Source organism: Silene latifolia, chromosome 7 (assembly GCF_048544455.1).
Source record: "Silene latifolia isolate original U9 population chromosome 7, ASM4854445v1, whole genome shotgun sequence".
Taxonomy (NCBI): Eukaryota; Viridiplantae; Streptophyta; class Magnoliopsida; order Caryophyllales; family Caryophyllaceae; genus Silene; species Silene latifolia.
In genome coordinates this window covers 115,764,205-115,908,383 of record NC_133532.1, presented here as the reverse complement: position 1 = coordinate 115,908,383, position 144,179 = coordinate 115,764,205, and the positions used below count along the sequence as shown (strand labels likewise).

General features: G+C 36.9%; 6 protein-coding genes and 2 long non-coding RNA genes across 8 annotated transcripts; 4 read left to right on the top strand and 4 right to left on the bottom strand.

Annotated features, from left to right (window-relative positions):
- Positions 1–2,735: 2,735 nt before the first annotated feature.
- Positions 2,736–5,611, bottom strand: LOC141591262 (uncharacterized). The gene is made up of 3 exons (XR_012520769.1): positions 5,560–5,611; positions 5,369–5,437; positions 2,736–2,894 (listed from the first exon to the last, which is right to left on the bottom strand). It is a non-coding gene; the product is annotated as an uncharacterized LOC141591262 (long non-coding RNA).
- Positions 5,612–32,103: 26,492 nt separating this feature from the next.
- On the bottom strand, positions 32,104–40,780 carry LOC141592647 (mitotic checkpoint protein BUB3.2). The gene is made up of 9 exons (XM_074413384.1): positions 40,436–40,780; positions 39,243–39,373; positions 37,446–37,528; positions 34,722–34,988; positions 34,104–34,179; positions 33,363–33,443; positions 32,928–33,006; positions 32,592–32,692; positions 32,104–32,494 (listed from the first exon to the last, which is right to left on the bottom strand). Exons 1-9 carry the CDS (start codon positions 40,553–40,555, stop codon positions 32,413–32,415), a joined length of 1,020 nt encoding a protein of 339 aa, XP_074269485.1. The 5' UTR covers positions 40,556–40,780; the 3' UTR covers positions 32,104–32,412.
- Positions 40,781–41,548: 768 nt separating this feature from the next.
- Positions 41,549–51,298, top strand: LOC141591260 (uncharacterized). The gene is made up of 3 exons (XR_012520768.1): positions 41,549–41,731; positions 42,542–42,662; positions 51,215–51,298. It is a non-coding gene; the product is annotated as an uncharacterized LOC141591260 (long non-coding RNA).
- Positions 51,299–82,299: 31,001 nt separating this feature from the next.
- LOC141592646 (uncharacterized) lies at positions 82,300–90,093 on the top strand. Its single transcript, XM_074413383.1, has 9 exons — positions 82,300–82,594; positions 83,184–83,264; positions 84,435–84,555; positions 84,664–84,758; positions 85,398–85,469; positions 87,388–87,639; positions 88,521–88,629; positions 88,810–88,996; positions 89,668–90,093. Exons 1-9 carry the CDS (start codon positions 82,571–82,573, stop codon positions 89,750–89,752), a joined length of 1,026 nt encoding a protein of 341 aa, XP_074269484.1. The 5' UTR covers positions 82,300–82,570; the 3' UTR covers positions 89,753–90,093.
- Positions 90,094–104,039: 13,946 nt separating this feature from the next.
- Positions 104,040–105,050, bottom strand: LOC141590573 (uncharacterized). The gene has a single exon (XM_074411150.1). The coding sequence runs from the start codon at positions 105,048–105,050 to the stop codon at positions 104,040–104,042; it is 1,011 nt and encodes a 336-aa protein (XP_074267251.1).
- A 1,893-nt stretch (positions 105,051–106,943) lies between these two features.
- LOC141590572 (uncharacterized) lies at positions 106,944–108,491 on the bottom strand. Its single transcript, XM_074411149.1, has one exon. The coding sequence runs from the start codon at positions 108,489–108,491 to the stop codon at positions 106,944–106,946; it is 1,548 nt and encodes a 515-aa protein (XP_074267250.1).
- A 14,340-nt stretch (positions 108,492–122,831) lies between these two features.
- On the top strand, positions 122,832–124,102 carry LOC141590571 (uncharacterized). Its single transcript, XM_074411148.1, has 4 exons — positions 122,832–123,383; positions 123,474–123,662; positions 123,764–123,895; positions 124,007–124,102. Exons 1-4 carry the CDS (start codon positions 122,832–122,834, stop codon positions 124,100–124,102), a joined length of 969 nt encoding a protein of 322 aa, XP_074267249.1.
- A 5,148-nt stretch (positions 124,103–129,250) lies between these two features.
- LOC141590570 (transcription factor RSL3-like) lies at positions 129,251–131,586 on the top strand. The gene is made up of 5 exons (XM_074411147.1): positions 129,251–129,721; positions 130,409–130,642; positions 130,781–130,846; positions 130,941–131,006; positions 131,491–131,586. The coding sequence occupies exons 1-5, from the start codon at positions 129,251–129,253 to the stop codon at positions 131,584–131,586; spliced, it is 933 nt and encodes a 310-aa protein (XP_074267248.1).
- Positions 131,587–144,179: the final 12,593 nt, after the last annotated feature.

Below are 144,179 nucleotides of genomic sequence, written 5' to 3'. Positions count from 1 at the left end.
CCACTTCGTTCAACCAAAACTCACACTTGGATAGTTTTGCATACCACTTTTGCTGTCGCAGCTTGTCGAGAACTGCGCGAAGATGAACCTCGTGTTCGAACATAGTTTTAGAGTATATTAAGATGTCATCGATAAAGACAACGACATACTTATCTAGGTACTCTCTAAACGTGCGATTCATCTGATCCATGAACACTACTGGTGTGTTGGTCAATCCAAAAGGCATTACGTTAAACTCATAGTGACCATATCTAGTTCTGAAAGCTGTCTTCGGAATATCCTCTTCTCTTACTGGAATTTGATGATAACCAAATCTAAGATCGATCTTGGAGAATACTCCCGCTCCTTTCAATTGGTCGAAAAGATCATCGATACGTGGTAAAGGGTATCGGTTCTTAATGGTGACCTTGTTCAAGTCGCGATAGTCGATACACATCCTCATACTCCCATCTTTCTTCTTCACAAATAGCACTGGTGCTCCCCATGGTGATGCACTTGGTCGGATGAAACCCTTTTCGATGAGTTCCCCTAGTTGAATCTTCAACTCTTGCAACTCTTTTGGGGCCATACGATATGGTGACTTTGAAATCGGTGCAGTGTCTGGCACTAAGTCGATTGAGAACTCTACATCGCGCTCTGGTGGTATTCCTGGTAATTCCTCGGGAAATACCTCAAGAAATTCCCGGACTACGGGTATGTCCTCGATCCTGAGCTTTTCCCCTCCTATGGAATTTATGTTGCACAAGAAGGTATGTTCTCCTTTACGCATCTGGCTCGCTAGCTTCATAGCGTTGATGACCTTAACTCGGGTGTTCGGTATGTAACCTCTATAAGTTACTCTTGCTTCGAGCGAGTTCCTTAGTGAAATATTTTGGTCTCTACACTCAAACTTGGCGTGGTACTTTGCTAGCCAATCCATTCCCAAAATGATGTCGAAACCAGGTAAGTCGAGGCTGATGAGGTTAGCCGAAAAGGTCGAACCAAGGATGATAACAGGAACGCCTCGGTACCTCGCTTTGCAGTTTAAGGTCTGACCGTTAGGAATCGCAATGGATGCATGGATTGTTTCGGGATTTGGAAGTTTAGCCTTATCTACGAAGGTTGGTGATACATGTGATAGAGATGCTCCTGTGTCGAACAATATGAAAGCCATACAAGAATTAACCAGAAATTTACCAGTGATTGTATCGGCTTGTTCCTCTTCTCCACCATCGATCATCATGTAAGCCCTTCCCTGAATCAGTGGGGTTCCCGTCTTCTTGGGACAGACGTAAGACTTGTGACCTTCCTCTTTACAGAAAAAGCAGATGATGGGTTTCCCGTTACACTGTTTGCCTGGGTGCGGAGCCTGTTTGCATAGATAACACTTTGAAGTTGAGCCCTGGGTGTCGTCATTACTGGTATTGTCGCCCTTGGGAAAGATCTTGTTCGATAAGTTGGACTGAAATTTCCTGGCAAAAGGTTTTGACTTTTGGTGAAAAGGTTTTTGATGACGAGGTTTCTGATAAAGGGGTTTCTGATATTGAGGTTTTTGGTAAAGGGGTTTCTGAATGAAACTGTTATGGGATACTGTAGGGGTAAAGGTTTTCTTCTTCTTCTTGTCCGCATTTTGGATGGCAGCAAAAATGGCCATGGCTTTCTCGTAGGCAGCTTGGAAAGTTGGGAAGCCATGTCCCGCCATCAACTGGTTCAAACTGGGCTCCTTTGACGCACATACTGATTGATGCGCGTCTCCTCATCTGGTACCAGTCTCTTGGCGAACTTGGAGAGTTCATCAAACTTGCGAGTGTACTCAGTAAGAGTCATAGCTCCCATCTCTAGGTTGTGGAACTCCTGTTGCTTCTGATGCTTCATAGCTGGAGGATAGTATTTCTTCTCGAGGCTGGCCCTAAACTCGTTCCATCCGTATCCAGGGGTTGTCTTAAAAGCTTCTTGAGCGATTGTCCACCAATCGTTCGCTGCTCCTTTGAGGTAGTAGGATACTATCTCAATCTTTTCCTCTTCGGGAGTATGGCTTAGCCTCAGCAGTTTCTCCATTTCCTCTAGCCAATTTTCAAGATCATTAGGATCATCGGATCCATGATAAGATGGAGGTCGATGCTTTGAGAACTGATCGAAATCGGAGGGATGGTGTTGGTGTTGGTGTTGGTGTTGGTTCTGGTTCTGGTTTTGGTTCTGGTTGTTCAGTAGCTGCATGATTGTTACTTGTGATGCAACTAGTTGAGCAACCATCTGAGTCATAGCCTCCTCATATCCTTGTCTCCGTAAGTCCTCTTGAGGATTTCCGTTTCCATTCCCGTTGCTTCTTGTTACTGTCATCTGCTCGAGGTGTGGTATCATCAGCACAAGTAAAAGAAAATACATGCACAAACCAGAAGTGAGACAAAAGTAGAACAAAATAAGAAGAACAAGAACGAATTCATTGTTAACTTCTTTGTTACAAGCTAACACTAAGTTGCTTCATTAGGTGGCGGTTACAAAGAAATCTATAACTAGCATAAAAGAACGCAGTTAAACCTACGGTAGGCTGAGCTAGGGTTTAGCTTTCCTAGTCTCCATCTAGTACAAAAATCTTGCTCCCTTCTCGATTGCTCTGGCACAGGCATTGAGTGCTAACTGTAACAACCCAGTTTCTCTAATGACTTAATTAACGAAAGCGGAAAGAAAGATAAGTCATAAAAATCAGTAAAATTTAAAACCGTCAACTCATGATGAGTTGATTCATAAAACTGGATGTTTAGAACATAAAACAAGGTCTGATATCCGAATTACAAATTAAAGCAAGGTCTGACTTTAATAAAAGTTTGCTACATATACTCATGAAAGATCAACATAAGATGTTTTATTCTCTCGACAGTCCCCTCCTAAGTCCAAGTCTTCAAGATCCATGTTACCTGAAACATCATTAAAATAAAACTGTCCCACTTAGTGGGAGTAACCTAACCGTCCTCTATCAACGGCCTCTTATCATGGAGAATATTAGTAATGCAATTAGGCGGTTAAACATACAACTCAAGTCACATTACAACATCGACGTGCACACATGTGATATGTACATGAAGTAACACATTGGTTCATATTGGCATATGAGATAATAAATATGTAAATATAAAGACATTGTTCAACAACATGTTATATAAATCAGCATATGGTAAACCCAAGTAGATGTTATGCGGATAAAAACTTGTAGTCATTTCTTTTTAAAATATCTATTTTCTTCATAAAAAGCACGGGACGTGACTACTAATGTCACACGCATACTCACGGCTTGCATCTCACGTTGAGTACGAGTGGGAGCATCAATCCCGTCGATCATATCGATACTAGGAGGTTTACATCTCACCCCCAGTGCTCAATAGGACCGGACGACTAAATTGCCTTGGTTTAGCAACCAGAATCGTGGGGAAGAACAGACGGATAATGAATGGACACAGAGGTCCCATTTAAGTGACATGTCCCATACACTTCGAGGCACCAAGACAATCATAATCACAAGGTCAAGGTCCGCACACGATAAAGAACCGTGAAATAATAATTGCCAAGATATCTTAAAGGTAGTAAAGCGATCAAGCTCCGTCAATATATGCGCATATACCCACTCCACACTTCTTGGAACACGCAGCTCCTCGTTGGCGGTGGTCGACTACTATCCTAACGACAATCCCTTCACACGCAGACTTCGGATATGCTCCGTACTTGTATAGCATAAGCTCTCTAAGCATTCTTCCGACACGTCGATCCCTAAAACTTACCAAGGTAGCGCCCAACATATAGCACGAAAGACTCACAGATGTCTCATAGAGACGATGATACATCGATATGCGGACCATCCCAACATATCGACAATACAGCGGCACTTGGCTCAGAGGTCCCATTCAAGGGGCATACCCAAGATAACCGGAAATAGCATACCGATTCAGAGGTCCCATTTAAGTGGCATGTTCGGCAGCTAGGATAACATGGCGGTAAAATGATACTGGACTTACAGACTCCCGCAGGCCCTAGTCCAAGCTGTGGAAAACGCTTTTACTCTATGAGAATCTCATGGGTATTAATCTTAACCGGGTAGTGTATTTGAGATTTGGAACATCTTATTCAAGTAATATATTAGAAAGTATTCATTATTTCTAATTCGTTATTCAAGGATTTGAATTGCTAGATACATTATTTTCAAGTATAAATTTACTTTGACTTAGTAACTCTTGACTAATTAATTAGTCAATGGTTAACCAAGGTCATCATAGTCCACTCATAGCTTAACTAATATTTTAATTAGTCAAGGCATGACTAGAGACAAGTCCTTAAGTTTTATTTAATATTCAAATAAGGTCCTTATAATTATTATATTGATTTACTTAAAATTTGATGGCGAAGACGAGTATTTTAAAATAAAACCTTCAAAGGCATTTGAGTCCAAAATTTAATAATTTCATCAAAATTTCTAAGAATCACGTTTACACTTGTTAAGATTTTTAAAGGTTGTTTCTAAAACGGTTTTTAGAATAAAATTTATTCAAACTCTTAAAACAATTATTTAAAATAACTAAGCAAGGTAGTTTTAGTTTAAAAAGAATAATTTATTATAATTATTTTTAATAAGGTATTTGTATATTCTCCTTACTGTATTACACTTGAATAAAACCTTATTTTTATAAAGTAACTTCTCCAAATAAATTTAAGGTATTAAAATCGTATTAGACCATAGAGCGGTCTTTTTGTTTATTTTCGAAAAGGGTCCCAAAGTAAGTATTTTGTTACAATATTTCGCCAAGTTATTCCTCATAATATAATTGAACTCCTGTAATTTTTTTATGATTTTTAAAAGGGTACATAATTTACTGAATTTCGTACATTATTCAGGCTTGTAGGAATTTTATAAAATAGAATAAAAATCGTATTGATACAAGATCTATGCCCAAAATCCTATAAATCAGAAGGTAATACATATAAAAATTTCAACTCCATATCATGCATGAAACAAGATGAGTGCAAATAAGAAGTTTCATCATTTTCCATAAAAGTTAGCATATACATATACAATTTTTCATTTTGACTTTGTTTTAGTGGGTCTAACATGTGAGTGCATAAAAAAAAATTATTCAATGGTATATTTCTCATGTGAGGTGATGACACAATTATTAAGCTTATAGACATGATTGACACATTGTCAATTTTCCACATAATAATTTATTTAAGTGATTTATTTAAGGTGGACAATAACATGCATGTAACAAGCAATATTATGTTGCACTAAAATACATATATAACACTAGTTAGAAAGACTTATCCTACCAAGATATGTCTATTTGCCTCCTGACTAGATTACTAGTATTCTACAATAACGAGGCAGAGGGTTAGGTTAGGTTACCTTAAAGGTTATCCGGGTCTTGAATGTAATCAAAGATGCTTAGATCAACAGGCTCTTCCTCTTCCTCCTCTAATTTGATTCCATGATAACAACAAAATAACAAACAAGTTAGTAATAAATTATCTACTTAATTAATCTAGTAATTATAATCAAGGAAGAGTTAGGAAATAAAAAGGGAATGAAAAGTATACAAGTTTTAACTTAGGCTTTGTGGGATATTGAAGATGTGAGTATGCAACTAAGTGGAGCAAGGTGTGAAATAAGTGAACTTAGGTGCTTTAAATAGGATGTCAAAATACTCACTCCATGTGTTTAAGTTCACGGATCATTTGCATGCTGCTGGAAACCATCACAAAGGACATTGGTCATGTTTTGTGTAAGAGTGAGGTCTAGCCCATGCACAAGGGTGAAGAAAGAAACAAAAGCTCATGAAGGATTAGACTCCTCATAAGAATGGATGTATTGGGGTGGAAGAAAGAGTCACAAGCTGCTGTCATTTTTTAAATATGGGAGGTAAAAACAAAACCTTTGTTTGTTTGCAAGGTAATCATAGAATTGATTATAAACACCATGATTTTATAAAAGCTCTTTGCACAACCGAGCAGGTTTGAGATTTTATGATGACATTGTGGTCCGTGTAGAAGTTACATCTAACTCCATATAAATAATGCCTCCAAATCTTCAAAGCAAAACCTTTAAAATCTCAAACCTGCTCGGTTGTGCAAAGAGCCTTCATAAAATCATGGTGTTTATAATCAATTCTATGATGACCTTGAAAACAAACAAAGGTTTTGTTTTTACCTCCCATATTTAAGATATGGCAGCAGCTTGTGACTCTTTCTTCCACCCCAATACATCCATTTTTATGAGGAGTCTAATCCTTCATGAGCTTTTGTTTCTTTCTTCACCCTTGTGCATGGACCAGACCTCACTCTTACACAAAACATGACCATTGTCCTTTGTGATGGTTTCCAGTAGCATGCAAATGATCCGTGAACTTAAACACATGGAGTGAGTATTTTGACATCCTATTTAAAGCACCTAAGTTCACTTATTTCACACCTTGCTCCACTTAGTTGCATACTCACATTTTCCATATCCCACAAAGCCTAAGTTAAAACTTGTATACTTTTCATTCCCTTTTTCTTTCCTAACTCTTTCTTGATTATAATTACTAGATTAATTAAGTAGATAATTTATTACTAACTTGTTTGTTATTTTGTTGTTATCATGGAATCAAATTAGAGGAGGAAGAGGAAGAGCATGTTGATCTAAGCATCTTTGATTACATTCAAGACCCGGATAACCTTTAAGGTAACCTAACCTAACCCTCTGCCTCGTAATTGTAGAATACTAGTAATCTAGTCAGGAGGCAAATAGACATATCTTGGTAGGATAAGTCTTTCTAACTAGTGTCATATATGTATTTTAGTGCAACATAATATTGTTTGTTACATGCATGTTATTGTCCACCTTAAATAAATCACTTAAATAAATTATTATGTGGAAATTTGACAATGTGCCAATCATGTCTATAAGCTTAATAATTCTGTCATCACCTCACATGAGAAATATACGTTTGAATAATTTTTTTTTTATGCACTCACATGTTAGACCCACTAAAACAAAGTCAAAATGAAAAATTGTATGTATATGCTAACTTTTATGGAAAATGATGAAACTTCTTATTTGCACTCATCTCGTTTCATGCATGATATGGAGTTGAAATTTTTATATGTATTACCTTCTGATTTATAGGATTTTGGTCGTAGATCTTGTATCAATACGATTTTTATTCTATTTTATAAAATTCCTACAAGCCTGAATAATGTATGAAATTCAGTAAATTATGTACCCTTTTAAAAATCATAAACAAATTACAGGAGTTCAATTATCTTATGAGGAATAACCTGGCGAAATCTTGTAAGAAAATACTTAGTTTGGGACCTTTTTCGAAATAAACAAAAAGACCGCTCTATGGTCTAAATACGATTTTAATATCTTAAATTTATTTGGAGAAGTTCCTTTATAAAAATAAAGTTTTATTCAAGTGTAATACATCAAGGAGAATATACAAATACCTTATTAAAAATAATTATTCTTAATTATTCTTTTTAAACTAAAACTACCTTGCTTAGTTATTTTAAATAATTGTTTTAAGAGTTTGAATAAATTTTATTCTAAAAACCGTTTTAGAAACAACCTTTAAAAATCTTAACAAGTGTAAACGTGATTCTTAGTAATTTTGATGAAATTATTAAATTTTGGACTCAAATGCCTTTGAAGGTTTTATTTTAAAATACTCGTCTTCGCCATCAAATTTTAAGTAAATCAATATAATAATTATAAGGACCTTATTTGAATATTAAATAAAACTTAAGGACTTGTCTCTAGTCATGCCTTGACTAATTAAAATATTAGTTAAGCTGTGAGTGGACTATGATGACCTTGGTTAACCATTGACTAATTAATTAGTCAAGAGTTACTAAGTCAAAGTAAATTTATACTTGAAAATAATGTATCTAGCAATTCCAATCCTTGAATAATGAATTATAAATAATGATACTTTCTAATATATTACTTAAATAAGATGTTCCAAATCTCAAATACAATACCCGATAAATCACTTGTTATCATGAAATTTTTAACATACAAATCCAACTAATTGAGTAATTAATTAGCGCATATGTATATTTCATGTCATTATTAATAACTTAGCGGTCTAGTAATTCTAATCAGATTTTAGTAGTTAAACAAGTTACGGAATTCATATTTAAACATATTCATTAACATTAGCATAACGAGTCTTGTAAAATTAAGGAGGGATAGAAGAAGGTCGGGTTACCGAAGTTAGTGAAATAAGTGAATATGCTTATTAATCTGATTTAATAATAAATTAATCGTTATTAATAAAGTCATAAGTGCGTCTTGAATCCGTCATAAAAGCAGGAGAAGTCCAAGTCCGAAACTCGTCAATCAAACCTTGAATTACAAAAGGTCAAATTAATAAATCGGGTCAAACCCGTGTCATTAAAAGAAAGGGGCACCGAGTATAAATGATTTAACATGAAACTCAGCAATCCCCAAATCGATTTAGGGATTTAGGTCACCAGAACTCACCCCGCATTGGTGATTCGTGCAGCCGTTCACGGCGGAGGACAACAGCGGCAACGGTAAGTGACGGCGGCAACGCTGATATTGGCGGCGGTGGTTTGAAGACAGAACAAGGTGAAGCAGATCAGAAGAAAGGAACGACAAAAAGAGCGAAAGGAAAGGAAAAGGTAGAGGAAACGGAGGCTTACGATGGTGGTGGTGCTTCGTCGGCCACGAGGGTGACAGCGTGGGCACGGATGATGGTGGCAGAGACGGAGATGACTGGTAAAGCTCGAAAACAGGCGAGGGAGGAAGTGACACGGATGAGGAAGACATGGAGAAACGACTCAGCCTATGGTGGTCTGAAAAGTGCTCGGTGACTGTCGATGGGTCAACGGCGATGGGGGTGGTCGTGCGGATGGCTGACAGAGGCGGAAAGGACTGGTGGTTGCCTGTTTTCGAAACAGGGGGAAAACAGGGGAGCAAGAGTTGAGGTGTGGTGCGGTTTCGTCACAACGTCACCAAGGCTCGACCTGGTGAACGACGGTGGCGTATATGAATGTGACTGGTTCTCTGGTGGGTGTCGAAAAGCTCAGGAACGTGGAGATGTGAGGGGTAGCTTTAAAGGAAAAGGAGTGGTGGTACGGTGGTGGAGTTCGTGGTGGTTAAACGAAGTTAAAATTCTGTTTGGTGGTTGCTTGATCGAAAGGGGATGATGGTGTTTGGGGTTGTATTGTGTGGGTTAGGCACGAGGGTTGGTTGGTAACGGGCACGGTGTTGACTCGGATTAGGTAGCTGTCACAAAGGTAAGAAATGGTGAAGCTGATTATAACAAGGTTGTTGTTAAGGATACTTGTAAAAATGTAAAGGTTGGTGTGGTTTATGAAAGAAGGAATGTGAATGAGTGAAGGTAAAGACAAAACTATAAGCAGAGAAAAAGATACATGTGAATGTATAGTAATGCATCTGAACTAAGGCAGCTGAATAATGGAGGTGTATAGTGGAAATGACAAAACTACAAGCAGGGAAAGACAAGAGAAGCAAGGTTGACATAGCCAAATGTTTGATACTACAAATGAGTGTGATAAAAGTTTGGGATGATGTGAAGAAACATTATTGAAGAAGGCAACAATTGTCATCGTATTTTTATTTAAGACAAGGTTTTAATTACAATTAAAATGAACAAAATCATTTATAAAAATGAGTGCTAATAAATTTAAATTAAGAACGAATTGAGATAAACGTAACTTAATATAATTGGGAAATTATAAAAGTAGTTTTAATTAAATCAAATTAATTTGTGGCAGTTTAACACGGGGTGTTACATTATGTAAATCTTTTTGATCAAAAGTAAGATTAACGAAATTGCTTGTAAGATGTAGGAATAATTTAAATTAAAATGGAAATGTGACGAAAACAATTTAAAATATGCGTGAAAAAATATAAAAGCAGATCTATATATAATTAAGTCAAATTAATCAGTAGTGATTTAATACGGGTGTTACAGTAGTACCCCCTTAAAGAAGTTTCGTCCTCGAAACTTGAAAAAGAAAGTCGAACTTTAAAACAATCAACATTTTAAACGAGATTCAAGTGTGGCACCCATTTTGAACAATCTAAATTTACTACACTGTGAGAGTGGAGTAATGAAATATAATTTGAAATATTTTTATTTGATCATGAAAAACTTCATTTTTGAAATTTGATATTTCAAATAGTGACTACTAATGTTCATCGATAAGTCTAACATGCATCATGTAAGTAAAAACTGTAGTCACTTCTTTTAAAAACCTATGTTTTCTTAACAAATAAGCACGTGACGTGACTACTAATGTCACACGCATACTCACGGCTTGCATCTCACCTTAAGTACGAATGTGAACATCAATCCCGCCAATCATACCGATTCTAGGAGGTTTACATCTCACCCCTAGTGCTCAGTAGGACCGGACAACTAAATTGACTCGATTTAACAACCAGAATCGTGGGGAAGAACAGACTGCTAATGGATGGTCTCAGAGGTCCCATTTAAGTGACATGTCCCATACAATTCAAGGCACCAAGACAATCGCAACCGTCAAGGTCTGCACACGATCGCAACCGTGAAATAATAATTGCCAAGATATCTGAAAGGTAGTAAAGCTGATCAAGCTCCTGTCAATATATGCGCATATACCCACTCCACAACTTCTTGGAACACGCACTCCTCGGTGGCGGTCGTCGACTACTATCCTAACGACAATCCCTTCACACGCAGCTTCGGGATGTGCTGTCCATACTTGTATAGCATAAGCTCTCTAAGCATTGTTCCGTCACGTCGATCCCTAAACCTTACCAAGGTAGCGCCCAACATGTAACACGAAAGACTCACAGGTGTCTCATAAAGACGATGATACGTCGATATGCGGACCATCCCGGCATACCGACAATACAAAGGTACTTGGCTCAGAGGTCCCATTCCAGGGGCATACCCAAGTAAACTGGAAGAGGTACCATGGCTCAGAGGTGTCATCTAAGAGGCATAGCCAGGTTACCGTTTACTGATATACTGGTCTCAGCGGTCCCATTTAAGGGACATGTCCCAGAGTGCTATAAGCTTTTGAATAAGAAACGTAAACATACATAAATTCGTCTTGTTTTATCTTCTCTGAAATCTTTAGGATTTGGCAAATCTTATTTGGAATTTATTATTTCTAAATTCTTTATTGGAGGGAGATATTTAGATTTTTACTATAATAAGCTTAAGTTTAAGCTTCGTTTTTAAAGAGCTTATTCAATCTTCTTTTTAATAAAATTTGGTTATTTAATAAACATTTTATGTAAATCATTTGGAAGCACTACTAAATCATTTCAAATATTTTTAGAAACTAGGAGTTTAATGTTTTTATAAATGATATGAACTAAGTCACTTATTTATTAAGTAACTTTCCTTGTAATTTGGAGGAACGTTTAAATCCTGTAAACCATTTTAGATTTGAAAACATTATCGAATACTTTTAATTTTCTAACCTTTAAAAGGATTGTTATTTAAGCTTTAAAATATAAATAAAATTAAACTTATCTATTCTAGCCTTAGCTATATTTAAAGAGGAAAGGTATAATTCTTTTAGGCTAGTAGTTAAGAGCTAATATGTTTTTACTCATATAAAAGTTACATCTCAATAGACTGCGTACTACTAAATAAAGTGAGTGCAAAAATCATAAGGTAATCATATCGGAACATGCATAAATTCGTCTTGATTTATCTTTTCTGAAATCTTTAGGATTTGGCAAATCTTATTTGAAATTTATTATTTCTAAATTCTTTATTCGAGGAAAGGCATTTAGATTTTTACTATAATAAGCTCATGTTTAAGCTTCGTTTTTAAAGAGCTTATTCAATCTTCTTTTTAATAAAATTTGTTTTTTAATAAACATTTTATGTAAACCATTTGGAAGCATTACTAAATCATTTCGAATATCTTAACTTTACAAACTGTTGGAGTAAAACTTTTATCGAATAAAAGTTATAAATTAACTTAGACTTATTTATTAAATAACTTACCTTGTAATTTGGAGAAACATTTAAACCATATAAACCATTTTCGTTTTGAAAATATTTACGATTACTTTTAAATTTTCTAACCTTTAAAAGGATTGTTATTAAGCTTTAACATTTAAAGAAATTTAAACTTTGTGGACAAGGCCCTCGGGAACTGCGTCCGCGGGATCCACACTAGGCATAATCGACTCGAGGTTCTTTCGAATCGAATTAAGACAAATTAGAGTCGCCACCAAGTTTTTTGGGAACTTGGAACCGTTCAAGTCAACTTTACACCTTTCATCGAAAAGCATAAAGCCAATCGACTACGAGTGATTAAAGATAAAGACTTGTACCCTATATCACTCGATTTGAATGACTCTCGTAATCCAATGGTATTTAGACGGATCCACAAACCATAGATCTTGAGTAAGGGGTGAGGGTACGTGTTAGGAAGCCCATAAGGACACCTAACCCCGCCCGTCGATAACGGCCTCTACTAAGTCAAGTGTCGGATTTCAAACAAAGTCATAGCTACTACGATATATGATATGCAAACATCGTTTTAAAACCCTAACATGTGAGGTTTCTATGTCGATTTAGATGCAACTAAACTAACTTTGTCAAAGTTGTAATTTAGCATGTGGGTTGATTGATCTAACAACATATAAAACAAAGCAAACAAGGCTTAGGGGGAATGGGGGAGCCGTTGGGATCTATCCTATTACAACCCAGGCATTTCATGCCGACACAACGATAAATTAAAGATACAACTCGACCTAAATACAATTGTTATATACGACACCATACACGACACATGGCCATTCGGCCTAGGAAAACGTGCACAAAGGGGTGGCCCACGGCTCACATGACTCACGGCCTTGGGTCACTCCTCGCGATGCGTGCTTTCGCTTAATCTTATCGAATTAGACATTGGGTCACGCACCAAAGCATGCATTAGCATAAATCGGGCCATGTTGCTTTAAACAACATGCGATTTACTACGCTCTTACATGCATTGGGACACAACCATCTAACCAAACAAGACTAAGGTTTTTGGAAGAGGTTTTGACTCGATAAAAGAAAGCTAACTTGAAAATTACAAACAAACTACCAAACACGACTTGATAAACAAAGTAATTACAAGATACGAAATAACGAGACAAAGATGAGAAAATAACAAGAAAAGGGACTACAAGGACACGGCCAAACACGGCCTACACGATCTAGCATACCCTAATCCTTAGATTAGATTCATTAGGTTAGATAGATGATTGCGAAACGGGATAGGAAACAAGTTAGAAAACGAGTTAGAAACAACGTTGATCGATTGAGATGATGTCACGCCAAGGTGCATTCTACACGGCCAAAAGGGGTCAAATTAGGTCAAGTTCGCTAATTAAATTAACTCGTCGAGTGTTAATAAGAAGGTGCTAATCACGCACTCTTATACTAGCGAGAAATTATGTGAAAGAGAGAGATGCATTCAATTAAGTTACAGAATTGTTAATCGGTTTTTATAGCTATGTCAATGTACCCTAACGTGTCTAATTAGGTTATTAAATCGATCTAATGTCATCTAAACGAGTTATATGTTAACAATCAGAGGTTGAACTAACATGTGAATGGTCCTAAGGTGAGTCGAATTACACGAAACAAAAGAGGGGTCAAAAGCGAAGAGCGAAGTTAGAATTCGTTTTATTAATGCCCTACCTTGAACACGAGGATATGTAAATGAGACGGGGGTTACGACTGACTGATGTAGCGGTTTCTTTCCCATCTCAAGTCAACGCGGGTGTTCATGGTGGTACTTTAACTCATACTCGGACTAAACTAGTTTCATAGTTAATGATAACAATCGATAAACAAAAACGATAAACAAACAAAAACGAACTATAAGAAAACAAACATAAAAAACGAAATAAAAGGGAGAAAGAGGAGGATTTGATGCACCCTCAACCTACATGTATCGTTGACACCGTCTTGGGTCGTAATCGATGGTAGATTTTATCTCGAGAGGCCGTCGTCGACGAAGGAACAAAGCAAACAACACGTTTTTTGTAAATCTGGACAGCAACTTTCAAACTGCGATTTCTCTCTCGTTTCACGGTGAAAATTCGATTTAAAAGATGTTTTGAAAACTAGAAAGAGAGGAGAACAGATATCTTAAAACAACTCCTGCTCGTTTTGAGTTATTGGGCACGAAAAACGAGCACAAACAGAACTGGACAGACAGAAAAGTCAAAAAACAGAGTGTATAACACTCTGTTTTTCGAGGGAATTCGTGTACTCTCAAGGGCAATTTGGCTCGTAAATATTTATCTAATGTGTAGATGGATGTTGTATGGTTAATTTGGAACAATAAAATCGAAATTTGATGGAGGTTTGAAGGGAGAACGAAGGGTTTCAAAGAGGACACACAAACTGATTCTCAGTTTGTATGTCGGTTTTGTGGAGGGTTTTTGAGAGGCAATTAGGGTTTGTTTCTGGAGTTTAAAGCTTGTAAGTGAAGGTAGTATGTATGGAGAACTTAGCGGAATGAATGTATGGTGAAGGGGTGGTATTTATAAGGAGTTAAGGTAGGGTAAAAAGGGGGAAGAGGCAGACGGGCTCGGTTTGCACATAGCTGCTGTCCAGCAGCTTTTGTGAGGGTTTGAGAGGCTTTGTGACGGGTTTTCTTGGGGGTTAAGGTAAGGTAATATGGGTAGGATACTAGGGTATGGGTTAGGGTTAATGGGTACGGGTTTTGGTGGTGTTTGGAGCGGGTTTTGGGCTCGAGATTTGGCACGCAAAACAGGGGGGCTGCTCGTGTTTTTGCGGGCTGTTGGGGGGTGTTTGGGATGGGATTTGGGCCGTGGTTAAGGGGGTTCGAACTGGGGTTGGATGGGTAGAGGCCTAGCTTGGTTAGTGTACTCGATATTCGTGCCAACTCGTAAAGAAAACGGGCTCAAAAACTGAGCTATAATCGAGCTCCAAAACACGTGTTTAAAACAAGTTTTCGATTTTTAAATCGATTTTTCAAATCGATTAACACATTAAAATAAATGACTTTTCAAATCAAATATACTCATAAAATGATTTTTCAAATCAATTATTTATTTTATTTTCAATAAAATAAACTTGAGAAAATAAATTCTAAAAAAGCTTTAATTTAAATATCATTTAAATTAATAAAATACTCCGTCGACAACGCTCATTCTACATCGTAAAACGAACCCAAATAATGACAATGACAACTAATAAATACATGTGTCCTATCATCATCGGGTGTTTGTCGGGTTCTCTATAAATTCCAATATTGACGGATACGGGTATCTACAGAGCCCCCACTTTGACTGAGGCTTGGACAAGGCGAAAGTCAAAGTACCCCAGTCCCTCTCGACCGAGGATTCTCATGCGGGTCGTTTATAGTCCATTAGACTTGCGTATATAAGCTCTCCACCATAAGAAGAGATCATACCGAAACTTCGTCGGGGATTAACTCTTGCTTCATTGCGTCAAATTATAATCATTGGTCGTCGACCCATAAATTGCATATATGGTGGGTTGAGCCTTATCCTCGGGCGCCTACGTATCCGTTTCTGACGGAATCAAACCCGCGTCGTAGTTCGGCAACTGCTGACACATGCCCAAAGTTTATCATCTGTTGGCGCATGTCCGAATTCATCATCTGCTGACATTTGCCCAAAATTTATCATCTGCTGGCACTTGTCCGAATGGGACGGGACTTTCCAAGGAGGTTGTCGCCGCTTTCATCATTTGCTTTCAGCTACGGAATTCTTCCATTTCATACTCTTGTATTGAATTGAATTCTTGGTGGATGTCATCCTTTACATCTTGGTAATGGTCTCTGAAGCCAACGGCTTCAGAGCCCCCAGTTTGCCATGGCTCTAAAGTCGAAGACTTTAGAGCCCCCAGTTGAAGCATATCCTGCTACATTTGAAACACAACAACGTACTAGCAATAATCATCACATAAGCACATTTGGATCATCGATCTTAAAATTAGATTATTTGAAAGGTTGGGTCATCGACCCGAAAATTGAATTTGAAAATTTTGAATAATTGGGCCATCGACCCGAAGTTTAAATTTGACATCACTTGGTATGTTGGGCCATCGACCCTTCAAAAATTGAATTTGAAAATTTTGACTAATTGGGCCATCGACCCGCAAAGATTCTACTACTTGGATCATCTATCCACAATTCGCAAAAAGTTTTTGGAATTTTGAAATTTTGAAATTTTGAATTTTTTTGAAATCGAACCTTGATGGGTGAGCATGAAATATGACACAGACACTTTGTATGACTTGCAAACAACGTGGGCGTAGCCCGCTACCGTAAAACAAAAAAAGAAAATAAAACCGTAAGTGTGCACGAATTTAGATTCAATTATTGACTGGCTGGGGGTAGAAATGTAAATTGGCCATTCTGGTGCCAAAAGACGGCAAATGGGAATCACTAGGTCGCCGGACTTGAGACAGAGATATCGTATGGCATGGGCGTGCTCCCAAGGGCACATGGGAATCAAGATCACTTGGCATTGACAAGGTGGATTAAACTCATGGAGCAACAACGTTAGCTTCGCCCAGACACTAAACACAGACTGATTTTATGAGAACACTTAGACATCACACATGACTTTTGTTGGGAACATTCTGTCACTCTTCTCCTCGCCTCCTTTCTTTTCAGCGAGTTTCATCATTTCTTGCCGCCGCCTTCTTTCTTTTCAGCGGGCTTTTACTATTTTTTCTTCCACGCCTTCTTTCTTTTCAGCGGGTTTTTCATATTTTCTGTTCCCAACACAAACCCACATCTATGTGACTCAGCATCTTTGCCTAAACCATTAGATAAAGCTCATTCTGAGACTCGATACTATTCATCCGAACCTATATCCTCATCCTAGCCTACATCGAGTGCTAAACAAAGGTGGCTTCATTTGGACTTGGTTAAGACCCGTAAGAAACCGACGAGATGACAACTTGGTTGATGAGTGGATTGAATCCCTTATTCTGAAGGACTGCCTACGTATTCGCGTGGAGCGAAATCAAATCTGACGTAGTTCGATCAAGGTGCATAAACTTGGCATTTTAATTGTGTGTACACACTCGAAGGTTTCACCTAAGGTATCATGTCGTATCCCATTCTAGCCTGTAAGGTACTGTTAAATCCCGTGTCTAGGGTTGGTACAAAAGGCTGTGGTTCTTTGGGATGTGGAGCTTGGTAAAAATAGGTTCGCAAGGTAAACCATCATTCTGAAGGTTCATTTTGTGGTGCTAAGGCCAAGGGCTATGGCTTATAACGTGGTTGGAAATGGTGTCTCAGGTTTGTTGAAACCCGAGTGCAAATGGGTTGGAAAACAATGCGGGTTCAAATCTCCATATCTGGACCCTAAAGGCTGGGTGTAACAACACAAGCGGAATGATTCTCAAAATTCCCGACTATCCCCTCAGAATCGTGTCTCAAGAAGGACTTAGAGGGTAAAGAGGTCACTACTTACGCTTTTGGGCTTCGCCCATTGAACCTCAACTATGGGTACTTGACTTGAATTCTGGCTTCCGTAACTTCGACATTCAACCAAAAAGCATTCCGCAATAACTTCAACATTTTTTTTCTTTTTTCTTTTTCTTTCATCTTTTTTCATTTTTTTTTTTTTTTTCATTTTTCCAATTTTTCTGTTTTTCTCATTTTTCATTCTTTTTCATCTTTTTTCTCTCTTTGAAAATGATCTTCTATTCATTCTCTTAGTCATAAATGGATACACCTTGAAAACTGGGCTTCGCCAACTAATTTGGGTAAGAACTAACAATTCCTTGTTAGAACGGGTTGATATCTTCTCTCTTCGAGATGGGATGATTTTGTTGGGGAAAAGGCTTGCCTTCCATCATCGATAGGGGAAACAAGGAGCTAGTCCGGGTTTCTTATAGAATCATCTAAAAGCTTGTCATAAGCACTGGTTCTGATGGAGGTTTTCTAGCGCCAGACATGGAATAGGTAAAGGAATTAAACACGGGATCCTAGTGTACCTTACATTTTGAAACGGGACATATTTCTACCCCAGGGATGCCTTTGAGTGTGTTGTGCATTTTATCATGTTTCCGGAATGATTGAGGATTGGAAACAAGACATATTTGGAAATGAACTGCAACTTTTATTGGAATGACACATGCTTAACAGACTCGAAGGAACGATTCCTAGGACACACCCTAGGTCATCGCGGAACAAACGACTCAACTTCAGGAAAAGAAAGTCCTAGACTCGACTCGACTAAAATAAGAAAATAGATCCCGACTCATAATTTTCAAATCTGGTCTTGAGCTTTCTCTTGTTCAGCTGTCAGCTTAGATGCTCGGCTCTGGTCCTTGATCCCTTTGATGGTCTGCCTCCATCCTGAGGTAGTCCTCTGAGGATCTACGCCAGTGATGAAGGTTGGTGAATCGAATTGTCCTTTATTAACTTCGTTAACGAGAGTAGTACATTCTGGAGCAAGACTCCCGACTTGAATTTCATTCTTCGGGTTTGGCAAGAATTCAAAACAATCCACAAATATCTTCCCGATAAACACCCCTTTCAAGTGACATGGGCGGATAAGATGGGAATAATCGACATTGTCTTCGACAGAAACAAAGTTGGCGTGATCGCTAAATGGATTGGTGATGTTATTGGGTTTAACAGTTGGGATCGGGAGTGTTCCATTCTCAATCATGTCTTGGATTTCGTGCTTCAGTCGATAGCACCTTTCAGTATCATGGCCTTTCCCTTGATGAAAGGCACAGTAGGCATTTGGTTTGTACCATTTGCCTTGTTGTTCAGCAGGTGGATCCGGAGTTGGACCAATGGGCTTCAGCTTTCCTTGGGCCATGAGCCTTTGGAGAGCGTAGGCGTAAGTGCACCCGATATCGGTGAATACCCTCGGAGCTTGGCGCGGAGGCCTTTTTGATTGTCCATCTAAGAGATTGACAGTTTCAACAAAGTGGGCCGCTGCTGGTGCTTTTGCTTTAGATGACGAGGCCCCTTGATATCCTTTTGGCTTCTCAGCTTCTGCCATTCGGACATCATCCTCTACCTTTATCCCGATTCTTATCAATTCTTTGAAAGAACCAAAATTCTGGTATTTCAGAGCATTACGGTAAACAGGTCGTAAATTCTTTACGAACTTATCTACCATTTCAACTTCATCAGGCTTTTTGGCTAGTTTCACGCTTTCAATAGCCCATCTTGCGAGGAATTCAAGAAAGCCCTCTTTTTCCTTCTGTGTCATTAATTCCAAAGTCCTTATGTTGGTTTGAATCTCAACATTGTCAAGATAGTGCTTACGTAACTCCACCGTAATATCTTTGAAAGTGGGGAAGTTCTTAAGGTCAAGATTATAGAACCACGCCTTGGTGTTCATCCGAGAGATTGGGCAAAAATTTCGAGAGCATGTCAAAGGTACTCCCTTCAGTGCTAAGTACCCTTTATAGGCCTTAACATGGTGGATCGGATCTTCGGTGCCCTTGAACTTTGGGATGTCAAAGAGTACCATGTTCGTGGGCAACTTATCCCGAATCGGGGCATAGGCCCTAGCATTCTCATAGTGGATGTTCTTCCCCGGGAGAGTTTCGACGGTCTTTGATGAACTTGAACCGTTTCTCCAGATCAGTCAGAGGTGGGGTAGATAGAGGGGAATCTTCACCCAGCTTAGATTCGATTGCATCCATTCGGGTCATCATGAGGTTCACGGCCTCAGTGAGCTTGTTAACAGCATCTTCCATTGCTTAACGTCGGGTTTTTGGCGGCCTTTCTACAAGAAAACCCCGAACCGAGTCAATATTTAAAGTAAGAGCCCCTGCACACTTAAGGACACGACACCAACTTGACTCAAGCAAAGACTCGACTTGAGACTGACTAACCAAAGGTTCGACTCACGGTTGGATTTAGACCTTGATTCATTTTAGACTCGACAAAACGACATGACTTAAACTGTCATAGCACGATTCTAAACTGGACTCGGTGTGACTAAACCCGTGATTGGACCAACATAGTCCTTAGGTTCAAGTGAAACGCCCTAAATGGCCTAGTTTGGGCGTTTCTGTGGACTATCCTAGACTAATTGGTCGACCAACATGACTCAAAGCCCAAGAGGTGAGCTTGGGTGACCCAACAAGGTCGTGTTCTAGACTCTTAGAACGAAACATGCCTAGCCAAATACGGCCAGGACCCGGACACGACTCGACGCATTTCATGCTTGGTTGAGGTTTGAGAAACATTTTGGATTGAATTTGAAAAAAACGAATAATTGATTTGAAAATGAGATTTGAAATGGGCAGCATGCCGGCTATAAAAGCTTATTTTTGGCCGAAAATTCTAGTCCTATTTGGGCAGCATTCCGCGTTTTTAAAACCATGCTAATTTTGACAGTAAGTTGTTCAAAAGTTCGGTTTTGAAATGGACATGGAAAATTTGAAAAGACTCGGGAAATTCATTTCGCATATTGTCATTCTCATGTTATAAGGATGTATGCTCCTAGACATCTCTAAGTCTCGGCAAGTCTTCTACAAGAAGGTCTATGCCCTCCATCCTTTTTGGGTCTTATAGAGCAAGGGCCTTTAGGTAGAGTACCTAGAAGAGCGTCCCCACCATCAAGAACCACGACGAGGAGGAGCGGAAGCAAGCAATGTGCGAGTTCCTGGCATAGTGGGACGTCGCCCCCCACGCATCACAAAGAAACGCTGGGACGGCCCGGGAAAGTCCTTAAGGGTTTATGCATGAATCGTAGCACTATGAGTAATGTTTTACTTTCCAATACTTTCTTTTCAAGTTTCACCTCGGAGGAAAAGACCCTAGAAACAAAGTGTAACTAGTCCTCTTTTCCCCAAATGAGTCCCAAATCAGGACAAGGCCCTCGAATCTGCGTCCCGGGATCCACACTAGGCATAATCGACTCGAGGTTCTTTCGAATCGAATTAAGACAAATTATAGTCGCCACCAAGTTTTTTGGGAACTTGGAACCGTTCAAGTCAACTTTACACCTTTCATCGAAAAGCATAAAGCCAATCGACTACGAGTGATTAAAGATAAAGACTTGTACCCTATATCACTCGATTTGAATGACTCTCGTAATCCAATGGTATTTAGACGGATCCACAAACCATAGATCTTGAGTAAGGGGTGAGGGTACGTGTTAGGAAGCCCATAAGGACACCTAACCCCGCCCGTCGATAACGGCCTCTACTAAGTCAAGTGTCGGATTTCAAACAAGGTCATAGCTACTACGATATATGATATGCAAACATCGTTTTAAAACCCTAACATGTGAGGTTTCTATGTCGATTTAGATGCAACTAAACTAACTTTGTCAAAGTTGTAATTTAGCATGTGGGTTGATTGATCTAACAACATATAAAACAAAGCAAACAAGGCTTAGGGGGAATGGGGGAGCCGTTGGGATCTATCCTATTACAACCCAGGCATTTCATGCCGACACAACGATAAATTAAAGATACAACTCGACCTAAATACAATTGCTATATACGACACCATACACGACACATGGCCATTCGGCCTAGGAAAACGTGCACAAAGGGGTGGCCCACGGCTCACATGACTCACGGCCTTGGGTCACTCCTCGCGATGCGTGCTTTCGCTTAATCTTATCGAATTAGACATTGGGTCACGCACCAAAGCATGCATTAGCATAAATCGGGCCATGTTGCTTTAAACAACATGCGATTTACTACGCTCTTACATGCATTGGGACACAACCATCTAACCAAACAAGACTAAGGCTTTTGGAAGAGGTTTTGACTCGATAAAAGAAAGCTAACTTGAAAATTACAAACAAACTACCAAACACGACTCGATAAACAAAGTAATTACAAGATACGAAATAACGAGACAAAGATGAGAAAATAACGAGAAAAGGGACTACAAGGACACGGCCAAACACGGCCTACACGATCTAGCATACCCTAATCCTTAGGTTAGATTCATTAGGTTAGATAGATGATTGCGAAACGGGATAGGAAACAAGTTAGAAAACGAGTTAGAAACAACGTTGATCGATTGAGATGATGTCACGCCAAGGTGCATTCTACACGGCCAAAAGGGGTCAAATTAGGTCAAGTTCGCTAATTAAATTAACTCGTCGAGTGTTAATAAGAAGGTGCTAATCACGCACTCTTATACTAGCGAGAAATTATGTGAAAGAGAGAGATGCATTCAATTAAGTTACAGAATTGTTAATCGGTTTTTATAGCTATGTCGATGTACCCTAACGTGTCTAATTAGGTTATTAAATCGATCTAATGTCATCTAAACGAGTTATATGTTAACAATCAGAGGTCGAACTAACATGTGAATGGTCCTAAGGTGAGTCGAATTACACGAAACAAAAGAGGGGTCAAAAGCGAAGAGCGAAGTTAGAATTCGTTTTATTAATGCCCTACCTTGAACACGAGGATATGTAAATGAGACGGGGGTTACGACCGACTGATGTAGCGGTTTCTTTCCCATCTCAAGTCAACGCGGGTGTTCATGGTGGTACTTTAACTCATACTCGGACTAAACTAGTTTCATAGTTAATGATAACAATCGATAAACAAAAACGATAAACAAACAAAAACGAACTATAAGAAAACAAACATAAAAAACGAAATAAAAGGGAGAAAGAGGAGGATTTGATGCACCCTCAACCTACATGTATCGTTGACACCGTCTTGGGTCGTAATCGATGGTAGATTTTATCTCGAGAGGCCGTCGTCGACGAAGGAACAAAGCAAACAACACGTTTTTTGTAAATCTGGACAGCAACTTTCAAACTGCGATTTCTCTCTCGTTTCACGGTGAAAATTCGATTTAAAAGATGTTTTGAAAACTAGAAAGAGAGTAGAACAGATATCTTAAAACAACCTCTGCTCGTTTTAAGTTATTGGGCACGAAAAACGAGCACAAACAGAACTGGACAGACAGGAAAAGCCGCGAAAATAGAGTGTATAACACTCTGTTTTTCGAGAGAATTCGTGTACTCTCAAGGGCAATTTGGCTCATAAATCTTTGTCTAATGTGTAGATGGATGTTGTATGGTTAATTTGGAACAAGAAAATCGAAATTTGATGGAGGTTTGAAGGGAGAACGAAGGGTTTCAAAGAGGACACACAAACTGATTCTCAGTTTGTATGTCGGTTTTGTGGAGGGTTTTTGAGAGGCAATTAGGGTTTGTTTCTGGAGTTTAAAGCTTGTAAGTGAAGGTAGTATGTATGGAGAACTTAGCGGAATGAATGTATGGTGAAGGGGTGGTATTTATAAGGAGTTAAGGTAGGGTAAAAAGGGGGAAGAGGCAGACGGGCTCGGTTTGCACATAGCTGCTGTCCAGCAGCTTTTGTGAGGGTTTGAGAGGCTTTGTGACGGGTTTTCTTGGGGGTTAAGGTAAGGTAATATGGGTAGGATTCTAGGATATGGGTTAGGGTTAATGGGCACGGGTTTTGGTGGTGTTTGGAGCGGGTTTTGGGCTCGGGATTTGGCACGCAAAACAGGGGGGCTGCTCGTGTTTTTGCGGGCTGTTGGGGGGTGTTTGGGATGGGATTTGGGCCGTGGTTAAAGGGGTTCGAACTGGGGTTGGATGGGTAGAGGCCTAGCTTGGTTAGTGTACTCGATAATCGTGCCAACTCGTAAAGAAAACGGGCTCAAAAACTGAGCTATAATCGAGCTCCAAAACACGTGTTTAAAACAAGTTTTCGATTTTTAAATCGATTTTTCAAATCGATTAACACATTAAAATAAATGACTTTTCAAATCAAATATACTCATAAAATGATTTTTCAAATCAATTATTTATTTTATTTTCAATAAAATAAACTTGAGAAAATAAATTCTAAAAAAGCTTTAATTTAAATATCATTTAAATTAATAAAATACTCCGTCGACAACGCTCATTCTACATCGTAAAACGAACCCAAATAATGACAATGACAACTAATAAATACATGTGTCCTATCATCATCGGGTGTTTGTCGGGTTCTCTATAAATTCCAATATCGACGGATACGGGTATCTACAAACTTATTAATTCTAGCCTTAGCTATATTTAAAGAGGAAAGGCATAATTCTTTTAGGCTAGTGGTTAATAGTTAATATGCTTTTACTCATATAAAAGTTAACATCTCAATAGACTGCGTACTACTAAATAATGTGAGTGCAAAAATCATAAGGTAATCATATCGGAACATACATCACAGTATCACACGACCGTAAATAAATATAGCCAAATAAGATATTACTCAATTATATTTCCTAATCATGTTTCTAGGTGAGAAAATGTCACAACTATAAATCACTTGATAAGTTGATATCATGAAATTTTAACATACAAATCCAACTAATTGAGTAATTAACTGTCGCATATGTATATTTCATGCCATTGTTAATAATTTAGCGGTCTAGTATTTCTAATCAGATTTTAGTAGTCAAACAAGTTACGGAAATTCATATTTAAACACATTCATTAACATTAGCATAACGAGTCTTGTACAATTAAGGAGGGATAGAAGAAGTTCGGGTTACCGAAGTTAGTGAAATAAACGGATGTGTTTATTAGTCCGATTTATTAATAAATAATCGTTATTAATAAAGTCACAAGTTCGTCTTAAATCCGTCATCATGGCCAAAGAAGTCCAAAACCGAATCCCGTCAGTCAAACCTCGCATAACGAAAGGTCAAGTTAGTAAATCGGGCCAAATCCGTATCATATAAAGGAAGGAAAAAGGGGCGATATGAGTTACTGTATAACGTAACTCCAGTTGAATAAAAAAAATCCCAAATTGATTTAAGGATTTGGGTCACCAAATCAAAACCTGCGGCGGCATCAATGGCATGGGACGGCAACAAGCAAGGCGGCATCGGTGGTTTCGACGGCGGTTCTGCGGCGGCGGAGAGCAGAACAAAAGAGTAAGAGCAGTCAGGAGAACAGAACAAAAGAAAGAGCGAAAGGCAAGAAAGGGATGCAGGAAATGGAGACTTACGACGATGGTGGTGTACTTGAGTTATTGCTCTCTAAGCACACAGTAACAACCCGGATTTTTAAAGATTTAATTAAAAGATAAAAGCGGAATAAAACTAAGTCATTGCTATAAAAATGAATCCAGATCGTCATGGATCACTTACACGTGACTAAATAAATTAGTCGAGAGATTTAATTACAAATTAAACAAACATTTGAAGCACCTCTCATGACCCAGAATGCCCTTTAAGGGTGTCTCCATCTAATTCGTTCTTGGTACCTGAAAAACATTTAAAACAAAAGTCGCAGAGCGAGAGTAACCTAACCATTCTCCTATCATCGCCTTAATCATTCAAAAGCAGGCATGCGAATGGAAATGAAATGCATAAATAAGAATCACATAAAGCATATATCACATAAGTTCTCTTATCACAACATTCTTGATATTCAAATGATACAACAGTATTACTCAAAGATATTAAGAAACCATTTTAGTAACACGACAACACTTATAGACGGTGAATACAAGGTTAAGCATATGTGAGCACGACAAGTTCCAATCATCAAACATGTGACATTATTACCTTGATCTTCCTTTATCATGCAGTAACATTATGCACCATATAGCAATTTCATCGATAAGTCTAACATGCATCATGTGAGTAAAAACTGTAGTCATTTCTTTTAAAAACCTATGTTTTCTTAACAAATAAGCACGGGACGTGACTACTAATGTCACACGCATACTCACGGCTTGCATCTCACCTTAAGTACAAATGTGAACATCAATCCCGCCAATCATACCGATTCTAGGAGGTTTACATCTCACCCCTAGTGCTCAGTAGAACCGGACAACTAAATTGACTTGGTTTAACAACCAGAATCGTGGGGAAGAACAGACTGCTAATGAATGGTCTCAGAGGTCCCATTTAAGTGACATGTCCCATACACTTCGAGGCACCAAGACAATCGCAATCGTCAAGGTCTGCACACGATCGCAACCGTGAAATAATAATTGCCAAGATATCTGAAAGGTAGTAAAGCTGATCAAGCTCCTGTCAATATATGCGCATATACCCACTCCACAACTTCTTGGAACACGCACTCCTCGGTGGCGGTGGTCGACTACTATCCTAACGACAATCCCTCCACACGCAGCTTCGGGATGTGCTGTCCATACTTGTATAGCATAACCTCTCTAAGCATTCTTCCGTCACGTCGATCCCTAAACCTTACCAAGGTAGCGCCCAACATGTAACACGAAAGACTCACAGGTGTCTCATAGAGACGATGATACGTCGATATGCGGACCATCGCGGCATGCCGACAATACAAAGGTACTTGGCTCAAAGGTCCCATTCAAGGGGCATACCCAAGTAAACTGGAAGAGGTACCATGGCTCAGAGGTGTCATCTAAGAGGCATAGCCAGGTTACTGTTTACTGATATACTGGTCTCAGCGGTCCCATTTAAGGGACATGTCCCAGAGTGCTAGAAGCTTTTGAATAAGAAACGTAAACATACATAAATTCGTCTTGTTTTATCTTCTCTGAAATCTTTAATTAGGATTTGGCAAATCTTATTTGGAATTTATTATTTCTAAATTCTTTATTTGAGGGAGGTATTTAGATTTTTACTATAGTAAGCTTAAGTTTAAGCTTCGTTTTTAAAGAGCTTATTCAATCTTCTTTTTAATAAAATTTGGTTATTTAATAAACATTTTATGTAAATCATTTGGAAGCACTACTAAATCATTTCAAATATTTTTAGAAACTAGGAGTTCAATGCTTTTATAAAAGATATGAACTAAGTCACTTATGTATTAAGTAACTTTCCTTGTAATTTAGAGAAATGTTTAAATCTTGTAAACCATTTTATAATTGAAAACATTATCGAATACTTTTGACTTTCAAACCTTTAAAAGAATTGTTATTTAAGCTTTAAAATATAAATAAAATTTAAACTTATATATTCTAGTCTTAGCTATATTTAAAGAGGAACGGTATAATTCTTTTAGGCTAGTAGTTAAGAGCTAATATGTTTTTACTCATATAAAAGTTACATCTCAATAGACTGCGTACTACTAAATAAAGTGAGTGCAAAAATCATAAGGTAATCATATCGGAACATGCATCACACGACCGTAGATAAATATAGCCAATTAAGATATTACTCAATTATTTTTCCTAATGGTGTTTCGAGGTGAGAAAATAGCACAACGATAAATCACTTGTTATCATGAAATTTTTAACATACAAATCCAACTAATTGAGTAATTAACTAGTGCATATGTATATTTCATGCCATTATTAATAATTTAGCGGTCTAGTAATTCTAATCAGATTTTAGTAGTTAAACAAGTTACGGAATTCATATTTAAACATATTCATTAACATTAGCATTGTAAAATTAAGGAGGGATAGAAGAAGGTCGGGTTACCGAAGTTAGTGAAATAAGTGAATGTGCTTATCAATCCGATTTAATAAGAAATTAATCGTTATTAATAAAGTCACAAGTCCGTCTTGAATCCGTCATAAAAGCAGGAGAAGTCCAAGTCCGAAACCCGTCAATCAAACCTTGAATTACGAAAGGTCAAGTTAGTAAATCGGGCCCAACCCGTATCATTAGAAGCCATATAAACAAAAATGGAGTGTTACACGTTTTTTCCCCAAATTAATTTGGGTTTTACGCAGATGAACTCACCCCTCTCCATCAACCCGTGAGGAGCAGCGACGGGAACAGCAGGCAAGGCGGCACTGGTGGTTCCCACGGCGGCTCTGCAGCGGCGGTCGAAGAGCAGAACAAGGAGAAGAGCAGATCAGAAGGGTCGAGACAAAAGAATGAAAAGGAGGAAGAGATCGAGGAAGGCCGACTTACAGTGGTGGTGCTCTGATGGTGATACTGACGGCGATAAAGGTGGCTATAACGGTCGGTGAAGAAGGTCAGCAGTGATGGTAACAAAAGTTGTCCTTATGGTGACTGATAAAGATGTGCGAGATGACAAAACGGGACGAGTAGAAGGATGGAGTACTCTATAAAAGAATGAAAGGCCATAAGGAGCAGCAGTGGTGTCGTTAAAAGAGGTGGTGCTCCGACAACGACAAGGATGACGATGTGGGCGATGTTGATGGTGTTAGAGACGGAAGTGACTGGTGGTGATAGGATATAGTTTCCGTTTCCGAAACAAGGGAAAAACAGAGGAGTAAAAACGGAGGTAAGGCCGCGGTTTCGTCACAACGTTACCAAGGCTCAACCTGGTGATCGAAGGTGGCGTATATGGAACTGACTGGTTCTCCGGTGGGTGTCGAAAAGCTCAGGAACGTGGAGGTGTGAGGGGTAGCTTTAAAGGAAATGGAGGGATGACGGTTGCATAGCAAATGATAGAACGAGTGGAGGATGAGTGGTGGTCCGGTGGTGGAGTTTATGGTGGTTAAACGGAGTTAAAATGTCGTTTGGTGGTTGTTTGATCGAAAGGGAATGATGGTGTTTGGGGTTGTATTGTGTGGGTTAGGCACGAGGGTTGGTTGGTAACGGGCACGGTGTTGACTCGGATTAGGTAGCTGTCACAAAGGTAAGAAATGGTGAAGCTGATTATAACAAGGTTGCTTTTAAGGATACTTGTAAAAATGTAAAGGTTGGTGTGGTTTATGAAAGAAGGCATGTGAATGAGTGAAGTGGTAAAGACAAAACTATAAGCAGAGGAAAAGATACATGTGAATGTATAGTAAGGCATGTGAAGTTGTATAGTGGAAATGACGAAACTACATGCAGGGAAAACAAGAGAGGCAAGGTTGACATAGCCAAATGTTCGATACACTATAGAATGAGTGTGATAAAAGTTTGGGGTGATGTGAAGAAACATTATTGAATAAGGCAACAATTGTCATCGTATTTTTATTTAAGACAAGCTTTTGATTACAATTAAAATGAACAAAATCATTTATAAAAATGAGTGCTAATAAATTTAAATTGAGAACGAATTGAGATAAACGTAACTTAATATAATTGGGAAATTATAAAAGTAGTTTTAATTAAATCAAATTAATTTGTGGCAGTTTAACACGAGGTGTTACATTATGTAAATCTTTTTTATCAAAAGTAAGATTAACGAAATTGCTTGTAAGATGTAGGAATAATTTAAATTAAAATGGAAATGTGACGAAAATAATTTAAAATATGCGTGGAAAAGTATAAAAGCAGATCTATATATAATTAAGTCAAATTAATCAGTAGTGATTTAATACGGGTGTTACAGTAGTACCCCCTCCTCTAATTTGATTCCATGATAACAACAAAATAACAAACAAGTTAGTAATAAATTATCTACTTAATTAATTTAGTAATTATAATCAAGGAAGAGTTAGGAAAGAAAAAGGGAATGAAAAGTATACAAGTTTTAACTTAGGCTTTGTGGGATATGGAAGATGTGAGTATGCAACTAAGTGGAGCAAGGTGTAAAATAAGTGAACTTAGGTGCTTTAAATAGGATGTCAAAATACTCACTCTATGTGTTTAAGTTCACAGATCATTTGCATGCTACTGGAAACCATCACAAAGGACAATGGTCATGTTTTGTGTAAGAGTGAGGTCTAGGCCATGCACAAGGGTGAAGAAATAAACAAAAGCTCATGAAGGATTAGACTCCTCATAAGAATGGATGTATTGGGGTGGAAGAAAGAGTCACAAGCTGTGCCATTTCTTAAATATGGGAGGTAAAAACAAAACCTTTGTTTGTTTGCAAGGTCATCATAGAATTGATTATAAACACCATGATTTTATGAAGGCTCTTTGCATAACCGAGCAGGTTTGAGATTTTAAAGTTGTTAATGGCTAATGAAAATATTACCATGGTGTCGGGCTCGGAAAAATAATAAATTTAGGCTTTTGTTTCACCTCAATCAGAGTCCGGATGAGCAAATAGGGGCCAAAATACGAAGATGGATTAAAGTTACGCGCGAATGAAATGTCGTAACTTATATAATGATTGTTTCGAAGGCTAAAAAGGTATTGAAAGAAATTTCAAGTTTCTCTTCTAAGATTATAATATCGTAATTAATTATGTAAATATGCGATTAAAAACACGGGGTGTTACACGTGTAATATGATGGGTGAAGGGTAATTCTGTCTTTTTTCTTACTGATTCTATATGTTTCTTCTCTTTTCAGTCTACTTTTTCCTTCACTTTATTTCTATCACTATTCTTTCAATTCACGTTGCTTCCATCAATCTCCATCTTTTATTTCATTCACTTAGTTTTTCAATTTCATTTCTCTTATGTTATCAAATACATATTCTTGTTCATCTTCATTTTCGATTTTTCTGCTTAATTTTACTCATTAAAGTTCTTGTTGATTTTCGATTTTCTACTCAATTTACTCGCTGAAGTTCATGTTCATTTTTCAATGATTCCGTTTGATTTTTTTACTCATTAATTTTAACGATAGTTGTTCAATCAATTTCTATCTTTTATCCCTCAACCAAGGTAAGAATAATTCAATTTGTTTTTTCTATTTTTGATTGATTCACGATTATATGCCGTCTACTAGCGTTTCTCTAAATTTATCAATTTGTTTATTTTCGATTTTTTGTTAAATTGTACTCATTAGCGTCATTGATGCGAGTTAATTGTATGATTGATTAGTTTGATTTTTTGTGATACACAGATTATGATGTATAATGTAAGACACCATTTGTTGGTTTTCGATTTTTCGATTTTCGATTTTTGATTTTCTTTTAGTTGCTTAGTCATTGTGATTGTAAAAGGCACATTTTCAATATTCTTCCATAAAATTTCTGCATTTTAGGCGATTTAGGAAAGTGCGCTTTTGTGGCTAGAAACGACGTATATTGAACCTATAGCACAAACTTTTTGAACCTTACGTGCATAAGTTCTGAACCTATGGCACAATTTTCTGAACCTTTCGTACTTAGTTGTGAACTTTTGGTATGTACATCATTATGTGCCTTTGGGATAATTCAACTATACATGTTATATATAAGATGAACAAAACAATTTCCATATAAACTCCTTTTAAATATAATTTGACAATGAGTATTAAGTGAGTAATAAATTCTCAGTAAACCATAAATTAAAATTATCTCATTTAACAACTAAACATTGAAAAAAAATTGGAAGGTGATTTTTTATGTACTAAGAAGTGTCAAATCAAGACAAGTAAGATGAACTCTTGTTTTGCCATGACAATTAATCTTCATTATGTAAATTTGATTCCTCACATCCAATGCTTTCTCGTTTGGTAAAATGGCAACCCTCCGAATCTTTGGTACAAAGGTTCTGAACTTGAAGTACAAATGTTATGAACTTGAGGTACAAAGATTCTGAACTTGAGGTTCTCACGGTTCTCATGGGAAAAGGGTTCTCATAGAATCTCAACCCTATAATAAATTGTCTATATACTATAATATTGAAAATAAAACATTTCTCAATATTTAATATAAATATAAAATTTCTAAATTTCTAAAATAAAATATTTTTTATTTGATAAATTGTATTAAAAGTGATTTTAATATAAGATTTTGGTGAAGATTATGAAAATGGGGTTGAATTTCACTTTTGGTGAAACTTAAGAGGCTTGATTTCTCCAAATAAAACTTATGAGGCCTAATTTCACAATTGAATAAAGTTAAGGGCCTAATTACCACTTTCGCGAAATACCATGTAAAGAATTCGCATTGTATTTTTATACGAGATAATTTCTCGTCAAAGAAGTACTATCTTATCAAGATCATTTGTTTATTTAATTAAAATAACTCTTATGAAAAAAAAAAAAAAAAAAAAAAAAAAAGAAGTAAACATATAAACGAGTCAAGATAATTTGAAGTATGCTTACTCCTTTATAGTACACTTCGTGGATTTGGTAGATGGTCAAGTTTTTGAGGGTTGTGAATTGACGGTTGTGTTTACAGAGAGGAAGAAAAAAAATGGAGAATTAGGATTTACTATTATTCAAGCTTCTAGAACAATAATTAAATTAAATTCTAGGGTAAAACGCTAATATGAGTTAATTTGGTTATGTTTAGGTAAACACAAAGACTAAAAGAGCATTATATGAACACCAAAACTTGTGAAAAAATAACATCCATATATGAAAGTAATTACGTTCTGAATTTGTAGGTTAGATAGAAATATGAAATGCGGTTAAACTTCAATAACTATTGAAATGCATATTTCACCCTTACAAATCCACAAGTCATTTTGCATAATTTCACCATATGTGAGTGTGAAACAGTGAAAGCAATCATACAAAAGATTCTGATCAATATTACAGCAAGATTACGCATCCATAAAAATAGAAAGCTAATAGTAACATCTCTAACACGGTTTTTACAATTCCATTAACGCTTCTTGAGGGATCAAGAAGGCCACAGCAGCGTGAAACTAAAACCTACAATGCCATACTCTACAATGTGCTGAGGAAAAGCAGCTCAACTGTCGGTTCAAGCAGGCGGATTGACTTTAGGCTTTGGTTTAACTTCAACTTCATTCACGCTACGCACAAATATTGCATCTGGCTCATGACTGTACCAAATTTGTGAACATCATATTATGTCAGGGTTATATCAAAGCAGTTTTAACATAATAAGGATCTGAAATGTAGATGTAAGTTTGGTCTTACGGTTTTTCTCCTTCTTCAAAAGTGTAACTTGAAGCGATAGCCAAGAGACGACCATCTCTACTGAATGATAATGCTGCTATGCTTGTTGGGTACTTTACATACTGAGACAAGACGGATATGGCTTAATGTTAGGTTACAGATAAGGGAGCGAAGATTCGCTAATTTTAGGACGGCGTTTCTTTTCATTAAAATTAGAACGAACTTTTAATAAAATTTTCCTTATGAATCGCCTACAAACTTCAACTACCCATTTTCATTAGACATTCATATCGGGTCATACAAGATACAAAAAACCTAAGAAAAAAAAATCAGAGCAAACCAAGAGATTTTATTTACCTGATAAAGCCTCTTTTTGTTGTTTCCATCCCAGACATTAACAATTCCATCACAGCCTCCAGTAGCAAATGTCCCATAGCTGCAAGTTACGAGGATATCACACACAGTAAATGGAACAAACGCCAATAGCCCAATAGAGGAATTTGATAGAAAGTCTTCAACAACTTATTTCAGACTCTTCATCACACTTCCTACATATTGTCGGACACTTTCAACTAAGACTGATTGGCATTCTCGAATTCGTACAATACTAAATTCACATTTCAAGAAAAATTGCAAAAAGTTAATACTGTCATCCAGGTTACACATCTCTAGCTGTCTATGCTGTGTTGGTAAACAACAGATGAGCGCTCTTGAATTAGTCGTTGGTATCATTACTAACAACCTAGCAAAGCATAAGTGCATTGTGGTTTTTATTCCATCAATATAACTTACATTGGATGGAAAGCAATGGCGTTCACAGGGTAAACAATGTCTCTTCCCGCTTCAGACTTCCGATGACATTTGAAAGCATATCTGCATGTTCAGTCACAAGCATCAACTACAAATAGGGAAGAAATATAACTTCTCCGTAGAGCCACAATTTATACACTGAATCCAACAAACATAATTTTCAGAAAGAGATTTGAAATAAATGAAAATAAGGTAACCAAGTATTCAGAAAGTTTATAGTTTATACCCTAATACGGAGTAGTGTAAGATAATAAATTTGAACATGGCATAGCATGGACCTAGAGGTATTAAGAGCCATCAACTAAGAAATTGAGCTCTCGTCGATCCTATTGAAGCTCATGCACAGCTCGGAAAGACAATGTTCGGATTGAGATTGGTTTAATTCATTGTTTTTCTTTTCTTGTTACATTTGAAGTAATTCATAAAAACAACATATAATTAGACAAAACAATGGGTTATAAGTTACAACTCATAAAAGTTCGGGTTTGAGCAGTCGAGCTCAAGATCAGTTTGATCGGTCTCGAGCTGAGACTTCACCGAAACAACTTTAAGGGATTTGTTTAGTGGACTCAGCAGACCCCCATCCCTAAATGCGGCATGGGAATCCAGAACTATGTCAAACATGGATCATAGAATTCACAGTACCACACTGAGCACATTGTAGCAAACAAAGAGCCATGTCACACAATCTAACCAAAGGGTAATTAAATAGAGGGAACTCACTTCTTAACTTGACCAGCTTCAGACATATCAAAAAATTCCATTGCTACTCGACCTTCAACTGAGCTGAGTGCATAACCTGTCAATAGTTGAAAACATTAGTTATCAGATATTTACAAACCTGAACAGCAGCAAAAGAATCACCTGAACATAGACTTATGAGTACAGCTAAACACCATCAAAAAAACTACTGGAACTTTCTACTGTTGAGTTGTCATTATGTATCAACTCATATCGTTACATTTCATTGTCATTAAAAACTAAGACATTTTATGTGATTCCTAACAATCTTACAAAAGGACATAAGCGCATCACAAATTCACAATATTATGCCACGTCAACACACAACCTAATCTAGCTTAACCATATGTCTCACTTCGATTTGAAAACTTGGCAGATTTAAAATAAAATATTTAAAAATAACACCCTACACGAGTAAAGTTTTACGTCCATTTTGATGGATAGAAATTTTCAACATCATTTGACTTTAGAAACAAATATCTACGCTCAAATGCTCAATATCAAAGAAATAATTAAAAGGGATTTAGACCCTTGAGTTCGACTGGAGTATTAAAGCCAATGCAAATGAAACGACATAGAAATTTTGCTTCCTGTCCATACCTGTTCCATTGGGGTAACTACGTACACATCGAGTCTGATATTTTAACGAAGACTCCCTCTTTTGTTCTGGTTGTGACATATTTCGTAGATCATAGACATTAACATGTCTTCCTGCAGTTGCTACAACCAATCGGTGGCCAACAAGAGACATAGAATAAACACGCTCCGGTTGAGGGTATGTTCCGACAAGAGTACGCTCCTGACCACTTGCCCCTCTGGGATCCCAACACTTGAGAGTTCTATCCCAACTACCAGTGATGACTTGCCCTAGAATATGATACAGGTAAAACAGAGTTAATGCACAAACGGTGAAAACGTAAACAAAAGTAAATAAATGATAAATGATGAACAATTCATAAAATCATTTAAATCCGACAAACATGTTTCCCTCCATCTTAAGCATTAAACCACTCCATACTAATCAATTATACCATGCCTCACATCAATCAACTATTCATCCAAATTTGTAATTCATCTACAACTTTAAGCGTCAGAACCAACCACACAGCTCACAACAGCAACGGATGCAGGAGTTGTCTTCCCTAATATGTTCGTTAGATAAAGAAGGAAATCAGACATATAATAGATCAGTAAAATAATTTAGCACCAGAATATTCATTGTGACATACTTTTTTCCAACAAGGCAACTGTAAAATGCTATTGGCATTCAATGCCACTGGATATAACAGAATACGACATAGTATCACACCAAACATGATGCATAGCTACTATGCCATGTATCAATCAATACTATATATTAATTCCAGAAACCAAGGGACTTCAATGTAATTAAAGAAAGTTATACAAATTAATTATACTATATAGTTTTAAATAACTAGCACCGTGTGATGGACCCGATTAAGGGATCTCAATGCAAATATTATATAGTTTGGGTTAAAACTAAATTACATAGAAACTTGGTAATTTTCCTAAAATTTGTAAGAGACTAAAACATGGTCAATTTTCTTAAAATAAAATAATTAACTAAAATGATCAATTTTCTTAAAATAAAATAATTAATTAAGATGGTCAATTTTAAGGAAACTAAAAGAAATAAGATGCTAGATGATTTTCCTAAATATTTATAGAAGACTAGAAGATGGTCAATTTCCTTAAAATAAAATAATTAATTAGTATAAACCTGCACACTTATGGTACTAATTATTATCATCATAAAACTATATATTAAATTTAAATTTATGCAATTTTATTAAACTTTATAGTTTATTAGATGTATAGAGATGTTAATTATTTAACATACAAAAATATAATATAAGTAGACTATAAATAATTCAAGTTAGATTCCATAATATATAGTATTGATTGCATAATTCTTTCGATTTGATTTAATGCATATATGTAATATATTTATATAAATATATAATCCTCTTAAAATTGCATGCCTGAGTACTAAAAGTAATTTCGTCATTAAATAAAAGAATTGTAGTAACATTGGATATAGTAATCACTTATTTGAATAGTAAAAGTAACAATATTATCAGTGAGATTAGTGGAAGTGGTAAAAACAACAGCGTGGGTAGTGAAATAGTCAATATTAATTTGGCAATAGTGAAAGTAACAATAATTACGGCGGGAGTAGTGAAATTATCAATATTAATGCAGCAATAGTGACAGTAACAATAATTACGGCGGGAGTAGTGAAAATAACAATGATTACGGGCAAGTAGTGAAATGTTATTACTATTGTATCATTAATAAGAGTAAAATATTAATAGCGGGGTAGTGAATTTGTCTCAAAATTTATTTCATCGTAATTTTATGATATGTCATAGAAAAATATATTAATGCTAAATTTATGGGTTATGCAACTTTAAGTAATTTTATTTAATGGAAAAAAAATTAATGGTAAGAGGAGGTAGCCCGGGCGAAGCCGGGCACTAATACTAGTTTTTTATATAGCAGGATCTGCCCTAAATCCAATGCAATTGTTAAGTTGCTGACTATTTCATATTGCTGGCGATATTGAAACTGGCCAACAGATATTTTGAAGGCTTAAGAGAAAAAGAAACGAACAGCTAAGGAATGAGCGCTCCCAATACCACAGACTACCCATGGTACTGCAGCAACAATAGAATGCTATCACCATTCACTACAGCAAACTTTTGGTGAACTCCAAGAGAAGCATTATGCTAGGAGCCTAGAACGTCGTATTGTAGTGCAAAAGGTCAACATCAGAATTTCTTCATGTCATCTTGAAGACATATCCCATTGACTGGTTTCCGTCTCAATTTTCTCCAAAATAACATGAAATAAATAAATAAATAAAAACTTACCTAGACGGGCCACTCAGCTAGTGTACCATCTAATACAAGCAATCACAAACGTCTTAAGAAATAGGTTTATTACAAATAGTTCATTTATACTAGATGAAGAATGCAAAAACTGTGAATTATTGATGATAAATTTAAATGAAAACACGGGAAGTACAGACTAATAAAAACACGTCTCGTGACTGCTAAGGCTAGTGGAATTTTTTATGGGTCTCCAGATACAAGCCAACTCAGAAAAAGGAAACCTTTTAACTCTACAGACTTGCCCAAGTGTAACTGCAGTGAACGGTGAGCCCACGCAAGCTTAAGATTACAAGTTACAACTATTCATTATGCAAATCAGGATTGTTGCCCATGGTAACCAATAAGCAAGTATACAGGCAAAAGAGCAAAAAAACCTAAGTTTAATTAACGAAGTTGTCTCATAACATACCTGTTGTATATGAGTATTCAACACATCGCACATGCGCCTCATGTTTCCCCAAAATATCCTCTTTGCCTTGGTTGAAAACCAGCCTAGTACACCAAAAAAAAAATCTGTTTAGATACGTAAATGAGCAATTCCATAATCAACAGCCAAATCATCAAACACTGAAACATCGCTGCCTTTTTGCGTGAAACAAATAATTCCAGTCATGCTAGTTCTTCTAAAATATCATAAGTGATTCAGACATTTTAATTAACAATATTAAGTGGCAACTAACAAACAAAAACAGCAGCCCAATTCAAGGTCTGTCATTATTTTTTATTTTATAACCTTCTTATTTTCCGCCTGCTTCTCTTCGCCTTTATCAAAATTATTCACTTGCTTTGTCTACCTTCATTTTTCATCTAACGATATAATGCTCTCCTTCTTTGCCTTTTATCTCGCTGTAGTCTCTCTCTTACTAGCTAACATTAGTACTTGACATCCTATTAACTCATAATGTTTCATATGATCCCAATGCAAAATGTTTTGGAGCTGAGGCAGGCGCTGTACAGCTAACAGATGACAGATTATAAGAGCCAAGTTCACTAACAGGATTTTATTACTTGAGCTTCATATGATGTAATCGAATAAGCTAGTAGTGTCAAAATGGAACACCAAGTTCTTGACTTTGATGCAATACACAAAATACAGTAAACAGATGAGCAGTGCCTTGTGCAGTTGTGCTCATAATCAAGTATATGGCTCCTCAAAGCTTGACAGACACAAAAATGTAATCATGTATCCACAAGAGGAACGGAACCCAAGTTACCAACTAACCGTCGCCTAAATTTTTATTTTATACACCATATCGGGCATATCCCTTCATTTCATTCTTCTAAGAGGTTCAGGAATACACACAAATTAGACTTTGATAGAATATCCCCATCAAGACAAAAACTGATGAGCCCGATGCTACAAAAGCCAGAAATTTCATAAACATGCTTACAAAACTCCAAAGGATAAATGATCCAACTTCTATTTCGAGCATTTCATTCCTGACTTCATGTTATCAATTCAACCTATCTTCTGATTGCACACCAATGCCACATTGAGTTATGCAGCGGGAAGCAGAAATCAAAATGGTTAAGAAATTTAATAAAAAATTGTGGAAGAAAAATGTCTGGCTCTACTGGAGCACCGAGCACTACAGTCTACAGAGCAGAGTTCATTTCCTTAGCTCTGATTTATAACCTATAAAGCTAGACTTTGACGGATAAAGGCTCGTACCCCCAAAGCTATACTGGCACGGCTAAAGTAAGAGAGATGCAATATCATTCATTATTTGAACATAAATAGCATTCAACAACACAAATTTCAAGTATCCACAAAAAATACTTTAAAAGGTAGATAACCAAGAATAAACCAGTTCAGTTCAAAGCACATACTCCCTCCTTTCAACTCCACACTACCATTATCTATTTTGTACACTATTTACAGTTAAGCATTCAATTTCAATTTTCTCCCAATACATAAGTGAAAATATATTCATGTGGGATCTTGTTTTATTCGTCTTTACGACTACATTTAAAATATCTAACTTTCATATTTTTTTGCAAATACGTAGCTAACGATATTTAACGCGTAAAACACGTGTTGACAAACGTGAAAAAGTAAAATGGTAGTGTGGAGTTGAATGGAGGGAGTATCACTTTAATCCAACATTACACTTCAAGTATGATCAACCTCGTCAGAAACTCATAAGAGAGCAGACAGATTCATGAAAGTAAATACACACATAATGAAAAAGATAAATTAGCATACCGTCTGACAGTTGAGTCGCCGCAAGCACTGAACCCTGAAGAATCATCATGAAAGCAGCAATCTAGAACAGGACCGCCGTGTTTAAACTCTCCCCGAAGCACATTTGCACTTGCATCATACAACCTAACCGTCTACATGGAAATCCCACAAAAACCCAAATCATATTTTTTGCAGAATTAATAACAGGGTAGTTAATAAAATTACCAAAAGTGTAAACAAAAAACTTGAGCTGAAACCTCTAACCTATAATCACATGGTTGTAAAAAGTAATAAATCACCTAAAATTCTAAATAAAAAATCCCACAAAACCCAAATCATATTTCGCCAAATTCACAAGTGGGTAGTTGATAAAATAACCAAATATTGAAAATTAAAATACTTAAGCTAGAATATTAGTCCTATAATCAATTAATCGCATGGATGCAAGGGTGAATTTAAATAGAAATCCTACAAAACCCCAAATCATATATCATCGAAATTACAAGTGGATAGTCGATAAAATATCCAACATCTTAATCTCAGAATGATTTACGGATGGCTAACATGAATCAACATTAAGCTAATGAGCTAAAATATCAAGCCTTTAATCACATGTATGCAAGGGTAGGCTAATTATCAAACAAGTTAAATAGAAACCCTACAAAACCCAAGTCATATTTCGTCGAATTTACAAGAGGGTAGTTGACAAAAACACTCAAAAACGAAAAATGAATTAACTTAGCTGAAATATCAGACCTATAATCACATGGATGAAGGGTAGTAAAATTATCAAACAAATTAAATATAAACCCTACAAAACCCAGTTCATATTTTATCAAATTAACAAATGGGTAATTAATAAATTAAGCAGAAAATGAAACCAAACAACAACAAAAAAATAAAAACTGAAATTCAGACCTATAATTAATGAAGGGTACTAAATTACCAAACAAGTTAAACAGAAATCCAACAAAACCCAGTTCATATTTCATCAAATTAACAACTGGGTAGTTGATAAATTAACCAAAAACAAAGAAATTAACAAGTGGGTATAGTCGAATTAACAGATGTGTAAGGGTTAAGAACGACTCACTCCGTCTCAATCAATTATTTACCTTTGATTAAAATACTCGTCACAAAGATTATAAACAGTAAACAAAAGACCGAGACAAAGGGATGATAAAAATAACTAAAAAAATTAGTAAAGGGAAAACCTTATCCCAAGAAGAAACGAGGAGGTGATCACTGTGATTAGAGAAACGGAGGTTGGTGATACCATCTGTTGGTGGATTTGAGATTTCTCTGCCTGTTACTGGCGGCGCCACCGCCGTCATTTCGAATTTCCGGCGAGAATTGAGGGATGAGGAACAAGGGTTTTAAAAAAGGAAAGATTTGTTCGAAGTGTGTGAGAGATGTTGGGTGAGTGTTGAGAGAAATTCAAATTCAAAAGCGCAATGCTTTCATTTAAAACAAAATCTAGTATGGGGAGATTAAGAATTAAAATGGTACTGATAGTTAGAAAAAAAAAAGTAACAAAAGGTGAGAAGAATTTTTTAGTCAATAACAATAGTTTTACATTCCTTTAATAGTAGACCTAGTAAAATTGACCATATTCGAATAATCCGATCCGACACTCGAACTCATGATCCAAGCTTAACCGAAATTTGAATTGACCCGACTCACTATAACCCGACTCAAATGTTTATTATTACAAACTGATTATTATCCTTGAATAATTTGATAATCGTTGACCCGAAAATGACCTCGGCCCGAACTAGCCCGACCTGAACCCGATGCGGATGATCTGTTTGTCAGGTCTACTAAAAATGTGGGTTCGAGTCAGACCGAATATATTAATGAATCGGATTTTTTTTGTATTGATGACAAAGAAAGAAAATTAGATGGAACCTTAAAATAATACCAGACCTCGGGGTGATAAGTTGAAATCATCGACTTTCAAACCATCTCAAAAGAGTTGGACAATAATGTTAAGTAGAGGCATAAAGTCAGCAACTTTGTTAGTCTCACAAAAGTAATGTTTAATTATCACTTATTCAAACTATTGAAGGTCTAATAGGTAACCTCACATCTTTGATAGTACTTAAAATTTCCCACGAAATCTGTTAAATTCTATGAATTGAATTGATAACACATAAGTTATCACCTTTAACTATCTGTTTTGAAATAGATTAGGCGTTAGTTGAAGGATGTAATACCCGGTATTTTAATATGATATTATATTAGGCCGAGTTACCAGCTGGGTCGTGTAGTGTATTTGTGACTCGGGTAACTATGTGACTCGGGTTTTAATTAATCTAATTAGGCTAGGCCCGTATCGTCTTAATAGCACCTATTCTATACGTATAACTCATCTAACCAAACCCTAATCTCCCTATCACCATATTCACTTTAACCATGAGAAAAGAGAGAAAAGAGAGAAGAGGGAGACGTGTGTGAAGAACTCGTGAGGCATTGCGAGGTGATTTCTCAGCCTATTCTCATCCTATTTCGTAAGTAGACTATCCTATTACCTCTTTATTCAATTATTAGCATAATTATAGTAGTATTGGAATAATTTTTGTAACCCTAGAAATTGGTTTGGGGGTTTTGATTATAAATTGTATGAGATAAATGAATAAAATAGTTACAGCAATTTATAGATTCGTTGGTCTGTGTTATTTGAGTGTTTTACCTGTCTTAAAGTCATCGGATGCAAAAAGTTAAAGAAGAGACTCATGTTTATTCCAAGCCTAGTTTATGCCTGTGAAATTCGGTAGCATTTCACCGTGTAGTTTTTCCTGAATAAATTATTTGTGAACGTCTATCTAAAAAGTCCGCGAATCAGTAGAGGCTAAAAGATTACTTCTAAAACATAATTTAGATATTGAATTGGTGCTGGGTCTTTTTCATATATTTAATTTAAAGAGTTTATATGAGTTAGGCGTTGGTTTTACTTAAAAATCATTTGTCAAACTCGTTTTATGAGTCTTTACTTTTTATGCGACGAATTATGTCAGCCTTTGGAAATCAGTCTGGAAACCATCGATATGTTTGGATTTTGAAAAAGTATATGAGATAAGAACCGTAGATTAGAGTGTTATGGTTCCAACCCAATTGGTCTCGCATCGATTTAATTTTCCTAGAATTAGTTATGTATTTTATAGCAAGTCTGTCCGGTTCTGGAAAATAAGAAAAGTCGAATTTGCCCTATAAGTTAAGGTTTCTATTGAGTTATGATGAGTCTTGTTTAGGTGCATGATTAATTGATAAAATGGGTTAAGTTTATTGTCGGTTTAGTAATCGTATGCTATTAATATTAGGTGGTGATTTCCGAGTCGAGTATTTCTGAGCTGCTGGATTAAATTCTTATTGCCATATATCGAGAGGGCGAGTTTGTTGTGGAATATTACTGAGCACCGACTATTTGACTGCAGTACTGAGGTAGGGGAATACACTGATTGAGTTCTTACGATTATAAAGAGTTGGCATGTTCGGTGATTATATGACATATCTGATTATCTTATTTATCTTGTTGAGCATTATTGTTTCATACGTTTCATACATTGCATTTGCATCGGAGTTGGAGTTGGAGGAGATGAGATTATTACGATTAAGGCCCAGGCGGGTTCTGCAGGACTTGCCCTGGTGTCCTCAGCTACGAGCTGGTATATGAGTTAGGCGTTGGTTTTACTTAAAAATCATTTGTCAAACTCGTTTTATGAGTCTTTACTTTTTATGCGACGAATTATGTCAGCCTTTGGAAATCAGTCTGGAAACCATCGATATGTTTGGATTTTGGAAAAGTATATGAGATAAGAACCGTAGATTAGAGTGTTATGGTTCCAACCCAATTGGTCTCGCATCGATTTAATTTTCCTAGAATTAGTTATGTATTTTATAGCAAGTCTGTCCGGTTCTGGAAAATAAGAAAAGTCGAATTTGCCCTATAAGTTAAGGTTTCTATTGAGTTATGATGAGTCTTGTTTAGGTGCATGATTAATTGATAAAATGGGTTAAGTTTATTGTCGGTTTAGTAATCGTATGCTATTAATATTAGGTGGTGATTTCCGAGTCGAGTATTTCTGAGCTGCTGGATTAAATTCTTATTGCCATATATCGAGAGGGCGAGTTTGTTGTGGAATATTACCGAGCACCGACTATTTGACTGCAGATGAGGTAGGAGAATACACTGATTGAGTTCTTACGATTATAAAGAGTTGGCATGTTCGATGATTATATGACATATCCGATTATCTTATTTATCTTGTTGAGCATTATTGTTTCATACGTTTCATACATTGCATTTGCATCGGAGTTGGAGTTGGAGGAGATGAGATTATTGCGATTAAGGCCCAAAGCGGGTTCTCGGACTTGCCCTGGTGTCCTCGCCATGAGTGGTAAATGAGTTAGGCGTTGGTTTTACTTAAAAATCATTTGTCAAACTCGTTTTATGAGTCTTTACTTTTATGCGACGAATTATGTCACCCTTTGGAAATCGATCCGAAACCATCGATATGTTTGGATTTTGGAAAAGTATATGAGATAAGAACCGTAGATTAGAGTGTTATGGTTCCAACCCAATTGATCTCGCATCGATTTAATTTTCCTAGAATTAGTTATGTATTTTATAGCAAGTCCGTCCTGGTTGGAAAATAAGAAAAGTCGAATTTGCCCTATAAGTTAAGGTTTCTATTGAGTTATGATGAGTCTTGTTTAGGTGCATGATTAATTGATAAAATGGGTTAAGTTTATTGTCGGTTTAGTAATCGTATGCTATTAATATTAGGTGGTGATTTCCGAGTCGAGTATTTCGAGTCTTTGGATTAAATTCTTATTGCCATATATCGAGAGGGCGAGTTTGTTGTGGAATATTACGAGCACCGACTATTTGACCGCAGATCGAGGTAGGGGAATACACTGATTGAGTTCTTACGATTATAAAGAGTTGGCATGTTCGATGATTATATGACATATCCGATTATCTTATTTATCTTGTTGAGCATTATTGTTTCATACGTTTCATACATTGCATTTGCATCGGAGTTGGAGTTGGAGGAGATGAGATTATTGCGATTAAGGCCCAGGCGGGTTCTGCAGACTTGCCCTGGTGTCCTCGCCACGAGCCGGTATATCGATGACGGTCGATTGATATAGTCTGGGGGATCGGTATGGTCAAGGCGTTCGGGATGTGTGTGATGGAGTTGAGATTGGAGGATCATATCATTGCATTCTTTATTATATCGTATTACCTACTCAACCTCGCGGTTGACCCCGTGTATTCGTGTACGCTTGTGATGATCCATTTACTTGGGGAGCAGATTGACAAAGTTGTTGAGATATACAGAGTCGCGGGGAGCGAGCATGGATCACCTGACTTAGAGCTAGCCCATTTTTATTTCAGTTTAGCTATTAGACTTATTTTTAGTTTTGAGACATGTTCCATTTGAGTTGTAAACATTTATAACTTTCTATTTAAAGTAATCTTGTTTTATTTTTCCTTTGTTATCTACTGGCCTCGGGTTCCGAGATGGTAACACCCTTCTTTATCTGAGGAGTCCTAGTCCAGGCCCTTAAATAAATGGGGGTGTTACAAAGTGGTATCAGAGCGAACGATCCTCAGGCCTAAAAACAAATGAACAAAAATAATGAACATAGGAAGAGTCAAATAAAATGAACCCCAGGCTAGTAAATCGTTAGGAGCCCCCAAGATTGGAATGAGTTAGGGGCCCCCTCAAACCAAGCCACTGGCCCTTTCAGTCTAACCTGGTAAACATTGAGTGATGCAGAGAGTGGGTAGTAACAAAATAAAGGATCAGACCTTGCCTATATTATACTAACAGTTTTGCAGGAGCGGAATGAGGTAAGTAATGATGTGATACATGGTTAAAGATGTGCAATGAAAGAATATGGTTGATATTGGCATGCTGACTTATTTGAATAATTGAGTGAAATTTTAGTGTATGGATGACATGAGTAGTGAATTATGAATTATATGATGATATGCATGCGGCTTTCTGGTCCCTGAACCCTTAGGTAGAGATATAATATAGTGATATGTTTAATGAGTTGATCATAGAGGCACCATAAGCTATAGCTACCTAAGAGGTTAGATGTAGGAGGGATATGACCCTGATTGACTGGAATGGTTAGTAAAGCCAACCAGGCTATGTTGTTACAGGATGAAGAATCAAGTTAAGTCCTATACGTAAGGCTAGTAGACCGAAATGGGTGTCGTGTCCGTTGATAATTGTTTTGCTGTTATTTTAAGTGTGTATATACTTCTTGTTGAATGTCTTATTCTTTGCAAGAGTTTACTGTTTTGCTTACTAGGCAAATGTGATCGAATTTTGAGATTTATGATTGTTATTATTTTACTAATTGCCTTAGCAATCCATGTCTAGTGGTATGTGGAATGAGTTGCCCTAAGCCATGAATGTTATATAGTTGTGTGTTGAAAATTTCATGCCAATTTTTTTTACGTCTAATTATATACATTTAATTTAGTTATAAGGTTAGTATTCAATAAGTGACACCTTAGTGATTTCTAAGATATATTTTCGTATTTAAATAAGTTGTGATTGTTACGATGAGAAACTAATGCATTGTCTATACATACATGATTATTGAGTTATTTAGTTGATTTTATTTTCGGTTTCGCAATCTTTACCGTTTTCTAGATGGCAATTACATGTATATGGTGCAACGTGATTTCTATGCTTCAAATGATATGTAACATGTGTTGGAGGAAGAATGGTTGTGTGATAATGTGAAGTAATTTAAAGGAACCAAAAATTTTAATAAATTCCAGAATGTTACCTTGTTTGTACAGGCTGCCATCTAAAATGTGTTCTCTATATGATGGTGAAAATTTTATGTGTGATAACATTCTGATTTAGCTTTTCAATGCTTTTAGTTTCATGCTAATATGAATTATATTTTGAGAGAAATAAATATTTTAGTTGATAGTGGTCGATTATTCTTACCGATTCTGTTTCGACCCATGTTTTTGAGAAAGAAACCATTTAAAACGTGTTTATTGTATATGCATAATTCCAACTCTACTGTTAGAATATTCATTCACGTTTTCAAAATGATAAGCCACGTAAAATATTAACGAGTCGTTATTTAATAGTGATTTTTGCAAGTTGCCCAATTTTCTCTTTCTAATTGCTTTGTAAAGTTTTTGTTCCGACCAACCGAGTTGTAAAATTTGTTATAAATAAATTCCTTAAGCTTTGCAATTGATTCTCTTTCCTATGATTAGTTAATTCATTATATTTCCTAGAAACGATAATAGCTCGCGAAATAGCTAAGCGGTTATTTAGTTATGAATTTTGAAAGTTGTTGCATGATGTTTGATTGTTGAAATTGTAAGTTATGTGAGTTTCATATAAAAGTTTAATCAAATATGAATTATGTGATGTAACCATGTTTTAAGGAGGACATGAATTGGCATATGGTGTAGGATTGAGTGAATGTGTGATGTTTCGTTGTTAATATATTATTTAAATTGTATGCTTAAGATGTGGCACATTAAATGCGGGATAGTTCCCGATAAAGAAGGATTAGATATCACCTAATAATGAATTTCAGAGTTTAAGAATAAAGCTTGATATTTGAAATGATGAAAAATGTTTGGATGTTTGTTGGCTCAAGGTGTTGGGTTCCGGTCTAAAGGTAGTAGCTATTCTGATTGGTGTGATTATTAAATATGAGTATGCATAATTAATCCCGAGAGATAACTTCATTTTGTGTATATTAAGGATGTTTAACTAGTTTAGAGACCTCGAAACTTGTCAATTGTGATGTGGATGTTAAAGCAGCTTGGTTAGTTATAAATTTATATGAAGTAATGAGGAATGTTTATCTTGGATTTATTTGATAAAATGTTTGACATGGACAGTGAAAATAGAGTGTAGAGAAGAGCAAACCGTGAGTCACGAGTCAAACTGATTAATTTGTATACCAATAGTATACCATGTTTCGAATTGATAATTGTGATCGTTATAAGATACCGTGAAGCAACAAAGAACTAAGTTGTATTAAGCAAGTATGTGTAATATAACTATTAATACTCAATTGGAATTTCAGTTGTTTGACTTCTACATTATTAAGTTAATTACTCATGACGCACAGTCGATGGTTCCGTAAGGAGTTTAACTGGGAATTTTATAATGTGCCTCCGATCTAAACTAATAATCTTCTTATATTGACTATATGGTTAGACTCTTGTCTAGTTCTTATGACGTGATAAATCGCTTTAAAATTTAACATGTGATTGAGTTGGTACTTATACTTTTGTGTGACCATGCAACCTGTGATAAATAGATCTGTAATAAAGAGGTAAAATTTTGATTGAACACAGTTAATTTGTCGTTACTTGCTTTACATTATGGTACGAATCGTATGCTTTGATGAGACGTCACCAGGGAATGTGTACTATCTAAAAGGTCTCCGATTAAATGTTGTAGTCGTGTTAGCCGTGAATATAATTGAGTAAAGAAGTGCAACTAAAATCCTGATGTTGAGGTAATAGTCGTTCATTAGTAAAGATAGGACTGAAATGAATAAGATGAACCTGTAAATTATGAAATATGAGTCGACACCTAAGCTTGTATTGTTTGAAGGAATTGAATTAAGTTTATCGATTTTGGGGTTGTAGTAAGTCAGTAAATGGATTCTATGGACGGCTCTGTTATAAGATTTATGTTAAGAAAGTTATTCACCGTCCAAAGATGAAAGTAAAAGTTTTGAAAATGAAGTTAAATTTTGTCGTGTGAGTATAAATTCGAATGAGATTTCCGAAATTAATGTCCGGTTGTATGGTTTCATGATATTTGCTAGTCTGGAGGAATGAAGCTAGAACGGAGTCACAAATAGTGGGTTAATTTAGTCATGTTGTTCGTTCATGTAGTAAATTGGTGAGTTGTGGTTAGTTACGAATGTCAAAACGGGAAATGTAATGTGGTGTTTTAAGTGAGTTATGTGTTAACATGGTATGTTGATATTAGCATGATATGTAATGAATATTTGTAAAATTGGCGTAGTTAAATACATTTAATCTTTTATGTCATTGTGTTGGGTGCATTTAAATATATTTAACACCAAGAACAAAATTTTATGTATGATAGTCTTGTATGTTAACTTTCCAATATCGCTGTTTACTCGCTTGATTGACTCGACCAATAAGTTTGTAAAATTAGCCAATCAATGTGCATTCGTCATTCGTGAATAAATTCCAAACCCTTTGTTATGAGGATTAAAAATATTTCTAGGATGATAAGTACTACGAAACTGGTTGTCTTCATTTTATTGGTGATTCTGTGTCTTGACCTAAATCTGTACGGTTATGTAAAGGAAAGTCAGACTGGACCTATTAGGTTACAAATTTTCATAAATCGATTTATTAAGTTTTGACCCTAATTCTTTTCTTATGTTGATTGATTCCCTATGTTTCTAAGGTATGAGATTACAATGATTAGTGAAATGAATAATTACTAATGATTTTTACTGGTAACCTTGTAAAGCATTGTTCCATTCATAATTTGATTATTTACATGAATAAATGTTACCAATATTTCTTGGAAAATATGCTGCCACGAGAATACGCCGGATAGGATTATCGTGGTATGTTACGTTAGTGATCTTGCTTAGTAACCTTGATGAAACGATGTTATTTGACATGAACCATATGTGAGCACCTAGGCATCCTCATCTTTGTAACCTGAGTAGTAATGTATAAATTAGATTGACAAGCAGATCCTGTGAATGTTATTGCATGTATTGATTGATATGAAGAGTGTCTAGATTAATACTGAAATGTCTTAAGTTATTCAACGTGGCTTTTGCTCCGATCTGTGGCGATGTCTTTGAAAGCAAGCGATAGAATCGTAGCTTCCTTGAGAGAGCTTGTATATTGATTGTCTTTAGTAGGGATTAGTTAACTTGAGCGTGAGTTGTGAATCTTTTATCCTCATTCGATTGTTAGCAGAGTTTGAGAACATTTGTTATAATAATGAAGGTTACGGGGACGTAACCATGTTTAAGGAGGGTAGGATTGTAAAATCTTTATACCTTCATGTGTGATTTCTCAGTTTGGCTATATTGGTTATGCGTTGTGTGGGTTATGTTGGAGTGTTTCATGATGTGTTTTACATTATGGTTAAACTTCCGGGACGAAGTTTATTTTAAGGAGGGTGGAATGTAATACTGCGTTTAATATTCAATTTGGTGGGTGCCTTACATACTTTTGTATATGCGTTTCATAATTCGTTTGCGTTGGTTGGTAGGAGAGGGTAAACTTCGGGACGAAGTTTATTTTAAGGAGGGTAGACTGTAATACCCAGTATTTTAATATGATATTATATTAGGCCGAGTTACCAGCTGGGTCGTGTAGTGTATTTGTGACTCGGGTAACTATGTGACTCGGGTTTTAATTAATCTAATTAGGCTAGGCCCGTATCGTCTTAATAGCACCTATTCTATACGTATAACTCATCTAACCAAACCCTAATCTCCCTATCACCATATTCACTTTAACCATGAGAAAAGAGAGAAAAGAGAGAAGAGGGAGCCGTGTGTGAAGAACTCGTGAGGCATTGCGAGGTGATTTCTCAGCCTATTCTCATCCTATTTCGTAAGTAGACTATCCTATTACCTCTTTATTCAATTATTAGCATAATTATAGTAGTATTGGAATAATTTTTGTAACCCTAGAAATTGGTTTGGGGGTTTTGATTATAAATTGTATGAGATAAATGAATAAAATAGTTACAGCAATTTACAGATTCGTTGGTCTGTGTTATTTGAGTGTTTTACCTGTCTTAAAGTCGTCGGATGTAAAAAGTTAAAGAAGAGACTCATGTTTATTCCAAGCCTAGTCTATGCCTGTGAAATTCGGTAGCATTTCACCATGTAGTTTTTCCTGAATAAATTATTTGTGAACGTCTATCTAAAAAGTCCGCGAATCAGTAGAGGCTAAAAGATTACTTCTAAAACATAATTTAGATATTGAATTGGTGCTGGGTCTTTTTCATATATTTAATTTAAAGAGTTTATATGAGTTAGGCGTTGGTTTTACTTAAAAATCATTTGTCAAACTCGTTTTATGAGTCTTTACTTTTTATGCGACGAATTATGTCAGCCTTTGGAAATCAGTCTGGAAACCATCGATATGTTTGGATTTTGGAAAAGTATATGAGATAAGAACCGTAGATTAGAGTGTTATGGTTCCAACCCAATTGGTCTCGCATCGATTTAATTTTCCTAGAATTAGTTATGTATTTTATAGCAAGTCTGTCCGGTTCTGGAAAATAAGAAAAGTCGAATTTGCCCTATAAGTTAAGGTTTCTATTGAGTTATGATGAGTCTTGTTTAGGTGCATGATTAATTGATAAAATGGGTTAAGTTTATTGTCGGTTTAGTAATCGTATGCTATTAATATTAGGTGGTGATTTCCGAGTCGAGTATTTCTGAGCTGCTGGATTAAATTCTTATTGCCATATATCGAGAGGGCGAGTTTGTTGTGGAATATTACTGAGCACCGACTATTTGACTCAGCAAAGATCGAGGTAGGGGAATACACTGATTGAGTTCTTACGATTATAAAGAGTTGGCATGTTCGGTGATTATATGACATATCTGATTATCTTATTTATCTTGTTGAGCATTATTGTTTCATACGTTTCATACATTGCATTTGCATCGGAGTTGGAGTTGGAGGAGATGAGATTATTGCGATTAAGGCCCAGGCGGATTCTCGCAGACTTGCCCTGGTGTCCTCAGCCACGAGTTAGCCGGTATATCGACGACGGTCGATTGATATAGTCTGCCGGGGATCGGTATGGTCAAGGGCGTTCGGGGATGTGTGTGATGGAGTTGAGATTGGAGGATCATATCATTGCATTCTTTATTATATCGTATTACCTACTCAACCTCGCGGTTGACCCTGTGTATTCGTGTACGCTTGTGATGATCCATTTACTGGGGAGCAGATTGACAGGTTGTTGAGATATACAGAGCTGGCAGGGGAGCGAGCATGGATCACCTGACTTAGAGCTAGCCCATTTTTATTTCAGTTTAGCTATTAGACTTATTTTCAGTTTTGAGACATGTTCCATTTGAGTTGTAAACATTTATAACTTTCTATTTAAAGTACTATTTATTTTTCCTTTGTTATCTACTGCCTCGGGTTTCCGAGATGGTAACACCCTTCTTTATCTGAGGAGTCCTAGTCCAGGCCCTTAAATAAATGGGGGTGTTACAAAGGAGGTGCTCGAAAGCTTTACGAACAAAGCGAATAATTTAGTATTATTATTAGAATTATAGACAAGAGCGGTTTGTTGATGATTCATCATACGACTCTACAATGGATATGCGTTATTCGTCAGCGATCTATGGTGCCAGTAGAAGGTAAATTTTCTTCATCAATGAATCAAACGAAGGATCCCCTTAAAAGTTACATGAAGAGAGCGATACAAGGACGAGCCGAATTGTCATATTATGTTTTGAGATCCGTAGTTTTACAGGAGAAATTTGTCCTTTGGTTTCTTTTAGAATTGTTTTCGATTATATCTATCTTTTGTAAGTGTTGTTTGGCATTTTATTAATGAATTGATCTTTTCCTTCAAAAAAAAATTTAAAGGGCTTTTCTCTTTATTCTTACTTCACTTTTATTTGAATAAATAAGTGGAGGGCGCTATTCAATGAAGAAAATAGACTTTAGGATAGTGGTTCAGGTAGCTCAGCTAGTAGCCTAGTAAGGTTATTTGATAAAAGAAAATCGAGTTTGTAGGACTCCAAATGTATGTTCTACGTCTTTTCTAACACTTTTTTGATAAGTATTAGCAAGTAATTTATGCTTAGGAATTTGTGGTGCATTGATAGATTTCACAAATGTGGCCCAAGTAGGATATATATCATCGTTAAGATAATATCCCGTGTTATAATGACGATTCATAACAAAATTTACTAGCGGTGTTCGCCCTTCTAAAATGTCATCAAAAAACAGGAGATCGTTGAGAACATTAATATCATTGCAAGAGCCTAGTGTTCCAAAGAATATACCAGATCCATAAATCATATGAAGCAACCTTTCTACATCTTGTTCATGTAATCGATACTCCCATCAGATCGTTGGACAATTCTTCCACTCCCAGTGCATGTAATTGATACTCCCATCATACCTGAAAATCCGCGTTCCTCCCCTTACGAAGTAGCCTTTCTACATCTTGTTCATTAGAGGTCTATGTAGGTACTCTATACCAAAGTTTTATATTAAACCATCGACAAAATGTTCGAGAGATTGTCTAACGAGCTCCTCCTTAATGCGAAGGTGCTCATCAGCTGCATCTGTCGTTACTCCGTAAGTTAGAACCCTTATCGGAGTTGTGAATTTTTGTAATCCATAGACCTTTACTCTACCACTTGCATCATAAGTTAGTAAATTATACCTCTTGTGGTATAGTGTTATTATACAACCAAGGCTAGTTTAGTCTTTTTCCCCCTAATTTTTGTTTCCTTAATTTATGTAACCTAAATCAAATATTCAGTAACTGTTCTCTCTCTCTCTCTCTCTCTCTCTCTCTCTCTCCATATTTTTCTAATTGATTCTCATTCTCAATTATGCAATTACTTAATTATCTATTCCTTCGACATTGTTTTTTCATCTTTATTAAGTCACGATCTTTAATCAGAATCAAAGATCTATACAAGAATTATAATCTATGGATAATGAAGCTTTTGTACATAGTCATGGTTTATTGCAATTTAGCGTATAAAATTATAGTGCTCGAAATCTTTCTTACGGAGCTAGAATAGTTAAGTACAGAGCTCGAAACCTTTCTTACAAAAATTTATACATAGTCCTAGTTTATTGCAATTTTAGCGTATAAAATTATAGAGCTCAAAATCTTTCTTACGAAGCTCGAATAGTTTCGTATAGAGCTCAAAAACTTTCTTAAAAATATCTGTACATATTAATGGTTTATTGCAATTTTAGCGTATAAAATTACAGAGCTCGAAACCTTTCTTACGGAGCTCGAATAGTCACGTACGAAGCTCGAAACCTTTCTTATGGAGCCCAAATCATCGTCATCATCAGTGTTTTCTTCTTCACCATTTTTTGTATTTTTGAAGGCCTAAGAGAGGGAATAGACAAGATGAATTGTTCTATGAAATTAGCATTCATGAACTCGAAATTTTTGTAGATTACCTATATTTGTGCATCTAGATTTTTCTAGATTACCAAGGTTTACCAAAACCTGGAACGAAGAATGCAAAGAATAACACACGAGATCGTATTATTTCAGTAAAAACCCAAATAATCAAGAACATAAAACCTAAATATATTGTCGATTACATATATTTTTCCATTATAGAATGAATTGGAGAGTAATGGAGGTTTTCAGAGAGAAGTGTTGAGAGTTAAGAGGCTGGACGATTGTTCGATTGATTTTTGAGAGGCTTAGTTTTTTATTTTATTTTTAATATTGGGTTGGATAATTGGGCCAGTTGTATAATGCACATATACAACTGGTAGTAGGATGTAATTTGTGCTTGCATCGTAACCATTTTGAAAGAAGTCATCACTATTTTTGATGGTGTTAACTAAACGAAAAAACACATGCTTTTGCATGTGAATCGTCGACGAAATATATTAATATTTCCCTTTTGGCTCTAGAACTACTTTGATTCTTGTAGAAAATTAAAGCTTCCTCTAAATTATCATTTCCAAGCATGTTTATGTAAATAGAGGGGGAGAAATGCGGTGCGAATTCTCTCCATTACTCTCTTCTCTCCATTACCTTCCATTACCTTTCAACGGTCCGGATTTTATTCCGAAACGATCTAACGTCAAGTGTTTTGATGAGGTGAAGAGAGTATAATAATTTTATAACGGTGTACTAGGCGTAATGGACCATCCATTACTTTTGAGGTAATGGAGAGGATCCTCACTTGTCACTCAGATAAATGTATGTACGATGTTATGAAGTTAAATCATTGTCTATTTAAAAGAGACGGCTTAATAATTTGTGTGGGTACGGACACATTTTCGTTGCTATTAACTATGATTTGTACAACTGCATGCAGTGATGCAACTTTGCAGACACATATATAGATGTGGACAATTGAATGCAGATAGACCTAGATATAGATGTGAACAATTGAATGCAACATTGCAACAATAATTCATTATATTCAATATAAAATATTATTTCAAATATACTAAAATAAAAAAATACATTAAAATAAAACTAATGCATTAAAACATTAAACAACCTATTAATTAGGCTAGTACATTAAAATTATGAATACACTAAACTAATACATTAAGGCTACTACATTAAACATAATACAATGATGCTAAAATTACACTATTACATTAAACTAATCAGGCCGCAATTTATTCATAAGTTTAATCTTTAGGTCTTCCTCGTAAGGGGTTAAGTTTGATTTCTTTATCAAGTTGTTAAATGTAGTCATTTCTCCATTTCTATCCCCAAGTTGGAATCTAGCTTATCCATTTCAAGCTCATATAATTTTTTTCTCATTACTTGTAGACTTTCTTCTCTACTAATCTGCAAAGCATTCAAACGTGAATTAAACTCTGGGGTGTGTGAAGCGGCTGCTTTTACTTTTAGCCTTTTTTTTTTGGCTGCATCTCTACCTTCTGGTCAACTCATTGAGGCACTCACATTAACGCTAGTAGGAGTCTTGACTCTTGGGACATGAATCATCACATTCATTCACCATTGAATTTCATCTTCTACACTTTGACCCCCATGGTTTAAGTTAATACTCCATTAAGGATATTTACTCAAAATAGTATTAAAAACGTACAAACCAGTATACATACCTCCAGTGTCCATCTTATACATTTTTTTAGCTTCATCAATATCATTCTTTTGGTTTGTACCACTTTTGTTCCGACTACGCATCGCTCTATAACAACTAAGCCACTTGTTTGATTGCTCGTTGATTGTTCTTTATCGACACCTCAAACCCTCTTTATTACGGAAGCTTATTTTTTCGGGATTTTCTAAACGAGAATTCTCATACAATTTAAATACAGCATTTCATCGTGTCATTTCCTTCTGATTTTTCCCGAGTATGAGATTAGTGCTACAAATACACCAAGTTGACATTAGAGCTTCATCTTCTTTTGGATTACATGAGATATTTTTAACTCGTTCTGTTGTTCTTTTCCCTTTCTTTGTAGTTGGCGAATCAGATGTTGGAGTTAGGTCTTCCGAGTTTTCAAGATTAACAAGAGTAGGGCTCCTGAGAGACGGTCTCTCAATAAGTTTATTGAGAGACTATTTTACAATTTTAATAAAAAGTGGTACTAAAGGCAATAAAATAAGTAAAAATCATAATTAAAGATAAAATGGGTACATTTATCATGTAAATAGGTACAAAATTATTATGTCACGATCAACAACAAAAGGGTCACGAAAAAAAATAAAAGGGTACGAAAGACTGGTCTCTCAATAACTTATTGAAAGACCGTCTCTCCCAAGTTTTAGTGTATTCTAAATATGTTTGAGGATTTGAATATTCATAATTAAGATTAAATTTTTGAGAGCTATGATAGTCTTGAGTTGTGGCATAATCTATGGAATTTAATAAATTCATAAATTCGTTATCTATTATTAGAACTATTAAATTATATAATCTTGAGGTTTAATTTTCAGGGATTTACTTTTTAGAAGATGAACAGAGAGGGGGTAAAAATCTTTGGGTTTGATATTTTTTTTATAGAGGATGAGTAAAATAAATGGTGTATCTTTGGTATAGGACTATTCATCAAAATAAACTATTTAATTTTTTCTTTCTTAAGGAAAAAATAATTGTCACACAATTACTCCATGTAAATTCAGAGAAAGAATGCATGATAAACATACGTGTCGGCCATGCACAAATTAGAATCTCTACGTTTCTTCCACTCGTGGGTAAATTTCGTGTGTTCCTGAGGTCGATCCACAAGCTCTATATTGGAACAGGTGAAAGTGATTTTTCTACGCATTGTTCCTGCTATATTTTTTATTTTTTTATTTTTTTTAAAAAAATTATACTTATTCAAGACCTAACCCCTATTTGCCTACCTATAAACGTAGTCTAAATCAGTAAACACTTCCTTTCATAATGATCATAAATAAATTAACCCACAAAACTCAAAATCAATTCTCATCCCTAAATCCACCGCCATCTTTGTTCCATTTGCTTCATAAATCCACAACCATCAGTTTATCCTTCTTCCATCATAAATTCACCCACTAAATGACAACCTTCCATCTACATACCATCACCATCAACGTTCATCGATTCACCATCACCTTTGTCCACCCAATATTATGAACTCAGATAATTTTTCTTTAATACTAAACTTTTTGTCAACTTACGTAAATCCCTTGATTAGGGTTTGTATTCCATTAGCAATATATACTAAGTGTACAACCTAACTTAGCTAATTACATTCCTAAATTAGAGGATCTCACTAACTAAATATGGTTACATAATATAAAGATATTATCTACTAGAATATTTACAATATACTAGTTTGACTAACACGCACCCGCAGTTGAAGCGGTAGGAGAGCGAACGCTCAAACTTGAACGAAACCGAGTGAAGAGATGCTGAGGAAGACCTTTTGTAAAAATGTCAGCGTATTGGTACTCGGATGGAACATGTAACACACGGACTTCCCCTAACTTGACTTTCTCCCGAACAAAATGAATATCAAGTTCGACATGCTTAGTTCGTTGATGCTGAACCGGGTTGCCGGATAAATAGACAACAGAAATATTATCACAAAAAACTATAGTGGACCGCTGGAGAGAGATACTGAGCTCAAGTAATAAGTTTCGAATCCAGCAAGTCTCGGCAACTGTATTGGCAACGCCTCTGTATTCGGCTTCAGTGCTGGAACGGGAGATAGTGGCTTGCCTTTTGGAGGACCAGGATACAAGATTATCACACCAGAAACACGCAATATCCTGAGCTAGACCTCCGGGAATCAGGACACCCGCCCCAGTCGACATCAGAATAAGATGTTAAATTCAGGGACCGAGAATGACGGATAGTAATACCATGAGCTGCCGTGCCTTGAATGAATGTAGCGTAAGATACACTTTAAAAATTGTAAATGCGGGGCTTGAGGATCATGCATAAAGAGGCAAACCTGCTGAACGGCATAAGAGATATCTGGCCGAGTAAAAGTAAGATATTGAAGGGCACCTGCTAAACTGCGATATAAGGACGGATCATCAACAGGTGGGCCAGAGGGCGCACTTAATTTGGAGCCTGGATCCACGGGTGTAGTACTCGGTTTACAAGAGCTCATATTAGCTCGTTTAATAATATCACGAGCATAACCTTCGTGGGAGAGGAATAAACCATCTTTGGACCGTGTTACTTTAATGCCGAGGAAATGATGGAGAGGGCCTAAATCAGTCATGGCAAACTCACGAGACAAAAGGCCAATAAGAGACGTGATTAAGGCATTAGAGGACGCTGTCAGCACAATATCGTCGACATAAAGTAATAAATATGCGGTTGCAGTAGATGTTTTATAAATAAATAGATATGGATCACAAACACTACTAACAAACCCGTGAGATAGAATGAAGGTCGCAAAATGATGATACCATGCCTGAGGTGCCTGTTTGAGACCATATAAGGACTTACGTAATTTGCACACATGAGTCGGGCAGATGAATCAACGAACCCAGGCGTTTGGTGCATGTAAACGGTTTCCTCTAAATCACCATGTAAAAAAGCATTTTTAACGTCCAATTGGTGAAGAGGCCAAGATTTTGAGACGGCTAAACTGAGAACGGTGCGAATAGTCGTTGGCTTCACAACAGGACTAAATGTCTCATCACAATCAATACCAATCTGTTGTGTTTTACCATTAACAACGAGCCGTGCTTTATAACGTTGGAGTGTACCGTCTGCATGAAATTTGTGACGAAACAACCATAGACAACGAATAATAGAGGCATCATGAGGTCTCGGAACCAAATCCCACGTGTGATTGTCTTTTAATGCGGCAAATTCGTCGGTCATAGCACGACGCCAGTTTGGGTCATCAAGGGCGAGTTTGGGAGATTTGGGTATGGGTGATATGGTAGTGGATGTGGTTAACGCTTTGGGTTTAAAGATCCCGTTCTTAGCACGGGTGGACATGGAGTGGGTGGGCCCAGGGAGAGGGGGAGGTGGGGGAGGTGGCGGTGAGGGTGAAGGAGAGGCGGAATGGGTAGCTGAGGTGGAAGAGGCAGGGGTAGTGATTACATGGGAGGGGGTCTGTTGCGTAGCAGGGGAAGAGGGAGGGGTCTGGTTTGTAGCAGGGGGTGTTGGCGGGGTCTGAGGTGTCGTGGGTTCGGAGTTGAGCTGGGTGTGAGGTGTGGCTGGGTTGTTGGGTGTGTTTGTCACAGGGGGTGGCGGAAGGTGGGTCAGAGTGGAGTGGAGCAGTGGTGTGGACGCGGGTCTACTGGGGCGCTTGGGACAGAACAAGCGTTTGCATTTGTGGAGTCGCTACCAATTTATTGTGGAAAATTGGAAACCGTTCGAATACCTCGTGCCATGTCAAGACACAAAGTAGTGACATGAACACCAAGAACTCGTTACCCTTAGCATTCTATGTCTAGAACGACTCTCGTGGATGCCAATGAACACGGATGTTCACAAAGATCTGGAGTAAGGGGTGAGGGTACGTATTAGGAAGCTCTTTTGATCGAACACCTAATCCCGCCCGCCTCGATAGCGGCCTCTACTAATGATTAGGGAAAATCATCTATACTCGATATATTGTCAATTTATATGCATGCAATGCAACATCCAACATTTTAATCCTAACATGTGAGAATTAGACTAAGTCGGTGAACACGTAATTTATCATACAATTGGGTCAAAGTATGGATTTAAGTTCAATTACATGTGAAGGACATACAAACAATATGATAGAAGAAAATTACAATAAAGAAAATTACAATAATTACATTGGGTTAATTGATTTATGTCGAAAATACATCCAAAACGGATAATTTAAGAAAAGAATAAACAAATTAAAATACTAACAGGAATTAGGGTGATAATACGAATAGTAGTTAGTTAATACGTAAACTAAACTAGGTCAAAGCGAAACGGAGTTCGTGAGACGAAATCAACCAGAACAGCAAAGAAAGTGCGCCTCTGAAGAGGCGCATTCTTGCGTTTGTTCCTTGGCTCAGTTCTAGCTGTGAAGCCGGAATTGCAAATCGTTAATGTTAATTGGTGATTTCAATGATTGATTATGCTATTTACTCGGATGAAAGTGATTAACAGGTTATTTACATGTGATTAAGGGTCATAAAAGCAATAAACATGGATGAAACCGATTAGAACGAATATTTACAAGATTATAAGATTAATTAATGAATTGAACAAACTAATGAGGTTAAATATGATGAATTAATGATGGACTAATGATGAATATGATAAATAACAGATGGGAATATATCAAAGATCGAATTCCAGAAACTCAATATGAATGAATCGAATTTCTACAACCCGGTTTGACTTTAATGACGAAAACCCGCAAATATTGGTTATTTGGGATTTGAGTCGGGATTTACTGATAAATTATATTCCCTCCTATTCATTCATTTTGTCCCTCTTTTCTTATCGAAGCTAGTCGGATTTTTGTCCCTCTTTCCTTTTTTGGTAACTTTTGTGTGGTCCAAATTTAATTACATGTGGGGTAGAGTGGAATTGAGTGTTTTGTGTGGTCCAAAATCATTTTCTTAATTCTGGTCCAAAATAGAAGGGGGGCAAAATGAATGAATAGGAGGGAGTATGTTAATGATGATGAATAATATGTTAAATTATCATGTGGATGAAATAAGAACAAACAAAGACGAAAGAAAACAAAAGGACGAAACCAACAGAAGACGAAGGAAGAAGAAGAGAAGCAAGAACGGCGGCAACCTCAGGAAGAGGCGCAGCAAGTGCTGCGTCCTTTCCAAGAGGCGCAGCAGTTGCTGCGTCCCTTCTCGACGTCTGTCTCCTGTTAATCCGTAAAAAGGGTTTAAACAAAGGGTTTTAGAAATCGGTTTTAATTGTATTTTCGACATAAATCTTACAATATGATTACAAAAATAAAGAACAATAAATAAAAGAGAGATTTACACCCTCAGACTTACATGTTTGACGAAACGAGATGAACTAAGTTTACGATTAGTGATGCTCGACTCGAATGTAGACGAAAAGTGCCCTCTAGGAGGAATTAAACAGATTGATTAAGTTGATTAATTGTGGAGTTGGTCAAATTGGTCGGTCATGCAAAACGAGGCTGGTACTCAGAAAGATCCGAGCTTACGTGGTCGAAAGTTCAAGCACGTAGACGCCAAAAAGTAAGGACATGGTCTAGAATGCAAAGGGAGAAGAGAAGGGCGGACACTCGCGTGAGAAATATGTGAGACCGAAGGTCTCTATTTATACTAATCACGTGGAGGAAGTAGGGTTTTCGGAGAAACTTTGGAAGTGAATCTCGAAAAGATATGAAAAGATACGAAAAATACGCAGAAAAGGACTTGGGAAGAGGCGCAGCAGGCACTGCGTCTCTTGGAAGAGGCGCAAAGACTTCGTCGCGTCCTTTCCCAAGTGGTTTCCCCCAGCGGAAGAAAGATTTCCGTGTTTAGTTTATGGAATGACGGAATAATTTTGTTTTTCTTAATATTTTGTGTGAATATTACGGGAAATTGTTTGCCAAAGATTAAAAAATTTATAAAATATGGAATAGAAATATCCGGAACATTCCAGAACATTCTGACTCGGTATTTTAACGGTTATCAGAAAATGAAGACGATTTTATGACCCGGACTCCAAATGTACTCTAAAAACTGCCAAAACGACCGTATCGGCACGTATGTGACAATTAAGAGGTAGACATAAATGTTTGAGCGATCACTTGACGATAAACTTACGAACTGTCACAAATCGTTCCGTGTACCAAACATGCAGCCCAATCATCATCGGGTGGTTTGCGGGAGGTGCAGAAATGAGGTATCTACAAGTGGGTGTAAGGAGTCGTTGGGAGGGTATAAAAAAGAGTAGGAGGGAGCTGTCGGGTTGGGGTTTTCTGCAAAGGGGAAAACGGTTTCAGCGAAAGTGACATGACGGGATATGAGAACTCGACCAGAAGACACGTCTAGACATCAATAACCGCATTGGTTAGGAGGGTAACCAAGAAAGACACATTGGAGAGACTTTGGGGCTAATTTGTGAGGACGAGTGGAGGATATGTTAGGGTAGCACGCGCACCCAAAGACACGGAGATGGTCATACGATGGTTGTTTTAAGTAAAGCATGGAGGTTGGAGTGCAGAATTTGAGGGTCGATGTGGGAAGTATATTATGGAGATGGGTAGCTGCGTGAAGGGCATCAACCCAAAAATGTGGTGGGAGGGAGGCATGTTGGAGGAGGACAAGAACGATATCATTGAGGCGGCGAATCATTCGTTCGGACTTGCCATTTTGAGGGGACGTTTAGGGACACGAAAAACTAGGCCATTTTTGTGAGAAAATTCGGTGAAGGCATTATTGTCAAACTCACGACCCATATCGCATTGAAATGATTTAATTTTCGCGTGAAACTGGGTGTAGACAAAATTAGCAAATTGAGTGGATTTATCAAACACTTGGGACTTAAACTTGAGAGGATACACCCAGACAAATTGAGTAAAATTATCAATAAGGACCATATAATATTTGAAGCCACTTTTACTCAATATAGGTGACGTCCACAAATCACAATGCACAATGTCAAAAGGACCAAGAGTTTTAGAATTCGAATCATAGAAAGGAAGGCGCTTGTGTTTACCAATTTGACAAGACGGACACAAGTTCGTAGTATGCGCTTTATTACAAGAAATACGTTGCTGGGAATTTAATAAACTTAAGATAGAGGACCCTGGATGGCCGAGACGAGAATGCCATACGTCTTGACCATGAACAAAAAGAACGTGGGGCGACACGGACTGACTCGGGTTGGGGCTTGTAGACACGGGGTAGAGTTCTCCGTCACTGTCACTCCGCAAAATCATTTTCCCAGTCGGAGTATCCTTCACAGAAAAGCCAAACGGGTCAAATCCAACGCTAACATTATTATCTTTGGTAAATTGACGAACGGATATTAGATTTTTAATAATGTTAGGGGTGTGAAGAATATGTCGTAATTGAAGGGAACGGGAATTTGTTTGTATGTGTGATGTACCTGAGCCCAAAACTGGTATGCTATTACCGTTACCCACATAAATGGATCGAATTTTACTCGTATTAAAAGGAGAAGCAACCATACCTGGGTCGGAAGTGAGATGTGATGATGCTCCCGTATCCATGTACCATGGGTCGAACTGATTTTGCACCGATAAGGCCTGGAACGCTTGGCTCAAATCTGTCGGTTGAGGAGCTTCCGTCTCTAGCATATATGCCTGCCCTTGTCGCGACTGCTGCCCACGGTTGAACTGAGACCGTGGAGGCTGTGATGGCCAGGGGACCAAGCCGGGGTAGGATGGGTACGGGCAAGGTGGGGGTGTCCAGCGTGCGGGCCAGTTTGGTGGTGGACCCCATTGGGGTGGGTATTTGGGCTTGGTTTGGAAAACAGGCAGAGGCGTGTTGTTGTTGCCTGTTGCCTTGGGAATTATTATTTCGATTATTACTATTATTATTTGAGCGGCGATAGTAACGATTATTATTATTGTTGTTACGATTATTATTATTGTTACTATAAGGCTCGTGTGGAGGACCCGAGGTAGCCTTGGGTGCGGGTTCGGTCCACTGTTCAGGGGGAGGGGCAGCCGGTGCGGCTAGAGCCGTGTCAGGCTCATCATAACCCGATTTACGATGCAATTCTAATTCTAACATGCTACGAGCAGTTTCAAAACTAGGAGTAGTCTGATTAATATAAGATGCGACAGTGTCATATTCACTAGGTAGGCCACGTACCAGTTGAATGACAAGGCGGCGGTCAAAGACGGCGGCGTCGACATCTTTGAGCATCCCGGCCAATTCACGGAGGCGTTGACAGTATGCCTCAAGTGATGGCAAATTCGCGAGACGGAGCGCATTGAACTCGGCCTCAAGAGCAGCAGTATGAGCCCCTTTATTGTTGTTGAATATGTTCTCCACCCTTAGCCAAGCTTCGCGAGCAGTATATTCGTCTTCCAACACACGTGGTAGGAGTTCGTCGCTGAGGGTACCGTATATCCATTGGAGCACATGTGCATCAATCTTCACCCACGAGGCATAAGACTCATGAGTTTTAGCAGGAGCAGCGGTTCCGTCTATGTGAGACAAAACATCGTGACCCAAAACATGTAGCTTGAAGAGGCGAACCCAAGATGCATATGTGACTTTCGTGCCATCAAGAACACGAACCTTATTTTGGATATTGGTGACTGTATACACGGGATGGAGGGGAGTCTTTGATGAGGAGGAGGGTATGTCGTCCTCTTTAGACATGATTATGAAAGTATTTTCGAAAAAATACAAGGCACAGGAATCGAAAGAGAAGAAGATCGAAAATCGACTTCAATAGCTCGATACCATGTCAACTTTCGTAAATCCCTTGATTAGGGTTTGTATTCCATTAGCAATATATACTAAGTGTACAACCTAACTTAACTAATTACATTCCTAAATTAGAGGATCTCACTAACTAAATATAGTTACATAATATAAAGATATTATCTACTAGAATATTTTCAATATACTAGTTTGACTAACACTTTTATTAATTTATATTGATTCAAAATACTCATAAATTGTTATAATATTTGGGTTTTTTTGTAAATTATTTAAAATATAATGTGAGTGATGACTGATGAGAAAATAGAAAAAAAAGCCCAAAATATGTCAAAATTGAGTTTATATTATAGACAATTTGAAAATATAACCTTATTATGTATGCATATATTTTTATTTTTTATTTTTTTGCTATATAAATCTAATTTTGTTTCTCCATCTTCTTCTTCTTCTTCTTCTTCTTCTTCTTCTTCTTCTTCTTCTTCTTCTTCTTCTTCTTCTTTTTAAACTGAAAAATGAAGAAAAGAAAGGTTTGCAAAAGATGATGTGTTTGCAGTTCCACTAATGGATTTCGTCTTTTTTTTTTCTTCATTATTTATGTAGAACCAATGAAAAAAATGACACCTATCAGATCAAGAAATGGGTCAAGTTTATGAAAAGAGATCATCACTTGACCTTTTCTCAAATTGGGTCACCCTAATTTTCTTCTTAATTGTTCATTAACATGACCCATTGATATAGGGATTTGTCGTCACTTCCCAATCAAAAATATAATTTATAAACCCAATTAAAAGTAGTATTTATTCGGGTGTCGAACACAAAGATGGCGGGGGTGTATACTTAGTCCGTTTAAGTCCTATTTTAGTCAAACAAAAGTAAGAGGTTGATTAAACTGTAAACTAAGATGCAATAAGATATAAATTTAAACTAAATGAAATTGTTTTTTAATTAATAAGGGGAGGCTAAGGTCTTTGGGTTCACAAAGGGCAATTAGGGGGAGAAACAAGGTCTAACAAGAGAAGGGTAATAATAGTGGTCAAGGGTTTAAGACTAATTTCTTAGTCACCTTAAGCTCCTCAATAAGTTGTCACTTGATCGAGATGAACTAGCTACAAATAAAGCATAAAGACTACCCAATAGCATGAGCACCAAGACGGATCGAATGCATCAAAGAGATGTTCTAACTTTCATTAAAACTCATCGATAAACACTTCTAAAACTATCTAATAGCACAATGCACCAAGGTAAGCCAAACATGTTAATGAAATGTCCAATTTTCATTGAGGCATTTCCACAAACACTTCAAATGCATTAAGAGTAGAAACCACATAATCACCCAATTCAAAAGGTTAACAACCCAAATTCATCCCCTTAATTACCCAAATTCCCCCTAGACCCTAGATTAGACTACTCACATATGTTCATGGGTGAGAATTCAACAATAAGATGGAACAATACACACACAAACATGCTAAACATAATAAAGATAGAAACTTTGAATGAAAACAACAAGTAAAGAACAATAAATGTAAACTAATGAACTAATTGTAAATAAAAGATGAGAATTGTACCAACAAAGAGGAAAGGAACAAACTTGGATAATAATGGAAGATGAATTTCTTCTTGTCTTCCAAATACAACCCAAATGACTAAATGTAAACTATTGAGAAAATGAAGAACTTAGCTTGCATAAACAAAGGAAGAATTAAGCTAATAATTAAAGAAAGATTACTTTTTATTGAATGAAAATGAGAGAGTAAATATTAGGGTTCTACAAATGTTGAGAGAAAGATGAACTAACTAGTCTAATTCTATTCTAATATCTAAGGTAGTAAGTGTGGTGTTGTGTGTTACTTATATACTAGTCTCCCAAAATACAACTAATACACTAATAATAATAATAATAATCTAATAATAATATAAATAATAATAATAGCAAAACTAATCGACACATTAAACAAAAAAGGGGAAGGGGAAAAACAAAGACAAAACGCAAAAGGGGATGGCTGCCGGTCAACCGGCGGCCGGGCATGGTCACCGGCAGCGAGTAGATCAAAATCAAAGGAACGGAATTTGGATTGGGTGCGGGAGCCGGTGAGGCGGCTATCGGGCAACCGGCATAGAGACACAGTTGATGCGAGAAATTAAAATTGTGTTGTGTGCCGGTGTGTCGACTACCGGGCAACCGGCAGAGATCACAAAGCTTCAAATCAGTTGTTTCAAGCTCGAGTTGATGAACGAATTGATGATGACTGATTGTTGTTGGTGATTGCTCCTGCCGTGCTCGGGTAATGGATGCGTGGTGATTGAATGGTGATGCAGGATTGTTGCTTCAATGATGACGCGTCGATGATGGAGCTCGGGTCTACGTGAGTTTAGGGAGGAGCAGGTGCGATGGTGATCGGAATTGGGTCGGGTTGATCAGAGGAGTGACGAGGATGGAAATGGTGGTTGAATTGTTGATGGGTGTTTGTTGTTGTTGTTGTCGGTTCACGAGGGAGAAACGAGCAACACAGTTGTGGTGCCATTGCTACCTTGCAGCTATGGTGATGGTGTTTGATGAAAGAGGTGGAATGGTGATGGTGATGAAATGGTGAAGGAGGTGAGTAAATGTCGGGTTTAATGGAGTGTGTTGATGATGATGATGGAGGTTGTATGGTGTTGTCGGGTTCGACATTGAGGTGGTGATGAAGTGATAATGGAGGTGAAGGAGAGTGGTGGTCTCACGAGTTGAAGAGCAGCGAAGATGCGGGTATGGTGATGTATATGGAGGTTGGAGATGGAGTGATAATGAAACAAAAGTAGCAGAGAAGTAGCAGGGGAACTTGGTTTGTGATGAAGACGGGTTGACTTTGATAGTCAAAGATTGACTTTGTTCTTGCCATCCTTTATATTGTCTCAAGCTCCGTCTTACTTTCCCGTCTCACCTAAACATTAAATTAGAATGATATTAACACTAATATTATACAATAATACCACTAATTATTAATTATAGCTAGGATGACTAATTAGTATAAATTAGTAATTAAATGAGCTTTTTAGACATTTAAGCACACAAAAATCAAGTCGGAATAAGGTATAAATGCGGGGTAAAAGCTACCAAAATACTACTCATCACCCATCCTTCTCATAAACCTGGGTGATGATGGATGAGGGTGGTCATAAACCTTGTGCAAAAAGTAAATGAGATTCTAGGAGTTAAATAAATAGAGTATAAACTAAATGTGAGATGTGTTATTGTTACACAATCCAAAAATTGAGGGCATACTGGACCTGTCCCAATTTTGTCACGATTACCCAATTCCCTATGTGTTTTTCGCTACTTAGATGTGCCTTTTGAAGCCATCTTTGTTATATTTTGTTTCGTGATCGAATTTGTCCCCTTTAATTGATTGTTCAAGCAAAGCGATGAGCATCAGCAAGATGAGAGTCTAGTAGCATGAAACTTGGAGGAGCATGTAACACCCCCATCTACCAAAATGTCTTACCAAGACCTACCTTAGTAAACAGAAGTGCTACCATCTTTGTTACCCGAGGTAAAGTACATCAAATAGACCATCAAAGAACGTATATTTTAAGTAAAAGTAGTTTAATCAATTACATAACCAAAATGCCAAAATCCAAAAGAAGTACAACTGTAAACCAATAGTCTAAATGTGCAAAACTCAGCCGAAGCTAAAAGACTCTGCGGAAGCTAAAGAATCAACGTCTCGCAAGCGTTACATCCAAACCCGCATGCAAGCTCAAAAACAGTACCTGCTAGACTTCTGCTCACCATCCCCCAATGGATCACCGTAGGTTTTGAAAACAAAAAAGGGCCAGTAAACTACATAATTAGCCATTAGTTACAAGAACAACAACAAACCAATTCAATTCAATCCTGTAATAACATAATCTCCAACCTCCGAAAACAAATGTCTGAACCGCATCCCAGACCTGTCTGGTTACCCATCGCAATAGGGACCCACACCAGCAATGGTAGACCGTAGCCTTGCCACCTTAAGCCCCGCTCATGGCAACGAGCGAACCCAGATCATTAATGTGCACATCCCCTTGTGACGGAAGCCACAAGGGGCGAACATGGGAGTGAAGACCATCTCCCGAAAATGGCCCCACATTCAATACCAACAATGTCCACAATATGAAAAATACCACAATACTTTCACATCAAAGAAATCACACAACAACATATCACTTATAATCAATCGTACAAGAGACTGAGAAGGGAAACCCTACCTTATTCGCAATTGCCACAAATCAACCCAACAACGAGGCTAGATCTGCTCTTCTACGAAAACGTCACCTAATAAAGATAATCAAGTAATACCACATCATATATAATCCATCACTATTCACTAATCAACTAATTACCCAAATTTTTAACCCAAATTAGGGTTTCAACCAATATAAACTAATTGCAAACGAAGAGAGACCCATACTTACAATTCGATTGACATGAGAATACGAAATCTGGCGACCGAAGGCTAGATCCTTGCTGGCTTGATGATTAGAGCGATTAGGGAGGTTTTAGAGAAATGTTTTAGGTTTAATAAACTGATTAACGAAATGATTTATCGAAATATATAACTCCCTTATCACCCTAATCGAACCGCGTAAAAACGACTCGTCAGACCGGGCACTAGGTCGAGTACCCGACATACTCGACCGAGTATGACCTACTTGACCGAGTGTCTCACATACTTGGTCGAGTGCACCTAAGGTAGTAGCCTGCCTGAAAACACCCGATAACCCACTCGGTCGAGTACAACCTACTCGACCGAGTTTACTATACTCAGAAATATGTGGTATTACATTCTTCCCTCCTTAAAAACAAACTCTGTCCTCGAAGTTCACACCCATATCTATACAACCATGCATAAACCAGACAACTACGGTACTACCCACACAACTCGAATATAACACCAACTATACCCCAAAACATAATCAAACTATGACCACACAACCCGGACAACAACCAAAACTGCCCAAAAATACATGCGGTAATCTCCGACCCCCCTTAAAAGAAAAAGGTTACGACCTTGTAACGTAACATACCTGGCCAAAGAGATGTGGATAATGCTCCCTCATTGCCTCCTACGGCTCCCATGTAGCTTCTTCAACATTATGGCTAGACCATAGCACCTTAACCAAAATGGTTTCACCATTCCTTGTCTTCGCACCTTACGATCTAATATCTCCTTTGGAATTTCCACATAAGTAAGCACTTCATCTAGCTCAATATTCTCGACCTCTAGTACATGCGATGGATCACTCACATACTTTCGAAGTTGTGATACATGGAACACATTATGCACCCTATCAAGAGCTGGTGGCAAAGCTAACCAATATGCCACTTCGCCTATCCGATCCAAAATCTCATAAGGCCCTATGAACTTCTGGCTCAACTTCCCTCTCTTGCCAAACCTCATCACTCCATGCATAGGTGACACTTTCAAAATAACTTTGTCACCCACCTGGAACTCAATATCTCTGCGGTGCATATTTGCATAGCTCTTTTGCCGATCCTGGGTCACCTTCATCTTTTGTCGAATAAAATATACTTGCTTAATCATATCTTGTAATATTTGTGGTCCCAAAACCACAGCTTCTGCTCTATCATCCCAACATACTGGACTCCTGCACTTCCTCCCATACAGCGCCTCAAATGGTGCCATCCTAATACTCGTGTGATAGCTGTTGTTATAAGAAAACTCTATTAAATCAAGTCGATCCTCCCAACTCTCACCAAACTCCATCACACAAGCTCGTAGCATATCCTCCAAAGTCTTGATGGTCCTCTTAGTTTGGCCATCTGTCGCAGGGTGAAATGTTGTACTCATTTTTAAGGTAGTCCCCATCAATGCCTGTAACTCCTGCCAAAACCGTGAAATAAATCTGGCATCTCTATCTGACACAATATCCTTTGGTACCCCTATGTAGTCTTACCACATGTTTCTTGTATCTATTAGACAGATGAATCTTACTCCAAGTATCTTTCATCGGAATAAAATGAGCTGACTTCGTCAAACGATCGACAATCATCCATATCATGTTATTACCTTGTTGAGTTCTCTGTAACCCCATAATAAAGTCCATGGATATCAACTCCCATTTACACTCAGGTACCTCAAGTGACTGAATCTTACCTTGCGGTCTCCGATGCTCCCCTTTGACTCTCTGGTAAGTCAAACATCTAGCCACGAACTCAGCTACCTCTTTCTTCATTCTGGGCCACCAAAACATCTTCTTTAAATCCTTATATAGTTTGTCACCACCCGGATGCACCAAATAAGGAGTGCAATGAGCCTCCGTCATAATCACTTTCTTCAACTCGGTATCACTAGGCACACACCAACTCCCATCGAATCGAACACTCTCATCTTTATGGATCGAAAATCTCGAAACCGTACCCTTCTCCACCCCTGTCTTCCACTTATGAATATTGGGATCAAGCACTTGTTTCCTCTTGATGTCATCATAAAGCTCAGGTTCTACTGTCAAATCACTGGTAGCCTCTCCTTTGCGAATCATGTAAATCCCCATTGATGTGTACATTTTATATGCATTTTTCTTACCATTTTGGCAGGCATTTCTAGGCACATTAGATGCTTTTAAGAGCTATTTTAGTGTCAAATTCTCCACATTTTCTACTCCGGTGTATTCGTATTGGTTTTGTAGAAAAAGTGTCCAAAGTATGCATTTATGAGCCGATTCTTGAGCATATGAAGATTTGGAAGAGATATAGATCAAACTTCCTACTCCTAAGGAAGCTTAACAAACATTTTTATTAGAGGTTAAAGGGTGAGTTAGACCTTTACTTGATAATTGGTGATAATTTGGAGTGACATTAAGAGTTTCACATTGCTAGTGCCTAATTTGAAGAGCCATAACTAGAGTTATACAAATGATAATCAAGGGACTCAAATTTTAAGTGAAAGCTTATCCTCTTAGCTTTCCAACGCCACCGAAAACACTCTATTTGCCAAAGTAACGAAGAAATGATGGCTGTTTGAAGTTCAGTGCGCATTACAAGAAATGCGCAACCAAGAAAAGTCGATCGACTGGTCTCTCTTGTCGATCGACATGTACTTTTTGGTCGATTGACTTTTTTGGTCGATTGACTTCAGTTCCTTGGGACCGTTCTCATGCTACTTATTATAAGGTTCCCGTAGGATGAGAATGAGTCTTTTGGTGCTTATATAGACAGGTTCAAGGAATGACTTGATACATTACATCATGGAGATTTGTCTGGCCTCTAGATTTGCTTGTCTATTATCCAGGGTATAAATGGCCTTACACAAGCGTACTCAACTCCATAGGTAAGGGAGACTTCAGTGGAAAACATGTTGATGGGGTATTAGAATTTTTTGAGTGGTTTGCAACTGAGAGTGTTAAGCCTCAATTTTCTCTTTTTGTGAGTGATAAAAGTGAAGATATGGTGACTAAGCCCAGTTTTAACGAATTGACGAGTATTGATACTAGTGAGGCTATTGAGAACATTTGTTATGTTATTGATGAGTCCATTTCTTATGTTTGGTCGGGTTCCCTCGTGAGGGACCTGTTTGACGCTTTGATGCTTTTAGATGCTTGTGCAGGTGAACAAAAAGTCAATGACACTGTGTTGGATATGTTGGAAGCTGCTTTAGAAGGCAGAGAGGTTACTAAAAAGGAGAGTGATATGGTAAATAGGTTGATGGCTACCTCGTGTATTGATGAGAATGCATTTGAGGAGAATGATGATTATGACACATCAAAAGGTAGACCACCCGACAAAAGGGAGACAGTTGGTGATAGATGTATTAGTACGTCACTTATTGCTATTAGGTGGTGTACTGTGGTTGTTCCCAGTGAGAACCATCATTGGGAAATTGATAATTTGCAACAGTTTCTGACTATGGTTTTCTTTTTATTGATTTTGTCTTGTTGTTATTTATCATTTTGTGAGGCTCATTCGCAGATGTATGACAAGCTTTTAAGGGCCTTGAGCGCTTACTTTTACTCATTCTTAGATGAAGAATGCTGATTAGTGGCAGCTGGCCACGACCTCCCTATGTTTGTGCTGGTTTGGGGAGGTCTATTTTTTTGATATTGTGAGTCCTCTTTTCTCTTGTTTATATTCATCTGCATTTCATTTTAGTTTTGTGTACCCCTTCCTCTATTTCTTGCTGCTGTTGATTGTTTGCTGAACACAATAAGGGCATTGTGCGATTTGGTTTGGGGAGGGTATACATATGTATGTGCTGCATTCATATGCATATTTCTTTCATTTCCGCATGCATTTATAAAAAAAAAATTGAAAACTTCAAAAAAAAAAATACAAAACATGTTTGATTTTAGGTAGAGTGGTAGTTGAGTCAGAGTGATTATATAACAATGATGGCATTGCTTTTATACTCTTGCTAACTCGTTTAAGCCTTGCACTATTGTGACATCCTTATTTAGAGAAATTTCATTTGCATAATTTATGAGTTTTTGATAAATTCTACCAAATGAATAGACTTGACCTATTATGTTGGCAAACTACTTATACATTCTAAGATTTAGAGCTTTCATAAACTCTTGACATTCATGATCGGTTTCATTCATTAGGATGTGAGTAGTACTCCTTACATGACATGTAACATCAAATTGCATAAGCATGAAATTTGTCTCTTATTGCCTATATACACTCGGGTTTGTGGCGATGACACATGTGGAAAGGAGACCCTTCCTTTATGTTTTACTCATTAGCCTCACATTAGCCAAAACTGCCTTGTTTTGACCCGTCTATTCAACTACATTCCTATATGGCCTACCGTAGTCAAGTTAGTCTTGTTGGTAAGTTTGAAAGTCTTGTTGTGATCAATGTTGTTGCTTTTGTGATGGATGTCGGAAGGAAGGTGAAAAATGAATGGAAAAAAGTTATGAAAAAAAAAGAAAACAAAATGAGATTGAAAAAAGAAGATGAAAAAAGATGGAAATCTCTTATTACTCCTATTTCTATCATTTCCATATTACTTGAGGAGTTTTGTTGATGTAATTGAGTTTGTGCCATACTTGGCATTGTGCTTAATTTTCATGTTGGATTAATAAGTGGAATATGGTTACTTTTGGTTATGATCGGTTCTAGCTTGACTTTTATCTCCACATATCCAAATTATTTTGCCCCTTCTTACCCAATTACCTCGCCTCACATTCATACATAAGTCATCGGCATGTGTTTGGACCTCGTTTGTTTGGGGTGTATGTGTACGACTACTAGAGATATCTATCATGTTAGATTGCATGCATGCATTTGTAGGTCATAGTTAGGTGAGTGACTATTTTCCTTCTCTCTTACAAAATTTGTACTCACCTTGAGCTCGAATGAGAGATAAGTGACCTGTGAGAGTCCGGCGTAGATGGGCTTGCAAGGTCGACGGTTTGGTAGGTTTTGGTCATTGATTTAACTCGTTTGCACTTGAATTTTTGTGCTTTATCGCATTAGAATTCATTTAATAGCACGGGTGTTGTTATTGCATTAAATTTGTTTAACGAGTCTTTTGTATAGCTAGCTCTGAGTTATACGTCGCTCCATTAGTCTTCCTTCTTATCTTATTTATTGCTTGCTTGGGGACAAGCAAGAGTTTGGTTTGAGGAGGTTTGATGTGTGTATTTTATATACACTTTTCTTACCATTTTGGCAGGCATTTCTATGCACATTAGATGCTTTTAGGAGCTATTTTAGTGTCAAATTCTCCACATTTGCTACTTCGGTGTATTCTTATTAGTTTTGCAGAAAAAGTGTCCAAAGTATGCATTTACGAGCCGATTCTTGAGCATATGGAGATTTGGAAGAGCTATAGATCTGACTTCCTACTGCTAAGGAAGCTTATCAAACATTTTTAGAGGTTAAAGGGTGAGTTAGACTTTTACTTGATAATTGGTGATACTTTGGAGTGACATTAAGAGCTTCACATTGGTAGTGTCTACTTTGAAGAGCCATAACTCAAGTTCTACAAATGATAATCAAGTTATTCAAATTGGGAGTGAAAGTTATCCTTTTAGATTTCCAACGCCACCAAAAACGCTCTATTTAACCAAGTAATGATGAAATAGCGGCCGTTTGAAGTTCAGTGCGCATTGTAGGAACTGCGCGACGAAGAGTGGTCGATCGACTATTCTGCTTGGTCGATTGACTTATCTCCAGTTTGGTAAAAATCTGCTTTATAATTTCAACCCATTAGCCTCTTATTTGATCTAAATTTTTGATCCTTAGTAGTTAGTATTTAAGCTAGTTTTACTAAATATATTAGGGCATCATCTTCTACAATGCAAAACTCCTTTCTACGTTACTTTTGGCTGCTACTTTTAGATCTAAACTCTGTAACTTTTCTGCTTTCAATTGGTAATCTAATTAACCTTCATTCCTCTTTATTTCTCTTTCTTATTTCTATTACTTTCCTTTCTCTTTATTTCTCTATTGTTTATGCTTACTTGCTTTTCGTATTTATTCGTCATGTTCAATTTCATTGTCATATTGATTAATGATTATTGTTATTTGCATTACGATGAACATGCGTAGCTAATTTTCCCATGCTAGGATTTAGGGGAACCACGGTTGTGTAACGGTATTTCGTTAGGTTTTTAGGTCTAGTCTTTTACTGCGTTTGAATTGTTAATCGTGACACCTAATTGCGGTTTGATTAATTAAATGCATATGATTAATTGACCATTTTGTTGAACCTTGACTTGGATCGAGAGATTGGAAGAGGTGGAGACTTGCTATGAACAATAGAATACCCTAATTAGAACGAGAGCAAATTAGAAGTCTTCTAGGGCGAATAGTGGACCGAGAGGAGACCTATTCATTACCTTTCAGACCGTAATTATGCTGACCTTTGACCCTACCTTAGACTGTTGTAGATCGTGGTGAACCGACAATCCTAGCTATTTATCTCTATATCTGTTAAAATCCTTTATTTTAATCCTTTTCTTTTTTCTTCACTACTTTAGTTTAGAAATCAAACAATCAATTCCCCCAATTTGTTACTTAAACGGACCTAGATTTAGAAAATAGAACACAATTGTCTCCCTATGGATACGATCTCGACTTCCTTTACTGCATTAGTTTAGGTCAGTTGGTTTATCTTTGATAGATGTGTGATTTACCTATCACCCATCCTAGTCACTTCATCTTTCAATTTTATTAGTGACAAGGCCGTGCATAAAGAATGCACACTCCTCCTACTCAAGGCATCTGCAACTACATTAGCCTTTCCCTCATGGTAAATAATCTCCATGTCGTAATCACCAATCAACTCCATCCACCTCCTCTGACACATGTTCAGCTCCTTTTGAGTGTAGATGTATTTCGAACTCTTATGATCCGAAAACACCTTAAAGATCACCTCATACAAATAATGCCTCCAAAACTTCAGAGCGAACACAACTGCACCCAATTCCAAATCATGAGTGGGATAGTTCTCTTCATATGACTTTACACCTTTTTCCAACCAATCCACATCACAACACTTTCAGTCCAAGGTATACATACAACCACTTTATTCATGCATATATATAAACACGCACACATGCAACGATCCCCGTGACGCACCCCGTAGTGACCGACCCAAAGTTGTGAGGGCAACATTGCGGTTTTAGAACGTCTTATGAACCTTTGTGGTAGCTCTGAACAACTTCTACCCGGGTTCATTTTATTTAGACATCCTATGTTCATTTTTTTCATTGGTATTAGGTTCCAAAATCGTCGTTCTGGTACCACTTCGTAACACCCTCATCTACCAAAGTGCCTTACCAAGGCCTACCTTAGTAAACGGAAGTGCTACCATCTCGATTACCCGAGGTAAAATATATCAAATAGACCATCAAAGAACGTATATTTAAAGTAAAAGTAGCTTAATCAGTTACATAACCAAAATGCCAAAATTCAAAAGAAGTACAACTGTAAACCAATATACTAAACGTGCAAAACTCAACCGAAGCTAAAAGACTCTACAGAAGCTAAAGAATCAACGTCTCGCAAGCGTCTCATCCAAACCCGCATGCAAGCTCAAAAATAGTACCTGGTAGACTTTTACTCACCATCCCCCAATGGATCACCGCAGGTTTTGAAAACATAAAAGGGTCAGTCAACTACATAATTAATCATTAGCTACAACAACAACAAACCAATTCAATTCAATCCTGCAATAACACAATCTCCAACCTCCGAATACAAATGTCTGAACCGCAGCCCAGACCTGCCAGGTTACCCATCGCAACAGGTACCCACACCGCCATTGGTAGACCGTAGCCTTGCCACCTTAAACCCCGCTCATCACAACGAGCATACCCAGATAATTAATGTGTACATCCCCCTAATGACGGAAACCGCAAGGGGCGAACATGGGGGTGAAGACCATCTCCCAAAAATGTCTCTACAATCAATACCAACAATGTTCTTAATATTAAAATAGCACAATATTTTCACATCAGAGAAATAACACAATAACACATCACTTATAATCAATCCTAGAGAGACTGAGTAGGAAAACTCTACCTTATTCGCAATTCTCGCAAATCAACACAACAACGAGGCTAAAACTACTCTTCTATGAAATCGTCACCTAACAAAGATAATCAAGTAATACCACATCATAATCCATCACTAATCAACTAATTACCCCAAATTCTTAACCCAAATTAGGGTTTCAACGAATATAAACTAATTGCAAACGAAGAGAGACTAATACTTACAATTCGATTGACATTATAATACGAAATCTGGTGACCGAAGGCTAGATCCTTGCTTCTGTGGTGATTAGATTGATTATGGAGGGTTTAGAGAAATGTTTTCGTTTAATAAACTGATTAACAAAATGATTTATCGAAATATATAACTCCCTTATCACCCTAATCAAGCCGCTGAAAAACGATTCGTCAGACCGGACACTTAGTCGAGTACCTGACATACTCGATCGAGTACGACCTACTCGAGCGAGTGTCTTACGCACTCGGTCGAGTACACCTAAGGTAGTAGCCTGGCTCAAAACACCCGATGACCCACTCGGTCGAGTACAACCTACTCGACCGAGTTCACTATACTCACAAATCTGTGGTATTATAGAGTAGATACTGAGAAATCCTCTCAACCGACTGGCAGGCCACCGGCCAACCTGCTGGTAATCTCGACGCCACTAGTGGTCATAAAAAAGTAGACGAAGGAAGTCTCCTAGCCGGTGGAAGACTTGATGGAAATTTCGTAGCTTTTTAAAGTTTTTCTCGGCATCGGTCCTCAGGCCGGACGACAGCGGGTCACGGCTATGAGTTTCCAATTCCCCTTGTGAAGAACTCATTCATTTATTGCAAATAATTTAAATAAGATATTTGAAGAGATATTTTGACGTACATGAAACCCTAGATCTTAAAGCTCATCTATTAGCTTCGAACTTTGTTATTCTTTTCTTAATCTTTATTTAGTTAGCATTCATCCTTCTCTAGTTAGCCTTTAATACTCCCTCCAATTCGTTATAATGTTCCCCTTTGTCTTTGGCACGATACTTAAGGAATACTATTAAAAATGAATAAAGGACGTTGGTGGGGTTGGTGTTAGGAGAGATAGATGAATTATTAGAAGTTAAATAAGGAGTTGTCAGGCCAAAACATTAAGAAAAGTAATAAAATAGGAGTAAAAGAGTTTTGTGGGTTTTGGTGATAGGGGAGAGGGATGAATAAAATAAGAGTAAAAGTTACCAAAAAAAGGAAAGGGGAACATTACTTGAATAATCCGTTTCGGTAAAGAGAGAACATTATAGCGAATAAGAGGGAGTATTAGTTATAGGTTGAATTCTACTTAATTATTTTGGGTTGTGAAAAAGACATGCATCCTCTTAATCAAAATCCAAATTCTCTCTCTTTTTTTTTTTTTTTTTTTTTTTTATTTAGTTGGATTTAGTTGGTATAATCTCCCTTCCTTTTTCATTGTTTTACTTTGTTTTAATCTCAATTCATTTAATTAGTGATCATTTATTTAGTTATGATGTTTGTTGTTGAATCTTATAATTATTGCTTTGATTTCTTCAAACATGAGTGAGTAGATTTTCATTTAGGATTTAGGAGGATCTTTGTATAATTAAGGGGAAGAATGGATGATTATGGAATATTGGTGATTGAAATTATGTAGATAATTTGTCTTCAATATTATGCATGCTACATGTTTGTTGAAATGCTTGATTGAAAGTTTTAGCCTTTAACTAATGTTGTTACTTTGTCTTTGAAGTGAAAGCTTGGATTAGTCTTTAAACTTCATGATTATTGATGGGATCGACTTGAATAAAGTGAAAGCTTCTTATAGTCGACTTTAATAACCTCTTAGATCGAAAGTTCAAGACATAACCTAGACAAATACCATTCACCGTTCTAACCATCGTCACCCGACTCTCCCCGGCGTTCTACGTAGGTGAACCCAACAACCTAGGCTTCCCTTATTGAATAAACCTTGCCATTTTTGGTTGCATTTAGTTATCGTCTTTAGCTTAATCTATTAGTTCTTTCAATAATTTCTAGTTTATCTTCAAAACCAATCAATTATTATATTTAGACTAAACTAGAACTTGATTAAATTGTATAGTAACCCACTCCATCTTTGTAGATTCGACCACGACTTACCCACTATATTAGTTGAGATTTGTTTGATTAGGTAATACGGCAAAAATCTACACCAACACTTTACACTGTAATAAGGAGAGTCCTTTCTTTTTCAATAGTTGGCAACATTAATAAGCAGAGACTTCGCTTTTTTAATAGATGGAAACAGTAAAAATGAGGCGGAGAGGTGAACTATGAATAAAAGATATGGTATGTGAGACTGTTGAGTCTATAGTGGGCAGTGGTAATATTGTAGCAGTAAGTCAAGTGCTGGGTTTTAAAAGGACAATAAGGATAAAAAATAATAATTTTATTTCATCTCTTTAATCCCATTAGAAAACTAATTTTCATCTTATCTAACTATACAATCCACAACCCCAACGCTTTCACATTCTTCTCTTTTAATCAACAATCTTACTTTATCAATAAAGTTGCCTCAATAAAAAAAACTTCAACTCTAACTTAGAGGTCAAGAGTTCAGTTTTTGTTGTATGAAAATTTTGTCATGTTGGCACAGAGTTTGTAAATGTCACGGTAAGCCTCTTTGATTACCAAAGAAAGAAAAGCAATCTTGCTTTGATATTATACGTGGTCACGTGGATATATGGGTGCAAAACAGCATAATATGCAATTAAACTTCCCAAACAATTTGATTTTGATTCAATCAATAGAAAGATAATTATATCTTGTAGAGTCGCTCAAAGTTGGTAGGGTCTTCTTGAGTACTTGGTTGCCCAATCAAATAGATTTTTTTTGTTAAATGTGTGCAATCCACAAAAAATGCGATGATAATGATGGTCTTAGTCATGCTGAAGCGACAATTTTATAGGGCAAGATTACCTTAAAAGTGAAACATAAGATGACGAATATCTATCAAAGGTATATCACAAGTCTTTTTTTCTTTTCTAGGTTGTACGATATAAAATTAAGGGCACAAGGAATAAACACATAAAAAAAAACAATAAAAATAGGAATTAGGATGACAGAGAATGAATATCTTCCAAGACAATCTTGATGTCTTGGCTTCTTGCGTTAAGTCCAAGAATATGCAAAATGACTTTCAATCCTGATTAAATGTGAAGGTAACCAGCTCAACCCAACTTAAAATTTGTCTTACATCAAGTGCTTTAGCCTGTAAAGAAGTTTGTGCTAAAAGTGTTCCAGTCCAAATGCATTCCAACATAGGTTAGGTTAACCCAGGGCACCTCTACTAAGTTGGTAACTTAAAATATCAAAAATCCGCTAATTTGCACTTGACTTAAAAATTACTTCTCCGTACGAAACAAAGTGCAAACAAAACGTATACAACAAAAAAGTAATGTGCAAAAATGTAGGTTAAAATTGATTTTAGACTTTATGACTTCTTTATTATCTGTTGTATCAGCCAACCACATAACACACTTTGTGCAAAAACACAGACACTTCCACAATGTAAAAAGAACAAGAGACACAATATAATGACCCCCTCTACAGCTTAACTAAAGACTAACTGCCCATAGTCATTATCCTCATAGGAGCTAGAGACCTCTATTTTACTTTTAACATTTCACTTTGAATGTGTACCACAAAATAGTTGTGTTGTGTCGTGTCAAACACTTGCAGCCTATTTGAGGTAACATAACTATAAAGTGTTTTAGAGAACAATTTGGCCTACGCATTAGAACAACATGATCCACTTACTTTTTGATTGATTTTGTTTTGAGTAGGAGATAATGGTAAAAAATGTTAAAAGACACCAACTCTGCCATGTATGGGTGCGCTTGAAAACAAAGATACAAAGAAGGGTGGGAAGGAGACGACCTCCAAAATCTCTCGGTCCAAAGAAGCCCTATATTTTTGAAGACTTATTCTTTTCAAAACATTTTTTATAGAGAATTTACTTTAGAGATAACTCACATTTCTGGACAATCAATAATATTTACCCAAGCAACATCTATTTGTGCACAACCAATACTATTTCCTTCACTATAAGCTTTGACATACTGAAAATTAAAATATTCTTATGTACATACTCCCTTTTAGACTTGATGAGTTGTTGGATGATTGAGTTATGATTGATTGGGGTTCGAGTGTATCATTGTTACTTGTGGTTTGGTTCCTTGAACCCTTGTTCATCGATACGAGTCGATTAGTTGTAGTAATTCTCACTCCCCTTTAACTAAATTTACCGATTCGGGCTGAACACGAGAGTGAGAATCAGTGACTTGAACTACTTATTAACCATATACAAACCAAGAATTGTGCCACTTTTTTACCGAATGTATACATTTTATAACCAAAATGGATCCTCTTCATTACTTTTCTCTCCATTTCCTCTCATAAAACATTACTATATTATATATTTCAATCTTATTCATTTACCTTTTATTTCCATCAAACTCAATTCACAAATTGTTCTATAAGACTTATATTTAGGTAAGACTAACCCAATAGCATAAGGCCCAACAAAATTACTTAATAAAAATATGAAATAATACTTTTATTTTAATAACCTAATATTTTAAATTAATAACTTACTAGTATGGGTGCCCGGCTTTGCCCGGGCTACCTCTATCTAGTATTAAAATATATTTTCAGTTAACTAAAACTACTTTAAAGTTGCATAACTCCTAAATTTATTATTAATATATTTCTCTATGAAACAGAGTATATCTTAAAGTTACAATGAAATAAATAATTATACAAATTCACTACTCCCGCCATTAATATTTTACTTAAATCGATTGCTTAGCTAATTTTTCATACATACTTACTTTTCTTTTTAGAATTATTAATTTTATTACATTTGTTATTATTATTACTTTTACTTTCACTAATTTCGCCGTAATTATTGTTACTTTCACTACTTGTACATTAATATTGATAATTTCACTACTCCCGTTGTTACTTCTGTTACTTTCACTACTCTCGCTCGCCGCTAATATTGTTATTTTGACTATTCAAATGAGTGATTACTATCATATTACTATATCCAATGTTACAACAATTCTTTTCACTACTAACAAAATTATTTTACTCTCTAAGTATCCAATGAGTGATTACTATACCCAAGGTTACTTTTATTACTCTCACTACTCGAAATAAATATATTAAATATATGCATTAAATTAATTAAGTCAAAATAATTATGGAATATTATATTTTTTGGAAATCTAGCTTGATTTATCTACTTTTTAATAGTTTCCAAAATATAATATACTTGTATTATATTTGTTTATGTTAAAACATCTTTATACTAATTAATACCATAAGTAAGGCATGTTTATATGTTTATTTTAAGGAAAATCAATTAATAATTATTTTTACTAATTAAATTAAAAATCTAATGAATTATGGAATATTATATTTTTTGGAAATCTGAATTGATTTACTTACCTATTAATAGTTTCCAAAATCTAACATATACTGTGTATGTTAAATAATTAACATCTTTATACTAATTAACACCGTAAGTGGGACCTGTTATTTTAAGGAAACTCGCCATATTCTAGTTTTATCTAAATTAATACTTTTAACCAAAACTATATAATATTTACATTGAAGTCCCTTGTTCAGGTCCATCACACGGTGTTATCGATTTAAAACTATATAGTATAATTAATTTGTATAAATTTCTTTAATTACATTGAAGTCCCTTGGTTTCTGGAATTAATATATAGTATTGATTGATTGATTGATATATTTAAATATGTTAGTTTTTATTATAAAGTATAAAGTTATCAAAATAAAATCAAAAACTTAATATCTCAATGTTTTTCCTTGGACTTTTCTCCTATTGGGTCAGTCCTATGCTATAGAACGGTCCTATAAAAGAGTTGCTGAACTCAATTTTAATTCAAACCGTTAAAAAATAATGGACTTTCATTTTTTTTTTAAATGAATATCCCCCTACTTTTTATGATGGTTGTAATAATAAGTTAACACCTCATAGTATATGGAAATACAGTAACATGTGATTCTCCGGTTCCTTGATCTTAATTATCGTACCTGCAATTCCTAATTCGTAATGAATTAATCTCAATTTCATCCCATATACGATTATGACCTAATTCTTTAATTTTCCCCAATTTCTCGAACATTTCCTTCCAATTTGCCGATCATCAATTCACCAATTAATCACGCCATAATTTCAAAATCCGTAGCAATTCTCGAGGCGTTACATCACTCCTTTTTGCAACAATGGTGGTCTGCAAGTGTCGTAAAGTCAGTTAATTTCTCTCTCTTATTTTATTTTGATTTTAATCAGTTTTCCATTGATTTCGTCTTTCGATTTCGTGTTTAATGTGCTAGATTTCCGATTGTTTGCCTTTAGTGTTGAACATTTCTTATGATCTTGTTGTTTTGGATTATGTTAAGGTCTGATCTTCGAGCGATCTCTGAAAATTTGGGTTTTGTTTTCGAAAAGTTGTGTTAATGTGTTTGCACGATTAGATTAAGCTAGTTGGTGAAGAATTCAGCTCGAAAAACCGATCAATTGCTGCTTGATTAAGGAATGTTGATAGAATTGATCACATTTTGTTCGGAAATAGCCGTTTATAGCACGAAATCAGATGTGATAGAGCGGTTTATTCGCAGTTGTTTATGATCAACTGATGACACGAGTATTGCTGTTATTGTGATGTTAGTATAATCCAGATAATTGTAAAATTTGTCTTTATGATCTACTAGTGATGCCAATATTGCTGTCACTGGGATAGTAGTATCATTCAGAAACGTTATAATTGAGCGCTCTTTGTGGAAATTCTGTTCCAAAATGCTAATCGGCGCTTACCCTTTTTGTTTGGCTTTTCAGGCAACTAAGTTATACTGTTTCGTGCACAAGGTTCCTGTTTGTGGCGAGTGCATATGCTTCCCTGAACATCAAATTTGTGTGGTACGTTTCCTAACATAAACGTGTTACATATGTTTGTTCTCTTTTAGTCGTGGAGAGGGTACGAAGTAGGTCCCTGTTGGGGTAGCGAGGGAATGCATACGAGGATTTGACCCCATAGCATATACCACCTTGGTGAAATCTGGAAGCTGCTGTTTGATTATGATTTAAAATCTGTCATATTTTCGGTTATTACTTGAAAACAATCTGTGGGCGAATTTGTGTTCAAAAGTCAAAACTACTCGAGTAATGTTATGGTTGCGCAAGTGTTGGAAGTGTCAAGAGGATAACACTTGGCGTTGACCGACAGCAAGGTGTAGTAATTCTATTGGACCATGTAGCATGGTCAAAACTTTAAAAATGCTCACTATACAATAGTTAACACATTGTCAGAAACGATAGTATGAAAATTGTTTTGATAATAAATCAAACATGAAAAGTTGTACATTGTACCTCTAAATATATTTAGAGAAATTAATGGTCAAAGTTGACTTCTTGGTCAGATTTTCAGCGTCAGCATGATGAACTTTGGGATGTAGGGATGTTTCCTACTTGTCTACATATTTGGTGAGCTGTATGAGTCAGGATTAGTTCACGACTTCATGGTCAGTTTTGTCAGCATTAACTTAATTGTGTGTGCCTGTGGTATCATAACATCTTAATTTGCTCTAGGGGCTTCTTTGGATGGGGGATTTTGGAGGGGAGGGGTTGGGGTAGGAAGGAAATGGAGGGGGAGGGATTTGGAGGTATCCATTTTCCCTCCTCCAAGCCTAATCAAAATCCCTCCAACACAGGAAAGATTTGGAGGGAAAGTGTATCCAAACACTCATCCTCCATTCCCCCTCCTCTTCTCTTCCCTTCGTTTCCTTTCTCTCTATCCCCTCCCTTCCCTTTCTCTCTTACCTTGCTATCCAAACAGGGCCTGACGGAAATTGTTACTGCATGGTCTGCTGGGCAAGTTTTTGTTAGCTCTCTGTTTGGCTTCTTAGATACAGAATGAGATTTCTTATATGGTGCGAAGACAAGACAGTTATCCACACTATGTTAACTAGTGTATTGGTTATTTGAAAGTAATTTTAGCTGCTTTATAGTACGCTTACCTATTTTCCTGACATGTTTAGAACATATATTTAGTTGATTTTTTTGTAATATTATTAATTTTAATATAATCAGGTCCGCACATACTCAGAGTGGGTGATTGATGGAGATTATGATTGGCCTCCTAATTGTTGTAAATGTAATGCTGTGCTTGAAGAAGGGACAGATCCCCAGACTACTCGGCTGGGTTGCTTACGTATGTTGTTTGTTGGCACAGTTTGATTGTTTAAGTCCTTTTCTTTGGAATTTTGTGTAGACACTTTTAGTAAATGGTATTATTAATTATATGATCCACTCTCAACAGATGTTATTCATACAAATTGTTTGGTTTCTCAATTAAAAAGTTTTCCCCCACACACTGCACCAGCTGGGTACGTCTGCCCTGCATGCTCAACTTCAGTAAGTTTTTTTTTTTCAAACATTGCTGTTTCTTTCTTACTATTCTCTTCCTATTTGTCTGCCATTTGCAATGGTAAATGAATAAAGTTCCATGGTCATAGAGGTTTTGTCAATAAGCTCAGTTATGCATGTTCCATTTATTGCTTGGATAGTTCGATATATAGACGAACTACTATAACAAGTAAATGTCTGTTGTCTTTTGTTACCGAGATGTGAGATGTAAAACAAAGGGCAATTGTTAAAAACTTATACTCTAGATGCATGATTTAATTCTGGTAAAAGTCTCACCAAAGTTAGTTAAATCATGATAACCCGTGGTATGAGAGCAGATAGTTGCCGAAATGTGTTGATTCGTGTACTCCTTTTGTTCTGCCTAATTTTGCATTCTTTATTTTAAATTGTCCCATTGTTACATCATATATTCTTAATTAATACAATTCACCAATTGGTAGATTTGCACTCATTGGTAGCAGTCTTTAATAGTTATAAAATGATAACCATGGCAATCTATAATGGGCAGGAATGATGACTTATTTGTTACTCCGTATAACTTTATTCCTTTCCAGCGTTCATTGTTCTCTTTATTTTGAATCAGTTAAACTGAGCACCATAAGTGCTGGGATTTTTTTGCTGGTGCAGATATGGCCTCCAAAAAACTTTAAGGATTCAGGATCACGTCTTCACTCAATGCTTAAGGAAGTAGTTATGCAAGTAAGGTCCTTCAGTAATCTTGCTTCTTTTCTATCTTTGCAATCTAAGAATCCCAAGATAACAGAAAAAAAAGTAACATTTTCAGCAGTGTTTGTTTCTTGCTGCCGTAATTGATTTATTATCGCCAGATGTGTATTTTTTTTTCTGAATCAAAATGCACATTAATTTGTTGGAGGCTCATGTGGCCACCAAATCTTGTGTTCCAGTTGTTGCTAATGTAATTGCCAAAGCATTTCGGGAGCTCAAGTTACACTTGCCTTCTCTTCTGTTTTTTTTTTGTTTGCTGGGCTAATGAGCATGCTTGTGTAATTTTTTTGCTGTAATTATTATGCATGGCCTTCAATGCTTACATGCACAGAATTGTTTTGGAGTATTAGAAGGCTTGACATCTTAATTGTCAATGGGATTATTCTTGGCAGTGAGAAGTTTACACTGTCTAATGTATGGATTGCTATTTCCTTAAACTAGAATCGTGAAATCTAATCTTGGCTGATATCAAGGCTCTTATACACCCTTTATCAGAAATGAGTACCCATTTTATATATTATTTATTTATTTATTTGTTAAAAATGTCGGAAATACAATTTACTTTCTAATGGAATATGTTAGAATAAAGCAAGATGACTCACAAACCAGTATGCTTTTTATTTGTGAAGTAGTAGTCTGTCGATGCAATTCTCATTATGGGCTGTTTTGAAATTTGAAACAAGCAGTTTGTGTTTTCCCATTAGAGGTAGTTCGACCTCTTAGCCCGCCATAGTCATTAGCATTTGAAGCATCGGAACAATGTTACAGGAAAAACGTTTACATTTATTTTGATGCTCTAGACACTGTCACTTCAATCCTAATCCTTCACTTTTAGGACCGTACTCATACCGACACAACATGAAATGGATATGGGTATGGATTCCGTACCCGACAATTTTTAGTCCGACACTTCTCCTAGGAGAGCTAAACTAGTGAGGCTCAAAAAGAGTGTAAAGCATTTAGTAGTATAACTAGTATAGATCCCGCGCAAATGCGCGGTTTTTTAGATAGAAATATGAAAGAAAATACGAAGCAACAATTATAAAACCTGATATTTTAATTTGTAAATTTACTATTATTAATGTTTTGTATTAGTCGGTGTAAAAGGAAAATTTCAGTATAATCCGGTTGTAGATATAATATAATGAAAGGCCAATTAGAGAGATGATATAATAAAAGCCCAATTATAGATATAATATAAAGAAAGCCCAATTATAGCCAAATTCATTTAGGCGGGAAAATTTGGAGATTTCTTATTCTTTTAGTATAAGGGGATTAATGATTTTAAGTCTTATTTTGTCGAACTTTATTTCCATTACACTTTGATTTTTTTTTTGAAATATCTCGAGTCTAGAAGTGTATTTTTGCCTTGAAGATGTGTCCCTGCACCCGTATTCTCATTTTAGGATAGGGTCCCTGTGTCTTAAAATTTTAGCAATGCTGAGTCGAACACTTGGATATACACTTGGACACTTGGATATACACTTGGACACAAGTCAGTAACATAGGCTTTAGAAATATCCTCACTCAGTTAATATGTTGTTTTCTTAAGCAATAGACATGGCTTGCAATATGGCCTAGTCCAAACGTTCGATACTCAAATGACTAGTGAGTAAATCGGTGATAGTGGATTATGTTTTCAATGAATCTATAAATGAACTAAATAACTGCATTCTTCTATTTGGAGATTGAAAGATTGGGAAGGCTGAAATAACCTGGCTGAAGATCTATTAACTTTTAAATCTTTTTGTTATTATTGTATGCTTCTTAAATTCGTGAGTCCACAGTTTCATTGCTATCTATCTCCATAATATTTTAGTGGGCAATCATGCATGATATGCGACCGGCTGTATGTTCTGTCAAGTTCAAATTACTAATTGCCATCTTGCAGACGGGTCTTGAGAAGAACGTTTTCGGCAATCATCCTGTTTCGCTGCCTTCACCAGGACGTGGGCCTCCTGCTTTTACATCAGATCCGCTGAAGCATGTATCTGGTTCTGGTGGCACTGATGGAATAGTAAGTGAAGCGGCATCTGGAGCTGGAGGGGGCTCTGCTTTTGTGGATATCGATGGCTCTTCACCATCTAGTTCACTTTCTATGAATCACGAGCCTAATTACGTTAAACCTGGAACTGCTGCGACTGTAAGCTACTCCGTATATATTTTCTAGCTGAATAATTAGCTTCCTGTTTTTCATGTTGTTTGTTCTAAATTGTGACGTTGGACTTGTTAGAAATTAAATGAAACCATAGCGGGATAAGCTTCAGTTGTGTCTTGTGCACTTTCTTACAATTTCCCTAACTGCCTTTTGTAAACCAAACCCACCTTCTCGATTAGTAATTATTTACCCTTGCTTACCATTATTTATCTTGTTTGAAGGGAATTTAGTATGAAAAGACTTTGAAAAACCTTCCACAACCTAGGCTATGACTCCGCTCAACCCTTAGCAAATTGCGAACTAATACCATGCAGAGTATATCCATATTATGAATTTGTATCATGCCATTTTACTAAAATCTACATATCAGATATTAAATTAAGCGCGTATGATATTTCCATATCACGCATTCATATAAGCATAGTAAAAATCAAGCTAACCAGTTGGCAACACCCAATAAGATCTCTGGTCTCCTAAACACAAGCCATGCCCCCCCCCCCTCCCTCCCTCTCTTTCCTAAAAATGTAGACCACTATTACTTACACCTGACACGTCGGAAATATCCGTTGTGATTTCGTTAATTCGTTTAACCTTGATCCAACATTCTAGTCTGTCAAACTCCTCTTGCTTTTTCCTTAAATTAGTCACAAAACTTCCCCTTGCGTTTCCTTCCAATCTGAACAGAGGAGTACCCAGTGGGGTCCGTTAATGCAGAGAACGTGAGAGATGACAGAGTGGATGAGAAGTGGAACAAATGGGATAACAAAGACTAAGAAGAGAGAAAAGTGAACATTTATTTTAAACACCAATTTTTAGCCTCCGTTGGTCTCAGATATGTCCTTTATATGCTGATTTTAACTTGACAGGCTGGGGCAACAACAAGGAAAGGCAACATTCATGTTGAAAGGCAAAACTCTGAAATTTCATACTTCGCTGATGATGAGGATGGAAACAAGAAGAAATATACTCGAAGAGGTGAGATTGTTTTGCAAATATGGCACGTCATATCAAACATAGATGGATAAGCATGTCAATACCGATTTAGTCATGGATCAGGAGTCAATTTGGAGTGTTACTGGTTTGGTTCGATTAACTTTTTTATCCGGAATGTAAGCTTTACTTAGTTATAGCTGCTCTTGACTGTTATTTTCACAGGTCCTTTCCGCCACAAGTTCCTAAGAGCATTAGTGCCTTTTTGGTCTAGTGCTTTGCCTACATTACCAGTGACAGCACCGTCTCGCAAAGATTCGTTAAATGCTGATGATGTTGGTGAAGGGCGTGTGCGACAACCAAGATCTTCAAGAATGGATTCAAGAAAAATCCTCCTTTTTATGGCGATAATGTAATGTTTGCCTACCTCTGCTTGATACGTCTTTATCTCATCTTCTTATTGTCATTGCGTACCCTCTTGTTGTTGCTTACCTTGATTTCTGCCATTGTTTGCATCCAAGAGAAAACTGCATCTAGAATTACTCACAGGGATCATATTTTTATCTTGTTATTCCGTATTTTAGTTGCGACAAGGAGCTGTTAGAAACATGAAGTAAACAAAATATTAAGAATAGTTTCTGCAATTATGCAAATAAGGATGTCTTGGATTCTTGTGGTTCATTCGGTTGACTAACTTCATTTCCGGGGTTTGCTCTTTTAACATTTTTTATTTCTTTTTCAATTGTGTTTCTATTTTTTGAGTGTATTTTCTTGTACTAGCATAGCTTTTGATATGGCTTTTGGTGCCCTGGGGATTTTACTAATGCCACTTTGGTGACCTGAGTTTGCCAGTTTGGCGTATTTCTGACCTTTTCAACTAAAGTCTTGAAAGTTTTTGCATCTTGGTGACACAAGTTATAACACACTCAAATTTCGTCTAAATGATGTATTCCAACATGATAAAATGTAAGGGAAAACAAATTTTAAAGTGAAATTTCACAATTTTACAAAGGTGGAACTAGTGAAATTAGCCTCGGGCACTAAAGTGAAAATTGCCGAATTATTCATGTTTGATTGTTGTAGGGCATGCATGGCAACAATGGGTATCCTCTACTACAGAATCGCCCAAGGTGGGCTTGGCCAGGAGATGCCTAATGATGAGCAATAGTGACTGATTGGCCTGCAAAGTTACTCGAGCCGTTTCTACCTTGTCTCCGACTTTCTGGCTATTTTGCTTATGTAGCTGCTTCCATTTGATTCTACCAAATTGTAGGCGTGTACTTGTTTCTGTTGATGTTCTTGGAGGCCTTACATGACGTCATGTTTTATAAATTTTTGCCCTGTATGTACAACGTATTCTACATCTACTTCGCATCCTGTTAGATTTCAGCCTGGTTCTATTTTGGAGGACAGACCGACAGCGGGACCCTCCTGGCTGCCATCTACGCTGAGAATAGTTTCGTTATTCTTCCGAGCAGAATTTTTTGAATTAATGACTTTTTTCTGCCAATTGTACTTGATTGTAGCAAGCGAGAGCTACTTCAAAAGTCAGGAACACCCATTTGATAGGCCATAGCCGTCAATGTCGAGCTGATATATTTTTTAAGGGAACTGAACCCTTCCCCTGGATCAGGATGCTAAGGCTGTTCTTCCAAGCATCAATAATCTTCTTACTTCAATTCACTGTTTTTCAATAAGTCACTGTCCGCGAAAACTTGGATTGCTCATTCTATTGCAAAATTTGCCCTGGAATGATCATATTGATAATTTTCTCTTACTGTCCAAAAAAAAAGAAAAAGAACCCGTCCCCTATTCTACAATCCCTTCCCATATACCACCTTAGAATTTAAACTAGTTTGTTTAGGGGAGTGATACCGTCGGCGTCAAGGATGAAATGTACTTGTTTAGTAACTTTAATTTGCAAGGCGAGTTTTGAGTGTCAGAGTGCAAAACCAGGAGTTTAAGCCGCCTAGTCTTCGCTACTTCCTGTCACAACTTGAGATTACCGTTAGTTTAAGAGGGTACCTACTCCCTATTTTTTTTTTAATCTTTTTTAGTTGGAGCTAAGGTTGACCATACGAATTGGTCAACCTTGGACTCCAAGTAACCAAGTTGTCATCAAAATTGGACCTGATTTTTTTTTTTTGACAGCAAAAATTGGACTGATAAGGTACATCACTTAGTGTTTTTGTCAACACCGTTACACAAACAATAGTGTGTGATCTTATTGTGTGATCTTAAATGCCCATCTTTATCACTCAACCTGGTTTATATCTATCTCAATTTGAATAATTTGTGCTATTTTTATATGGCTTATGCTAACATAAGCTCAACTCAACCTTATTACAATCCTTCTAAAGTCTACACCAAAAAAAAAAAAAAAAAAAAAACAATCCTTTTAAAGTTATAAGTAATAAACGAGTTACTTATACCGCGTTCATATCAAAATTACATTTAACCATAACCAAACTTAAACAACTTACTTATCAAATCCGCGTTGACCCAAATACTCAAATGGGTAAATCCTACCTCAAACCGATACTTTTTGGGGATTGTATAATCGTATTACGGTTTGTAACGGGTCAATTTCTTTTATTTTTTATTTTTTATGATTAATATGGCTCTTTAGAAGAGAATGAATTTGAAAAAAATGAGACATATACGTATGTAGACACATTAATCATCCAACAAATGCATTTTGCCGCATACATGGATTTGGTCTGGTGTGCTTCCCACACTCGGATAGCTTTTTTAGGTAATCCACCAAACTATTTAGGATTATCATATTTTGATATTCAATTTTAATTTTAATTGGTCTATTTTAATAAAACCTATGGAGGAATTAACATTAATTTAAGTGTACACCCTATTACGATTTTCTGCCCCCTCGCTTCGATTGAAATACTCTTACGAATAATTAAAATGCATTTTTTTCTTCTAGAATTTGTGATTAATAAATGGAGAAATAGTTAGCCGCGTATTATCACTATATGATACTTCATACTTTGATTATTTTGATAGCCCTTTTATAAGTAGGTAAACTTCTTTTTATTTGTGTCAATGGAGTTGCAAAGTCAAATAGGTTAATCATGGTACCTTTTCCAGGTAATGATGCATAATTGCATAATATGATACCGTAATAATTATGTAAGATTGTCTTACACTGTGAGACAGTTCATTTATATGTAAGACCTGTCTTATTATAGAGTGAGTGATTGTCTTTAGTGTTACGTCAATCCAAATATATAGTGAATATGTCTAAACATATTCAACGTCCATAATTTTGTACTGCCTTCAGTGCCTAAAAACCCTAATTTAGCTTAGAACATATGACAAATGTAGGCAGCCTTATGATTAAATAGTCTCAAGTTTGGCGTGCTATTTTACGATAGAGAAAAAGTTTACATAATCAGTCAATAAAATCATAAAAAAATTATGTCATAAAAAAGTCAAATGCTAATGAAATATGTCATTTAAAATGAATTGTTATCAATGTCGGATGTTGGACAGCTAATGCATAGCCCCTTGAACACAAAACAAAAGTCTAGAAATATACATATAATGATATAAATAAATAATTCATTATATAGAAAATATGTTGACAAATACAAAAAACATTAAATAATTAAGTTCGAGCCACTATCAAAACACACTCCCAAGTCGTGCATATGAATAAAATATAGAATATTCGTAGAATGAAATTCCATGCAAAAAAACCATGGCCGTTTGACAAAAAAAAAAAGAATAAATAAACGTTGACAAAATAGGTTGATTTGTCGCCATGCCATAGTTTGTTTAATAAAGACTACTTGCGTTATGTGAGTGTGATTTGTCTAAGACTGTCTCATTCATTTGTTTATTTTTAATTTTGACAGAATAAGGGCGTTTGGTTAGGGGACTTTAGGAAAGGAAAAGAGAATTAAAATGGGTGATTCCTTTTGTTGTTGTTTGTTTGACACAAACAAATGGTAACCCATACTCTCTCTTATCCCCAAAGCCATCCACATCCATACCCCTACCCCCCTAGGGTAAGCCCATATACCCTTTCCCTCCTACTCTCTATTTCCACCACTACATCTGTACACCCACTGTCAACCACCACCACCAACACCCACCACACCGTCCCACACCGACACAACCACCACCAGCGACGCCGGCGGTCCCTCATTTTGGCCCACTCACCGGCATACTCATTCGGACCCCACATCCCCAACCACTAAACACCACACCAACACCTTCAATAACTCTCCCACCCCACCGAAACTCCATCCCTCCCCGGTAATCTCTCTTCCCGACAAATGATCATTGCCGAAGCATCCGCGAATCACGAAAAACACCGGATCTGGTGTTTACTACGGAGAGGGAAGGAGCTTCGTGGGTGGTAGAGGTTGTTTTTAGGTTGGTTTCGGGTTTGGGTTAAGGGGTGTATGGCGATGTGAGAGGTTGGGGTCGGCAATACGACGGTAAGGCGGCTACTGGGCGGCGACGGTGAATTGCCTGGTGGTGGTGGTGGCGTAGGATAAGGTGGTCTGTGGTGTTGGTGGTGGTGCGTGTGGTGGATACGATGGAACTGAATTTCCCTTTCTTGTTTCCAAACAACTAATATAATCTAAGGGTAACCCATACCTTTCCCCTCATTTCCCTTTCTTTTTTCCATTCTCTTTCCCTTTCCCGTACCGAACGCTAAAATCATTTCTAATAGTTGTTAGTAAAGGTGCTCAGTGGGCTGGGCCGGGCCAGGCTATCGGTCAAGCAACCCGAGCATGACACTAACATGTGATTGGGCTGGGCCAGGCCAGTGCTGAGCTGGTTTAGTCTAGCACTAGCCCGACCCACTTAGTAGCAGACCAGTGTCAGGCCGGACCTTCATAATATTTTTTTATTAGTGCTTTGATCGGGCTGGGGCAAGGAAGTTGCGGCACTAGCCCGGCCCAAGGGGATATATGAGTCGTGCCGGGCTGGGCTTAGTGCTGGTTGGGCTACTAAATGCCGGACCACAAAGTAGTGCTGGGTCGGATCGGGCCGGGCTGGTTCGCTATGTTGTACACCTCTAGTTGTTAGTGATGCCAAGTTGACCATAATGAATGTGTGTGATCAAATAAACTATCAAAATCTTCTAATATAGAAAGGTAAACAAATGAATGAGATACTCTAAAATGAAATAGGTAATTAAATGAATGAGACAGAAGAGAGTAGGATCACTATATACAAAAATTCCAATGTAAAACGATTTTATTCGCTTGCAAGGGTGGAGTCTAGTTATTAAAATCTGGGTAAAATTTTTAAGGATCTCAAACTCTTAGGTTTAAATCTCCCCTAGAACAAATTTTGTGGACTATTTATGGCCTGACGCTATGTCTTCTAGATTTCGAGCATGTCACTCTCGGGTGGCTTACCTAACATACATTGTTTGAAGGCTATCATGTATACTTGAAAATTTGTCCAGTGCACACCAAAGATAACGGCTGTACATAGTTTTCCTCGTCAAAAAAATAAAAAAACTATTTTACACATTTGTAGTAAAATTATGTGTAAATTTACATAATCAACTATGAAAGCTTACAGTAATCAATACAATACAAAATAATTCAAAATATTAAAAATAATAAATTACAAAAAAATAAGAAAAAGACTACAAATATTGAAACTATTGGGAAAAAAGGGAAAAATTGTAGATACATAAAAATCGCAACAAATATATTCTAAAAAAAATAGAAGACGACATCAAATAATAAGACCCAAAATAATTATAAACGAGCAAATTTTTTGGAAATTAATTCTGACAAATAACTAAAATAATACTTAGTTTAAAACATTTTTTAAAAAATTAATAATTAAAAAAGAATGAAAAGTTGTTTAAACAAACTCGCTACGATTAACAAGAATATTTGAGGAAAAAAATTAGGGATGTCTTGAATGCTAATAAAAGAAACAAATATCGCCGTCTTCAATGAGATTTTGTGTAAAAGAAAATGACCTACAAAATTAAAGAGGAGAAAGACAAAAATAATTTTGTTAGCAAATAAGGAGATGGATATATAATAAAATAACTAAAAATAATTCAGATGAAAAATAAGAAGGGTATATTCTAAAAAAAGGTATGCAAAACTTTATACTCCCTCCTATTCTCAATAACTGTCCCATTTGTCATTTCCGTCTATTCACATAACTGTCCCATTTGCCTTTTTTGGACATGAATAATGACGTTTCTACCCTTTGCTATTTTGTTTATTTACAACCCATACCATCCCTAACCCAACCTATTATTAAACTAACCCAGCCCACTAATCATCCCATTCCCTAATTAACCCAGCCCAATCCCTAATACCTCCCGCCTTATATAGCTTCCCCTTCCCCCTAAAACCCTAATTCTATCACATCCGCCTCACAAATCCTCTCCTTCTCTCTCATCCGTCTCTCAAATCCTCTCATATTCTTCATCAAATATGTGAACGGATCCGATTCTTCATCGAAATTGCATCTCCTTTTTAATCTTCATAAAAAAACGATCTGATTCTTCATCAAATATGTGAACGGTTTTAATTTCTTCATCAAAATGATCTGATTCTTCATCAAATACGTGAACTGTTTTAATTTCTTCATCAAATTTGCATGTCTTCTTTTAATCTTCATCAAAAAAATGATCTGATTCACAAAATTTTGTCTTCGCCTTTGATTAATTTCAAAAAAAATGGAAAAATCTAAACCTTTTTCTGGTCATTTTGATCTTCGTCGTATGGAGAAGATCTATGAAGATTTCTATCTAAATGAGGGTGAGATGGAGATGGAAGATGAAGAAGTTGATGAAAGATCGTCCGATGTTGCTGCATGTCGCTCAATCGTGCCTGTAACAATCGTGGATGAAGGGATTGAGCAGTGGTTGGAAAAGCATGAATATCTAAAGAATAAAATGCGGTTTATTGAAGAACTATGTAGAATCTCGCCTCAGTTTGGGGTTTTATTGGAATATGAGTATGAGGAGAAGGCGAAGGAGCAATCATTTGATGTTGCATGTAAAATTGATGATCCTTCTAATTCAGACCTTGAATTAGATCCGGAGGTTGTACGAAAAAATGTAGTTATTACTGGTTGGTTTATAAAGGAGCTTTCTAATTATTGGCCTGGTTTTGATCTTACACAGGAAGACGAACCGTTAGGAGGTTGATTTCTTATTCCCTGTATTTAATTTTTAAACTGTTATTTTTTTTTTGAATGGACTAGTGATGATACCTTTTTCGGCCGTATATACTCCGTTTCATCTTATTTTATCTACCCAGTGATCTAATGTTGAGGATAGTTGGTTGGTTATCAATTTTGATGTTCATATACAATGCCACCACCTTTTGTAGTGATGAGGTTGTGTATGTACATCAAAATTGAAGAGTTTTGTTTACAAAAGCTTATTGTACTCATTTGATCATTTCTGAAGTTAATATCCATATTAGTGTCAATGACTGAATATTACAAAAGAGTTGCAAAGTTCTACATTAAAACTGAATACAGTCACAACATCTTCTTCAGTGTGACCTTCTTGATTGTTTGATTTGCTTGCTTCTTGCTTGATCTACGCAAAAAATTGACTTTGATAACATATCCAGTCTTTGATAACTTCTAACAGTCCTGATGGGGCATATTCTGCACCCGCTGACCAGGTCAACATATTGAGCAAGGTCAAAGATATCCACAAGCAAGTCAACGACCTAGACAGCCTAACCGACGCAGCCTGTCGGCCCTGTCACCTGGGTCCCGGCCGGGGCAACTAGCCAGCCGGAGCACAGGTCCGCGAACTCATATCCAAGACCCCTCGGCGGCGAGTCAACAGGGCCCGCCGGCCTGCCATGTGTCCCTCGGCCGAGGGTAGATCAGTCTTTCCACCTGCTAGCCACTTGGCCACTTGGCCACTACGTGACAAAAGGTGAAAGTCTATAAATACTCCTCAACTCTCATTGAGGAAAGGATCCACAATTTAACCTAAAACACCTCATAATCTGGTAATATCTTCCTTCTCTCTCTACAATATATACTTCGCCAAGTAACAACTTATCTCTCTAAGTTTACTGACTTGAGCGTCGGAGTGAGTTCGCTCGGTCCAAAGCCGAGCCCTCAGTTTGTTCACTGTTTCAGGAGACCGAAAGGAGGATTCAATCTAAGACGTCATTCTACAAGCACGAGTGGTAACAAATAACTGCTCTGGAATTACACCCGGAACAATTGGCGCCGTCTGTGGGGAAAGATACTAGAAGCTAGTCACATTCATTCCCAAAAAAAAAAAAACACAAAACAAAAACCCACCCAAAAAGCTAAGATGTCGAAACAACAAGAGGTATTCGTGACTGACGAAACCGATTCCTACCAAGATGATAACGTCCACAATTCTGGAGTTGCGCAGCCCTCCACCGGCCGGGTAATTCAACCGGAGTATGGGATGCCAATAATACCAGATACGCCGCTGCCCGCCAACCAGGTCACCATCATGGGACATGTGGTTGATGCAGCAAAATTGAAGCTACTCCTGGACATAATTGGTAGTACGCTCTCACACCGTCACACCGACAAGAGCGGCGGAACCCGTCCCAGAGACCAGGGGCCGAGAATGTGACTCCAAGAGACTTGAATGGAGCACTGGAAGAAGCTGGCCTGTCGAGACGGGGCGCCCAGAGTGCTAGTGGTAGACCTGAGTCCTTCCCGCACTCGCGGGACGACGGCGTCGCCGCAGCACCGACGAGGCATGCCCCAGAGGAGTGAAAGAAGTCCGACTCGCCAGAGTCGGAGAAGAAGTCCGACTCGCTAGAGTCGGAGAAGGAGTCCGACTCAACAGAGTCAGAGAAGAAGCCCGACTCACCAGAGTCGGAGAAGAAGCCCTTCCCGCCACGGGGAGAGGAGCCGGACTAGGAATGCGAGGAGCCGATCGCCGCGTGTCGTTCGACACGTGGTCAGACACCCCTCAGTGCCTACGTCCTTGAAACCGCCGTGCCAACCAAGCTAAAGTTGCCGGCGTTCACATATAAAGGGGATAGCGACCCCACCGACCATGCCGAGGCCTTTGAGTCGTACATGTCGGTGTGGGAACAACCCGATGAAGTCTGGTGCCGAGTCTTCCCAACGACCTTGCATGGGATGGCTCAGAGTTGGTACAAGGGGCAGTCCGACGGCTCGGTATACTGTTACGCCGACCTAAGGGACGCCTTTTTAGCCCAGTACTCTTGCAATAAGAGGAGGGCCGTGGAGACATCGGATCTCCTGACTATCAGACAGGAGGGGAGCGAGTCTCTACGAAGCTATGTGAAGAGGTTCGACGCCAAGGTTCGCAGATTCGAGAGTCGAACCCCGAATCGGCGGCCTTCGCGCTGATGAAAGGCCTCCTAAGGGGAGACTTAAAAAACGAGCTCATCAAGTACGGAGGCCTGGGCCTAGACGCCGCTAGGAAAATGGCCGACCAGGCCATCAAGGTGGAAGACTATCACAAGACCTGGGTAGGCCACAGCGAGGCCGGGCACTCGAGAGAAGAAGAACCACCGGAGGACAACCGGATGAAAGACGCCGTGACAATAATAGGTCACGGTCCCGACAGTCCGCCAGAAATGAGCTCGGCGGGCACCGGGGAGTTCGGGAACGTACTACCAAAAGCGGTGCAGTGATCACACCCCCGGGTCGTATCTGCCGCCGAGGTCTTCGCCCGAGCAAGAACGAGGGCCGGAAGGGAAAGGCCCCCAAGCCGAAGGGAGACGGTGACACGAGCCGATCGTGAGTACCACGGCCACACCGGTCACCTTACTGACAACTGCCGGCATCTGAAGAATGCCATTGAAGAGCTGATCCGGAAGGGGAGCCTCGGCAAGTATGTGGCCAAAGGCCAAAAGACTGATGTCGGCGGTTCAAATAAGAAATCCGTCTTTGAACGGATAGGTGTGATCCATGTTGTCATCGGGGGCAACGAGAACGGCGGGTCCGCTCATGGGCATAAACGGCACCTGAACGAGCTGTATCAGGCCATCAACTTTGTGCCCAAAACAGCGGTCCCCGCTTCCAACATCCCCGACATGACTATTGGGAAGAAGGACTACGAGGGAGTCATCGCCCCTCACAGCGACCCACTTGTAGTCCACTTGGACATATCCAACCACCTGGTCAAGAGGTGCCTGATTGACACAGGCGCCTACACGAACATCATGTTCAGGGAGTGCTTTCTCAACCTCGGTCTGAAGGTTGAAGACTTGAGCCCCGTACCAACCCGTTGTACGCTTTTTCCGGGCCGCCTGTACCCCAAGGGTCGATCGGGACCGCCAAAGATGATGTTCGGCGAGGGGGATGCGGCTAAGAATGTCCTAGCTGAGTTCGTGGTCATTGACGGCTCATCCGCTTACAACGTTCTCATAGGCCGAGTCACTCTAAGCGAGGCCGACGCAGTGATGTCCATCCGGGCCCTAACACTGATGTATGTCTCGGACCGGGGGGAAGCGCATAAGCTCGTCTCCAAGGACGAGAAGGACGAGGTGGTCAACGTCCAGATATCTGCCAGAGGATGCAACATGCAATCCCTCAAAGTGGCAAAGAAGTCAGAGAAAGGCAAAAGCCCATCCTTACAACAGGAGGGCGACCTCATGGATGCAACGGACGGCTAACTGGCAAGGTCCCTACAAAGTGGTTGAAGAAATAAAGCTGGGTACACACCGACTGACAGACATGGAGGGTGCGCCTTTGATGAGCCATTAGGACACTGACAATCTCGAAAAACTTTGTATAGCGGCGGAGGCGCCTAAGACAACTGTGGGCACCCCGACGCATGTTTATGTCTAATGAAGAATCGTCCAAGTTTTCCATCAGTGTTCATTTTCCCCCCATAGTCATTACCAAGAAGTAGACGCCACGGCAGTCACTACCAGGAAGTAGACGCCACGGCACTCATCCACTACCCAAGCTTGCAGATACAGACGCTATCGCGCCGTAACCCCTAGTCGCCTCGGCCCACCGAAGGCCTGGAAGGGGACACAACGGTCGATACGCTAACAGACGCTATCGCGCCGTAACCTCTAGTCGCCTCGGCCAAACCGAAGGCCTGGCAGAGGAGACAACGGTCGATACGCCAACATGTTCACAACGGCGGTTGGGAAGCGCAATTCCGACGCCTCGGCTAGACCGAGAGTGAAAGAGGAAGCGACCAACATGCTAACATGTTCAAGAAAAAGACGTTAAACGCAGTTGAGATGCGCATTCTAGCTGCCTCGGCCAAGCCGAAGGTAAAAATAAAAAAAAGCGCTCAATTAATAACGCAAGAAGACAAGAAAAGACCTCGGCCAAGCCAGAGGCAAAACAAGCAAACTCTTATTAAAAATGATAACAGGTTACAAGTGAGGAGAATGCAGACGACGGCCGTCCCCATAAGGATAAGCCAAAACACTACCTACCAAGGTTGTACAAAAGGCAAGGAAAAGAAAAGCAAAAGGTTACAGACATGTCAGTTGAAGCGCCAAAAGATGGCAGGGAGGAAAGGCTTAATAATTGGCCCCCGAACAGTTGAAGCTATCCGAGACGCCGGGTGAGCCTGGTGACGACCGCCCGTCTCCCTATGCTCGTTGCTTTGCTTGCCATCGCAGCGTCAAGAAGATCATCTTTGATGGACGACCCGAGTCTGTCTTGGCGGCCTCGGCTTGGCCCTCGGCCTCGGCTTTCTTGGCGTCTCGGCCTCGGCGGCCTCGGCCTCCTTCATCCTCTCGGCTTCCTCCTTGGCGCCCTAGTCTTCTCAGCAAGAGCTGCCTTCTCCGCGGCCACCTCCTCATCCTTCTTCACCCTTACCTCCTCCTTGGCTTTCTCCTCCGCGGCTTTCTCTTTAGCTTCGAGCTTGTCATCAAACAACTCGTCAAATTTGCCCCACGGAAAGGAGCCATCAAGGGAGAAGAGCTCCCCAATCGCTTCCCTGGCAGCTTCTTCGGCCAGGTCCCGGTATTGGGCGCACATGTTAGGGAGGATAACGGTTTGGAGCGTCTCAATGTCCTCCTCCCTTTGGGTGATGATAGCATCCTTGTTCCGAACCACCTTCCCCTGGGCCTGAAACATGCCCCTCCATTCGTCCCTCTGCGTACGGTAAAGGTCGGCATGCTTCTGAACAAGGTCACGCCCCTCCAAGCAGCCTTAGCGGCTTCAAATGCCGCAGCCTCGGCCTTGGCTCTCTCGGAAGGACCTCCTTTTCGCGTCCTCCCCGAGTCTTCTCTCGGACAGATCGCCTCTTGACCTCGGCCTTGGCTCTCTTAGCCTCCTTGTTCGCTGCGTCGAGTTCAAGCCTTAGCCGCTCGAGCTGTGGGGCAGTTTCAGCCATGGTCTTCTCTTGCTCCACAATAAGAGCACCGGCCGTATCAGCCCACTTCGCCAGCAACCTGATCAAACTTAGGCCCTCCGACTTGATCTGGAGGGGGGTAGGCTTCGGGAAGGAAGTGACAACGGTGGCGTCTTGACCACTTGCCAGCGCAGTTTTCTCCTCGGGGCGCCGTTCAATAGTGTGACCGGTAGACGGCAGCGGTTGATCTACAAAAAATTCAATTAAAGCATCCGTGTCAATATACATGGACATATCGGAGAGCCTGTCATCAGGAACGCCTAATGAACCGGCTAAGTCTGAGCCACAGGATAGATCTGTACCATGCTTGGCCTTCTTGGGCGGAGGACGCATTTCCTTGCCGGCAGCAGTAGCAGCAATAGCAGCGGAAGCGTTTGCGACAGGGGCAGGCTCTTTCCTCTTACGGACAAGGGGAGATCCCTCCGCCTCGGAGTCCTCCCCATTGGTAATGTCAACGATCACCACCGTTTCCTTCTGGACTGAAGGGATGGGAGGTGGAACGGATGTCGACGCCGTCGCCGCCGAAGGCTTTGTTTTCCGTGTTCGGCGCGGCATGTTACTAGCAACCTTCGCCTGGGCCGCCTCCACATTCAAGCCTTTCAGCTGCTGATCCATGAGATCATTCGGCGACGTTCTGCGATCACGAGCTAGAGCCTTAGGATGCAAATCAGCAACGGTCTTATCCTTGTGCAGCCCCATTCTCCGGAGGATATCCTCAGACAGGTCCGGTCCAAAGTGGTCTGCAAAGGAAACAAAGCAAGAGTTAAGTAGAAGAAATGAACCAAAATTCAAAAACAGAAACATTGAGAGCAGAGATGGGCCTCACACCGACCCCACTCACCCCGTGCTAGGGCCGGTATGAGGCCGACATGGCAGAGCAGCTCATCCTGAAGAATGATCTGCGTTGGGGGAATCCATCTTTTCGGCACCCCACTCTTGTCCGCCTCAAAAAGCCTCATCGCCAGCTTCTCATTCGCCGTAAGAGGGACCTTGCTGGCGTCCATCTTAAGCTTTTTCCGGGTGACCCATTTGTCATGCTCCGCCTTAGTCTCGCACCGCAAATTAACTTGGTCTTTGGAAGGACCGGGCGCGGATAGTCATCCGGCACCTCAACGTACACCCACCGATCTTTCCAGTCTTTGCAGGAAGAAAGCTTATCAACGGAGACGTAACCCGGCTCCATTTGCACGCTGTACCATCCGACTCGACCAGCAAACGACGGCCGAAGGTGGTGTAGCCGACGGAATAAATTAACCGTTGGGATTTCCCCCTTGAAGAGACAGAGCCAGACAAAGCCGACTATGGTCCTAATAGCCAACGGGTGCAGTTGGGCCACGGCGACGTTCATGGCTCTAATGATGGCCATAACGTAATCATTCAGCGGAAACCGGAGCCCGTACTCCAGTGCGGATGTATACGCCGGTGCAACCCGTGGAGGGCAACAGATGGCTCGACCCTCCTCGGGGATAACAATTTTTTATCCCCTGCCAAAGTAGAAATGGCCCTCGAAAAATGTCTCGCCGGAACAACTGGCGAACTTATGGGTCCAGACACGGTCAAGGCGGACCTTACAGGCCTCGCCGTGATCCATGACGTACTGCCTCCCCTCATTAGGATGAGCCCTTTCAGCATCATCACCGTTATCATCACCGTCATCATCAACATCATCATCATCCTCCCAATCCTCCAAAACTTTTGGATCGACTTCGGGAGAAGGAGACCTAGGGCCCCCAGACCTTATCGGGACGGCGTCTAGTATATCCTCCTCATCAAGACGCGACGGGGAACCCCCCGGCGCAGGTTTACTAGGTCCGACATCAGCAGAAGACATGTTTACAACAAAACTTACAAGTTAAAAAGAGAAAAATTTGTTTGTTTACCTTGAAGAAAAGCATTAGCCGAAGTAACGACTCTGAAGATTAGAAGAGAGAGAAGTCCTTGAAAGTTTAGAGAGAAGAAAATTTTAGAGAAAATGAAATTGGTGGCCAATTTCAGGGACTAACTGCCCTATTTATAGGGAAAGCCCATGAAGAAGGACCAATCGGGGCACCATGACCCATGAAACGTCGACCAATCAAATGAACGGACACGTGTCGGACATGCAACCACGGAATGTCAATCGTTGCAACAATTGAACGTCAATCAATGCAACAGTGACCAAGCGTCTTCAACACGCCCCTTCATATCTCTCTGCCTATTCATCTTCCTCAACAAATTCCTAAGTATCCGTTCCCCCCGGCCACATGATCAACCAAGCTAGGTAGCACGGCCGGGGCAATCAAAAACAACCGGCACTCTCAACCCTGGTCTCGGCCAACGTCACTCTCTTTTCCACATCGGATGCCCTTTACACATCCATGTGGAGGGGGGATATGGTACGGCCTAAGCAGAACCAAGCCGAGGTAGAAGAGGCCGAGAAAGAAAATTTTTTACTTGCGCAGAATATACGCTCAACATACATCGGAGCCCATACCACGGCATAGACTACGCTGGGGGCAAATTGATGGGGCATATTCTCGCACCCGGCCGACCAGTCAACATATTGAGCAAGGTCAAAGATATCCACAAGCAAGTCAACGACCTAGACAGCCTAACCGACGCAGCCTGTCGGCCTGTCACCTGGGTCCCGGCCGGGGCAACTAGCCAGCCAGAGCACAGGTCCGCGAACTCATATCCAAGACCCCTCGGCGGCGAGTCAACAGGGCCCGCCGGCCTGCCATGTGTCCCTCGGCCGAGGGTAGATCAGTCTTTCCACCTGCTAGCCACTTGGCCACTACGTGACAAAAGGTGAAAGTCTATAAATACTCCTCAACTCTCATTGAGGAAAGGATCCACAATTTAACCTAAAATACCTCATAATCTGGTAATATCTTCCTTCTCTCTCTACAATATATACTTCACCAAGTAACAACTTATCTCTCTAAGTTTACTGACTTGAGCGTCGGAGTGAGTTCGCTCGGTCCAAAGCCGAGCCCTCAGTTTGTTCACTGTTTCAGGAGACCGAAAGGAGGATTCAATCTAAGACGTCATTCTACAAGCACGGGTGGTAACAAATAACTGCTCTGGAATTACACCCGGAACAAGTCCAAAATGGTGCTTATTGATGATGTTAAATTCTGCTTGTTCATTCCCCTGCACATAAATCTACGAACCAACTACTAATGCTACCAACAGGGGGATTTTCCAATGTTGGGTCATTACTACCTTCACCTGCTTCAGTAATGGTGCCAACGGGTTCAATGTTCCCTGTTGGTTCATTAATGGTGCCACTGGTACTTGCTTGATTTTCAGCATTCTCTGTCAAACTATTTAGTGAATTAACTAATTCACTTATAGTGCTTGGATCACCAACATTCTGTACATATTGTATGCATTCTTTCACTAAATCGATGTTAGCATCAAGATATTCAGGCAATAAACCTTGTGCTGCTAGTTTTGTCTTATGCATATGTGGAATTGGGTAGTCTATGCCACCTTTTTTTTTCATTACTTCTACCATACATGCTTGCAATGTTATCCAGACGTACTTGAGCTTTAGTGCATCTTGTTCTTCATATGCCTTGATTGTGTTGTTGATTAGCTCATCCAATTTGATTGCCTTTTTTTTGTTGGAGAGATTGTATTGACCTAAAAACCCCAAATCCAAGACATTCAAATCTGGTGAATTGGGTGTTTGATAGGCCAATTCAATCTCCCATCCATCTGATGTTGCTGCCCTTTTAAAATCAAGATCATCATTGCTCAAATGGGGACGGGCATTATCTTGTTGAATGATTATGCGTTTACTAACATTAGAAGGCCATTTAGCCTTTATAGCTGGCAACACACGATTTATTATCATGTCTTTTGTTACTTGCTTGTTTATAGACTCAATACACTTGGTTTCCATTGTTCCTGCTACTCTATTTTTTGAGTTTCGTTGTGCTGGTATTTCAATAACAAATGGCCATATTCCTATTTTGCCATAAAAAATTAATTCACCATTTGACCCATATAATGGTCTACCTACTGCACACATGAACATCACCTTTTCTATGAAACTCTTTGATTGTACACATCTATGTGGGCCTGTTTCACCTTTAGCCAAATAAAACCTTGTAGTAGGTTTAGTTTTAGAAAACCATTTCTCATCCATGTGAATAATATTGCTTTGATCTTTGAAATAATTCTTTTAGTGTGTTCATGATATACTAAATGTTGTAGACTGAAAATTAATCTAGCAAGTTTGTTTTTATCATTCAAACCTGGTTTGAGTGCATTTGTGTGTGACCTGGTTTGTTTTGACATCACTCATCTTGAAACGGTTGATTGGCTTACACCTAAGTGCGTGGCCAATGAGTGTTGTGTTGACCTATCCAGTAGGTCAATTGATTTGAGCTTCTCCTCATCTAAAATTGCTCTTACCACCTTTTTGCTGCTCACATTGACTGGTAAGGATGAAGCTCTCTGTTTTTGTGCTTCCATCCATAACCTTGTTATTGTTTTCCTGTCGACTGAAAACCTTGCTGCCACTTCATTGATAATACCATGTCTTGGTTTTCCATTTATGCTGTTATTCAATAGTGTTTCATTTATTTTTGATCTTTCTAAGTTGGTCAGATTCTTCATTGAATGTTGGTGAATTTTTTGTTTGACAGCTCTATGTTTGAAAGATGTTTTTTGGACTGAAGTTAGTAAATGGATTTTTTGTTTCACACCTGCTATTTATAGACAAAAGAACTTTGCACTCTTTTGAATTTTTGGTTTTGGCGCAACTATTTCCCTCTTTGTATTTTGGCTCCATATTTCAATTTTGGTGCCAATTTTCAATGTTGGTGAGTTGGATATTTACATTTGGACTGACAATTTGAGTTTACTTGGCTTATGGAACAACTAAGACATGCCAATCAAGATAAGTTGAAGTTAATCTGAAGTCCAATTTTCTCTTTCGATCTTTCAAGTTAGAGCTGTAATTTTTTCCCGAGTTAATGTAATTTTATTTTAAGTCTGCTGTAATTTTTTCCCGAGTTAATGTAATTTTATTTTAAGTGTGCTGTAATTTTATTTCAAGGTAATGTAATTTTATTATGTAATTTAATTAGAAAATAGAATGTGTAATAATTATACTGTCATTTTATTTGTAAGCGAAACCATCTGTATATCGCAACCGTGTAATGAAAAAACAAAGTTTCAGCCAAGTTTGGTTCGTTTTGGTGGGAAATGAGTTGCTGTGTAAAAAAGGAGGGAATCATTAGCATCTTCATTATCAAATTACCCCTCTTAATTATAACACTCTCTCTCCTATAATCTTACCCCTACCTTTAACATTTCATTGTTTATCAATATTCCTTAATATTTGTGCCCTCCTCCAAATGGGACATTTATTGAGAATAGGAGGGAATATTAAATTGAAAGATGTAAATGAAAATTAACCGTTATAAAATGGCTAATGATTGAAAGGCATGAAATTAATGTACCGCGTTATCACTTATAAAAGGTGATGGCTTTTAATTTTTATACAAAAATACCAGGAGGGAGTGATATGAGGAAGTGATATGAGGGAGATGACTAGATGAGGTATTAGTTAATGTAGGAGGCGGAAGTATAGGGTTAGTTAGTATTAGGAGAATAGAAGAGGTTGGGGACTTGGAATTATATTGGAGTCTTAATGGAATAATGGGTTAGTTTGATGAGTTGTTTTTGGCTCATCTAATTTTGTTTAGATTTGGGCTCATATTTTGTTATTGGATCTTAAGATTAAGACGGGTTTATCAAAACACAAATTATAGAATAAGATGGGGTAGTAAGACGGTCAATATTTGTAGCTATTTATCAATGGGACTGTCTTACGGTGTGCGACCGTCTCATGCAATAACTACTGAAAAGTTATTATTATTATTATTATTATTATTATTATTATTTTTTTTTTTTTTTTTTTTAATTTTTTTTTTTGCAAGAAGTTATAGTTCATTTTATTCATCCTCAAGGGGAAAGAACAAGATAGACAAGCATTCTAGGCAAAGAATATCCCCTAAAGGCTAGACTAATCCTAAAACAAGATCAATCGTTGAATAGCCTGATCATACACTGCTCTAGTGACTCTATGAGAAATTCTAGCACTAACATTGAAACGAATAAGATGAAGAAGTTGAGCAACAGTATGCTCCACCCCTTGAAAAATACGAGCATTGCGTTCATGCCAAAGCTGATAGCATGTAGCTGTAATGCTGCTCCTTATCCAACCATTCTTCCAATGTCGAGAGTGTTGCTTTGCAGCACACCAAATAAGTTCAGCAGTAGGAATAGTAGACCTTCCTTGCAGACCAAGCCAAGTGTAGATACCCTGCCAACTTTTCTGAGTAAAAGAGCAGGTAGAGAAAATATGTTCATGGGTCTCTAGACTGCCCTTGCACAGAACACACCAGTTTACCATGTGCAGACCCCTACACGCAAGATTATCAAGAGTAGGAAGCTTATGCTGTAGAGCCAAAGTAGTGAGGACTCTATGGCTAGGTATGACAAATTGATGATGCATTGCAGGTGCCCAGTCAAGAATAGGCTCGTGTTTTCGAAACCAGTGATAAGCTGCTGCAATATTGAACTTGCCCTTGGAAGTCCAAGAGTGGATGAGGGTACTTGTTGCTACAGGGGAGTGAGTGTGATACAGAATCTCCTCTCTAACAGCTATGATGCTTTTTAAGCTCTCAGAGAGATGATCTTTAGATTGAATACTCCAAATTGTATCAGTAGAGAAGTAGAAAGCTGCAATCCAGCTAGACCATAACCCTTCCTGTTGAGAATCAAGAGTCCAGATCCATTTGGCTAGCACAACTTTGTTCCAAGAGAGCAGCTCCTTTATGTCCACCCCTCCTTCATTCCAGGGAGAACAGATATCAGACCATCTTTTAAAGACCAATTTCCTATGCCCATCTTCCTGATTCCAGAAAAAATTCTTACAAAGCTTGTTAATGAGCTTGACTACATTCTTAGGTAGCAAAGCAGTGGCACACCAGAAATTAGTGAGGCCAAAAATAACAGAATTCAATAGCTGAGCTCTGCCAGCATAAGAGAAGAAATTTGTAGTCCAATGATGCAAGTGTGTCTGAATCTTGTTGATCAGTGCACCATAATTATCAAACGAGTTTCTGGAGCTGTGTAAAGGGATGCCAAGATATCTGAAGGGGAAGGTACCCTCAGAAAAACCAGTATGCATGAGGATTTGGTGTTTAATAGCATCAGGCACCCCTCCAAAATATATATCAGTCTTGTCAGTATTAGCAGATAAGCCAGACCATTTGGAGAAGTCATTAAGAGTATTTAAGACTGCATTTACAGATGGCACATCACCCCTTGTAAAGATCATAAGATCATCAGCGAAAATTAGATGAGTAAGACCAAGCTTTGTGCACTTAGGGTGAAAAGAAACATTTTTCTGGAGACATATCTTCCTCAGATATCGAGAAAGGATCTCCATACTAAGAACAAATAAGTAGGGAGACAAGGGATCCCCTTGTCTAAGTCCACTCTTGCCTTCAAAAAAACCATGAACAGAACCATTAATTTTGATGGAGAACCAGGAACTAGTAATGCACCCCATGATCCACTTAACAAAAATGTCAGGGAATTTAAGAGCATGCAACACTTGTTGAATGAAATCCCATTGAAGGGAATCAAAAGCTTTTATTATTATTATTATTATTATTATTATTATTATTATTATTATTATTATTATTATTATTATTATTATTATTATTATTATTATTATTATTATTATTATTATTATTATTATTATTATTATTATTATTATTATTATTATTATTATTATTATTATTATTATTATTATTATTATTATTATTATTATTATTATTATTATTATTATTATTATTATTATTATTATTATTATTATTATTATTATTATTATCATCATCCTATGTCACTAAGATTATTATCCGATACGCTTTTACCTAACTATTGAAATTTGAAATTATCTAATATGGAACATCGTATGTATATTAACTGTATTACGTCTAATTATATTTGTATTAATTAATATAACATATTTCGTATATTATAATCTTAAAACCGTGCATTTTCTGCACAGGCATAAAACTAGTTTTACTCAAATTATGCACATTTTCTCCCTTATTCCGATTATACACCTTTCATATCTCACCCCAAAAAAAAAAAATCAAAAACCGAAAAAAATGAGAGAACACCCCAATCCCCTTCGTCCCCTCCCAAGTCCCAATCACTCAACCACCCTCCTTGCACCGTCCACCCCTTGCCCCTCCCCGCGACGAACACCACCTACACCGGCAGAATACCCACTCCCTTTCCCCAACCACCACCGGTACTTCCCTAAAACACGCAAGTCAAAATTAACATAGGTTAAATCTCGGCGCTTCTCCGATCACATTAATGCGGACTCACGCAAGTGCACCTCCGACGACCACTCGGATGCGCCCGACGAAAACTCTAATGTCGGCGCTCCTCCGATCACACTTACTTTATCCAACAGTGACCTACGACGTCGTTTTTTGCATATCTGGTACGCTTAGTTCTCGATTTTGATGTTGACGGTGATGATTTGGTGTTATTAATGGTGGGGTTTCAAGTTTACAATATGGTTGTCGGTTGTGATTTTGGGAACGAGCCCACGATGGTGCACAAAAGAGACACGCAAACTCTCTAACTTCCGAGGCATCCACCGGTCACCGCTGGTCTAGGTGGCACCAAAGGTGGCGACTGACGATTGCTGGCTGCTAGGTTTTGAGAGAGAGCAATTTTTTTATTTTTTAAAGAGAAGGGTAGTATTGGAAAAAAAGGTGACAAAATGTGTAGGATGTACTTCCTCTATCTCAGTGATATGTTTATACTTCCTTTATTTTGTGAGAGAGAACTAAAAAAATGTAAACATATGACTGAAACGGAGAAAGTAGTAAATTGTGTGTAGAATTTAGCAATTGCGTTTCAGAATAAACTTGCTCCAAAATGTTGACAAAATAAGTTGAATTGTCGTCATGCCATAGTGTTTAATAGAGACTACTTACGTTCTATGAGTTTGCTTTGTTTTTTTACAAGTATGACTATATATTAACTCAAGTGGTACTATTTGGATTATTATTTGTCCAATACTAGATAATGATACTTTATCAACCCTTTTTTTTAGAATTTTTTGGTTAATTAGCGTTAGTTAGCAAAATAATTAGGTAAGTAGCGTTCATTTGAAACTATTTGGGTCCATAGTGTTCACGTCATCACTTTTTATTTTTTTCCAATTTTTATATGAAACCGCTAAGAAACCTAGCGGCTTCACTTAGTTTTTTTAATATATAAAAGGCAAAACCGCTAGAAATCTTAGCGGCTTACCATACCAATACTGTCATTTTATAGTGTACTTTGTTGGATTTGTTGGAAATTGCCTGGATAAGCCGCTGAAGTTCTCAGCGGCTTTGCTTTTTAAATATATTTTTTTTAATAAAACAGATACAAATATTTGGACGATGACATTTTGTAAAGCCGCTAGGTTTCTTAGCGCTTTGCATAAAAAATGAAAAACAAAGAAAAGTGATGACGTGAACACTATAAACCAAAATAGTTTGAAACTAACACCTATTTCCTAATTAACTTGCTAATGAACACTCATTAATAAAAAAATTCCTTTTTTAAGTGAAACTTTATTGTGTAGTAATAGTGTACTACTCAAGACAGTACATATTGGTAAAAAAATAAGCAAGAGTTGAAGAAAGAAGATTTTATGTATTTTTAGTTGAAGATCGATTTATAATTTATTGGCCGGTGTTGATAAAACACGTCAAAATAAAAAGGAAATACCTTTGTAAAAAGCGATATAAACAAATCAATCAATACTATATATTAAATCCAGAAACCAAGGGATTTCAATGTAATCAAAGAAATTTATACAAATTAATTATACTATATAGTTTTAAATCACTAGCACCGTGTGATGGACCCGATTAAGGGATTTCAATGCAAATATTATATAGTTTGGATTAAAATTAAATATGATAGAAGCTTGATAATTTTCCTTAACATTTGTAAGAGACTAAAACATGGTCAATTTCCTTAAAATAAAATAATTAATTAAGATGGTCAATTTCAAGGAGACTAAAAGAAAGAAGATGTTTGATAATTGTCCTAAATATTTATAGAAGAATAGAAGATGGTTAATTTCCTTAAAATAAAATAATTAATTAGTATAAAAATACACACTTATGGTATTAATTATTATCATCATAAAATTATATATTAAAATTAAAATCTATGCAGTTTTATTAAACTTTATAGTTTATTAGATGTATAGAGATATTAATTATTTAAAATACAAAAATATAATATAAGTAGGTTATAAATAATTCAAGTTAGATTCCATAATCTATAATATTGCATAATTCTTTCGATTTGATTTAACGCATATATGTAATATATTTATATAAATATATAATCCTCTTAAAATTGCATGCCTAAGTAGTAAAAGTAATTTCGTCAGTAAAGAAAAGAATTGTAGTAACATTGGACGATATAGCTATATGATAGTAATCACTCATTTGAATAGTAAAAGTAACAATATTATCAGCGAGATTAGTGAAAGTGATAGAAACAACAACGAGAGTAGTGAAATAATCAATATTAATACGACAATAGTGAAAGTAACAATAATTACGACGGGAGTAGTGAAATTATCAATATTAATGCGGCGGAGTGATAGTAACAATAATTACGGCGGGGTAGTGTGAAAGTAACAATGATTCCGGGAAAAGTAGTGAAATGTTATTATTATTGTTTCATTAATAAGAGTAAAATAATGTACCAAAAAAATTAATAAGAGTAAAATATTAATAGTGGGAGTAGTGAATGTCTCAAAATTTATTTCATCGTAATTTTAGGATATGTCATTGAAAAATATATTATTGATAAATTTATGGGTTATACAGCTTTAAGTAATTTATTTAATGAAAAAATAAAAATTTAATGGTAAGTAGAGGTAGCCCGGGCGAAGCCGGGCACCAATACTAGTCATTCCAAAAACAAAGATATTATAATGCTATTATTAATTATTTATTATTATTATTATTATTATTATTATTATTATTATTATTATTATTATTATTATTATTATTATTATTATTATTATTATTATTATTATTATTATTATTATTATTATTATTAAGCACACTCATGATTTTGATACTTAGGGTACAATGTTGTTTCAATAAATTATCTCTATTCTCTAAACACCCTTGTATATTGAGTTTTTTCCCCTTAATATTTGTATAGATAAACAAAATGGAGAAATAATTGATTATCCAAAAAAAATTTAGGAGTACTTATTTTCATAATCAGGGATTCAAGGGGCACACCCTCAGTAATAAGATCGATGCTTATTTATACCACTTTGAATAAATATGATGAATTTTGTCTGATATAACATTTTTCATATAATAATTCGACATCAACTTAAGTGAAAAGTTAGAAAAACGTTGATCTTCTACATATCTATTCTTTATAAAAATTAGATCCTACTAGTTGGGATGAAAATTACTAGTATAAAACAGATATCACGGTTCTTTTAACGTTAAAATAATAGGTATTTATAACTCCTAACTAATGATTATAAGGATATTAGATTTCTTTTGAGAGATGGAGTATAATAGTATTGCATAAAATATATTCATTTTAAAGAGAATTATGGGTCATTTATTTAGGAAAACGATAACAAAAATATCCCGTTTGCAATATTCTAGTATAGTTGAATTAACTTGTATATAGATAGCTTAACATAAATTTATGTATGGTTACCAAAACAAAAATGATTTTGAATAATACATACATATAAATATAATAGAGAAAATTAGAGTATGTAAATGTAATGTTCTCTTTATAATTCCAAAGTGAAAGAGACAGACGTAGAGGATAGAACGTGCAATGGCCGGCCATTATAAGAAATTCCCATGCTAATTGGGAAACAAAGTATAAGAAGAAATGTCCTTGATGTTGATTTGCAACTTGTAATTAATTCATCTTTGCTTTCTTCCTAATTAATACTATGAACCAAAGATATTGGAATTAGCTAAAAAAAAATGTATGAGTGGTAATTTATGTGAGTAAAGTTTTCACTTATAAGATGATCGTCTAATAAATTAGAAAGCCCGGGTTTAAAAAGATCGTTTTAGGTTCTATAATAATTAAAAATATTTTCCTTTTTTCCTTAAAAAAAAAATATTTTCCTTTAATGTATTATGTATGGTACTAGAATACAGATATTTTATGTCGTCATTGTCTAGGACGCGGATAGTGGCGAATCTAGGATTTATGAAATGGGGGTGTTTAATAAAAATTATAGCATACAAAAACGCTAAAATATAATTACTCGAATCACGGCCATCCCTAATATTTCGGGGTTCTGTGCGATATTTAAAAGATAGGCTACTTTTAACAATAACTTATATTAATATATAAATTTTAAGTAATGCTTGATAAATACTAAAACAATCTGCTAATGGAGAGCGATAGCAAAGCAAATAGACAAATTTAAAAGTAAAAGTAAAAGTAAAAAATGCAGATAGGGAAATTTAAAAGTAAAAAATAAAAAATGTAGTTGCAGGGTTGAGCGATAGCAAGGCGAATGGACAATTTTAAAAGTAAAAGTAAAAAATGCACCTGCAGGGGTTCGTTCCCGAGCAGTAAGGATCCTCTGTCCCGCTTTTGTGTCCCATTGTGTGTGCCACTCCACTCACCTTTTGACACATCACTTATTGCAAAATAAAATATTGCAATAATTATATTAATTTGTTGATGTGTTAGAAGGTGATTGGAGTGACACACACATTGGGACACCAAATGGGACAGAGGATCCTTACTGGTTCCCGAGTTGCCTTAAAGGAGGAAGATCGCATCTACCACTGAACCACTAAGATTTAATGAAATATAAACACACAAATATACATATATCTTTTTTTTAAGATTAATGGGGGTGGGGACTAAGGGTTCATCCACATCGGCCCCTATAAATCCGCCCCTGGACACGGATGATCAATACCATAATTGTTCGTTATATGGTACTAAAGATGTTAAATTATCTACTACAATCAACTAGGTTTGATAAAATCGTTTCACTTTAAAACTATGCAAGATTCAAAGACCTTTTCGTGAAAGACTATACAATGAAACAATAATGTTAAGATGCAAACTCATGTCCAATATCGGTGGTGTAAAGATGAAAAACCAATTTTATAAGTGTCCCCCATTCATTTAGTACGAGACCTTTTGGGTCGGGAAGGAGTTCAAGAACAAATCTATGAGGGCTTGACCAAAGCGGACAATGACTTCTATTATATGGACATTGGACACCGACGCAACATGACTCCAACTAGAGGTATGTATCAACGTTTCCGAACTACAAGTGGTATCAGAACCCAAGCTCCAACTTGGGCCTAGGCGGTCTTATAACATACAAATGGCAGAGCTGGAAGAAGAGAACAAATAACATTATTCGCGGGTCACAGACGCATAAGCTTGATCTGACAGACTGTTTGTAAATCTCGATTCCATGGATTATACGTTGATGAAACATCGAGTCAAGACTTGGTGGGTCCTGTGGGACGCTGGAAACCATTTGTGTACTAGAACTGCTGATCAACTGGTCCTTTATTAGGTTGGGTGTCGCAAGTTTGGTGGGTCCATATTGGATGCAAAGACTGTTGTACATGGGTTATAGGATTATTTTTTATTAAGTGGCGGAACCGATCCAGTGTATATTGGAGATAAAGGAGTTCGATATGCATGTGTAGCACTGCCCCAAGTGGGATATGTGGACACCTAGGACTAAGAACGCATACGAGAGCACTCACTTGATAAGGTGCCAGGCATGGCTTGTTTGTATGGTGTATTAGTTAAGGACACGTTATCAAGACTTGGTGATGCTTGGGGTGTTTGATGCCTAGAAAACGGAGCTGCGCGGTGTTGGGAGTTATCCGTAGCAGTCAAGGTCCAATTTAAGATGATGGTCTTGGTTTGAAGGGTGCATTGTTAGGTCGCAGACTCATATCCCTCATTGGTGGTGTAAAGATGGAAGATCATCTTTATAAGTATTCACCAACCCTAATAGTACGAGGCATCTTGGGAAGAAGCGAAAAAACAAATTCATGAGGGCTTGGTCCAAAGCGGACAATACCGTACTATTATGAACAGTAGACCCCGTCGCAACATGGACTTAACTAGAGATATTAACGTTTTCGCATCGCAAACGATATAGTAGAAGATGTGCAGAAATGGAGCCAATCAAGTTTAGAAATATTTTTTTAATGAGAATTTATTTTATTTGATTTTTGTAGCTTTATATCCGGTTCAATTTGACATATTTTGTAGATGTTGGATAACTTTTTATTAATGAAATGATCTATTCGCTAAAAAAAGTGGATATTTAGCTAGCAAATTAGCTTCTAAAAAGTTTGGGCTGGTTTTGAGAAGCTTTTGAACTTACAATTAAACAATCATTTTCTTATAAAGAATATAAAACGTAGGCAAATATTGCAACGAATGAATGAAGTATTTTCGCAAGATTTTTTTTTTTTTTTTTTTTTTTTTTTTTTTTTTTTTTTTTTTAAGTAGTGAGTGCAATTGGGAGTTATAATAGAATTATCGTATTTTTGATATTGATTGTTTTTATTGTCTCTTAAAAAAAAATGGCCCAGACCACTTTTCTTTTTCGTCATATAGAGCGGGGATGAGGCGAAGAGCAAATGACGCTGCGTATTTAATTAAATATTAAATACTTCTATATTTTAGAATAATCCATAGTAGTATTTATTAATTTTGGAAAAAGACATTAAAAATGGTTGATTAACAATGGAATAGGACACAAAAAATGACCACATATTTTTGACATATTTTTTGTTGCTAATCGTAACAAATTAACAATGCAAAACTATACACTAGTTGGAGTTTAACAAAGCCAAAGGGTGAGACCAATTTGCAAACCTAATTACCTAAGTGGCTTGACTAGTCACGTACTCAAGAAAGCGATAGTCCCTTTTTTGTCTTTTCTTTGCTTCTCTAAATATATATAGATTATTAAACTAATAAATGTATAAGAAGAAAAAATCATGTTTGATCGTTACGCCACTTACGTAGAGTGAATTTCGTCTTATAGAAAAGTTGCAATAATTTTATGAATTTCACGTAGAGTCATAATTGAAATGCATTTCGATATTATTAAGATAGATCGTACAATGTTTATATAAATTGTGAGAAATTATATTTAGATTATTCATTTAGTTGTAACGGTATAAAATTGTAATAAGAAATAAAAAGGACATAAATATAAAAAATATTACGATATTCTATTATCAAAAGACGATGAAGCTTTGTACTCGAGTTATCGTTAGTCTTTTTTTTTTCCCTGTGTGTGTTCTCACTTCCTTTAAGGTTAATACTTACTTTCATAATGTGAACAAAAAATTCTCGTATAAAACATTATATAAAAAACTAGTTTTAAATCCGTGCAAAATTACACGGGTATGTATTTGGGCCGGTATTAATGATTTTGGATGATTTTTTTTTTTTTTTTGCATTTCTATTGTAATTATCTAGTTGGTCTAAATCAGCGATCTACATAATTAATATTTACACTTGTTTCAAATACGTGTTCAAGTGCAATGGTTTAAGAGTACATAACGTAATATACAATTGTAAATAAAATTTGCATACATAAAAAACTTTACACTCCGAATAAAGAAATAAAATTTAATAATCTTTAACACAGCTGAGCGTAACATCAGAATGTCAAAGCTTATACTTCGTATGATTTATTGGTGAAATTAGTGTGTGCTAGTAAGCCCATATACAATGAGGTACATAGATCGATAAATAATACTTTGTATTTTGTTTTGATAATTAAATATTTCCTATTTTTAACTAACAAATTCAAAGATGCCGTATTTATCATAAAATTTCGAATTGTTTAAATTAATAATCCGTATACAAATAAAATCAAAGTGTAAAGCTTGGGCTACTATCGCTTTGGACTCGTTGTCAGTAAATTTATTGCATATGTATAAATATAGTTTTATCAAATTATTCAGAATGTATAAAATTATTTCATAGTATTATTTTTATTTATTCCGATTTGTAATTCATACCGCTTATATGCCATTAATTTCATTTATTCGGAATGTATAAAATTATTTCATAGTATTTGTTCTACGACGGAATTTGTAGGATATTTGTATTTGCGGAATTCTGAGAAATATACTCCTTTGCACACCAACGGGTCCTACCATAACATAAATTCTTTTTTTTAAAAAAAAAGGTTGAATTAATGAGGTGACACATCCTGAATTGAGTATTGTTTTCTGAATTAATAAAGATAAGATTATCATGAAAGTAATCCAAATAATGGGCGATTACGATTTTTTATGTTCATGAATAGGTTATATAATTATAGTGTTCTACTAACACAATGAATTAATTGTTTTAAAAAATTATGATGAAACTAGTCCAAATAACTTTGTAATCATTTTATTTTTTGGGTAAAAAAGTAAATTACGTAATTTTTTTTGATTATATTTTTAGTTGTAGGCTATTTTGAAGGTAGTAAGGTAGTTACCCTTAGTTGTCTTTTTTTTTTTTCTTTTTTTTTGTGTGTATGCGCACGTGTGTTTAATTCAGTTTTAGCAATTAGTAGACTATACAACCAGTTGTATACATCTAGTAGTATAGATTTGGAGCTTTTTAGTAAAGGATTTGAGCTTATATGTACATTTTATGAGCTTTAGTGAAAAAAATCAGAGCGCCTTTATAGAAATTTTTAACTCAAAATATTATACTGAAATTAAAAACAATGCATATAAGCTCAATTAGATTTTAATTTTAACACCTAGAAAATTAAAATGTAAGTCAAAATTTTTAAAAGTTCGAATAGATTGCATATAAACTCAATTAGAATTGTATTTGATGTACCATGCTCATATATACATCTGGATGTATAATCTTATTTGTGCAGTTTTAGTTAAAACTTACTTTTATGATGTGAACAACAAATTCTCGTATAAAATAGTTTGTAATAAGTTATCAGGAAAATAATTCATATAATGGGTGATTACGACTTTTTATGTCCATGAATACGTTATATAAAAGAGTTCTATTTATACAATGAAATTGTTATGATTGGTTACTTAAAAATGAGATGATCATCATCTTCGCTACTAAAATGAATTGGCAAATTTGATTATATACGTTCCATTACAATGTTGGTAGAGAAGCACAAGTGCACAACCCTTGAATAAAATGAAGAGTTTGTCAATGCAAAAAAAAAAAAAAAATATAGGTATGATTATTCTAAACTAATAATTAAATTAATCATCTTAATATCTACAAATCGATTTCGATTTATTAGCTTCATCTTTGTAGGACAACATCAGACAACTTAGCAACAGTTGAAAAGGTTTGCTTAAATAAATAAATTATAAATCATAATCATAATAATAATAATTTTAAAACTAAATGTAGAGATTTTTGGAAGCATAACATCATGTCATCATACTTTTTCTTAGGATAACAAAATGTATAGATTTTTGCAAGCATTAAGCCAGCTCAAGATAACATCATCGTTATCTTATAACCAATTTATTTAGTACTTTGATTATTGACATGGGACTTAATTAGACACGATTTAATTAGAAGTAAAGGCGAGTCTTAAACTATATGAAATCGAATTCTCATTTAAAAGTAAATGTAAAATTAACTCATATGAAAGAAATGCTGCAGATGTCTAGTCAATAGACATATAACGATATATATATATATATATATATATATATATATATCGTGGAGACATTAGATTAATGTTGTTGTAACTAAGTGAATGTCTATTATATATAAGAGACATATTGTTGTTAATCTGCTACAAAATGTACGACTTAATAATTAATCATTCTAGTTTTTAATATGAATCGTCTAAAATACCTTTTCTATTATTTCATCACGGGTATAATTCCGATTCGACCTACTCCATTATAGACGAGAGTCTCAATAAATATTTTAGTGTTCATTTTTAAAAAATTATCCCCACGTCCAAGCATTTGCTGATTTTTACGTTGCAACCCACACCAAATCTTTATTTGTATAATTTGTATTATTAATTATTATTATTTATATAATCAAACAAATTGCCCGTTCTTCTTGATTTTAAGTAATCTAAACAGTTTATTCTCACTGATTATGGAACTTAGTCTCCTATGGAGTAATCATTCTGATAAGATTCTTTTGGGTTTATTAAATTATGTTTACTGACCCTTACGTTCTAAGCCTAATGAAAGGATATTCCTCTTTTTAAATTCCCAACTCAATAGTGCTAGACTTGTTAAACAAGTTATTAGATTGCTACAAGTCTACAACTCAATGTACCAAAAAAAAAGTTGCTACAACTCAGGTCTCAAGTTTGTTCAGATATGTTTGCTTTTGGCTCAAAACTAGACCTGGTAAACAGGTCAATAGAATCTGGTTCGGGTCGAATTATTTCCGGTTGGGTTAATTTCGGGTTGTCAATAGTTCGGGTCGTGCCGGTCATTTCGATTTCAGGTCATTCGTTTCGCGTCAATTATTTTCACGTTATTTATGGATAATAATAAGTTTGTAACAATAAACATTCGAGTCGGGTTATATTGGGCTGGGTCAATTCGGGTTCGGGTCTAACCCTAATCTTGAGTTTGGGCGCCGGCTCGGTTCAATTTTGCCAGGTCTACTCAGAACAAGCCGGTTTAGCCGGTTACGGATTTGGGTATGTTTTTTTTTGTGTCATTTATTTAGGGTTAAGTGTCAATTCCGCGTAAAAATACTTGAGCCAAATCAGGTCGATTCGAATTTCAAGTCATATATGATTTGTCTAGATTAGGATCCTGCAAAGTTTTTTTAGTAGAGTTGGTAGAATTTACAGAAGATAAAAAGTAAGGAGTATAATATACACTCCGTATTAGTTATTTTTACGGGTACAAAAGAAAATAATTTCGTTATATAGAGTGGTGGAGCTAGGGGGGGCTAGCAGGAGCAGAGTTGCGAATTATGTAAAAGGATATGATTAATATTTAATACTCTCCGTCTCGGTCATTTGTTTACTTATTCAATTTTAAAATGTTTCATTTATTTGTTTACTTTTCTATAAAAAGGTTGGTATGAGTACTCTGATCCTCTAGTGACACTATTGCCATTGTCATCCATTAACTAATATTACTACAAATGACTCTCTCCTTTTTTCTTGGTCTTTATGTCAAAAGTAAGTTAAACAAATGACCTGAACAACATAAGGAGGATTATAGATTGTAGAGCTAAAAAAAAAAAAGATAAAATAAGATCAGATACCTTATTTGTCAAATGCTATCTCGATAGCATTTCATTTCAAGTCTTATTTAGTTATACTATATAAGCTAAGAAATACTTGTCAGACACTTGCATAGCTAAAATTTCGATCCCATAACCTATTTTTTTTTTTTTTTTTTGAAGAAAACACCCGAAAGTGTTACTTTTAACATTGAAATATCAAAACGTACATTCTGAGCGTTCGTCGGTAGTACATCCGACCATTCCGTTCTACCAATGACTCTAGGAGAAATATGAGCTAAGCAATGCACTACACAGTTATTAACCCGACTAGTATGTGACCATAAAACAGACTCAAACTCATTACTTAAAAGTAAAATATCATCAGTAACTGGTGAAAAAATGTTTCTTCTGTTCCGCTTGCCCTTGAGAGACTCAATCAGCTGTAGACATCCGCTTTCCATTACCGGCCACCTTTCGCAGACCTCTCACTCTCGCCTCATTAAGACCCTCTCACATCGCGACCGCCTCAGCAATGCTCGGCTCCCAGAACTCCGTGCGAACGGTTGCCATCCCCCACAACACCTCCCCTCCTTACCCCTGCAAACAATCCCCGCACTAGTCCCTTCTCCCTCCTTCGCACCCGCGTCCACATTTATCTTCACATATCCCCTCGGAGCCGCTTTCCAAGCATCCACCTTCTCCCCATCCCCTCTTCGACCAGTCCTCCCACGTCCTCTCCAACTGCTGTCTACCACCCCCTCCCCCTCACTTAGCACATCCCAAACCCGCCTACACACCCTCTCGGGTTCCACCTCCACCTCGTCAAACACAACTTTATTTCGATGCTCCCAGAGTGCCCAACACCCCAACATAAACTTGCCATACTCCGCTGCACTCATGTCCCTCCAACGCTCTTCCACCCACCACCGAACCCCACATGTCCGTTCCTCGTCCTCCCACCGTAACTCCAGCTGCTCCCACACCCATCTCGCCATCCTGCAATCCCTAAACAAATGTATACTAGACTCGTCAGACAATTTACATAAAGAGCAAAGAGATGACTCACCTTTCACTCGAGTAGCGATGTTTGCCTTTGTTTCTAGAGCATCATTACACATTTGCCAGAAGAAGAGTTTTACGCGTGGCCAGACCGGTACTTTCCAAAGCTTGTTCCATAGCCATCTCATATTGGTCAAATCCGACTGCTCCGCCATATCTAACCACTCCCCTGCCAACAATCGGTATGTTGACTTCACCGTGTAGACCCCATCCCGCTCCCCACTCCAGTACCACCTATCATGGGTTCTATTCGGACTCAACCGTATATTCGTGATACGTTCTTGCTCAAATGGCAGAAAAAGCATATCGATGCGCTCCACCTCCCATGTCCGATGCTCCGTAATAAGACTCGCCACCAACATCTCTTCGTGACCATCCGGGCAAGGTGAGATGAACCTCCCCGACTGTGTACTCGGCACCCAAGCATCTCCCCAAACCCGTGTGTGGCTCCCGTCCCCTATCCTCCGCCTCAAACCCTTCTCCAACACTCCACGAGCCTCCATTATACTACGCCAAGCATAGCTGGGGTTATGCCCCAAAGCCGCTACTAGGAAGTCACTTTTCGAGTAATACTTCGCCTTCATCATCCGCGCCCACAAACTATCCGGACAAGTCAACAACCGCCATGCTTGTTTAGCTAGAAGAGCGAAATTAAATAACTTAAAATCACGGAAACCCATGCCCCCACTTCCCTTCGGCCTACACAGCTTCTTCCACGCAACCCAGAAAATGCCTCTCCTTCCCTCTTCATGTCCCCACCAGAACCGCGATATCATTGATCGAAGTTCGTCACAAAAATTGGCTGGAATTTTGAAAACACTCATCACACAGGTAGGAAGAGAATTGGCAACCGCCTTTATAAGAACTTCCTTACCCGCCCTAGACAATAATTTCTCGCGCCAACCTTGCAGTCTTTTACATAACTTGTCTCGAATGATATCCGTAATGACTTTTTTCGAGCTCCCAATTACAGAAGGCAAACCCAAATAACATTTCTGCTCCTCCACTTCCCCCACCCCGAGTCTTTCCGCCACCCGTGTTCTCTGTTCCCGTGGCACTCCATGGCTGAACGAAACCGTAGTTTTCTCCAGGCCGATCCCATAACCTATTTTAATCAAATAAAATACCTAAAATGTCTTGTTAAACAGAGTCTTAGTTCCGTGATTTTATCAGGTCTAAGTAGTCCCTCTATATATTTGTGCAGACATTTATTATTAAATAAACCAACTATTTAGTCATAAAAATTAATGACTTTACATGGGATTATGACGTTTAGTTGTACATTAAACAATCATTTGTAGCTAACCAACAAAACTGTCATTGTATTAACTCTGTCAATCCTGTACATTCCTGTCTTTCTTCCTCTGTATAAATATGAAACTTTACATTCTTCTTTCTCCAACAAACTTAAAACCAAAATAAAAAAGCACATAATTCCTTCTAACAAATACCATAAAAAACACAACACAATTCTTGTTTAATTAACACATAAAAAACCAAATAACACGAAAAACCCGATTTTTTCCCTAGCAAAAACATCATGGAATGTGCATCAATTTTGATGGAAAGAGGAGATTGGAGCTCTATCAATGGAGATTCAATCAACGAGTCGAATTTCATGGAAAATTTATTTATAAATTCTTCCTTAAGTGACATGGTTGGTTGTAACGACAATGGGTCGTATTATACAACTGATACTACTACTACTACCGATTCTAACTGTTATTCTGTGTCACAACAATACTCACAAGAGAGTCTTTACAGCGAAAGCAGCGACGACGTTGCGTACCAGAATCATGAAAACTATATTTTGAGTGATCATGATCAATTTTTCGCGGTTAATAATAGTTCGTTGCCTGTCGAGTTTTGTCTTAATACAAATGGAGTCATTCAGGTGTTTCCTGGTAATTTTATGGATAGAAATCACAGTTTTAATAATAATAATAATGTAGACGATTCCGAAACATATGTAACACAAAATGAAAATTTTGTTAGTACAAAATATGAAATGGTCGAGATTGAGCCTGTTGAAGAAGTTAAAAGCAATGATGATTTATTAGAAGTCGGATGCAAGAGATCTCGCAATTCTGAGGTAATTAAAATGCTATGTGGTTCATTTATTGCTGACTAAAATGACTATTTTGTAAGTTTAAGACCGTCTAATTGTAATATAATCGTGCAGGTTCAAAAAGGAAAGCGGAACACAAGGTCAAAGAAGAGTCGCAAACTCGAGTCAGATGAATTACAAAACTGCCCTTCTCTTGAGAAACAGAACTCTGGTACTTGCAGTTCTGAGGAATTGTTGAGTGGCGGCCGCAAAACTAGAGCCAGCCGGGGCGCTGCAACTGATCCTCAGAGTCTCTATGCTAGGGTAAGTTTGTCTCTTTTTACCTTTACAGTGACGGATATATGATAACCTGCAAACCACGTATGCTGATTATTTGGTTTTAATTTATCTTTTCATATTTTCAGAAAAGAAGAGAAAGGATAAATGAGAAACTAAGAACCCTACAAAAGCTTGTACCTAATGGAACAAAGGTGGACTTAAGCACAATGCTTGAAGAAGCTGTTAGTTATGTCAAATTTTTGCAGCTTCAAATCAAGGTAATTAAACAAACTATAAATTCTTATTTAACCAATAAAATGAACGTCTGTCTCACGGTGTAAAACAGTCTTATTCTATAATTTCTGACGATAAATTATTTGTTTTTGCAGCTATTGAGTTCTGATGAATTATGGATGTATGCTCCACTTGCATACAATGGAATGGACATTGGGCTTGATTCAAAACTTAACTCACTTCTACAATAATCTACTCTAAATATACAATTTTATTAAAAATTATACCAATTCAACTTTAATAATCCAGCCTCTTATTTTCATGTCCGTTTAATTTTTTTCCCATAATGGACGGTGTATTGAGGCACGGGATAATGTTGTTCGGTTGTATAGAGATATTTGTTGAACAACATACGATACTTGTCTTCACCATTAATTTAATTTTTTTAATGGGTTCGTGGAGCTCAGTGTGATAATCATGTACTATAAACAAAAAAATTTGGATTAATTAAGAAGATACAATCTCTTCTCTCAATTTATATATATTTCGTCTTTTTTAGAAAGATTAATAAGAACATTCTCGATCGGTTTCTTAAATTGATACATTGTGCACCTTAGTAATTCATGATGATAAAACCTATAAACAGATGGATAAAATATTCTCAACACAATTCTCTAACGAAGACTCCCCAATATATGTTCGACTTAAAAAAAAAAACATCGATTATATGGGATTAATGTTGTAATATGCGATCTTTATTAACGATCATCTATGAATACTGAATAGTGACTATACATTTTCAATTAGATGTCACTTGAGTCATGAACCTATGTACTTCGGACCCTTATAATCTTACTATATATAGGTAAACAAATGACTGAGATGAAATATGAGCCGCAAATCTGCAATACCGTATTATTACTTGTACAATCAAGTTATTTAGGTTTTAAACAATATTATGTAGCCATAATTTGAGATACTATTAGCTGTATGATGCAACCACTAAGATTAGCCGCTTCAACAATAGATTTCGAAATCAATTTGTAAATAGAGATTTAATATACATGAGTTTTTTTTTTTTTTTTTTGAAGAGGAAATCAAGAATAAATTAATACAATAACTATACTACACAAGCGCGTCAAGATCCTTTATAACATACGGAGTATGTTGTTCTTTGATCATTAAGACAATTGTGGCCACATAATGAACTTAGGATTGTCAAGAGATTACCAGGGCCGGCTCGTCAAATCGGTTCAGTCAATGCTCAGCTCGAGCTCGATCAAACCGAGCTCTACCCGGAGTGATAATGAGCTCAGCAAGATTCAGATCAGAAGCTTGTTAGGGCCGTTTGTTTTATGGAAAATGAGTTGGCGTCACCAGGCGCTACTCTCTCACATGCAATAAGTGGGAACCTCTACAATAAAGGATGCATGTGAGAGGGTGACATCCAATCTCGGCGCCTCCCGATGACACCCTAAGTATACAATATGTTGTTTTCAAGAAAGGAGTCATTTTATTCATCCATAGAGAGGTTTTCTTAAAAAAAAAAAAAAATCACTAAATGCAATTAAATTGGTATACTTTATTGTATTATAATTTATTATATATAATTTTAACATCTTCAAATTATTTTATTTTTCTAAAAGAAATTATGTTTAGGTATTTTAATTAAAGCAAGTAAATGAAAAGAATGAATGACAACCCGAGCTCGATTTATGGTCGAGCATTTTTTGGAGCCTAACTCGTGCTTCAATTTTTTGAGCTCGAGGAGCTTCAGGCCGAACCGGAGATTGGACTCAAAATTCTGTAGATAGATTACTTGTATGAAACATTACACATAACAACACAATATCAGAGCCTCAATTCCAAAATGAAGTAATAAATAACATTACACGAAAATAACACGACTCCCAATAAAGTTGTTGGTATGTGTGATTTAGGAACCAAAGATATAATAAGGTTATATCACTAGTACAATTAACGCCATTGGCATCTGTTGTAAACAATGATTGGCATTATATCGGCTCCCAATTTGTTGCCAATCCAGCCGATGTAAATGACCTTACTTTTTCTCATCAATTGACATGATTTGCTAAGTTTTCGTCATTTGTGATTTAGTAACCAAGGTATATTGAGGTTGTGCACTATTTTACTAAGTTGGTTACACTTCTTTTTATTGTAAAATTCCAGAGTCGTCTAAAATAGGTTAATAATACTGAAATAAGAATATATAATGCGTACTTTACATTCAGTTACCTTATCGGCCATTACAAATAACGTTGGCACTAAGGTAGAGTTATTTCCTCTTTTCGTTCGTTTGAAATCGTATACTATATTTTAAGTATATGAACAAGTTCTCATACATACAACCTCGTTTCTGCATGTTAATAAATAATAAGTAGGAGTCCTTAAAACACTGCGGTAATACGGTTTATACCATCATTGATCTCTCCCAAGTCCCAACACATAATCTAGGAGCCAACTCATTAACGATTTCACATCTCCCCTTAAAATTCCAAATTTTTGTCTAGGATGACTGAACACGAACAATTGAGGGACATATATCGATCTATTATTGATATTATCATTGAAATTTGGTGCAAATAAATTAGTCCTTTATAAATTATTCAACAAACAGTTTAAGGGACATGGATATGCCTTTCTGACATAAGCAAAGATTTGTGTGGATTAAAGTACATTCCCTTATATTATAATCATAAGGTATATTTTTAACATGGAGAATTATAAACTTGTAATATTATATACATAAAAACATGCACGTCTTAGCAACTTACCTAACAACTCTTTAGATTATATTCTTTGGTTCACTACCCTCGCCCACAAATATTGTATTCTCTTCTCATTAATTCTTATTTTTATTATTCACAAAAGTGTCACTATGTCTCATACTACTTCAATGATTGTATTAATCATTTTATCATCTTTTTGCTCTTTGAAAAATCCCAACAAACAACGGCTTAACAAGGCTCCCCCTTATCACGAATAAGGTCAGTTCGTAGATTATACAACCCGTACAACTGGTTGTGTAGTTTCTGAGTTTTAAACCCTAAAAATTTTGAGTTTTGTTTTAAAGACTATGAGTTTTATCATAAAGTTTCTGATTTCGTTCACTTAAACATTAAACTAAGACTACAATATATATATAGCTTCTGATGTAATACATCAGATGCATACTCCTTTTTTAATATTTTTTTGGAATAAGGCCGAAAGAGACGTTATGAGGCTCTACTTCTATATCGATATATACAAATAACGTTTAGACAGATTATCCATCATCAAAATACAAAATTGTCGCAAAATGATTGATACTTTAAAATAACCTAAGAAAAATCGACGTTTTAGTGAAAAAGTTTATCCGATCACAAAGTTGAATGAAGGGTACGAAATCACAACATTGGAAAAAAAATTAGATAGTTTTTGCTAAATTAATTTTATTACTTTCCATCCAATAATTTTAATTTGTCAATAATGATACTAATCAAACAAATTACTTTAAGTGGCCTGCTATTAGCTGTCATACGCTTCTTCACCTATAGACTTATACAACTGCCTGTTAATAGATAGTGACATTACCTTTATTATTCTTCCCTTAGAAAATAACAAATAATATTATAGATTTAAAAATATGATTTGGACATTAAACTTGGTCAATCTTAATTATTCTTCATGTATCCACCACCACTATTAACACAAATTCACCAATGACTTAAAATCTCCAACCTATTTATGAGTAAGCAATGTTTGGATGTATGTATTCAGTGTGGGGAAAATAATTTTGAATGGCTAAATATAAGTAGCCAAGATGTGGAGTGTGGTCGACATGGTTATCAGAATCTCGATTTGATCTTATGAATTATATTCTCTAATTTTACGATCCAAAAATCCTAACCGATCATGATTTTACAATTCCATTCGTAGATATATAATCTTACGATCTTATTCATTTGAAAATTTGTAGTTAAGATCGTAATATAATCCTACTATTGATTACTCGTATTACTCATCATCCAACAAATAAAATATACATTTAAATATAATGATTAATGACAAAATAAAACTCAAATTTGTGTAATTGTAGAAGCACATTCTTTATTGATACTAAATTTATTAGCTATTACTAATATTTTTTGGATAATATTACTAAATAAGTGTTTTGATCTACAAATATATGTTTTTATCGAATAATACGATCCTATGATGCGATTCTACTAATTCGCTCCTACTCATTTCATTGATACAAAGTATAATCTCGGTCCTAACAATATTCGTGGTCGAGTAATATAGATAAAAAGAAAACTTGGTGGACGAAATAGTAATCTAGTATAATAACTTTATATAAATAGAAAAAACGATAATCACTTTGAACAACTATCCCTAGCTAGCCAATAAGAGGATTATACATCTGATGTATTACCTCCAATTCTATAGTTTCTGAGCATTATAATAAAGTTTTTGAGTTTTTTTTTAAAGTTTATGAGTTTCACTATGAAGTTTCTGAATTTATTCTCTTAAACCTTAAGCTCTAAAAAATTAAAATAAAACTCAAAAAACATTACATATAGTTAAATTTTAGTTTTGACGGAAAAAAATATTAAAATCTAACTTATAAACTTTAATATGGTAAAAAAAATACACATATGCTCAAAAATAAATAAAGTATGAGGTAATAAGCTCAAAAAAAAATACATATATGCTAAAAAAAAAAAGTTAGAGATAGTACATCCGATGTATGTTCCTTTTTCTCCTAGCTGTTAGCCCATTTCTTAACAGGCAATGGCATAGCAAATGAGCTAACAGGGATTGTCGCTCAAATGTTCATTGCTAGGTGGCTTTGAGCGACATTTCATGTTAACCCATTTGCTACACCACTATTTATAATTTATAATCGAGAAACGCGTTAATGGATACTAATTTACAATACGTAAAACACAAATAATTAAGTTACTTTATTTAATCGAAGGTAATACTAATACTCCCTCCAAGCCTCCATCAGCTCCAATTACCCTATTTATTTTCTGAGGTCAAAATTTTTAAACTTAATTACCTATATGTCAAAAAATATGTTAAATCATAATTAAAATAAGTTATGAAGACCGCACAAAAAGCAAATAAGATGCTTAAAGCTCAACAAAAGGAGTAACTAGTTAGCTTGGACATTAAAATATTATCCACCTTTGCACCAACTATATAAATATGTTTGATCATCTTCATTCAACCTAAGCATCAAGCTGGTTGAGCTTCTTCAAATTCCTAACAATTCCAAACACAAAACAAAAAAAAAAACCAAAAAACACTTTATATTAACAACAATATTATTGTGACAAATCCAAAAAAATTAAACATTCTTTTTCCTCCATAATTCAATACACCAAAAAAAAATGGAGGGATATTTTAGTGCAACAGTTGGTGTTAATGAAGAAGCTGATTTTATGGCACAATTATTTCCTAATTCTAACAATTTAAGTGCTCATTATAATCATCTTGAATCAAACAATTACCATAATAATAGTAATAATAATAATGCTAATTCAAGTTCATATTATTCTTCTGATTCAAGCAATAATTCTAACTATAACTCACCAAGTAATTATAGAAACCCACATGTTGTTGGGTATTATCAAATGGATTACTTTAGTGATAATAGTAATCTTGATCAACAACATTATAATAATCATCATGTTAATTCCGGCGCGCCGATAGATTTCCTTCAATGTCATATGGAGGATGATAATGAAGTTAAACCAGGTGAAGGTGATAGCTTTGAAGAGTCTCCTGTTGATGAAGTTGTTGAGGATGTTAAAAAATGTCATTCTTCTGAGAATTTGAAGAAAAGATCCAAACCTTCTGATGTAAGTTTATATATCAAGTACATTTTGGTGTGTCGGGTCTAGGTCAGGTTTAAAGTCACCGTGTTTAAAATGATCATAAATGATTTATCATATACCCAAATGTATAATGTTGACTGCTCGTAGTTAATTAGTTTAGTAGGTTAGGTTCTTGACTTGTGGCGGCATCATGACCAGGGTTCGAACCCCTTTTTGTCAATGATACATTTTGGTGTATCAGGTTAGGGTCAGGCCAGGTTAGGTTTAAAGTCAACGTGTGTAAAATGATCACATGTGATTTATCTTATCGTGACATGTTGCACCCAAATGTATAATGTTGACTGCTCGTAGTTAATTAGTTTAGTGGGTAATGTTATTGACCGGTGGTCGGGTGGTGGTATCATGACCAGGGTTCAAACCCCATTTGGTCAATGATACATTGATACCCTTTATGCATCCATGAAAACATAATGTTAATAATGTGTTTTAATTGTATAATGTTTAAAGTCGTCGTGTTTAAAATGATCACAAAGGGTTGATACCTATAATGTTGACTGCTCGTAGTTAATTTATAATGTAGTTTAGTAGGTTGTAGGTAAGGTTATTGACGGGTGGTGGTATCATGACCACGTTCGAACCCCATTTGGTCAATGGTACATTGATACCCTTTATGCAAGAAAAAATAGTGTTAATAATGTGTTGCAATTGCAGATTCAAAAAGAGAAGAGGAATGTGAAGGCAAAAAAGAGCCAGAAACTAACACTGAGTGGTGGTGATGGTGATGAGGAGGAGAATGAAGGCCGAGTTAACGGACAAAGCACAAGCAATGGGAGTTTAGAGGATGATTGCAGCTCGAAAGGAGCTGCTGCCGCGGCACTTAATTCTAATGGTAAAACAAGAGCCAGTAGAGGTTCTGCCACTGATCCTCAGAGTCTATATGCCAGGGTAATTCACCTCTTATCTCCATTTTGATCATTAAATGTCTGTATTGTTTTCGAAACATGATCAGTTAAAAGTCAAAATTGTTTTCTTGTAATTAGATGGTTTATTAACCTTTGTTGTTTGTATTGTACTATAATGCAGAAAAGAAGAGAAAGGATTAATGAAAGACTAAAGATCTTACAGACCCTTGTGCCTAACGGAACAAAGGTAAATCATTAAAAACAAATTGGTGAAAATATTCAGGGCACACGTTAGAAAATCCGTATTAACAAAGTCAACTTCTTTGATGTATTGATTTTAGGTTGATATCAGTACTATGCTGGAGGAAGCTGTGCACTATGTCAAGTTTTTACAGCTTCAAATTAAGGTAACATATTAGGCAAAATTTTCCTCATCTAACTTTACTGTTTTTGTTTTATGACACTTTCTATAACTCAATTGTCATGTTCGGAAAAACTTAAAAATAGACTGTCGATATAAAAAATTAAAAGCGAATTTAAAATATACGTTATTAAATGACCCCGAATCTCATACTTCTCAAGATCATGAAAAAATGTCAACAATATTATGATCACCAGTGGCGGAGCCAGGTGGGTTAATTAGCAGCGGCGTTTGCCCCGCTGAACAATGAAAAAATTGACTTTTAGTTGAAATTTCCGATTTTTTTTCCTAATTCACACTATTAAATTACTAGTTCACCTATCTACTAAGAAAATTAGCTTGAACCATATGTGGTTATACTTTTTTTTTTTGGTTTCGAACCTTTTTTTTTTTTTTAATTACCCTTTTCTCGCGTTGAAACAGTAAATGTCATTAAGAATTAAACTAAGCAATGGTAAATGATTTTGCAGCTATTGAGTTCAGATGAGATGTGGATGTATGCACCAATTGCTTACAATGGGATGAACCTTGGACTTGACTTTAATAACCTCAGCATTCCTAGATGACTCAATCAAGATCAATCAACAATCACAAAATTTCTTTTCCACCAAGCATATATAATATATATACTCCATATAATTTTTCTTACTAACAAAAAAGTATCCCCTTTTTCTGTAGATTACACAAAAAAAATCGGGATTTTTGTAACTCGATTACGATTACATAGGGGATTTCAACAAATCAAATGTTAATTTCATTCATTCTTTCTAATGATCATTATTCCTTTATTTTTCTTTTTTCAAAGTGTAATGGATGACATTTTCTGGACGGACAATTTGTCAATCACAAGTTAATTTGACTTGGTTTTGGCAAAATAAAGACCTATTTCATTTCTTTGAAGTGTAATGTAGGTAATCTCTCACTCCTGATGGTCATTTTCACAATTTTTTCGGTTAGCCAAAAATAGTCTCTCATAAAATCGTGCTATAACATAAGATGAGTTTAAAATGATAATGGCTCAAGACACAAACGAAGAAATTACATGTTAGCTAACATGCAACTTTATTTTCATAACTTGAAAATTTTGATCATATATAAAAGTCTAGAGCTATTTAACTTAAATCACTCTTACATTATCATAAAATATGAGATTGTCGAAACTGATTTTCATTTACTAAATTGATTTTCATTTACTAGTCATGATGTAGTCCACCACATTTATATGCCTCGACTGTGGTTAACACGTGAGACAAAGTACAACCATCTCATACAAGACTTGCTGTTGCTGCAGTTTTGGGTTCGTATTGAGATGCATTTTATTCGAACATAAACACAACAGTATGAAGACGTTATTACGCATAATACTCCGAAGATCTCGTCCACAACGTCTACTAATATTATATTGCCAAAATCTTCTAATAACATTAGTTAATTACCTTTAGTAAATATCTTTGTATAGTTTCCGTTTGTGCATGTCTTTTCTTTATCGCTTGTGTATTCCCCAAGCTTTGTACTTAGGTTTTCACGTCTCTTGTAACTTTACTATGTACTCCCTCCGTCCCGGTCAATTGTTGTCCTTTGATTTTGGCACAAAGACCAAGGAAAGAGGAATGTGCCAATTACTAAATGACAAGTGGAACAAATTGAGTGTGAATGATCAAATTGTTCATTAAGTTCATTCTTAAAATAGAAAGGACAACAACTCACTGAGACACCCAAATATGGAAAAGGACAACAAATGACCGGGACAGAGGGAGTATATTGTAATTACGTTTGATTATAAAATCATTCATTCATAAAAACTCAATATGGTATCAGCCAAATAACGATCCTCACGCATAATCAAAACCTAGTTTCACCATGTATCCGACTCCTCTTCAAATCCCGAACCCCGCTGATCCGTCTCATCCTCTCACTCTTGTGACATTCACCAATTGCACACAACTCAAAGACACGATTACCTTTTGCCAATGGAGGTTTCAGGTTCGCGCTATTATGTTCGCGCTATTATGAATGGCCTGAAACTTTTCTCCTTTCTCGATGGCACCAACTCGGCACCACCCCAAACGCTTGAGGTCAAGCCAACACCACCCGATACCACCACCACACTCAAACCAAATCCCGCTTACTCCACCTGGTATCGTCAAGATCAATTGATTCTTGGCGCCCTTGCTGGCACTTTGTCACCCCCATTGCTGCCCTTATCGTCAATGACGCCACGTCTCACGCTCCTTGGACCACTCTCACGAGCAACTTTGTTAACTCGACTCGTGGCCACCGTATGCAAATCAAGGACCGTCTTGATAATATTAGTCATACCTCTGATATGATTATCACCGAGTACATGATGGCTATTAAAACATGTACTGATGATCTTGCTCAACTAGAGCGTCTTATGGATGAGGATGATGTTACCGCTACGGTTCTTAATGGTCTGGACTACAAACGTTACTACTCCGTCATTGATGTCGTTCGAGCTCGAGACACGCCTATCTCCTTTGCTGCACTTCACGAAAAATTGATACAGCATGAACTCCATCTCAAAACCTCTCTCGCTGCCATTGGCTTTTCTCCCTCTGCCTATACTGCCACATACCATCCAAATTATAATCGCATTTACAACAATCGCCAAACTACCAATACACCCAAGCCTACCAATCAATCAAACTCCAACACCTCATCCACCGCCCCTCCACCCAAGCCCTATAAGGGACGATGTCACTTCTGTGACACCGTCGGTCACGTTGCCTCACATTGTCACCTACTGCAAGAGAGGTATCCTTACGAAGTATTCCCCACCCGACAACCTCGAATCCAACAGACCCAACCCCAACCCCAACCCCACATTGTCACTCATGCCTCCTCCATGAACCGCAAACCTTGAGTTGTTGACACGGGTGCCTCTCATCACATCATCAACGACCTAAATACGTTATCCCTTCATACCCGTACGATGGTCCCGATAATGTCTTCATTGGTGATTGATCTCCACCGCACATCACTCACACTGGTTCCTTTCTTTTTTCCTCTAATTCTCTTTCTCTAAAGTTTAATAATGTTCTCGTTGTCTCTCAAATTTCAAATAATTTATTATCTATTTCACAATTTTGCACCGATAATTCCGCATATGCTGTTTTCTAACCCTCCTCTTTTTGTGTCAAGGCACTTCAGACCGGGGCGATCCTTCTCCAATTTAATCTTGTAGATGGAACGTATCTATGGAACCCGCACACACGTCAAACACTTTCTGCCGTCACTCGTCCTTCCTCGTGGCACCACCATCTAGACACCCCCCGACAAAACTCTCCGTTATTTAAATTCTTAGTTTAATTTACGTATTTTTAATTTCGAGCAATGTATTTCATGCCATTTGAATAAAAATTGTTGGGTTCCTTTGATTGATAATAACATGCCTATTTAATGTGTGTTATCTTAATTTACCTTTTCAGGATTTATGATCAAATCAAGCTTGGATTAAGACGTGTTGAATTGTTGATCACCCAAAGTATTGAGTCATAGGCGTCATCTAATGTACAAGTTAGAAAGTAGAGTATCTTACAGCAATTGAAACAGTCAAGACTATTGTTACTTTCACAAGTAACAATAGCCTGGACTGTCACTATGATCCGTAACACTTGAAAGTTTTTTTTTTTTTTTTTTCGAAAATCCTTTTTACTCTTTTAAAGCAACTCGTATTTTATAAACAAACTTTCAGATTTATCTTTGAAGAATTGGGCTTCTAGAAAAATGGGTTTAGCTAATTACCATTTCAAATTGTTTCCTCTTTGTGCCAATTTGACTCCTTGGTCTTTTGTAAAACAAAGTTTACCTTTTGCCATTTTTGTGAAAGTTTGTCATCATGTGACTTGTTTTCCACCCTTTGTTTTCTGAAAAACCAAAGGCTTCTTTTGGAAAATTCAAACTCCATTTTCTTGCCTTCACTCTAAATAAAAGTACACTCTTTTGTGCAAGTTTGGAAAAGTGTTGAACCTTATCACATGTGATGATCCTTGACTTTCAAAAACCCTAACACCTACCTTGCTTGCTCTCCCTATAAAAGGCGTGCCTCATCTCCTCATTTCCTCAAGACTTTTTCTGAGATTTCATTCAAGTTTGCAAAATTGTTTTCAAAGCTTAAAAACCGAGTCTTGATTTTGCAAAGTTTTAAAAGTCTTCAAGTGTTACAATCTTAGCTACTGTTGCTTTAATATACTAAACTCTCTCATTTATGAACCGTTTGATCTTGTAAAGTTGTCCATCTCAATTCTTGTCAAGAATAAGCTAGTGGAAACTTGATCCTTAAAACGTTCTAAGTTAGTGTGTAGAGTTTAGGACGGAGTAGTCTTTAATTTAACTCTTTGGCAACCGGAGTAGGTTGCGAGTTACCTTGTTCTTGGACGGAGTAGTTCTTGAACTTGTGTCACAACCGGAGTAGGTTGTTGGTCTTTTTATTGTACGGGTTTTTTAGTAGTCAGAGTAGATCACTAAAATTAATCAATAAAAAGTAGATTGGACGTAGGCACTTGAGTTCTTGCCGAACCAATTCAAAAATCTCGTGTTTGATTTTATTTGTTTTATTCCGCTGCTCTTTATTACGTTTGTATTTCTTTTGCTTAACTCTTGAAGTAACAGTTCCACATACTGTCACATTTGGTCTGCAATCTGTACTTCATAAACTGAGACAAATAGCAACAGTTAGAACTATTGTTACCTTCATACTATAGCAAACGTCCATTTTAATACTCGTTTAATCTCTCAATATTATTCGAAATATTCTTCCATCTCTTTACATCCTACAACTTACTTTAATTCAATAAAGTTTAAGTTAAAATTTTTAAATAGTACCTAATTCACCCCATCCCCCTCTTAGGTACTTGAATCCATAAACTCAACAAAAATCATAAGCTTTCGTTTCAAACGTCACTCTTTTCTACCGCGCCTCTTGATCTTAATTTTTTGGATGTTTGGACATCCCCAATATTTCTCATGACAATTACAAATACTACTTAATTTTTGTCGATCACTTCACACATTATATTTGGTTTTATCTGATAAAAGGCAAATCCGAAACCGAGAATATTTTTATTAAATTCCATGCTATTGTCGAATTTTTTTGAAAAGCCAATTAAACGATTTTACAGTGACAATGTGTAGATACCTCATTTCTGCACCTCCCGCAAACCACCCGGTGATGATTGGGCCGCATGTTTGGTACTCGGAACGATTTGTGACAGTTCGTAAGTTTATCGTCAAGTGATTGCTCAAACACTGATGTCTACCTCTTAGTTGTCATCTGCGCGCCGATACGGTCGTTTTGACAGTAATTAGAGTACATTTGGAGTCCGGGCCTAAAACCGTCTTCATTTTCTGATAACCGCTAAAACCCGAGTCAGAATGTTCTGGAGTGTTCCGGATATTTCTATTCCATATTTCACAATCTTTTAATCTTTGGTAAAGGATTCCCCGTAATATTCATACAAAATATTAAGGAAAATAAGATTATTCCGTTATTCCATAAACTAAACACAAAAATCTTTCTTCCGCAGGAGGAAACCACCTGGGAACAGACGCAGCAGCTGCTGCGCCTCTTCCAAGGGACGCAGTGCCTGCTGCGCCTCTTCCCAGGTTCTTTTCAGCGTATTTTTCGTATCTTTTCATATCTTTCGAGATTCACTTCCAAAGTTTCTCCGAAAACCTTAATTCCTTCACGTGATTAGTATAAATAGGAGCCTTCGCTCCTCATATTTCTCACGCGAGTGTCCGCCCTTCTCTTCTCCCTTTGCATTCTAGACCACGTTTTTACTTTTTGGCATCTACGTGCTTGAACATTCGACCACGTAAGCTCGGATCCTTCTGAGTACCAGCCTCGTTTGCATGACCGGCCAATTTGACCAACTCCACCATAATCAACTTAATTAATCTTAATCGTTTTCCTCTTACGAGGGCACTTTCGTTACATTCGAGTCGAGCATCACTAAAACATAAACTTAGTTCATCTCGTTTCGTCAAACATGTAAGTCTGAGGGTGTAAATCCTTCTTTCATTATTGTTATTTACTTTTTGTAATCATCATGTAAGGTTTATGTCGAAAATACAATTAAAACCGATTTGTAAAACCATGTTTAAAACCTTTTTTACGGATTATCAGGAGACAGACGTCGAGAAAGGACGCAGCAACTGCTGCGCCTCTTCAAAGGGACGCAGCACCTGCTGCGCTTCTTCGTGAGGCTGCTGCAGTTCCTGCTTCCTTTCTTCTTCCTTCGTCTTCTGTCAATTCGTTTGTTTTGCTATTTTCTTTCGTTTATTGTTCATTGTTCATATGACGACTTAAGCATGATAATTCTAATAATTCAACATATTATTTATCATCATTAGTATTTAATTCATCATTAAATCCCGACTTAAATCCTTTATAACCAATATTTGCGGGTTTTCGTCATTAAAATCAATCCGGATTGTAGAGATTCGATTCTTTCATATCGAGTCTCTGGAATTCGATCTTTGGTATATTCTCATCTGTCTATTGTCATATCCGTCATTAGTTCTTCATTGATTCGTCATATTTAACCTATTTAGTTCACCCATGTCACTAATCGATCTTTCATTCATGTAATTAATTCATCTACATTCGTTTCATCCATGTTTTATCGCTTTTATGACTCAATCGCATGTAATTAATGTATTAAATCACTTTCATCCGAGTCAAATATCATAATCCATCATTAAATTCACCCAAGAATATTAACGATTTGCAGTTCCGGCTTCACAGCCAGAACTCAGCCTTGGAACAGACGCAGCAACTGCTGCGCCTCTTCCAGAGGGCGCAGTCCTGCTGCGCCTGTTCCATGTTGATTTCTGTCTCTGAACTTCCATTCTGCTTTGACCTAGTTTAATTAGTTTACGTATGTAATTAACTATTATTCGTATTATCGCCTGATTCCTGTTCATTAATTCGTTTGTTTATTCTTTCTCAAATTATCCGTTTTAAAATTATTTTCGACATAAATTATTGAATCCGATGTAACTATTGTAATTTTCATTATTGCATTATTGTATTTCTTTTATTGTACCATTTGTATGCCTTCACATGTAATTGAACTTAAATTCCTACTTCGACCTAATTGTTTGCTAAATTAATTGTTCACCGACTTAGTTAATTCTTCACATGCTAGGATTAAAACTTGGATGTTGCATTGCATGCATATAATCGACGATATATAAAGTATAGACAATTTCCCTAATCATTAGTAGAGGCCGCTATCGAGGCGGGCGGGATTAGGTGTTCGATCAAAAGAACTTCCTAATACGTACCCTCACCCCTTACTCCAGATCTCTGTGAACATCCGTGTTCATTGGCATCCACGAGAGTCATTCTAGACATAGAATGCTAAAGGTAACGAGTTCTTGGTGTTCATGTCACTACTTTGTGTCTTGACATGGTACGAGGTATTCGAACGGTTTCCAATTTTCCAGAATAAATTGGTGGCGACTCCACAAATGCACTTGTTCTCCTCCCAAGCTCCCCCGTGGGCCCGCGTCCACACTCCACACAATGGTGGAGAGTTTGTCAAATTAACTCTCAATCTTCATCTCAGCGGTATTACACATCTCACCACTCCGCCTCACACAACCGAACACAACGGATTCGCTGAAAGGCGACACCGTCACATAGTTGAGTCTGGTTTGTCACCGCTCACTCACGCAGGTCTTCCCCTCTTTCTCTGGCCTCACGCCTTTTACACCGTTGTTCATCTCATTAATCGCCTACCCAGTGACACATTGCACAAACAGTTTCCCTACTCACTATTATTCAAACAGGAACCGAATTTACTCAAACTTCACAATTTCGGGTGTCTCTGTTTTCCGTGGTTAAGACCGTATAATGATCATAAACATCAACCCCGTTCTGCTCAATGTGTCTTTCTTGGTTACTCGACTACCCAAAGTGCTTACTTTTGTCTAGACCCACTTACAAAACGTATTTATACCTCCCGTTATGTTCGCTTCATTGAAGATACTTATCCTTACACGACACTCCTTCAACTTTCCCATTCCCCCGCCACTCTATCTCCTAACGACTGTGTTCCTTCACTGTTCACCTCCTCCCTCCCATCAACCCCGTGTCTTCACCCTCGGTTCCCGACAGCAACACCATTAACCCCTCCCCAGCTTAGACATCTGCTTCAGCATCTCCCACCACCCCTGTTTCGTCAGAACCAACAACTTGACCTTCTTTAACATGCATGAGCTCACTTACACATCCCTTACCCTTAAGTTCTTTGAAGAAGTACAAGGTGGAAGATAGGAACTATGTTAAATTCCGCCTGGAGAATGTGTTAAGAAGAATGGAGAGGTCGGAATTTGGTGCGCTATTTGGAATTAAGCCACCAAGATATTTGTGCAAAAGGCCCTTTAAATTTGATGTTGAACCCATTTGGATAGCCATAGCCGGTCGAGAATTTAAAACTTTTAAAATATGTTCTTAGCTTTATGTCCACCACCCGGGCATAAGATATTGGCACAAGTTAATTTCAAATACCATCATTATTAGAAAGAAAGCGAGGACCTTTTCCAAGCTTGACCTTGCATATCTTGAGTCCCACTTGAACATCCGTGGATCCTACAAAGATACTTATAATATTATTCAATTGTTGTTGGACCGACAGATGGAGTTGAATGAAGAAAAAGAAAAGGTTGCTTATATAGTAAATTGACGATTGGTAACAAAGTTAGCTAAGTATTTCAACCCAAATTTAAACGAATACAAGGCTTATAAATCTATCTTAGGGGTAACCTACTTTATGAAACCTTACTAGCCAACCGCTTGAAATGGATCAAAAAAGAAAATGCAACCGCAAAAATTGAATGGTTGATAAAGGATTCCACCTCCATTTATTTAATCCATGCGAAATTTTGTCGACTTGCCGCACGAAGGATGAACTACCTACTCTCGGTCTCACCTCTTGATGCATCACTCGACAATGGGCAACCACCTTCCCTAACATGCCAACAAGCAACGCCTTCTTCATCCATTGTTATACCTCCTTTTACCTTTGAGCATCAACCTTTCACCCACCATGGCCCGAGTGTTATTTAGGGTAATGATTACTTCACGGGCTTAATGAAACATATCCATAAGGATATGGGTAAGGACTGAGTTAATAGCTACTATGATCAATATCCACTACTCTACAACTTGGCAAGGCAAGGGCTCCTTAATCCTAATGGACCCTTGCCGGATTGGGTGAATAAGAAGGTATTCTTTCCTAGTCCCTGTATCCCACAAGATGAGAGGGAAAAATAAAGTATGGAGGTATATGAGAAGGGGATAATGAAGAGGATAAAGCTAGCAATGAAACCAATTGTGATGAAGAAAGTGATAATGTTGATGAGGATGATAATAGCCGTGAGGAAGATGATGATTCGAGCAATGGTGATGATAGTGATGAGGACACCATTAGTAAATATTTGGAAGATTCAGGATGAGAGTTAAAGGCATTTGAGGAGGGGATAATTGTCCGATGGTGGAAGGTGGCTACCATAGCATCTAGACCAAGTACGTAATTTGTAAGCACTTCCCATCCTTTGCCTAGCTCTCATGTTTTACTAACTTGCATCCTAGTTAATTGATAATAGTTCATTTCATTTATAGTCAATCAGTTTGGATTTTCCTTGAGTTTTTGAGCCCTCGCTTCATCAAAGGGCTCACACCTCGGTAACATTGAGGTGTCTATCTTTTTTCTCCTTTTAAGGAAAATCCAAATTGACTATTGCATATGCATGCATGGATTTGTGGCCAAACTTCCCTATTTTCGCACTAGCAATAGCTGATGAACCATATTTATATATAATTTTATGACTCCCTTTAATTTGTTTTTGATACGGTTTTTGTGCTAATTGCGTTATTTATATGCCAATTATATTAGAATGTCGATACTACCGCTATTTGGTGTTTAATACAGTAATAATGCATTTATGGAGCAAAAGATGAAATGGAGCACCGCGGAATTGGCATGGCGATATACACGGAGTAAGGCACGGAAATCTAGAAGAGTGGAAGAGGAGAAATGAAGAAATCCACGCGAGAAAGAGCTGAAGAATGTGGATACTCGATCAAGTCAGCTTGTACTCGATCGAGTGGCTGTGTACTCGATCGAGTGTCCTGTACTCGATCGAGTATGCAGTCTGCTGGAGGTTTTTCGGATACTACCTAAAACACGTTAACTTGTAATATAAATATAAGACTCATGTTATGTTATTATGTTACGCTTCTATTATCATTAGAACTCCTAAAACTCTTAAGTTACTCGGCTACTTTCATTATTTCGGATCTACAAGCTTGTTCTTCATAATTACTTCGGTACTTTGTTAATCATTCTTCGATTATTAATCATTATTCTTCTAGTTATTCAATTGCTTCTTTGTTCTTCTCATATGCTTTTAATCATGTCTTTTAATTATGTTGTTGTTGTTGGTTTTAATTCCATTAATATGAGTACCTAATTAGTTTATCTAGGGTAAAGGGATCTAGGTTGATTAGAAGGGGGTTAATTACTTAATTGTTAGTAATATCGCGGGGTTAATTACTTAATTGTTAGTAATATAGCATGAGTTACCGTTTGATTATTGTTCTTCTTCTTATTAATTGATTTAGGCCTGAATTGTTAAGCGAATTAAGACTTTCTCCGACCGGGTTAGAATTAATATAGGCTGCGATAATCAGATAGATATAGTTTAATTATAGCAATTGCATGTTAATCTAAATCTAAAAGGCATAATTGAATCGACTAATTTTGTGACCTTAGGTAATTCGATTGACCTTATAATTGATTAAATTACACCCCTGAATAATTGACCTAGTGAACCCGCTACTCCCTAGACCTTTTAATATTATTGTTTACCTCCTTTATTTACATTGCAATTAGTTATTAGAAATCAATAAACAACTCTTTAAGAAACTGTTACTTTAAGACACTTTAAATATTAGCAAACTGAATATTACCGTCTCCCTGTGGATTCGATACCTGTCTTGCCACTAGCTATTAGTTAGTAGTATTATAGGATTATTTTGATTTAGGTGACACGACTTTAGCCTTATCAATAGTGTTATAAGTGGTTTGGGGAAGTTTGAGCACAAGCAATCCGAGATAATTCAAATTAACTTTCCGAACGATCGAAAGCATGCATCACTTTTGATTAGTTTAGATTAGTTGCATCACTTGTAATATATGTTATCTAGATAGTTGTATTTACATAGAGTATGCATTCATTCATATCATGTATTGCACTTAGTTAGTACATGCATTGCATTTTGCTTTTGTATTTCCATTTTCCATATTCAAACACTCAAAAACAAGTTTATATTTTTCAAAATATGAAAATATAAAAAAAAATCTATATTTTTCAATAAAACTTATTTAAAAATACAAAAATATGCTGCTTCCTTTCTTTCCTTATTCGTACTTTTTAGATTGATGACAATGTCCATAATAACTATGGATATGAGAATTTACATTCAAAAACTTATAAAATTTGAAAAATTTTCAAAAATCCCAAAATTATGTCTTTTATTTTATTAAAAATTTGAAAAAACGTTCTTTACTTTCATTAGTGTAAAATTGTATATAATTGTGTGTATTTGTTATCTTCTCACATAGGTACAATACTCCATTTGCGATATATCATAAGGAAATATGAAGACCGCTTAGTATGATCGTTCTAACTCTTTTTCCTTCTATTTCTTTTAATTTGTCACGTGAGCAGGATGAGTTTATATGTTGATAAAGATGTTGTGTAGTTGGATTTTGTTACGATTTTGTACCTATGTGTTGTTAGGAGTTTGCATTAGACTATATGGCATATAATTGGTAGTAGAATATGTATTAGATTGTATATATGTAGGTTGCATCATGACATATAGTTGCATTTAGGTAAAATCTTGGAAAATGCCTGATTGGGAACTATGACAAGGGTAAATAGGCCATTATATATACCTTTTCTACTTAAAACTTTGTTTATTAGAATAGTCCTAAAACACCTTAGATAGTGTAATTCTAATATCTTCTAACCCATACACTAAGGCCTAGTCAATAGTACCCCCGTGGTGTTATTGAGGGTAATGATTACTTTAGGGGCTTAATGAAACATATTCATAAGGAGATGGGTAAGGACCGAGTTAATAGCTACTATGATCAATTTCCACCACTCTACAACTTGGCAAGGCAAGGGCTCCTTGATTCTAATGGACCCTTTCCAGATTGGGTGGATAATAAGGTATTCTTTACTAGTCCTTGCATCCCACAAGATGAGGGGGAAATCAAAGTGTGGAGGTATATGAGAAGAGGATAATGAAGAGGATAAAGCTACCAATGAAACCAATTGTGATGAAGAAAGTGATAATGTTAATGAGCACGAGGATGATATTAGCCGTGAGGATGATGATAATTCGAGCAATGGTGATGATAGTGACGAGGACACCATTATAAAAGATTTGGAAGATTCAGGATGAGAGCTAAAGGCATTTGAGGAGGGGATGATTGTCCGATGGTGGAAGGTGGCTACCATAGCATCTACACCAAGTACCTAATTTGTAAGCACTTCCTTTCCTTTGCTTAGCTCCCGTGTATGTTTTACTAACTTGCATTCTAGTTAATTGATGATAGTTCATTTCATTTAGAGTCAATCAATTTGGACTCTCCTTAAGTTTTTGAGCCCTCACTTCATCAAAGGTGTTGGACCGTATAGTTATATGTCCTATTAAGTTTTGATAATGACAAAGTATGTGTGTCTATATATTTGGTATTTGTAATGGTTTGTTATATGTTACAAAGTGCATTGAATAAAGCTTGTCGGTTATATCAAGACAAAGACAAATACAAGTTTTGAAGCTCAAGATGAAGAGCTTATATTCGAGATATAAGATGATCAACTACTGAAGATCTCCAGGAAGATTAGATAGTATAGGTCATCATTTGGTAATGGTATCTTTAGATGTGATTTTTATGAAGTAAAGTTATAGTTATTTCATCTATAACTTTACTAAGCAAAATCTAAGGTTATAGCTCTTTTCACTATAACTTTGGATGACTTATGAAGAACTTTGTTTTTAAAGCTTAAAATATTTCGGAATGTTTTTATAAACCAAAGTATTTGTTTTGAT

Bases quoted from the DNA above. Each gene is read 5' to 3' on its own strand.
- LOC141592647 (XM_074413384.1), bottom strand. From the start codon at position 40,555: ATGACGGCGGTGGCGCCGCCAGTAACAGGCAGAGAAATCTCAAATCCA. The intron at 33,444-34,103 runs GTGAGTTCCCTC...CTGAACATGCAG, and splicing joins GAAGCTGGTCAAGTTAAGAA to ATATGCTTTCAAATGTCATC. The intron at 32,693-32,927 runs GTAAATAAAATC...GTCTTGTCTCAG, and splicing joins ACAAAAAGAGGCTTTATCAG to TATGTAAAGTACCCAACAAG.
- LOC141592646 (XM_074413383.1), top strand. From the start codon at position 82,571: ATGGTGGTCTGCAAGTGTCGTAAA. The intron at 85,470-87,387 runs GTAAGGTCCTTC...GCCATCTTGCAG, and splicing joins TTAAGGAAGTAGTTATGCAA to ACGGGTCTTGAGAAGAACGT. The intron at 88,630-88,809 runs GTGAGATTGTTT...TTATTTTCACAG, and splicing joins GAAGAAATATACTCGAAGAG to GTCCTTTCCGCCACAAGTTC.
- LOC141590573 (XM_074411150.1), bottom strand. From the start codon at position 105,050: ATGGATGAGAAATGGTTTTCTAAAACTAAACCTACTACAAGGTTTTAT.
- LOC141590572 (XM_074411149.1), bottom strand. From the start codon at position 108,491: ATGGGGTGCATTACTAGTTCCTGGTTCTCCATCAAAATTAATGGTTCT.
- LOC141590571 (XM_074411148.1), top strand. From the start codon at position 122,832: ATGGAATGTGCATCAATTTTGATGGAAAGAGGAGATTGGAGCTCTATC. The intron at 123,384-123,473 runs GTAATTAAAATG...ATAATCGTGCAG, and splicing joins AGAGATCTCGCAATTCTGAG to GTTCAAAAAGGAAAGCGGAA. The intron at 123,896-124,006 runs GTAATTAAACAA...TTGTTTTTGCAG, and splicing joins TTTTGCAGCTTCAAATCAAG to CTATTGAGTTCTGATGAATT.
- LOC141590570 (XM_074411147.1), top strand. From the start codon at position 129,251: ATGGAGGGATATTTTAGTGCAACAGTTGGTGTTAATGAAGAAGCTGAT. The intron at 129,722-130,408 runs GTAAGTTTATAT...TTGCAATTGCAG, and splicing joins AAAGATCCAAACCTTCTGAT to ATTCAAAAAGAGAAGAGGAA. The intron at 130,847-130,940 runs GTAAATCATTAA...TATTGATTTTAG, and splicing joins TTGTGCCTAACGGAACAAAG to GTTGATATCAGTACTATGCT.